Below are 144,179 nucleotides of genomic sequence, written 5' to 3' on the forward strand. Positions count from 1 at the left end.
AACAAGTCCTCAACCTTAAAATGAAGGTTCAAGAATACAAGTGAATTAAAGAATCTCTCAAGAAAGAATTAAAAGAAAACAACAAGGAAAGAGAAGCATTGGAAGTTGAAATAGTTACTCTACTAAAGGAAGTAAAAAATGGAAAAACTTTTCAAAACTACGACAACAATTCAAAGACCTGGATGAACTCATCAGCGAACAACGATCATACAATGATAAGACTGGTCTTGGTTATAAAGAAAAATTCAAAAAGCAGTCAAGTCCTTCTATGACAATTAAAGAAGATGGATATAAAAAATTTACCAAGTAAATAGATCTCTCAGCTAAATCAAGAGATCAAGGTTCTCAAGAAGAACCTTGGAAGAAAATTCCTCGAAGATGATTTCTTCCCAGGTACCAACTTATTTTTTATGGTCATTGTTATTCATGTGGAAGGTTTTGACATAGAGCTGCATAATGTCGCATGTATGCTTGGAATGAATATAGTTCCAGGAGATCCTTCAGAAATGGATATTCCAGAACTCAGCATAATATCAAAAAATTTGATCATTTGAGAGATGATGTTGAATGTTACAGATATGCAAATTTTGGACATATGCTAGGGATTATGAAGTTCTAGAAAGGTACAATTATTATCGGAAAAACCATAGAAGCAAATTTGTAGGATCACAAGATAGACACCAATCAGAATCATCTATGAATAACATCGAATGTTACAAATTTCATAGCTATGGACACATAGCTTGTAACTATAGGTACAAGATGGAATCAACCATGAATGAAAATCTTGACAAAGAGAATAAGAAGGTTTGGAAAGGAAAATAGGGACAGGATGAACAAGTACAAGATGAGCAAGAAAATCATGAAGGAAATAAGGTCCCAACAACTATGCTTTCATGATTCATAATGGATTGTGAGGAATTAGCAAGTCCTTTGGTTAATGACTTGAGTCAAGACGGCTCATTAAATGACACACTATTCTGAACAATTCAGCGTATCAACTCCTAGAAATTTGAGGATGAGGAGTCTATGCAACAGTATATTGCACAAGTCTATGATTGATAAACAGGAAGTTTGAACAAGATGGAAGTTTTATTAAATGTTTAGAGGAGACTAATAGTTGAACTATTACATATTGAAGAAAGGAAGTGCTCACGAGAAATCTCTATGTGAAAGTGGATCAAGACATTATAACAATTATCGAGATATTACAACAAGATAAAGGAATATTCATATATATAATCAAGTACATCAAGGAAAATCTCAATAAATTCAAGATGGAAGATTGCAAGCCTATCCTTACCCCCATGGTAATAGGTTACAAGAAGATTCATCAATGGATGTGGGTGAAAGGTTGTATAGATCCATGATTGGTAGTCTCTTATGTGTGATAGTTTCCTTGCCAGATGTGATGCAGGAAGTTGGAAAAGTAGCACGATTCCATGCAGTGCCAAAAGAATCTCATATTATTGGCATCAAAAGAATTCTTCGATACCTTAAGGGTACATCAAAATATGGTCTATGGTATCCAAAAGGAAATGATTTGGTTATCCAAGCTTGTACAAATGTATATTGGGCAGGTAGTGTTGATGATCGTAAGAGTACTAGTGGAGTAGCGTTCTAGCTAGGTGGTTTCCTTGTCTCATGGTTAAGTAAAAAATAGTCTTCATTCTCATTATCCATAGTAGAAGTAGAATACATCGCGGCAAAAGCTTGTTGTACTCAATTTATTTGGATGAAGCAAACCTTGCAAGATCTTCAAGTTAAGTTTGATGAGCCTATTCCCATCTTCTATGATAACCCCAATGCCATCAATATCTCCAAAAATCATGTGATGCATTCCAAAACAAAGCACATTCTGATCAAATATCATTTCGTTAGAGAGAAGGTCACCGAAAATAATATCAAGCTTGAATATGTTGGCACAAAGGAACAAATTGTTGACATCTTTACCAAACCATTACCTCGTGAAGCATTTGATTATCTTCGCCAAAGCTTGGGATTCTCCCAAGTTCTCATTAGAATATTTCCCTTATCTAACTAAGTAGAAAGGGGGAGTGGAGGTGTATACAGGTCCACAGGATGACAGTTTGTCAAGGGGAGCTACCCTTTGCCATTGATGACAAAGGGAGAGAAGGTAGTAGGAAGAGGTGTCATGATCGCAAGGGGAGTACTTTTGTTTCCATCAATGCCAAAGGGGGAGATTGTTGATCAGTGATTGGAATTGATGTCAACCCAAACAACACTAGGGGATGCCCTGATATTGCATGGGAATTTTGACTTGACAACCTTTTCTATTCTGAGTAAAGTATTTTCTATATGGATTCTACTCATTAAGATGGTTCCGTTGATATATGGCACGCCATGTAATTCTTCCCATTTTGAGAGATATTCATGTTTGAAGTTAGTAACCCTAGTTAGTGGGCTAAAACCGTATGGGGTTGTGGCATGACACTCATAATTGGTTGTGGTAATTGAATAGTCAATAATTAATAATGTTTTTTCTCCTTAAATCCCTCTAATGTTCACTTTTTGAGGACCCTCTCAACTCAACACATTCATATAAATAGTGACCCTCATATCGTCCTCTAGTAGGGATTTTGTGGCTTCAAATAGGTCATCATGGAATTTTTGCTATATCTTTTTGTCTGAGATATAGGCAAAGCTTGATATTATTTTATTTTTGGCCTTGTTTCTTGAAACACTGTTAAAAACTTAAATCCTAGGATAACATAAATAGATATGAGCCTCAAAGGTTTAACAAAAATTGAAGTTTTGTTTGTGGTTTCCTTTAATGGCTTCTCAATAACACTAGGTCTTGGTCTTGTACATATTATATTAAGTTTGCAGTCATGAGGTATGGAAGGGTTTGATTATTGGATTGCAGTCTTGTTTTATGAACATTCCTAGGAACTATATAGACAATGAAACTATAATGTGACATATTGATATATAGACCTCAAGGTAACATGTGTGAAGACATTGGTCCCCTTGTCAATATATGAAATTGTTTCTAACTAGAAGACAGTTGTAATAAGGGATTCATCATTTGAGTATCTGTATCAAATGCACTAAGCCAATCATTGACCTTGTTGAACTTAGGACATTCTTCTTTGACATATGGTGATTGATTTAGTGTAATAATGAAATAGCGACATGACCTTAAAACATCAACATGATTTGATTTGATTTTAACTTAATAGGTTAACTATGGCAACATTCTTGATAGACCTTGATTTATTTTGACTTGACTTTAAAACAATGACATGACTTGACATAACTTGACTTGATATGACAAGAATAGTAGAATGAAGCCGACTGCATATGACAGATGAATAGTAACAACAGTAGTTGGAAACTTTTTGTATAAGGAGTTGAGCAATGGAACTATGCCTTACTTAAAAAAATGGCATTCACTCTAATGTATTGAAAGTTGAGATAATAGTCTTCATGTATATGTTGACTTGATGGATTTGACAATGAGTTAACATCTAACTAAGTGATACAACCTTTGACGATATGACAATGTTAATGACCTTATTTGACACATTTATTTGACTGCGATAGACTTTTCCATGACTTAACTTTTCACATAAAAAATTGATGATATGACTATGTACCTTATAACTTGACAACGATATTATGACCTCATTTAATGAGACACTTAGCAGTGATTTGAATTGGTAAATATATGACATATAACATTCAAGCTTGACCTATTAGACTTGACCACTACAGTGAACCTATTTTGACGTAAGAACTATATACCTGCAGTGAATTAACTTGTAAACATGAATCTTGACAAGTGTTAATAACCTTGTTGTACAACTTATTTTCATGGGATATAAATAGCAGTATTTAATTTGTGATCAACAATGGAAGTGAAAACACATATGTTGATAGCCTTCCTTAGGCCAAGATTGAGAGCTTTGCAAGAAGGTCATAGGGATGACTTGGGGCACCTTGGCTTGAGCTATCATCACTCTTCACATGCTGCAGTACAGGAAATTTGGGACAACGATGTTGTAGCTAGTATTGTGAGCTAATGAAAGCTCATCTATTCATGTGCAATTTAGTGGTTTAGTAGTGATGTGTAGTGGTATATGTGAGTAGTGACATGCAGTGATTTGAAGTGGTCAGTGTTTGCAGGTTATACAATGATGAGCAATGGTTATCTTGTGTAATTGTCAATTGATTTGGTAGCGTTGATAGTCAGGGTTTGATGTGCAATGATCAATTGAGAAGCATTATGCAGTGCTCAGTATTGTACAATGGTTTGTGGCTACTAGGAATTGATTGGGTATACACAGCAACAATATCTTCTTTATAACAATCTAGTATTGATTCAGAGCACAGGGGGATCTAATTTGAAAATTGTGAAACATGGTCTTCTGGCTTGTCAAGGAAGGTGAATGAAGTCACCTTCAGGTTGTAGCTTGAGAACACTTTAGGGTGGCAGGGTGGTTCTTGGGCAAGTTGTGGCTTGCACAGGGTTTTGTGGCATCCATTTAGTTGTGGCTGATAAACTAACAGGGTAGCGAAGTATCCTTTATGACAACAGCTACTAAACATAGTGTTGGGGCACTCATTAGGTTGTGGCCTGATCTATAGGGAGTTGGAGCATTCTTTTGGTTACAGAAAGATATTAGGGTTTAGTAGCGTCCTACAGGTTGTGGCCTATGAATTAGGGGGTTGATTCCTCCCTTAGTTGTATCTCAAATCTTGATGTAATCAATTTTATTTTAACAAGGAGTGTTTTTTGTATCCGGAGGGGGTTTTCCACCTAAAAATATTTGTGTCCTCTTTTTTATCTTTCTACATTGTTGTATGGCTTTGTCTACTATTGATTATTTTTTATGATCATCTGAAGAAGAATAATAAAAATAAATGAAGATTAAATAATGATATGAAAGAGATTAAAAAGTGTTAATTGCTAGGATTCACCCTCCTCTTAGTATTTCCAACATGTATGGAGGTAGCATAGCATTTTATGATAGTGGTCATGTATGGCAGCTATAACGAAATGGGGAGGGGACCGTAGTGACCAGGAGTTGAAGAAGTATGAGGAGCACAGTCAAGGGTGCAAGCGGTATAAATTGTGTAGTGGGTATAAACTATGTCAAACTAAGGGACTAAGGTCGAGGGGAGAGGCCGAGGGACCGATGTTAAGGGAGAGGTGTGATAGGAGAACCGACCAAGGGTACAAGCCATGGGGCATTGTTAGAGACATATGTATAAAGAGCACCATTGAACTCATTGGAGAGGGGGGTCAAAGTGTGGTATGACTGTGGAGGCACTGCACAGTTGGGATATTAACAATAAAAGGGTAAACCATCTATTTTCTATTTTATAATCTAGGGTCATCATTTGCATATTTAATGGTTTTTTTCCAAGATCTAATGCACTGGATTAGTGGGTATTTACAACTTGGAATTTTTTTTTTGACATTTATATTTTTTCAAAAGGATTTTTCATTGTTATTTTTAACTATCAAAAATATTTAGAGAAAGTCTTATGGGGAGGACCTTGGTTTTGTGGAAGGTTGGGCCTTTTTCCCACCCCTTGGTTTCTGAAGTTGATTCTTCAACAATGGTGGCAACAAAGATGTCATTCTGGGTAAGGTTGCAAAACCTTCCTCTTCCATTTTAGCATTAAAAGGTACTAGAGGATATTGGAAATGATTTGGGACTTTTCCAAAAAATGGATGTTGAAAGAATGGAGAAAGTATTATTTACTTTTGCTCAAATCTATGTTGAAATAGATCTAAGAAATGACCTACCCAACTACATTTTGCTAAAACATATATCTTATCAATGGATCCAAATCTTGGATTATGAAAACACAACATTTAGATGTCGAACTCGTTTCCAAACATGACACTTATAGGACACATGTCCATAGGCTAAAAGGCCCCCAGAAAGAAGAAAGGGTAGGTTCATAGAAAAAAGGTTGGTAGTATTTTGACCCATTTTTACGAAGGATGAAGAAGAAGAAAGCAAGGAGGAAATAAAAAACAAGATGATATGAGCACTAAATTTCTTGATGGACATGCACTTCCCTCATAGAATTCTTTAGAAATGGAATCAATCCTTGAACTTGGATATCCTGGAGAAATGGTGTGCAAAATGAATGGTTTGGTGGGATCAAAGAGTGTTCATGTCTTAGAAGAAATAGATTGTGATAAATAACACCCTCCAATGGTGACTATGAATGAGTTAGTGGTGGTAGCTATTGACCCTCCTTCAGGGGGGTGGTAGAGGTCCAAAGAAATAAAGGAAAGAAAGAAAAGTTCACTGATTATTATAACACTTACTTTTTCTTTTGTTTAGATTTTATATTTTATATTATTTTATTTTTATTTATGTTTTTTAGCCAATAGGCTATTAATATTCTCTCATAATACCATGGTCTTACTCATACTGAATGCTTTTAGCATCTACAAAACGTAATTTTGTTTATTTTTTAAGTTGCAATGAAATTATAGTTTTTTTTCCAAGAAAAAAAAACAATATGAAAGCTTCTAATCCTTCTCATACTTATGCATTTAAGGGAGTGTTGGGATGGAGTTGAAATATGGAAATAAAGTAAGATGATGTCATTGTTTGGATGGAATGGTTAATTCTTTGAATTTAAAAAGGATAGTGATGGTATGGCAAGTGATGGTGTGATCATGAAAGGGAACGGTGATGATGTTTGCCCCAAAACTAAAGACTTGTTATGTCTTAAAAAAAATAGTAAATGGTAAGGATGTAGGACAAATAAGCAAAGAAAATAGACTTCAGTAAATTTCTAAATACAAATACATAGCATTTAATGAGTCCAACAAAAAAAAGAATAAAAATACCTATACCTACTTAAGAAGTTTATGAAATTTGTAGTAAGTATATGATATTCTATCACAAATTCTTCACAATTTCCCATGGAAAAGAAGTAAAAATATCTAAGGCTTTGTGCCAAGGACTCTCGACAAAATTTCCTCTTAGTTCTAAGATATCTTCACGAAAGCCCTAAGGTAAGGATATGTTAGAGTCGGTCTTTTCAGTCCTCCGTCAGAGATCAAAACTCTTTTTGCATTTCATTTTTAGGTGTCCCATCCTACTCGATCACTTGCATTCTGCTAGGAGCATGCCATAAATATGACGGAAGGGCTTTGTCATTCATTCCCCTCATGTCTTATACCTGCTGGCTTAAGTTTTTTTATCGATGTCTATTAAAGTCCATGAAGATCAACGTTTGATCTTTTAATGGGCAAGGAGTCATGTCAATCATAGGTCTAGGGTTTCAAAAATTGAGTCGTTAAAGTGTTCAAATGCCAGCAGGCCAGAGGGAGGTTCTACACATGTTTTCTATTTTGCAAATTTCATCATTATATTGATGGATTACGACTGTTCTTCAAAACTCTGTTTTGAAGAAAAGTCAACATTTTGTCCTTTGTAATAATTTTCAAAAGTTTTTAGTCTTTGAAATCTTCAGGCACAGCCTTGGTCTCCTTTGCCAAATTCCATGTCAGCTATCCCTGCAAAAATTTGCCAAGAATTTCATTGTTTTAGTCAAAAAATAAAAAAGAAATTCAAAAACAGAGTTGTATTGAAAATGGAAAAAGTGCCAATGCCAAAACATTACAAAGATGGGTCTTGAAGGGTCAAAAATTAAATCCATGTCTTTATAAATATATTTTCATGAAGATCAAGGTCATTTGTATGCCAAGACCAAAGAGAAGCCATTCAAAGCAAATTTGTAGAGTTAGTGTACGATTTGGGCGAAGTAGGAGGAAACTTTTCTGACGCGACGCACAGAGTAGGTGGCACGGTGCACTGGGAGAAATTTCCCAATGTAATTTTGAATGGGCGTGGTGCACTGGGATGGTGTGACGCATTGGGTGAGTGGCGCGGCGCACTTAGCTGTTTGGCCCAAAATTTCCAAAACGTCCTCCGAATGCCAAAATTGTGCCATTTTCTTTTGAATTCAAGTAGGTTGAGTTCCTTCCCACTGTTCAACATTCAAGTTTATGGTGTATGTTATGGTTGATGTGTTGAGCTTCCAAATAAACAATCAAACCCTATCATTTTGAATGCCTCACACTAAACTGCTGCCTAGGGTTTCAAAACATGTTTTCCACCAAGGTTACTCTTTTCCATTAGTTCTTTGTCCTTAAATCCCTTTGTTCCTTGACTCCATTCTTTCCTCTATTATCATTGTTCCCCATCCCCTAAAGTTATTAAACCCCTGTCCTAAATTCCCTTTCCCAAAACTGTCAAATGTGAAAAACCCTAAACCCTATTCCCATACCTAAATTACTAAACCCCCTCCCATATTTCCCAAAACCAAAATCTCTCCCAATAATTCCTAATCCCTTGATATTATGTCCCTTTCCTAATAGTCCCTATTTCATTGGTTTTCCCCTTTGGTGGAAGAGTTGGCACACATTACTAAAAGAGCAGTCTAAACAGTTTTCATACACCATCATCTTCATCTTCAAGGCAGTTTGAAAAAAATCAGTCATGACATCTGAGCATTCATCCGACTATGAAGTGGAAACCCAAAGTGACTCACCCTTGGGAGAACAGGCACCCCGGAGGCCTCATAAAGGTGGCAGACATGTTATAGAAGAACTGACCACCCTTACAGAATTGCAGGCCTGCCCTCTTGCCATGCTTTGTTTTCAGCATCAGTCATGCTATGAGTTTTGTCAAAAGGTGGCTAGCATTCAATTTCATCATGAGCTGGCTCATCTTTTTGTGCTGCACTTACATGGAGATCAAGCTATCTTAGCTAGTGTCACCTTCACACTTACACTAGAATCTGTCTCATTAGAAACTGGCATACCGAACATTGGTGAACCATGGAACAAGAAGTAGAAGATTGATCGGCAGTATTACGAGCCATACATTAAAACTTTTTTCTTGAGGTAGATCAAGAGAGTGTTCCCATTCTGATATCTGAAAGATGAATATGCTCCATTGTTGAAATTGATCATGAAATATTTCAGCTGTGAGGGTCGGTTCTCTCGTCTCTATGCTTATCACATCAGGTTCCTCATGCATTTCACCCGAGTACGGATGATGAACATTTCATATTTCATTTGCCGCAACATAGAGAGGATGACCACCCTTGTGCAGCATAAAACCCCTCAGCAGCAACTTAACAGTGTCTATCATTTTTCTCTTATTAAGATTTTGGTGGTTCATTAGCTTGAATTACAGGGCATCACTTGGGATGATTTCATCTCTCATGACTTCTTCAGAGCTTCACAGGGATTATCAGAGGTTAAGCATGAAGGTGGACCTTCTCATTAGTATGAGCGCCATGAGACCTCTAGTGTGCCGGTATTCATCACATATCAGAGAGGTACCAGACATTTTTTTGCAGTGGCAAAGCGAGTGTTATCTCTACCTGGGGTGGAAGGTGCCTCGCTTCCTCCATCAACATCATAGGTACAGGACAAAGGTAAGAGGCCAATGCAGGATGAGGGGCCTTCAGGAGAGTCTTCAGGTGAAAGAGAGACCGACTTCATTCTCATTCATGATGATGATATAGATACGGGCCCACAAAGTGCCAAGCTTAGGGAGATCATCTAGGAGCAGCAAACAGAGATCCAAGCCTTATCCCTTGACTTGGAGAGAACTAAGTGGACCATGAAATATTTGGAGCAGAGGAACAAATAGCTTGAAGATCAGCAAGCAATCATGGAGCTACAGAACATCCGTGAGAATCGCCAGGCTGCACAAAGGAGAAGAATTGAGCTCACATCATTGGAGCTAGAGATTAATGAGGATCGGGAGGCTAATCTCGAGAGAGTTAACATGCAATTAGAGAGGCTGTTAGACAAGGCTAACAAAGACCATGCATTGCTTAGATAGATGGCTTTCCACTACATGGCACCAAACAAGGTCTGCAAGGCACGAATCAGGAATTTAAAGGCAAAATTGAGGAAGGCAATAAGGAAGCAAAAGAGGCAAAGGGAGCTTGATCGTCTTCAAATACTAGCCGAAGCCTCTTTAGCCCAGCATAACACTTAACGAAGAAGCTCTAGCCCAAATTTCAAGAAATTTGGGGGATTCTTGACATTTTGGAAATTTTTTGCACAAAAAACAGGGTTTTTCTCCCTGTGCACCGCGCCACCTAGCGCGCGCTTTTTATAGGGAGCTCCAAACTGAAAAACGTTTATATTTTTGGATTTGGAATGAAAAATCATGACTTCTGGTGCATGGCCAAGAATTTTGGGCAAGTTTTGAGTCCCCAGGAGGTCAAAAACACTCAAACAATGACCTCTCTGCCCCTATTTTGAGACACTGAAAGCAGTCTTGGGAGGTTGAAGTTTTGGAGGGGCAAATGACATCCAAATTTAGAAATTCCACTTGGGTTGGAAATTAGATAGGTAGGTATTTACAACAAGCACACTTGGGCTCAATTTGGACTTTAGGAAGTGCCTCAAAATTGGCTCCAAAGTGGCGCAACGCATACAGATTTTGGTGCAGCGCAGAGAGGATTTTTGCTCAATTTTTCACCTTCCAGCTCAGAAATTCATCCAGTTTGACTAGTTTTGCTTTGTGATGTAATTTTTTATCTATCTTGATGTAATTGGATAAAAATTATGTAATCTTGGCACTTATTTACTTGTTCTAGAGGATTCATTCACTAAAAAGTGAAAATTTAATGAATGAATCAGTTTCCTACCTTATAGAGGCAAGTTGTTTTGATTGCCTAGATTTTAGTGCTTTGTTTAGAATTGGTTGAAATAGCTCCTAGAATGATGAGCTCAACCCCTAGAGGCAAGGGAATGGGTTGGGATAGTCTATTTCATGTAATTCCTAAGTCATTTTCTGGGTTGGACACTTGGGATTGCTTTGGCATATCATTGTACATTCTATCCCTGCATTTTTGGCTAAGGAAAGACCAGGGTTTTGCAGCACTGTTTGGGATCCGTGTGGCTTTATTTTTTGATGGTGTTCTTCTCTAAGTAAGTGTAAGTTCATTAGTGTTATGTGTATCATTTTCCTCTCTTTTCTTTTGAATTTGAACAAATGAGTGATTAAGGTGGAATCCATTAACTGTTATGCTCTGCCTTTGAATTTGTTTAAATTTCCATGTTTTCATCTGTTTAAGGAGAATTATTGAGACTCTCTTGCTTTCCTTATCTCCTCACCAGTCTGATATATTCATCCACTCAATTTAAAGCATCAAAATGATTTCCTTCCTTGCCCTAATCAGAACTCTGCAGAAACTATGGTTCATCCCCGAGCCCAATTTGCCTTTCCCTATTTCCAACACAAAACCCCCAAAAACTCAAATCAAACCTTTGTACTTCATACCTAGCATAAAATTAGCTTTTATTTCAGTCATCTTGAGCCCCATCGCTTGTCTTTTGCCGAGATCGACCCGAAGAGAGCCCTCTCCTGTCCTCCTAGGGATAGCTATGAGACTGAGCATGGTTTGATGTGGACCTAGAACCTTGTCTTTTCAGCCTAGGACAAATCTAGACTCTAATAGAATAATTCAATGACAACTTGTTTTGATACAAGATCTTGTGAGGTAGTCGCCTTTGCCTCCTAGAGAATTTCTTCAACTAATTTCTTTAAGAAATTGTTAGTTATTATGTGGCAATAGTAGGTGTTACACAGTAATTTGTCACTATCTTCACTCCATTCTTCCTACTATGTCATATGTCCAAAGTCATACATGCTCATGTTAGACAAATTCTCTCTGATGTTGCCAAATGACCCACTTTTCTAAAGGTTTCTGCCTCATGGCGTCCGTTGGCCAAATAAACACGCTGAAGTGCGCTCCAAAATTGTCCAGAAGCACTGCCATCACGGAAGTACACGTGATTCCCGCGATGGTCCAATTTTATGTTCCAATGCAACTGTAGCTTGTAATCTTTCGTGATGACTTGACTAGCTACGTTATTCAATAGCAATGTCAGCGCGGTAGGCCAATTATGTGCCCGCGATGATCTAGATTAGGCAAATTTATTCCAACATTCGGCCTTTTAGATGACTCCAAACCTGGTTTTTGGCCTAGATTATGTCACCCTCCTTTCTCTAGCATGGATGTTCCATCATTTGTGCTACCTTCCTTGGAGATAAGCTCATATTCCCACCTTTCATGGAGACTCCTTCTCCTATTTAAACTCTCACCATTGCTATGTGCTACTAGTTTGGAATTCTTAGTCTTTGGAGTGGTTGCTAATAATGTTGTTAGTACTTGTGAGCTTGTTAGATAGCTGGTGTGAGTGTGACAAGTGTGGGATTTTTTATAGCTTGAGGAAGGTTGTGAAGTGCCCTTAATATTGTGTAAAACTTGTGAGTGAGAGAGACTTGTATGTTGGGAGATCCATCTTCAAAGAGTGAATGCTTGAGGAACATGCTGGCTGGATCCCTATGAGCAGGCTTGTGACGTCAAGACTTTGGTTGTAAGCTTACTCTTATTTCATAATTAATGCAATCAATGATGTTTTCCTATGTCTTGTATGTAATGTACTTGATAGCTCATGACTTCTTGACTTTGTGAGTAAATAGATCATTTGTTGTTCTGGTTATGTGCTTTGTTGTATTTCCTTTGCATTGCTCCAGGTTGATCACTCGTTAGGAGAAGGAAGCAAAAGCTGGAGCAGCACAATGGAACTCCATCGACCACTGATTGAGGTAGGCCTCCAACTATGACTATTTAAGGAAAGCTGTTGTTGATCTGTCCTTGTTTATGACTAGACCCACTCTAGGGCTAGAGAGGTTGCCTCTGTCCACAGAGGAAACACTTTCTTCCATCAGAATAGGGCCTTCTAATAGGTTCTTGTGTGGTAACTCAAGGTTGTTAGGTGTTGGTTCTTGTGTGACAACACTTATTTTGTCTTATTTTATAAGCTTTCCCCTGGAGTTGGTTTTTGTGTGACAACCACAAAGATTATTAGAATTTTTTTTTGTGTAGCAGCATCAATACCATCTTTAGAACTTTTTTATTTTTTATTAATGAAGTATTGTTGAATATAGAAATATATTACAATAATTGTAGCACATTCTAAATATTTGAATATTAAAGAATTGTGCTATATAATATTAGTAGCAATTAAGTACCAAAACATATGATGGATTAGTAGTAGTAGGCTTCTAAATATCTTTATTAAACAAATGCTAAAACTAGAAAGATAGTTTAGCATTGTAAGGAGCCTAAAAACTTTATTGGGTGGGTTAGGAGTGAGTGGAGCAGGAAGTTGTGGAGGTCATGCGAAGGAAAGAAGTGGGTTTAAGTTGTGATGTGATAGTAGTGGTTACATGGATGATATTTTGAAGAAATTATTGGTTTTAAAAGTTAACCACATTAGGAAAGGAAACTTTATTAACTTCAGCAAGCAATTATCTTTGTGTTAGGAAAATAAAAATGCATGAACATACCATATTGGTTTAGGTCTTCTTAGATGGTTATTGGGAAACAATTATATGAATGATGTAGAAATGGTACTATAAAATTGAGCTTTAAAGTAATTCTCATATGTCTTTCTCTTTATCTACTCGATACTTTTTATGAAAAGTCTTCTACTTTTTGTTGTTATTCAACAGTTGGAACAACTTGCTAGCAAGCCCCTAAGAAATTAAAATTTGAACATCACGTAAGGACTCAACATCACATGATTTATACATTCTTGGTTAGGATTTCTAAATTACATGCTCTTGCTCACAAAAAATTGGTCTTTAAAACACTAATTCATGGATTGACCTTCTGGATCCTTCGAGGACCTAAAAAAAGGAGGAGCTCTTATCTGCAATAAAACATGAGATCATGGAAAACGAGAGGTTGCTAGGATTTATTCTTGCAATAAATATGAAAAATAGTCATAATTAGTGCATATAAAACAAATCCAAGAAAAGATAAACAAGTCAAAATTTGTTTTTACCTATTGAGGAGTGGTGACCAGCCTAGACTACCTATCAATATCTCATTGATAAAATACTCATTTAAGGTCTAATTAGAGTGATTCCAAAGCCATATTAAATTATATTCATAGGGATATATCTAGTAATTTTTTTTTTTGGAAATTCCATGAAACAATGTCTCAAATCTATTGAGGGAGATACTATTTGACATGGTTGTTTTTAATTTCTAGCCTAGACCAATAGTGACGAGGTGTTGTATAAATTCTCCATCTAACTAAATATTGAATGAATTATAATTGGAGATGAAATTATATGAATGTAGGTATATATAAGAGAAATATTTTTTTCAAACATAAATAACTCATTGGTCAAACACAATAATGAACAAAATAGGAAGCAAAGTTTCAGCAGTGTAGGTTTAGGGTAGATCGTTAATATTTAGGGAAATTGTGGATGGCTCATTAAATCTATTATTTAGGGAATAAATTTCTCATATGACATCACAATGAAATTATTAAAGATTGTGTTGTAATATAAATTCACAATATAATAATCTCTAGTAGCAAGTTTGAAATATCTATCCATTTAATCTACCAAAAATTGATTATCATAATGATGCTTGAAGTGAGGTTAGTGTTACCAAATGCCACGAGAGTCTACTTAAAAATTTTATTTCTTTCAAATTATAGCATGGGTTTGTGTGAATTTTTTTAGATGCATATTTTTTAATGTAGTCCATCCACATACCAAAAATTTTGAACACCTGATTCCTATATCGACTTACATAAGATTTGAAAAAGAAATACCCCAAATCAAGAGTGAAATGGAAATCACACATTTAGTTGAAATGCGGTATGATGATAATGAGATCCTAACATAAAGATATTAGAAGATCAAGAGAGTTCATGAAGTGCCCCCTTATCTAAAATATGAGATTAATATAATGATATCCTAATATAACCATCATGGGAACTTAGAGAGTCCATAGAGTATCTTATTATTTGTGAAAGAGTTTACATGCTTACTTCATGAGATTGTGATTATTGTATGATGATGGCTTGAATATTGGATTAAGGAATACAACCATAGTCAATTCATTGAGTAGTGTTCATATATCATTATGTCTAATATCAAAGAGACTAGGTATGGGACAGAGGTAATCAATGCTAAAGAATCAAGGGTTGTAAAGTTTTAAAATAAAAAAGGACCATGATTTAATATATATAAAGGGAGGGGTAAGGGATATAATATTTCATAAAGAATATAGGGAAGGAAATGATAATGGAAATAAGAAAATATAAAAGAGAAAATAATGAAGGAGAGAAGAGGGTAAGATAAGACAAAGGAATGAAAAATGAAGGAATAATAAAGGTAGCATAAAGAGTGGAAAATAAAAGTAGGGAAGTAAGAGGGGAAGAAAGATAAAAAGGAGAAAATGGAAAGATAAATATGAAAAGCATAAAAAACGGATATGAAGAATTGAAGAGAACACAGGTGGAATAATATGAGAATGAAATGAAACTAAGAACTCAGTCAATCCAAGATGCTACTTATTATTAATGAAAATAATGAAGATTCACCACATACCTATCAACCAATATAGACAAAATCTGAAAGGCTTCTAGATTCCCTTGACTCCTTCTCCAATGAAGTTCTCTTCACCAATGATTTCTTCCACTTGCCAAAATTCCTACATAAGAGATTAGTAGTGTAGGAAGCTCTTATAATACCACAAAAATATTCTAATTTAGTGCATGTGTCTATATGACCTAAGTTAAATTCAACCACTAGATATGATATCTTCTAAAGAATGTAGTCAATAATCACCTACGTATATATCGATACCATGTGTCATCTAGAAATAATACAAGAAATACTATTGTACCATTGATACTTGCATGGCAATGTTGCCAAAAATGACAATGTTTCTGTTTGTTTTCTATTCAACCAAGTACACTTATGCATTAATCTCATTAACTAGGGTTTCCAGTGTACTTGTGAGATGTCATGCATTATTTGTGTGTGCTACAAATTCTTAACTTGCATTATTTTGTCTAATATGATTATACAAAAATAGAAATGTATCTCCAAACTTCCTAAATCCAAAGCTAACTCAATCACTCCTGGTAAGGATCATGTACTTGAGCACCAAACATGCTAATGGGAAACTTGTTGTCACCAAGAAATTATCTCACATGATTTAGTCTCTTCCTATTTCCATAAATCATAACTCTCATTGTTGGTAAATTTTGATAGAAAACTAATCTAGAAATTGAAATTCTATTGTAGAAAGGAAACACACTTGCATAAATCATTAAACAATAAAAGGAAATTAATTGTAAATGAAATAAAGTTGCATAAATAAATAAACACATAGATAAAATGAAAGATTACCAAACTATACAATTCTCTCTAATGGAGTGAGCCTACCTTTGAGAATAAGGTGTCGAAGCGAAACTACAATAGCATAACTTAAACCAAATCTCACATCACCTAGAAGCTATGAAAACTATAATTTTGTATTGGAACAAGATCTCATGAAATATGTATATTATTCCATGAGAGTTTGGAATGTGTGCTCTAAGAGTCCCTAATTTAGAATGGAGATGGCACCTTCTTTTATACATGAGCTTTCTTGAAACAAAAATAAAAAAAATCCAAATATAGATCCACTTGAGAATATTCTCGAGTGGTTACAACAAATATACAAATATAGATCTACTTGAGGGTAAAATATTTTCAAGTGGTTACAACAAATCATGAATAGTTCCAAGATTCATGTTAACTACCTGAAATATTTTGGAATGCCACTAATTGTCAATTTCGAAATAAGCCATGTGGATTATAATAACTTGATCAAAATATCCTCAAGGATAGTTATTAATGGCATTGGGATACATAGATCGATGGTATAGGCATGTAAGACTCTTAAATCTATAATAAAAATGAATTTTCACATATGGGCACATCTAAATCTATCTTGTATGATCAAAACCAAGAAATATATGTTTTAGTGTCTTCCTTAAGTGGGGCTCTATGATTGATGGTGGTCACTTTCCTCCTATGTGGCATGCTAAATATGAAACACATGGATCTACAAATGCTTTGCACCATTAAATGATTTTTTCTTCAATCTTGTAACTTGTGAACCCATAGGATAGAAACATGAAGTAATATAATGTAACAACTTATCCACACATGAGCCATTACTTCCAATAAAAAATACACTAATTATGCCTAATGTTAATCTTAAGTAAATGGAATACTAAGAAATGTAATGGGAAATTCTTTGCACCCAAATAATGGTTTTATGCATTAAAAATGATAAATATAGGGTTATGGGTAAGCAAAAAGGAAATGAAAAAGGGAAAGGGTAGAAAAAGATGGTAAAATAATGACTCGTAGATGGATGGACCATCATAAATGGAAAATAGAAAGTATGGAATAAGAAAATCACATTACTTGGTTTCATCACATGTAAAGGCTTTAATTGCAAATCTCTGAGAACAAAGCTTTGAAGGAGGGCACTATGGTACGATCCCAAGGGGGGAATATATGGGGTTAAATGTATATGATATAACCCCAAGGGGACATTTATTATTAAGTGTATTGTGGTATTTTGAGTAGGTTCTCATATTATTTGAGTTATTGTGTAGCACATCTCTATTATCAATATTGGAGTTGTGCTCCATGTTTCTGCTCAAACTCTCAATGAAGGGAAAGTTGGTCCTATAGGAACGAGTCAAGGTGAAACTGCCAATCAAGCCACCCATTGTCACTTCAGTGGCTTTTCCTCTCACTTCTATGTTAAAAGGAAAAAATATTGGATCTAAGCGGCGCATGCCTGAAATATTAAAAGGATCACAAACTAGGGTGAAATAGGACTACTAACTGACCAAAAAAAGGCATACTTAGCCACCACAAGAAAGAAAAAGTTCAATGGGGTAAGGGATAAGCCAATCAATGCATTAATATTAAGCCCTTGTCCTACACCATAGACAACATTAGAGACAAATATGTAAATCATATAAGAAACCTTACCATCCCAAATAACAAATAATATAACCAACATTAGCATCCCAAAATTATATTAAACAAGAAGTAAATGAGTTGAGAAGAATTATATTACCACTTCCAACAAAAATTATGTTGTTGTGGAAACATGAGTTCCACGTAAGTTGAATGGAACGAGCTCAATCATATCAACTAGAAACTTTGATCCAAAATTTAAAAATATAATGAACTATTATGAATAAAGATAGATAAAATTAAGTTTACTAGGCATGTATGGGCTTGTAGGAGTATGATTTAATATCACTGTATTGCCACACACCAAGATAATCCATCAAGAACAATGATGTCCTATTAGGCCCCTATACTACTAGTGTAACCCCTTATTGTTATTAGTAAAACCCCCTTATTATATTGTTGTACCCATATTGTTACTATTGTGCCCCATAAAAGCCCACTATTGTTATTATTGTGCCCTTACATTATTATTGTTATGTCCGCTCTAATTATATTATGACTCCTTAGACTCCTATATATAGTAAGGAGGTCTTGTCATTTGTATCATCCAAGAATTGTTCATTTGTGTAATGTAAAGGAGGTTGTCCCCTCGAAGAGGCTGAATTCTAAGGCGTTTATCTCTCTTTTCTATCTTTTCGTGAGCTGGTTTCTTAACATGTCCTCTAATAAGAAATTTCTAGTTTAACCAAGGATATAATGTGTTCATTTCAAACCCTAGCTCAAAAATGATGATGATAGGATTGTGACCTCAACACAAAGCTTTACCTCAATGGATGAGGAGCCTACATATTGTGAAATTTGGAATGACACCTAACTACATATCCATTGATATGCATATACTATAGGACCATTTTGACACTGCAATGATCACAAGAGAGATAACAAGTTGCCAAGGTTATGCTACCAACACCATATTATATTGTTATTCATGTCTACTTGTACTGCTACACTATGAGATTTCATGGGAATATCACCTTGATGTTGGGAGTGCAAACATATACTAGATAAATCCTGTGAAATGCATAACCTTGTGTTAATCAAGCCACAAGATCAATGGACTTGAATCTACACTATAATCATCATTCAAGGTGCACAAATATGAAAAAATGCACAATGAAGGAAGAAAATTATGTTCTAATCAGATTAGGGTATTAATCCCTAAATAGATCCCAACTACCAAATTCTAAGGTGCATATAAGAGTATATTTTAGTGGAAAAGGATACGTGGGAACTCAAAGGATGATGTTTACTCCACATTAATCAATTAAATTGGGTGATCAAGATTGAGGCTCGAAAAAATGTCTAATGATGGCAATCATTAAACCCTTATTCTAGTGAGTTCTACTACATTATATTAGGGTTTTCATTGAATTTATTACTAGTGTGAATTTGACCAAGAAAAGGCCCAATGTGCCCTCTCACATGATGACCTATCCCTTAAAAAAAACTTGAAGAAATATAGTTGATCATTGAGAAAGGAATGTCCATCATAAGAAAAAAAAGCTTAATATTATTGATATTACATTTCTAATGATAAGTATATTAATGAAAAAATAAAAGATGAAGAATAGGGTTTATAATAATAAATTTCCACTAAAATTAACCCTATCATAAACATATTTCATAGTTAATGACGTTTGGATGGAAAATATGACCTATCTCTACTAGTTAACCATATGAGGAACCATGATGCTCACATCCATTTAGGATCTTCATTAGTATACTCGGTTTGTTAACTGAATGGTGTTTTGTCACCGATCCAATCAAGTAATGAAAGGAAAAGTGGAAAACTAACAACGAGAAAACCAATATCATAGGTATACATAACTGTCTCTCAAGGAACAACCTCTCTTAATCTCAATAAGTTGGGATCCCTCTTCCACCCCAACAAAGATAATAAGTAACTAAGCACATTTTAAACTTACAAAAGAAATAAAGGGTGAAAGAAGAGAAAGGCTTACTATGCAGATAGGTCACACAAGTAAATTCGCTAGGGTATTGATCAGGATCACTGCCAATGAAGTGGTGCTTTTGTTCCTATAGTGAATACACTGAGGTACTGTCCAAGCCTATTGGTAGTGTAGTGACACTAGAGATGAAAAAAAAGACGTTTATTACCTTTAACTTGCAATTTCTATATTACCCTTTCCTGGATTGAAACAATTGTGGTCTGGAAAGATATGTAATGTGTTTGATCGAGTAATGGAATAAAGGAGACTATATTTATAATTGGGTTGAACTGGGAAGCCCAGGAAATCCACCAATTGAATAAATACTTCCTAAAGGACTAACAATGTGTGCATAAGGGTAAGAACTAAATAAAGAAGCTAGATTTCTTCCAGTGTGTCGCCAAGTGTTGTCACTATGAAAACAACCCTCTAAAAGTTTTGCATTATTCAATGTTGGAGCCTACATGAACTGTCATTTCAAGATATCTTGTGTTGTCTTATTATTTTTTCATGTTTTTCTAAGCATCGATCATCCTTTTGATATTCCTAAGTGTCATTTTTCCTCCTCGGTCAAAGTTTCTAAGTGTCTTCTTCTTATCTTTAGAAGCTCTTGTGTCATATTTCTAAAGATAGGAAAAGAACTAGCTTTCTTTGAATTAGTGTTATCTTTCTTCACTTGACATGCATATCACACAAAAGCACAAAAGTGCATCTTTTCTCCTAGATAAAGTGCACTTTCGAAAGATATTTGTCACAAAAGAACTATTAGAAGAAACTATGCCATCCCAAGCATGAGCACACTTCAAACTTTTAGTGGAGTGCACTTTCATCACTCAGTTGAGCACACTTCTTGTCCATAAGGACAACACACTCCTTGTTATTAGTCACTTTTCCCTACTAATATTCAAATCTAGCACTCCTTCTCAATAGGGACTAGAACCTCTTGTTTCTCAAGCATGTGCCCTTCTTTCTCTGCATGATGAGCACACTCCCAGAAAATAGTGGCCCTCTCCACTTCATATAACTAATGCACTCATTAAACAATACGTGGTGATAATGCATTAAATTTTGTTGCATTTGAATTATTTTATAAGTTTAACAACTCATTATTCTAGATATCATTTTTGGGATTCAACTGCGTTAAGTAAGTCATTCAAACGTATGACCATTTCCATGAGAGGTAGTCGTAACTGACTAATTTCTCATGATTTTTGAATAGTTCACTTAGCACTCATTGCATCGGGTGATGCTCACAGGGGTGAAGAAGTGGGATTGAAACTAGTGAAATGTGGAGAACGAATCACATAGCATCAATCATCACTTCCGGGGCTTGCACCCGGTAACCAGGACTTCCCAGGAGGTCACCCATCCCAGAACTCCTCTGGCTCAAGCGCGCTTAACTGTGGAGTTTTCCCCACAATCAAGCCCACTTAGCTTGCTACCGAGTTAAGCGCGCTTGAGCCAGAGGAGTTCTGGGATGGGTGACCTCCTGGGAAGTCCTGGTTATGCAAGCCCCGGAAGTGATGATTGATGCTATGTGATTCGTTCTCCACATTTCACTAGTTTCAATCCCACTTCTTCACCCCTGTGAGCATCACCCGATGCAATGAGTGCTAAGTGAACTATTCAAAAATCATGAGAAATTAGTCAGTTACGACTACCTCTCTGGTCATACGTTTGAATGACTTACTTAACGCAGTTGAATCCCAAAAATGATATCTAATATAATGCACTGCGTAAATCCCCCATACTTAAACTCATTATTCATTCTCATAATCATTATCCACTTTGGGTTGGGTACATTTTCTCACCATAAGGAGTTTTTCTTAAATTTTGATCACAAGTGCATGGATTCTCTGTAAGTTTTGTAAAGTGTTGTTCTTCATTGATTTTTTCATTTTTAGTGGCACTTTTGTTTTCATTAGTGTTGTTTCAATTGGTTTCCACATAAGAAGTGTCATTTTCATCAATAGTTCCCCCCACAAGTGTCGTCTTTCTATCATAAGTGGTGTTTCTAGTGATTCTTCACATTCCATGTCCTTTCATCTTCTAGTCGTGATTGTGAAAAAACCTATAAACACTTGCATCCATTCTCTTTCATTATTAATGTGTTATTGACTTGTTGTTGGCCTTCATTTTTTTTTTTAGGCCATCTTGTACCAAATCACACTTCTAGAAAACAAGGACCCTTTGTGTTTGGAAATTGTACCCAGCAAGAAAGAGGCCACTCTCAAGAGTGCATAGTGCACTTTCAAGCAACATTCAAGCATCCTTGTCCCTTGTCACTATGCCTTGCACCCTCACTGGCTCTCCTTGGTTCACTGCACACTCTCAAGCATCAGTGTGCCTCTCCTTGTTCATTCTTACTACACCCTATTCCCAAGCACTCTCCCTCTCTCTCCAAGAGTGCACAACATAGTCTTAAGCCTAAATAAGGCCTTGTTTTCTCATTGTTTCCTTGACATTCACCCTCTTCTTTGTCATAGCACAGTGATCACTCCTAGTGGCTAGTCAAGCCAGCCTGTCTCACTTGTGATAGGGTTGTGCTCCCATCTTGCCTAGATATTCTCTTAATCACTATCTTTTGAATAGTTTGCATGTGATAGTTAGGGGATTTCTTGAAATTAATTGTTGTTTGCCATGAGTGAATTTCCACTTGCAGGTGCTATAGATACAAAATACATTACCCTCTCATCATTTTTTGAGACAATTCCTCCTACCACCCGTTAAGCTACATCAAAAGAAATTTTAGAAGCTAGTACTGTGGAGGTAGTGGAAATTACTAAGCCAACTATCCCTATTCTTTCTGATACATAGTGCTTCATTGATATATATTTTAAGGTCTCATGGAAGGACACCATAGATGCTTTCATGCAAAAATAATTCCTATAAGACTTGAAATATATGGAAGTGTACATAAATATCAAGAGGTCCAAGATACATAGAGTTTCATTTAGAATCCTAGTGATGCCTTGTGTAGAATCCATCGAATGGATCTTATTACACATGGATAGAAATAATTTGGTCATCAACATTGAAATTGAGAATGAGATTTCTACTTACCATCTACATAGCATTTATTCTTATTACAAGATGGTGATTTCCAAGTAATATGCAAACACACAATTTTACACAACATGGGAAAATATTAGTACCAAGGAATTTATTACATCCTTGTGCCAAGTGCCTACACGATTTCGCTAGAAACCTAGTGTCATTTACTAAACTAAATATTTGATAAAGGTCTATTAGTATCTCATGGTGATGTATTGCAGACTACATGGACGAAAGAATGCAAAATTATTTAAGGAGAGTTGGATTTACATGCTCAACATGGTTGTTTCCAGAGGTAATATTTTCAATTGGGCATACATCCTCTCTCGTGGATGTTTCTAGAGGTAAGGTTTTCAATTGGGCATACATATAGCAAGCCAAGACAACATTAAAAGCCAAACAAGCACCAAAGTTCTACATGTATGCTTATCTATTGGATGGTATTTGTGTTTGTTATGAGTTAATCGAGATGAAGTGGAACTGGACCCCTCAGGAAAAGTTTCCTATCTACTTCCACTATAGACCGTTATCAAAAGTTAGTTTTCAAGGAGTTTATTATAGTCTGGTCAAGAACTTATTTGATATTTTATATAATATGATCTTCATTGTATGAAAAATTAGCTGAAGGAAGCACTTTATGAGATTGGAGATTGGTTTACTTCACCACAAGGCACATACATCCAATGTTTCAAGTGTCACAAAGACCCTCACCTTATGCCCATGTATGTGGCTAATAAGGTAGTCTTGTATGAGTTAGCCTATTAATCAAACAATGGATTGTTTACATAGATCCAAAGTAGGAAGAAGGCTCCTTGGCCCTCATTTCCTTTATGAATTAGAATTTATGAGCTTAAGAGCCTTAAGGTGACTGATGCTAAAATGGAATAACTTAATCGCCTTCATTTTGGAATGATGATTTTGCATAGATGTGATCCAAAAACGTTTGCATACAAAATTGTGACAAGATACAATACAACTAGTCGTATGGACCCAAAACTATTCTAGAATATGAGAAAATCAAGAATTGGTACAATGCATTAAGAAAGAATCAATTAGGAGATGAGGAAGGGCCCTCCTAGGTTTCACAAGTACCAGATGCACAAATGGAGGATGTGTGATAGGAAGTCACTACCCAAGTGGTTAAGTAACACCCACAAAGAGGGTAAAAAATGATCTAGTGGTATAGAGAAGTATAAATTTCAAAGTTGATCAGATGTGGAAAGGTGAAATTGAGGAAAAGTAGTAGAAGAAATAAAAGGAGGAGAAGATAAGGCAAGAAGTAGAAAAGGAGAAAAAATAAGTAAGATGACTTGATTAGGTAGCAGTAGAAATCAGAAGAGGAAAGGAAAAGAGTGGAAAAAAAGGAACAACATAAGTGATTATGGGAAGAAGAAATGAGGAGAAAACAAGAGGAAGAGGCCACACAAATAATGGATGAAGAACAAATGACCTATGAAATGGAGGAGGATTCCATTGCACCATTTTCAGATGAACCTAGCACTCAGTCAGAACCTCCTCTCACTGGTGGCCATCTCTCATTCAGTGAAATGGGAATTGTTCCTCCACCTGATGACATGTTTATGGATGTGTCCAGTGTTACCTTCAATAAGCTAAAGAAAAGGATTTCACAAGAAGGGAAAAGGTACTTTTCAAATGGTCATGTTCATCAAATCTCCATAACCATAGAGAAAGTGATAACCTCTAATACCAAGAGAAATCATAAAGAAGTCATGGAAACAAATGTGTATTTTGTGACAAAAATATAGAACAATACAAAGCATATTTTGAGTGAGAATGCATAATTACGGAAAGATCTAGGTACTACAAAACAATAGGTTGATCACCTCACCATAGAGAATCAATGATTATCTTCTACTAGTATTAGAATGATGGAAATACAATTAGCTATACCTAAAGAGTTGAAGTCGATGGAAGACACCCTAAAGTAGTCATACAATGAGATGATTCTCTTGAAAGAGGTGGTGGAACCCCTGGTACAAATTCAGAAGAAATCTCAAGAGATCCTAAAGCTTCTAAAGGTTACATGCACGGCTATAGATTTGATGCAGGATTGGGACATCAAATATCTTGATGTTCCTAAAAATTTGGTCAAGAAGGATAGATTGGTTGTTGACGTGGACAAAACAAAATTAATACTTTATACTCAGAAATACACTCACCTTAGTGAACAAGCAAACAACACCATAACTTCTTATATTTGATTGCACAATTTTTTAGAGTCCTTGGCACATAAACATAATCCACCTTATGTGGGCCCACTTGGAGAAATAAGAGGCAAGAATTTCATCATGCAGTAGATAAAGGAGTTTATTGAGAAAATCAAGCAAGCAACAAATCAAGAAGGCTTGGGGATCACCAAGAATGCTATTCTACAATATGAAATTGATCCAAGTAAAGTTTATATGAAATTATCCTAGTTGTGGAATAGCATTAAATCAAGATCCAAATCCATATTATCATATGTGTTGGAGGTAAAGATGTGATATATTGCATAACTATCAGTCAAAGTTAAAGTGATCACTCCAAATTTTAGAGAATGGCATTCCTACATCATAAATGAACTCCATGTCCAAGCTACAGATTTGTCCTTTTTCCCATGAGGAGTTTTTCCTTATTATAGTTTTTTTCTATATAGCCACCATTTTGATGTGATTTTTCTTTTATGAATAATAAGTCCAAATGAAAAAGAAGTCCAAGAGACACATGTGGAACGCTAGGAGTCACATAGAATTCCATAGTTTGTGGAAGTCAAAGAGTCACGATGAAGATCAAAGGTCATTAGCATTTGTTATAAATAAGCCCTCATAACTCAAGAAAAGGACTTGGAATTTTAGACATTGGGCCTTGGCTTCTCTAGTGGTGTATAAGGGAGAAGACCATTCTTTTGGAGAAGAAAGTTGTAGCTTCATGTTCCACTATTGGAGCTAGTGTTTCATCAATGTAATAGTGTACTTAGATATTTCATTAATTATCAGAATCTCTTGGATCCACACTCTTTCATGCATGTATCATAAATATTGTTAGATTATTCTTTATATGTTTTCGATATATGTTGTCTTACACATACTAAAGATAATGAACTATTTTTTTTATTTTGCTATGAATCTTGTTGAATGGGTGTTGTTATGTGTTTATATGATCATTGTTATCTTGTGAACTAATTTTTAGGTTAATCAACGAATCCTCTCAATTTCTCCCGTGTGTCTCTTCTAGAATAGTGTTAATACTTTTATATTAGAGGCTCACCACTTATCATTCTTGCATGGAAGCTTCTTTTAGACCTCCACTTGGTTTCACACAAAGATTACATACTTTCTACCTCAAAGTTATGTGTTTCATCTATTGTGTATGTTCTGTAGCCAAGGCATTCCTTTAAAATCACCTGCAATAGTGGTTAGACCCTATATTTGGATGGAGATCCTACACCAAATTGTGTGAGGTCTAATCAAGACTTCACATTGGGGAGACCCCATGTATGTTGGTGGCATCGAACACCATTAACATGATCACAACCAAGTGCTATTAGGTGGGGGATTTTGAAAGGAGAAGAAAAAAAGGGAAGAGTTGGAGACATATAACCTCAATGTAATTCTTTCTTACCTCTAGTAATCACATTAAGAAACAAATGGAAACCTCATTCTATACTTTCCTCCCAATAGAGCTAGACTCCGTTCTTGAACTTAACTGCAACTCTATACTTAACAAACTTGTTAGAATATAACTATTCTAACCCTTGAAAATTATTATCATTCACAAAGAAGGATAACAAAATGTGCTCAAAATTACTCATACGATCCTTTCATTACTCTCTGATGAATTTGAATAATGAATTCCCCCTCCTTATATGGAATGAAACTCCTCATTGTTTACAATGGATTACAAAAGGTCAACTCAAAAGTATGACCACTCAACCACTTTTTCAAACATGATATATAATTAAGATAATAATAAAGTCACTTTTTGAATGTTTCGATAAGGTGTGATCCACAAAATACCTTGTATATTCCACTAGACAATTCACCCCAACATATATGACAATATTATTTTAAAAATCCAAAAATTCTACATTATTACTGTTTTATTAGACTTTAAGGTCTGTAAAATTAACTTTAATTAGTGCATGCATGCGAATAGAAATTATGAAAAAAGGTAGAGAACGCAAAAAATAAGCTCTCACATGCACACACACATAAGACACAACATATTCTTTGGGAAACCCTTTCGGGAGAAAACCTAGCTAGAAGGTGAGGTCACTTTGTTCTCTTTCTCTGTCTGGAAAATAAGGATGCAGGTACAAAGAAGTAATGCATGTGGCCCATTGGCTGCTATGATTCACAGATCCTCTTTGTGCTTTCTACCTCGTATCTCTTTCGGATATGTTTTCTCAACTATGGAACAAAATTCTCTTGAAAGAATGGAATGCCTCTTCCTCCTAGTGGCCTGGTTATAACACAACCTGATAGCCTACTAATAGTTAAGTTTGACTACATCAACTCTTAGCTAGAGTTATAATATAGAGTCTTATAGAGTCTTTTACATCAAAAACATGTGGCTATCCCCTTTTCCATGTAATGGGGGCTGACACGGCATCCTCCCAAACTATAGGTATGAAAACATGAAGGTCAACTTCTGAGTGGCATAACTTTTATATACAGACTCTCATTCACGTGCTTTTTTCGCCATTGGAAATATATTTGTGTTTAGAATAGTGTGAAAGGGTGTTTCTCTAACGCATCAAATTTTTACCCCAAAAAGACATTGTTTGATGCCTCAAAATGCTCTCAAAAGATTTCAAACCTCGTTTCACCAAACTGGGTCCCACCAGAAAAATGGTCCCATGAGCTGATTCCAACTCTTTTTCCACTCTAAATGCATTGAAATGGATCACAAACAATATAATGATCCAATCTGGATCAAGGGTAGTTATAAAAACTGACGATTTTTTGTCCCTTTTAAAGGGTTTTCCAAAACACATCATGGGGCATATGAATCCCTTTGTCCTTAACTCATGGATTTAATTATTACATGTGTAAATGGAATCTAGGAAAATATTCAAACTTCGCAATTTGTTTAATGCTTTTATTGATACAATATGTCCAAGGTAGTTGATTTGGAATCAAATGGATTCATTTTCATGAGTGGTGATAGTAACCGTTTGTGACTAATTAGTTTATGTAAACTCAATAGGCCTTCCAAATAAGATATAGTGGTATTTAATTTGTTATGTCTCCTAATCCTACCTTGGAGAATGACAAAATCCTATATACGTGTCAAATCTCAAATTACAGACTGCTTCCTAGGAGGTTGCAAAAGTATGCACAAGGTTGGAAAATTCATGGTAAGGAGTATAGGAAATTAGTCCCTCGTGATAGGATCGTCAAGGTGAAATTAGGCATGGGTCATTCATAATTTCAATGTATATCTTTTAATATAGGATTATTTCAATAGTATTTATTAAGGGTGAGCTTCAAATATTTTAGTTTCCATTCCTCAACATCATTCTAATATTCCCCCTAATTAATTAGGCATACAATTCGTTAAACATGTACCTTTTATTTATATGTTCTTTAGACAAGCCCAAGACTGGGGGTGAGCCATTTAGATTATCCATACACAACCATGGAATTTTTAATATATTAATGGGCCTTTCCATGATTACATGATTGTATAGGATTTTTAATGACGACTCTTAGGAAGCCAAGTCATGAAGGGGGACAAATCCATTTTCATGAATGCAATGGAGTTGGGGGAAAGAGTGAAAGGTGTTATGTATGAAGGAATATGGAACATTACCCTAGCATGCGATCCTAGGAACACAACTTGACCATGGGAAATGACGCTCTTCAATGAGAAAACCATGTCTTAGATGGTATGATAAGATAAAAAAAACTAACCAAATATACTATGAAGTGTGGTAAGTCCTACTTCAATAAACACCATTGTTACCAATCACTCAAGATCAAACACCATCCAATTACACATGTTTGTATCAAATGATCATGAAAAGCATAGATTCTTCCATCTAAGTTCAATCAAGACCTTTTGATGCTTCATGGTTGAGCTAGTATGAGTAGTTGATAACTCTACAAGTGAACATCACACATCTTGGGGGTGAATATTCATGTAGTTATGCCTTGGGGTTAACACTCTATGATCAAGTTAGTGTACATAGTGTGTATTTCTAATTTCTTATGATATTTGAAGTATTTGGTGCATAACACATGAAAATAAGTCAAAGACTGTGATTAGTAGAGATGTTTTTTTAAACAACCTAATACTATGAAGTATGCCATAGAAAATTGATGATGAATACCTCTAAAAAATATAAAACTCCCAACTTAACTTCAAGCTTGAACAATAGATCATTATAGTGTGGATGAATTTACTTCGAAGTTGTATCAGTTGAAGTCATTGTGCTAACATATTTACCCAATCCGCAAGGGTGTAGTACCTTACCTTCACAACATATGTCAAATATGTTGTAAGATATTATATACATTTAGGGGTTATGAACTTGTATAATAATTGATTTTGACTAATTCAAATTTCTTTAATGTAAAGATAACTTTTAAGTTCTGTGAAAAAATTAAAATTTAAAATTTCTTGTTTGCTAACAATATAATTCATTTAACATTTTCAACTTGTAGTTTGGAATTTATTTAACCTTTGTATCTACATTTTAATCAATGAACTTTTAATTTCAACACTTAAATTGATATAGTTTAATTAATGCAATTAGCTAGGAAGCTGGAAAAATCCTGCAACCTTGTTTGATTTTGCATTCTAATTTTATAGTAGTCTAAGCCCCTAGTGTGAAAATTCAGAAACCTGAATCCTATCGTTGCAACTGGAAATAATTCTCCTAATTGTTAAATTAATTTTTAACAATTTATTTACTATTAGCTACAACAAATATTGAATCAATCACACTATAACCTACACAAATAAAATGCGGAAGGAATAAATGTTGGAAGAAATACTAGCACACACACATACAATGACATAGTTATTTTTGGACTAATGTCCCCGGAAAAACCCAACTTGGGAAAGTCGGTGCAACAACTGAGGGTTTTAATATTAAGAAGAAGTGAAATAATCATAGTACAATTGGATGTCATAACTAGAAATCCTAAAGAGAAATACCAGCAACAAAAATCTAGTGAGGAATTTCCTCACCCCACAAGAAATTTCCCGACATCGTTTCACTTCAGAATTTTGGACTTCTAAGGAACTGAATCAACCTCTGCGTAGTTGGATGGATGACTTGCCTTTTGCTGAATTCTGATGAAGTCATTTTTCCTTTTTCTGACTAAAAAGATGCTTCTTTTTCACCCTCGAACCCCTTCTCGGCCTCTCGAACTAAAAACGTCAATCTTCCTTGATAAATTTACTTTACCTCTAAATGATACTACACAACTCTACGTCAGCCTCTCTATGTCTCACTTGCTTCTCTGTAAATGCACTCACCATATCTAGAATCCTTCATTTGACTTCATTGTCCCTGCCCCTCTCTCACCGCTTCAATCTCACTGCCTCTCTCTCTAGCAACTAACTATTGCTACTTTGGAAATTGATCTACTCATGAAATCGAATTGTTCAAGTGATTTCTCCAAGCCCCATCGAATTCTTCTTATAATCCTCTTTTAAAACTTCAACAACCAAGATTAGATCTTAATCAATGGATAGGATTAACTTGAATTCAATCTGTGTGAGTTTCCAGAACATTCACACCTTAACTTAATTAATTTTGATTAATTAGTCATATTCCCTAAGTTTAGACTTAGGAAATATTTAAAAATGACTATTGATCTAATTAAGTCATTTCTAGGCAAAATTTCCAAAAACAATTTTTGGGTTTTGGAGATCTCATGCATTCTAGCCTCTCCCCAAAATTTCAAGGCTAGAACACATCTTATGATACAAAAAATAGCACTCCCTCTTAGGAAGGTATGTGTTCTAGTGCTCTACTGCACGTCCTATGAAAACACCTTATCTATACATCATCTCCTGTCACATTGTTGATGTTTGGTTGTTGTTTCCCACCAAACACTAAGAAACTCTGATATATGTTGCATTTGCATTGTTGCTGACCTTGTTGAACTACTGCTAATATTGCATCTTCAATGCAATTCCCTCTTGATGTGTTGTTGTTGCAACTGCAACATCTACAACTCAAAATCATCCTAAATATTGAATCAACTGTGATCAGTATGATGCATTTGTCTCTCGAGTCCCTGACTGCTGCTAGTATATGCACTATCACTGAGGACTCTATGTTGTTGCTGACTCTGCATTGTGTCAACTACAATGTTGCCAACTGTGCACTGCGCTTCCTAGCATTTTATTGTAACCAGACTCTGCATATATCACTTCGGCATATGACTAGATCTGTTGCCACTGATCCATCCTGCTACTAAATATTGCGGGCTCCGGTAACAAGGTATTGATCCAAGAGGTGGACATCCTCCGAGATCCTTCCCATCTGTAGCACTCTTGGGCTACAACACCAAATCACCCCATTTCACTCTAGTGGTTATGTTAGCAAACATGGATAAGTCTTCCTCCAGCCTAGAGGACAACCCATCGATCTTTGATGATGCTGACTGTTGGTCCTGCTTTTCCTCCTTTTCCTTCTTCTTAAGAGGACACTATGTGCTTTCGTGACCATGATCACCACATCTGAAGAACTTGATGTTTGATAGGTCCTTTTTCTTTTGTTGTTCCCCTTGTCCCTTACTGGGACCCTTCGATGTAAGGGCCACATTCTCGTCCTCCTTCACCTACTTCGATCCAATACTGTTTCCATTGATGGAGCTCTTCACTAGGTCTCGTCTCAACTCTTCCTACTGCAAATCATCCCATATCCTATCCCACCTTGGTAAGGTGTCTCTGCCCAAGATACTTTGGACAAATACCTGCCACTCCTTTGAGACACTGTTGAGTTCTAATCACACTAGCTCTATGGGTTGATGCGCTACCCCAATAACTACAAGTTGGTCTCGAATCTCTTGAATCATGGTGAGGAAGGAATCTATGCATTTCACTTTCTACATCATGGCGCATCTCAGCTTCCCATCTAAGTGCATCTTCCACTGCTCGGAAGTGCCCTGGTACAACATGGAAAGTGTATCCTGTTAGTGTCGGTATCTTCATCCCTCCATCAGTGATCAAATTTCTCTTTTTGCATGCATGTTAGGCGTATCATCTGATTAGTTTCACTCCATTAGGCCATGGATCATCTGATGGTAGTGTTTCTTTGTTAATTTCCCTCATGCCTTTCATTTGCTGGCCTATTTTCACATGCACAAGTCATCTACTGTCATTTTTATTTCATTTCATATGTAGAAGTCATTTTAGGGTTTTCAGGTCTCATTAAATCTAGGGTTTGCCACCATGGTCTTCAAAAGCTCAATAAGAGGTCAGAAGGCACATGAGGATGTCTAATAAGTTCATAAAATCACCAATTTTACTGATAATTTCCTCCATAAGGGTTTTTACCTCAAAACTCTGTTTTGAGGTGAAAACAGAGTTTTTCCATTTCATGTACAAATTTTTATGTAATTTTATTGTTTTCATATGTAATAAAGCATCATTTGTAGCCCTGGGTTACCTTGCCAAACTCCAGCACTCCAACTCTTGCAAAAGAAACAAAAACATCTAGCCATCAGTTCATCAAATGACAAAAAAGAGAACATGGTTTTTAAAAGCAAAGTGAAAAGGAACTTTAGAAGGTGGGTTTTTTCTAAATGAAAAATTAAAGTCAAATGTATATAAAGTGATTCTTTATGTTAGACGACCTCATTTCATGCTAAAGAGAGAGAGAAAGAGGAAAAATTGCATTTGAGGAGAAATAAGGGAAAATTGCAGCAAATTTCAAGTTTTCTCCCGGCGTGATGCACCTGGGCACTGGTGCAATGCACATGCTAGGCACTATGCACCGGGTGCAGGTTTTCCAAAGGATTTTAAAAGGACGCCATGCACCTACCAGGCGCTACGCACCTGGGCGTTGGCGCGGCGCTTGTAAACCAAGCTCAAAAACTCTTTCCATCAATTTTCTAAGCCTCTAAATTTGCAAATATCATCTCTTCAAGTAAGTACACCCTCCCATCTGCCATAGCAAGAGAATTTATCATCCATCATAGTGATTTTAATGGTGAAAAATCAAACCCTAATTGCTTCAAAGTTGTCTTGCAAAACTTTCTAGGGTTTTTGTCATTTTTTATGTTTTTACTCCTTTGTATGATTTTCCCACATCTCATCCCCCTACACTAAATTTCCCTAATTCCCTTCCCCTTTCCCTTTCCCATTGACACTCACCTTATCCCCTATCACCAAACCCTAAGCCCTATACATACTCCCACTATTCCCCAAACCCTAATTTTCATTTCCCAAACCCTATCATTCCCTAGTAACCCTACAGCCATCATCAAAACCCTCCTTTGCATTTACACTATCATTCAACCCATCAAACCCCAAAGAAGAAAATAGAAGTCGCCTATTCTTGAGAAAATCTCTTCATACTCATCATTCTACACTCCACATTTGCAAGTATGGAAATAGATTCAGCTTATGAAAGGGATGAGGAAACTGTGAGTGCTTATTCCCAAGAGGTTCATGCCTGAAGAAAACCACATAAGGGAGGAAAACACATATGGGAGGAGCCCACCACACTCACAAAGTTACTAGCTTGCCCTCTTTTAGTAACATGCTTTAAACATCAGCCTTGCCACCAGTTTTTTGAGATGGTGGAGAGGGTGAAATACCACCACGAACTTGCTAGGCTATTTGTCCTTCATCTTCACAATGGCCAGGTGAACTTAGCAGGTGTTTCCTTCACTTTGACATCTGAAACCATAGCTGCAGCAATAGGTATTCCAAATGTGGGTGAACAATGGAACAAAGGACAACTTGTGGGCAAAGAGCATTATGAGCCTTACATCAAGGCTAGTTATCAAAAGCAAATCAGTAGGGTCTTTCCTTTTAGATACCTACAAGACACTTATGCTCCACTCATGAAGCTCATTATCAAATACTTCACCTGTGAAGGGAGGTTTTCTCGCTTGTACACTTACCATGTTAGATTATTGATGCATTTCACTAGAGTGAGGATGATGAACCTCCCCTATTTCATATGCAGAAATATTGAGAAAATGGCTACATTGGTGCAAAGGAAACCTCTTCCTCAACAGTTCAGTAGCATTTATCATTTTTCATTGATCAAGATTGTTGTTTTGCATCAGCTGAGCTTGTTGAACATTTCATGGGATACTTTCATTTCACATTAGGTTTTCAAAAGCCCTCAAGTGACTTCATCAATGTTTCAAGAGGAAGGAGGGTCTTCAAATCAACAAGAGGTTCATGAGACTCAAACTACAGGCGTGCTAGTATTTGTCACTTATAAAAATGGCACAAGGAGACTATTTGCAACTATCAAACGAGTATTATCTCCACCTGGGGTGGAAGGGGTCTCATTTCCTTCATCATACCATAGGAAAATGCTATCTTCACCCGGGGTGACCTTCTTCTTCAGCAGTACAGATACAAGATAAAGGGAAGCAACCATTGCATGATGAAGGGCCTTCTGAAGGTTAGGAGAGAGATTTTTTTTTTATTCAGGAGGAGGATACTGATTTGATCTCCCAAAACTCAAGGCTCAAGGAGGTTATTAGAGAGAAAGAAGCTGACATCCATGCCTTATCCCTTAATATTGAAAGGGCTAAGTGGATCATTAACTACCTTGAGCAACAAAACAAGCAATTGGAGGATAAACAAACAATCATGGAGTTGCAAACCATAAGGGAAAACAGGTAAGCAACAAAAAGAAGGAAAGTCAAATTGACACCTCTTGAGCAAGAAATTGAGGCTGACTGGGAATCATGGCTAGAGAGGATAAACATTCACTTGGAGAAATTGCTTGAGAAAGCCAACAAGGAGAAAAATATGTTGTGCCACATGGCTTATCACTATTTGGCACAAAACAATATTTGCAAAACAAGGATAAGAAGCCTAAAAGCCAAATTAAGGAGAACTTTGACGAGCAAGAAAGAGCATGATAAGCTCAAGATCTTGGTTGAAGCTTCATCATCCTACATAGCACCTGACATAGATCACTCATGCCAAATTTCAAGAAATTTGGTGAACTTTTTGGCATTTTTGAATTTTTTAAGGGAAAAAAACAGGTTTTTCCGGCAAGCTCATAGCGCCACCGGTGCTCGCTTTTTATGGGGACCTTCATTTGAAGAAAAATTTGCATTTTTGGATTTATTATGAAAAGTTATGCATGCTCAGAAATTACTAGGAAATTTTGACAAGTTTTGGACCTCCAAAAGGGCCGAAAACACCTAAAAAATGCCCTTTCTGTCACTTTTTGGCCACATAGGAAGCTGTCTTGGGAGATTGCAATTTCGGAGGGGCAAATGGGCTCCAAATCAAAAAATTCATCCTTTTCCAGAAAATAGACTCATAGGGCTTTCCAATGAGCTATCGTGCACTTGATTTGGACCTTAGGAAGCCTTCAAAAAGAAGCTTGGAAAAAGCACTATGCACAGAAAAAATGGCGCTACGCATAGGATATAAAAGTTCTAATTTTGCTCAAAAACTCTATTTTTCACCTAGTTTTCTTCTAGTTTGACTTTTTCTCTCTTATGGTCAAATTAATGATGTGACATGATGTAAATTGATGTACTGTGATGTAAAAATGATAAATATTGACTTGATAAGGTAGATGCATCAGTTGTAGGTGGTTTAGAGTTGAATGAATCAGTTTCCTAGGTTTTAGAGGCACGCTATTCCACTGCCTATTTTTGTGTTTCTAGTTTAGATATGGTTGAAACCACCCCTCTTCTCATGGATTCGACCCCTAATGGATAGCACAGGTGGTTTGGAGGTCTATATCATGCGTTTTTCCAATCATTTGTAAAGGTTGGACACTTGTGAATGCTTTGAGCACTATTGTACATCACTTCTGCAGTTTGGCAAGGAAATAGACCAGGGTTTGCAGCATTTTGTGGGATTCTTGTGGCAAGGTGACTTAGTATTGTTTTTCCTTCTATGATTCAAGTTATCATGTGTTTATGTGTTCCATTATCTCTCTCTTTTCAGCTTAATTAAATGAATCAAGTATAAAGGTGGAAATCATTGATGTTGCAGTGCTCTACCTTAGGATTTGATTAGCTTTACATGTTTTCTACTATTTGAAGAGGACTCATGACACTTCCATGCCCTCTCCAACTCCTCACTAGTCTTAAGACTCTCCATTTCACTTAATTCAAGGTATTAAAGAACTTGCCTACCTCGTCCCATAGAAACCTTTGCAAAACAGAGTTCATTCCCTGGACCCAAAACTGCCTTTCACATCTAATCCAGCAAACAATCATGAAACTCAATCAAACTTCTCTAAGCATATAGCTAGCCTAAAATTAGTATTTTCATCAGTCATCTCTTGCATTATTTGCCATATTTTCCTAATATTGACAAGGAGAGGGCCCTCTCCCTACTTGGTAGAGCTAGCTACCAGGTTAAGCATGGTTTGATGTTACCCTAGACCTGCTTTTCTCAGCTTGAGGTAGATTTAGGCCATAACATATCCCACATCTCCTTGGTAGTACGTTTGTTGATTATGTCAGAAATAATGTGATCATGAACACCATCAAGGATCAACCTCTTTGCCCACGCCATCTCCTTTATGTACTCTTTCAGTTGATCTCCATCCATGGGGATATTTACCACTGCATATATGAATGGTTTCAGACCATATTCATCCAGAAGGAAGGCCATCCTTTCCTTCCAGATGACATAGTTGGAATCACCATCCAACCTGTCCTGATCTTGAAGTCCAATAGTGGCCATCTCAAACAATGTCAAAAGTATCCTCTTCCCTTCTGCTCAGCTACTGTTAGGCTATTTACACTCCCTTATAGAGCGAGAAACTATACTCACAAAAACTGTTGATTTGCAAGGGAAATTGAACTTCTTGAGACCAGAAGTTTCTTGAGGAAAATTTTCCCTCAATGTGTGCTCTTCTTCCACTTGAAGTTCATTCTTCTCTAGAGAAATGTTGCATGAACTACTACATCTAGCTATAGATATGATCTGACAAAATATGGGTTTCTCCCTCTGCCTTTGGAATCCCTCGATCTGGAGAGATATATTTTTTCTGTCCCACACTTAGAAAAATTGAATCTCCTCAATAAATTCAGCCTCTTGGCGAAGGTGACTGCACTACCTCTAGGGTTTCTATCTACTACTCCTCAATGAACAATGAAACTCCCTCTTCCTTCAATACTTAGCTCTCTGACTGATCATTTGCACTCTAATACCATGTGAAAATTTGGAAACCTGAATCCTATTGCAACAACTGGAAATAATTCTCCTAATTCTTAAATTAATTTTTAACAACTTATTTAATGTTATCTACAACAAATAATAAATCAATCACACTGCAACACACAAATAAACTGCAAAAGAAATAAATGTTGGAAGAAATACTAGCACACACACATAAAATGACACAATTATTTTAAGACCAATGTCCCCAGAAAAAACCAACTTGGGAAAAACGGTGCAACAACTGAGGGTTTTAATATTAAGTGGAAGTGAAATAATATGAGTACAATTGTATGTTGTAACTGGAAATCCTACAGAGAAATACTAGCAAGAAAATTATAGTGAGGAATTTCCTCATCCCACAGGAAATTTCCTGACACCACTTCACATCAAAATTTTGGCCTTCTAAGGCACCATGTCAGCCTCTGTGTTGATCTACGTAACCGGTTGGATGGCTTTCCTTCTGTTATACTCTGATGAAGTCTTTATGCCTTCTTATGACCACAAAGACACTTCTTCGGCACTCTGGGACCCCTTCCAACCTCTGGAATGGAAAACTTCATTCTTCCTCAACAAACTGACTTTACCTCTAGAGGCTACTATGCAACTTTGCATCAGCCTCTCTATGGTTCACTTGCCTCTCTACAAATTCAATCACCGGATCTAGAATCCTTCCTTCAGATTCCTGTCCATGCCCCTCTCTCACTGCTTCTATCTCACTAGCTCTTTCTCCGAAAACTAATTGTTGCTACTCTAGAAATCAATCTGCTTATGAAATCAAATTTTTCAAGTGATTTCTCCAAGCCCCATTGACTTCTTCTTATAATCCTATATTGAGACTTCAACGACCAATATTAGATCTTAATCAATGGCTAGGATTAACTTGAATTTGCTCTTTGTGAGTTTATAGAGCATTCACACCTTAACTCAATTAATTCTGATTAATTAGTCATAGTCCCTAAGTTTAGACTTAGGAAATATTTAAAAACTGACTAATAATCTAATTAAGTCATTTCTAGGTGGAATTTCCAGAAACGATTTCTAGGTTTTGGAGATCTCATGCATTCTAGCCTCTCCAAAAAATTTCATGGTTAGAACACATATGATGCTACAAAAGATAACACCTAGACCTTTAATAAGATCCCCAAACTAGAATTTTAACTTCTTGAATAGCTAGGAATAGCCTCTCCAATCCCTTAATGCCAAGAAACCTCAAAGTTTCCTATCCCCTTCATACACAAATATCTAAGAACAACACTCATCCCGTCAATATCTCAACATATATAATTAGTCTCTCCCCTCAACAATTAGTCCCTTAAATCTCTCATATATCTCCTAGGTATGAGTATTCTCCATGTCCTTTACTTCCAATGGTTCCCCCACACCGTGCCTTCCCCATCCACCCAACATCTCCCAATAGATCCATTAGTTTATGTTATGAAACCAGCTCAAGAAAAGATAGAAAAGATAGATCAACGCCTTAGAATTCAGCCTCTTCGAGGGGGCAACCTCCTTTACATTACATAAATGAACAATTCTTGGATGATACAAATGACAAAACCTCCTTTCTATATATAGGAGTCTAAGGAGTCACAATATAATCCAGCCGACCTAACAATAATAATATAAAGCCACAAAAATAACAATAGAGGGATTCTATGGGGCACAGAAATAACAATATGGGGGTAATAGGGGCACAACAATATAAATAAGGGGTATAACTACAATAGTAATGGGGTAATCACTAGTATTATAGGGACCCAACATGCCCCTCTCCTTCAAAAAAGTGTTGTCCTCAACGCTTGAGCAGTTCTGGATACTTCTGCATAAAATTCTCATCCTCCCATGTGGAATCTTCAGCGGATAAGTTCTTCCACTTGATAAGATACTCTGAAATTGATCGATTTCGTAGCTGTCGAGTTCTTGTTTCTATGACTGCTTCCGGTTCCAATATAATTTTTCCTTCTTCGTCAAGTTTTGGCAATATTGTTTGAACTGGGAGCTTGTCGCCTATAACCTTCTTTAAACATGAAACATGGAAAACTGGGTGCAATCGAGAAGCTGCAGGAAGCTCCAATTTGTATGCCATAGTACCAATCTTTTCCAACACCTTGTATGGACCATAATACTTTGGTGATAATTTATTATCCTTCTTAGCTTGCTTTAGGGAATTTGCTTATATGGTTGTAGCCGTAGGAATACCCAATCACCTACATCAAAACTTCTTTCACTGCGATGTTGATCTGCCTGTTGTTTCATTCTATTTTGTGCCAACACGAGGTTATCCTTTAAGAGTTGGAGGACTTGTTGTTGATGTTCGATGTGATGTTCCACTGCCTGAACCTTAGAATTTTCTCTTAAATATGATGTGATTGATGGTGGTTGATACCCATAAAGTGCCATAAATGGGGTCATTTTTGTTGTTGTATGGAAGGAAGTGTTATACCACCATTCAGCCAGAGGCAACCATTTGACCCATTGTGTCTGTTTATCAGATACAAAGCAACGAAGATATCCTTCCAAACATTTGTTTACTATCTCAGTTTGCCCATCAGATTGAGGATGATAAGATGAGCTATGAGCTAACTGAGTACCAAGACAAGAAAATAATTCTGTCCAAAAATTTCCAGTGAAAATGGGATCTCTGTCACTTACAATAATCTTTGGGTTTCCATGTAGCTTTTGAACTGTTTCCATAAATGCAGTAGAAACTGTACTGGCTTTAAATGGATGTGATAATGCACAAAAGTGTGCATACTTGGTAAGTCTGTCAACTACCACCATGATGACACTCTTTCCCTCAGACTTGGGTAAACCTGTGATAAAATCCATTGAAACCTCCTCCCAACGTTGGCTTGGAATGGATAAAGGTTGTAATAGACCCGGTGTCTTAATTGTTTCAACTTTATTTTGTTGGCAAACCAAACATTCCGCCACAAACTTTTGAATATCTGATTTCAGGCCATCCCAAAAAAATTCCTTCTTAACCCTGTGGTAAGTTTTTAAAAATCCTGAGTGCCCTCCTAAGGGAGAAGTGTGCAATTCCATAAGAATCTTTTGTTTTAGCTGGGAATTCTTACAGAGGTATAAGCGATCTTTGTACCATAACGAATCATTTTGCCAGCTAAATGTATCAGAAGTACTGGAATCTTGTTGTAGCTTTCGAATAAGTGCCCACACTTCTTCGTCATTCTTCCATTCCTCCTTTGCTTCGTTTATCCAATCTGGTTGGATAATAGAAATGGCACACAACAATGCTTCCACATCCTCATCCTTTCTTGAGAGTGCATCTGCCACCACATTTTGCTTCCCTTTTTGTAGATGATTTCAAAGTCATAACCCAACATCTTTGTGACCCACTTTTGTTGCTCTTCAGAGGATAATCTTTGTTCTAAAAAGTATTTAAGGCTATCATGATCCGTTTTTACCTTGAAGTGTCTTCCCATTAGGTAGGGTCGCCATTTCTTAAGTGCATGGAGTATTGCCAACATTTCCTTCTCATAAATAGCTTTTCTTAAAAACTTTCCCTTGATTGGACGACTTTCAAAAGCAATGGGTCTTTCATCTTGCATTAGAACAACACCAATTCCATTTCCTGAAGCATCACATTCCACAATAAAGGTTTTTGTGAAGTCCGTGTAGCTAAGACCGGTGCTTGGCACATTGCCTCTTTAAGATGTTTAAAGGCCTTTGTTGCTTCTGGAGTCCATGAAAATGAATCTTTCTTCAATAATGTTGTTAGAGGTGCTGCTATTCTCCCATAATTCTTAACAAACTTGCGATAATACCCTGTCAACCCAAGAAATCCTCGCAGATGCTTTATGGATGTGGGGATTTTCCATTCCTTAATGGCTTTAATTTTGCTAGGGTCTACCTTAACTCCTTCATGAGATACAATATGACCCAAATATTCCACCTCCTGGACTCCAAAGAAACATTTGGATCTTTTTGCATATAATTGTTTCTCCTCCAATAGTTGTAGCACCTTGTCAACATGTTCAACATGATCCTTCCAAGACTTGCTGTAGATTAGTATATCATCAAAAAATACTAACACAAATTTTCTAAGGAATGGTTTGAAAATTGAATTCATCAAACCTTGAAATGTTGAAGGTGCATTGGTAAGGCCAAAAGGCATGACCAAAAATTCATAATGACCCTCATGAGTTCTAAATGCCGTTTTCGGAATGTCTTCAATCTTCATTCTGATTTGATGATATCCCGAACGAAGATCCAACTTGGTGAAGTAAATTGATCCATGCAATTCATCCAGTAATTCATCAATGACAGGAATGGGGAACTTATCTTTAATAGTGAGCTTGTTGAGCTCCCTATAATCTGGACACATGCGCCATGATCCATCCTTCTTGTGCACCAATACTACTGGAGCTGAGAAAGAACTTTGACTCGGTTGAATTATACCAGCCTCTAGCATTTCTGCAACCATACGTTCAATTTCACTTTTTTGGACATATGGATATCTGTACGGCCTGATGTTTGGAGGAACACTTCCTGGAATCAGATGAATAGCATGATCATGATCACGCATAGGTGGGAGACCTTTGGGAGTCTCAAATACCTTGGAATGATTGTCCAGGACTTTTTGGAGATCTGGAGAAATAGATGATTCCAATGTGGAAACATCTAGCGAACATAATTGTGCAATTACACCTCTTTGCTCCTTTTTTAGAAGCTTTGTCATGCCATTAGAGCTGATTATCTTTCCTGGTTTCCCTGCAATACCCCTTAATTCAACTTCCTTTCCTTCCACAGAAAATTTCATGAAAAGTTCTTGAAAATTAAAAGCTATTGTACCCAAGGATTGTAGCCATTGGACTCCTAGTACAACATCAACACCTCCCATTGGAATGGAAAGCATTGGGCTAGTCAATACATATTCTCCCATGGATAGCTTGATATTATGGCACTTTCCAGAACAATTTATTGTTCCTCCATTTGCAATCATCACTTGACACTCTGGTGCTGGATATAGGAAGCAATTCAATTCTTTTGCTACCCTACAATGAATAAAATTGTGGGTGCTTCCTGAATCAATCAACACTATTACCTTTTTCTTCTTGATTTGTCCTTCTATCTTGATGGTTTGAGGAGTGGTAATTCCCGCCAATGCATTACAAGATATGGTCGGATTTATTTGTTCTTCATCTAGGCTTTGTTCCTAGAATATATCCTCTTCTTTTGACCTTTCTTGCTCCTTTTCTTCTTCCTCTTCACAATCTATGTAGAATAATTTCTTCTCAGCACACTTATGACCTTTTGTGTATTTGCTATCACAATTGTAACAAAGCCCTTTTGCTCTTTTTTCTTCCAATTGTTGTGGTGTCAACCTTGTAGGTTGTGGAAGACTATGGGCAACAACACTTCCATCTTTATAGTTGTGAATGGTATGCTTCCTAGTTGCCATAATTTTGCTTTCCATTTTTCTTGCTAACCTGAATGCCTTCTCTAATGAATCAGGTTCCCAAAGGCGCACATCATGTTGGATATTATCCTTTAAAGACCCTATGAACACATCAATCCTATGCTCCTCTGGAATATCTTTTACCCTTATGTTCAATTTTTGGAACTCCTCAATGTGCTCCATTATTGAACCCTTTTGTTTGAGACTTATCAATTGGCTAAAAAAAGTGTTGCTTTTTGTATCCTCATAATGTGCTATCAATTCTTCCGTAAAAATTGCCCAAGTGATAAATTGTTTACGAGAACAAAGCCATTGATACCATACAAACTGATTTGGTTCCAAATATAAAGTTGCCATACGTACCTTTTGTGTGTTTTGCACATTATTGAGATCGAAGAATTGCTCCATCTGTAATATCCATGTGGCGGGATCCTTGCCATCAAACTTCCTCATATCGATTTTTGGAACATGGTGAGTCTTCGATCCAACATTAGAGTCTATGGAATCATGATTAACATTTCTTTTGTTCTCATCATGAGTTTCCTTTACTACCTTTTCACCATTAGTGGCCCTTTCTTGTAGCAAGTTCTTCAATTCTTCCATGTCTGTCTTCAAATCTATCTTCAAATTTACCATCGAATCCTCCATCTTAGCTTCCATGCCCTTTATCTTAGATTCCACACCATTTATCTTAGATTCCACACCATTTATCTTAGATTCCACGCCATTTATCTTAGATTCCACGCCACTTATCTTAGCTTCTGTTAGCTTTTGTGAGCGTGACATTTGTTGCACTTGTTCTTGTAATTTTGATATATCATGTAGCATTTCTTCCTCTTCTTCATGAGTCATGCTAGAGCTTTCAGGTTCCTTACTAGGTGTTTGCATTTTCTTTCCTCGGGGCATCAGTTACCGATAATAATGCTTTACTATTCCCTTTGAATTCCGTTAAACCAAGCTTACATAAAAATTTAAAAAAAAACTACACACCTTTTTTCACTTTATAGAAGCCTGATATTGAATTTGATGTATTTCTGTAATTTCGGATCATACAATTCTGAAATTGCTACCTGTAGTAGCCTTCTGCGTCCTCTTTCCAATGCCACAAGTCTGAGCCAAATTGGATTCTCCAAGGAAGAGTTATGTGAATTCTCCCACAGTGACTTGCTTTTAGACTGGTTCAGTAGAGCGAACTTGTACGACGTGCCACGAGTCACTGTTTCAACCTTTGAATCTGAAACAGACATACAAGAAACTAAAGCCCGTCCTCTTTCTGTACCTTCTTACAAAATTTCAATCCGATCCCTAGAGAGAAAGTTATGACGATTTTCCCCAGGTGTTATAGACATTTTTGTGCCTTACAGCATGAAGCATGAAATGTCGATAATCTAAGGGATCCAAAGTCCCTAAACATGTTGTTCCTACCCCTAGAGGAACAAGGTCAGCAAACCACAGCACTAAATATCAGTTCTCCACTTGAAAACACTAAAAAACAAGCTGATTCTGGATCATGTCAACTGCTCCACTGAGCATCTGCGCTGAATGTCAACTGCTCCACTCTGTACCTGCGCTGAATGTCAAATCTAATGAAGGCTACCTACGCTGGGCGAGATTGGCCAAGTGGCACAGTCATTCTGCAAGGTGTCAAATGCCCAGGAAGCTTCCAAAATGACACTTGGATCAAGGAATTCGCCTTGTGATGAGTGAGAGGATCTAGATCTCCAAGTGGAAGCAAGAAACTCCAAGTGGACTCAAGAACTGAAGAATAACTGAAGTGGGAGAGGACACTAGTCAGCTTCATGCCAGCCTCAAGCTGACTCATCCTTTCTCCAAAACTCCTATATATAGAGCTCTCTCATGAGGTCTAGGGGGCTGGAATCTTGTGAATGTAAGGAAGTGTTGTTGGTTTGTGCATAGAACTATTGGGTGATTTGCTTGAAGGAGGTGAAGAGGATATTTCTTTCTGCTGGGAGGTGTTGCTGGATTGGGCCTCTTATGGTTGTAACACTCTCAGAACTTTACTTCTTCCATTAATAAAGCATTTGAGGTTCTTCTATATGCATGTGTCTCTGTGGCGTATTGATGCTTGTATATTTGATTTATTCTAATCCTTGAATCAATTATGGATGTATGCTTCTTGTAGTTTCCTTTTCTTGTGCTTTTGCAGGATCTTTGTGTAGCTGGGCCAATGAAAGAGCAAGGAGCTGGAAGCAAACAGCAAAGAGGGAAGATTGGATCAATCATTAGCGGAAGATAACGGTTAGTGGATCTCTTTCTCCTCTCTCTTACATCTCATAAAGAAGTAATCTTGAATAACTTTGCTTTGATTGTTGCTGAGGTACTATCACCCTTAGAGTGGGATAGGGTCATTCCGTATTGGATACTTTTCCCAACAACACCAGGTCACCTGTTTTGAATGTAATTCAGGAGTCTACAAAAAGACCAACTTCCTCAGAGCATATCTCCGCAAATATCGCGCAAAAAGATCTGAAATTCGGACCCAAGGTTCAGCGCGATTTATTCTCAAATGGGTTGTTTTTGCGACTTCTGAAACGTCACAGACAAAAATTTATAGCGAAAATGCCACGATGACCTGTTTGGAGCAACGAAACCCTAGAATCCAAAGCTCTGATACCAAATGTTATGAAACCAGCTCAAGAAAAGATAGAAAAGATAGATCAACGCCTTAGAATTCAGCCTCTTCGAGGGGGCAACCTCCTTTACATTACATAAATGAACAATTCTTGGATGATACAAATGACAAAACCTCCTTTCTATATATAGGAGTCTAAGGAGTCACAATATAATCCAGCCGACCTAACAATAATAATATAAAGCCCCAAAAATAACAATAGAGGGATTCTATGGGGCACAGAAATAACAATATGGGGGTAATAGGGGCACAACAATATAAATAAGGGGTATAACTACAATAGTAATGGGGTAATCACTAGTATTATAGGGACCCAACAGTTTATCCCATTTCCATCCCCTTTCCCAAATTTTCCTCAACCACTATCATAAATGGTCATCAACCGCCTTCTAGATATTTGGAAAGAGTAAATTATAATATAATATTAAATTAAATCAATAAATAATTAAAAACATAGTTGTAAGTCATATTCATCTCTTTCTCATGCAATTTTCTAATTAAAACATAAATATTTACCCTAAATACATAGCGACCACCATACTCAATTAAATCACACAACCAACCAATGAATCAAGTCAAGGAGCATGTTTAATGATGCTAGATACTTACTTATGCAATTTAATTTTCATAACTATTCAACATGTAAGTAAGTAATTAATAACCTAGTTTAGAAACTAATATATCAAGTAGTTGTATTATCATACATGCAAAACATAGGTATGCATAGCTAGCACACACATAAATTGTGTATGTACTAATGAAAACCAATCACTACCTCTAATACATAATTCCTATATGCTTACGACCAAGTATGCAATACAATAAATATAGTAATGCATCATTCAATAATATACATAGACATAATTGCACTAATTCATCATTTGAAACAATCCAATATGAATTGAACATTACACCATGTTCATTATTAATGAATTGTGCAAATAATTAAAACACTTAAGGTACTAAGCAAGGAGCTATGTTTGCATTTCTAGTTCCCACCAACATTCTCAACTACTCCAATTTTCCTTACCTACCTAACCTACTTCCATCTTCCATATCCTATACTTGTCTTTGTTAGATTATGTTCGGGCATCAACTACATTGGCATAACCCTAAATAGAACTCATAAGAGAAAGTGTCAACTATCTTGACCAAGCTTCCTTAGTATAAAACTAGAAATCACATCAATTGTCAAGGGGAGTGTGGCCTAGTACAACCCTTCAATGACTTTAGGTCTTCAAGAATAAATGATGGCCAATACCTCCACCTTTTCTAATAGAACTAGGGTCACCCTATCATCGATCATACTATGTTGCTATTGTTATTCTTAAATATTTTTCATCAAATAACTAGTTTGAGCAACCATTCTTCCTATAAAACCTACACTTGCCCAAATATCATAACAATGTATTGAACCCATAATAAAATAATCAAATAATACTTCCATGCATACCATTTCCTTTTTGTTTCCATGACATCTACATCACATTAGTATCACACCAATTTGTCTATCACTTAGGCCATTCATTATGTAGGTTAGTTCACCAAAACACAAGATCATGCATAACCATATAACTATCTATATGTGATTTCCATGTTACTCATGAATGAACGATGTAAACCAACCAGTTTATTTATCATCTACATTGTACAATAAATAGTTTAAATTGGTGTATACATTGCTGCAATATTACTTAAATGTTGCACGTTGGAAATAAATCACAAAATAACCATCATTAATAACATAAACAATAGATTATACATTACTTTCATATACAGGTAAGTCATATAGGTAAGCCCTAAGTTCTTATAATAAATTAATATAATTCTAGCAAGGTTCCACAAATAATAAGCAAAGAGAGATAAAATACGTCATAATGCGGTTTAGTTGTCTTGGTGAAAATGGGGCATTACATTAGCCCATTAAGTGATCTACCTTTCTTCAACAACTAGCTAGATTTAGTGATTTTATCACTAATATAAGGTAGTTTATTCCATATTAACCTTAATTATTAGGATATTTCATACATTAGTAATTATAGGTTGAGTCTTGAAATATTCCTCTAGACTACATAATCATAACTCAAGTTTCTTACCATTAAATTTTCCATTAGGATTACTGATTTGGACTTTCACTTTCAGATATAAATAAATCACTAGTATTGGGTTGTGTACAAAATTCTCTAAGGACAATTGTATAGGACAATCCCTTTGAAGCTGTTCACCATTTCCTACATAATTTGAGTTTGAATTTTATCCTATGTTATGAAACTAGCTCACAAAATGATAGAAAAGATAGATCAACACCTTAGAATTCATCCTCTTCGAGGGGGAAACCTCCTTTACATTAAAGAAATGAAGAATTCTTAGATGATACAAATGAAAAGACTTCCTTTCTATATATCAGAGTCTAAGGGGTCATAATATAATCAGAGCCGAGATAACAATAATAATGTAAGGGCTCAATAATAGCAATAGTGGGCTTCTATGGGGCACAATAATAACAATATGGGGACTACATAGGCACAACAATATAATAAGGGGGTTGTACTAATAACAATAAGGGGTTACATTAGTAGTATAGGTACCTAACATTCCCCTCTCCCTCAAAAGGTGTTGTATTCAACGCTTGAGTAGTTCTTGATGATCCTGTATAAAATTCTTGTCCTCCCATGTGGAATCTTCAGTTGGTAAGTTCTTCCACTTGATGAGATACTCTGAAATTGATTAATTTCGTAGTTGTCAGGGTCTTGTTTTTGTGATTGCTCCAGGCTCCAATATGATTTTTCCTTCCTCGTCAAGTTCTGGCAATATTGTTTGAACTGGTATCTTCTACAACTTTTGAATGAGTGACCACACTTCTTCATCCTTATTCCATTCATACCTTGTTTCATTTCTCCAATTTGGTTGGATAATAGAAATGACGCACAACAATGCTTCCACATCCTCATCCTTTCTTGAGAGTGTGTTTACCACAACATTTTGCTTCCCTTTTTTGTAGATGATTTCAAAGTCATAACTAAACATCTTTGTGACCCATTTTTGTTGTTGTTCAGAGGATAATCTTTGTTCTAAAAAGTATTTAATCCTATCATGATCCGTTTTTACCTTGAAGTGTCTTCCCATTAGGTAAGGTTGGCATTTCTTAAGTGCGTGTAGTATTGCCAACATTTCCTTCTCATAAATAGATTTCTTGAGGGACATTTGTTTGTATGTATGTAACCATAAAAACACCCAATCGCCTACATCAAAACTTCTTTCATTGCAATGTTGATTTGCATGTTGTTTCATTTGATTCTGCACCAAAGTGGTCTTATCCTTTAAAAGTTGGAGAACCTGTTGTTGATGCTGGATGTGATCTTTCACTGCTTGAATCTTTTTCTTCTTGATATGTCCTTCTATATTTAGAGTTTGAGGAGTGGTACTTTCTTCCAGTGCATTACAAGATATGGTCGAATTCATTTCTTGATGCTCTATGTGATCTTTCACTTCATAAACATTTTTCTTCTTGATATGTCCTTCTATCTTGATAGTTTGAAGAGTGGTAATTCCGGCCATTACATTACAAGATATGGTCGGATTCATTTCTTCTTTCTTGATGTGGTCTTTCACTTCTTGAACCTTTTTCTTCTTGATATGTCCTTCTATCTTAAGAGTTTGAGGAGTAGTAATTATTTCCAATGTTTTGTAAGATGTGGTCAGATTCATTTCTTCTTTCTCCGGGGTTGGTTCCTGGTGTATATACTCTTCTTTTGACGTTTATTGATCCTTTTATTCCTCCTCTCCACAATCAATGTAAAATAATTTCTTCTCAGCACACTTATGACCTTTAATGTATTTCTTTTCACAATTGTAACAAAGCCCTTTTTCTCTTTTTTCTTCCAATTGTTGTGGTGTAACCCTTGTAGGTTGTGGAAGGCTAGGAGAAATAACACTTCCATATTTATAGTTGTAAGGGCTAGACTTCCTTGTTGCCATAATTTTTCTTCCAATTTTTGTGGTGTTTCTCTAAAGAAGGTGTTGCTCTTTGTATCCTCATAATGTGCTATAATTTCCTCCATGAAAATTGACCACGTAACAAGTGGTTTATGAGAACAAAGCACTTTATACCATAAAAATTGATCTTGTTCTAAATATGAAGATGCAATACATGCCTTTTGTAATAGTGGTACACCATGTAGATCAAAATATTTCTCCATCTGTAGTATCCAATTTACCAGATCCTTGCCATCAAACTTCCTCATCTCGATTTTTCTTGATTTTAGGAGCTCAATATTGAAACGACTGTAACTTTGTAATTCAAGATCTCCAAGTTCTGAAATTTCTTCCTAAGGTAGCTCTTTGAGTTCTCTTTCTAACCCCACAAGTCTGATCAGAATTTGATTATCCAAGAAAGAGTTATTCCAAATCTCCCATGGTGCCCTCATTATAGACTAGTTTAGTAGAGTGAACTTGTACAATGTGCCGTGTATCACTTTTTTGAACTTAGTACCTGAAACTAATATATAGAAAACTACAGGCAGTCCTCTTTCTGAAACTTCTTACGAAATTTCAATATGATGCTCAGAACAAAAGTTATGATGATTTTCCCAAGGTGACTTATTTGGAATGTAATTCGAGGGTCTGCAAAAACCCTAAATTCCTCAGATCATATCTCTGAAAATATAGTGAGACAAGATCTGAAATGCAGATACACTGTTCAGCAAGATTTTGTTGGAAATAATACTGAGAGGGGACGGTGAATTAGTATTATTAAATTCTTCTCAATAAACCATCCAGATTTATACTGTAAATTATTCTTCTAATATTGATGATTTACTTGTATATCAGTACTAAATAATAATGAACAGGAACAACAAAAACAGATAGTCACACAAAAGAACACCAAATATAAGGTGGAAACCCAATGTGGGTGAAAACCACCTGCTGCAATATGTCTCTATCTTCTTTCAAATAGAACTTCTTTTACAATGAATTTGTACTGGTGCATTCCTTTACCAGTACGCAGGCTGCTGCCTATAGAGAGCTACAACTCTCTCTCTCGTTCTCCAGTCTCTCCTAGAAGGGAGCTACAACCCCCTACTTCGTTCAAGGACCATGTTTCATTAATTTTCAGACTGGATCCAAGAAGATCAAATGGTCATCAAGTATAAATAAATAATCAAAATCACCCAAGCACCAGATCAATATACATATAAGTATATTATGATAGTTATCACCCGAACTAGTCAACCATTAATACAGAGGCTGATCATGCCGATATCAAAACCCAATACAGAGGATATACATACTGCTGTGCACCCGGAGGCTAAACATTATTAATACAGAGGAAAAACTTAATATTGCGCACCCACCACCCTTTAGTAAACAACAGAGGCGGCTAGATCATATTTAAGAAACGAATGCAGCTTCTTTAAAGGAAACCTCCGGGTGACCGCTCCTACACCACCTATTGATCTGTGATTATCCACACCTGAAGAGGCTTCTAACGTGTTATCACAAAATCACTACTGAGGGCTGCAACCAAGCAAGATTTCATGTAACTGTTTCAGACCAGACTTTAGATTAGGAATTAGCCTTCCTAATCAGAGAGGGCTCTCTCACAGGCTTTTTGATAGAGAATTAATCACAACAACAGAGGGCTAACTCTTCACACACTTATGAAAATATAGCTGGTTGGACACACATCAAATTGGTCTTCATTGGGCTATGGAGTCTCTCACATTTAATAAACAAAATCACAGTCATCTCATGGAAGTCAAGGCTCTTTGCATCAGATGTTCAAACATGCTTCACCAACACCACAGCTTGCCAAACACACAGGAAGTCAGAGCATATAATATGAATTCTGAGTGATTGTGTTATAACAAAGCTGTAAAAGAACATTAAGAGAATACACCAACATCACATTTGAACAAAATGATCCATTGAGAATCTTGAGAAGAAACAACCACTGTTTACTATTGCTGTAACAAGTCTTACATTGGCTCCAATAAAACTCTCTTTCTTGTATATAATATCCAACCCCTATTACATCCTAGTTTTTCCCATATATAGGAATACATTCCTCCTCTCTAGAATGAGCTCGAATGCCCTATTAACTATTCCTACATGCTTTTAACTAATGCATTAATTACAAACATGCTGGGCTGTAATTACATAAAGTCCTAATCAAACTAAAACACTAATTCTTTTCTCCTCGTAGGCTTGATGCTTTCTTGAATGCTGTGACAGCTGTCCTCCTTCAGTTGAGCTGAGATGGTTGAGCTACGGATGCAATGAATGCTGACTTGGGATGCTTGAAAGCGCTGATAGCTCATTTAATGACCAGAAGGTGTGCTCCTATTTATCGGTTTCTGTCTCCCAACATTCTCCTAAAGTATAGCAGCCTGCTCCCAAATCTTTTAATAACCCCAAGTATGGAATGATGCCAGGTTTCTGATGTGCTGTAGGTGGTATTTGATAGACAGCTGTTTTTTTTCCTCAACTCCCGCTCATAGTGTCACACTAGCTGCTCACAGTATCACACTAGCTGCCCTGCGCTTAAAATCATCACCTACAGCAGTTTCGTAGTGCGCTACGAAACTGCTGTGTGATTTAAAAACACAGTCCTCCTTTAAACTTCTCACAAAATTGAATAGCTGATGTTGCCAATCTTCAGTTTCACCTTTGCTATGCTGAGATTCAGAATCACATTCCATTCCCTGTAACATGAACCTCCATCAGATGAAACAACTGCAATTGATGAGACCACCATAATTTTACCATCCCACTGACTCAACACAGCGTTATATAAGCCAAAACGGAGCAAGTTTGCTAGAGATATGCTATCTTCATAAGTGTGATGGGGAGGTATCTGAAGCCCATCAAGCAAAGGATGTAATCCATTGTTTTCAGCCTGGGCTATTTGGATGGGTACAAGACAAACAAGTTGACAGATCCGGTTTCCCAAAGGCCTCTTTTTATAAGAAGAGAACAAAACATCTACAACATTTGAGTCCCAGATTTCAGACAGGATAACTTGAAACTAAATCCCGAGATTTGAAAAATCCTTTCCTTTTTCTTTCTCTAACTGCTCAATCAGAAGCTGCAAGAATTCTTTACATTTTCTTTGCCCATCATTTTCTTTGTTCAACAAAACATGGAAGGTAAGATGCCTGATACTTTCGCTACAGAGCGCAGAACTAGCAGCATACTTATCAAAAATGTGATAAATGTAATCTCATGTAGCGCAAGTCTTCTGGGAGCCATGGTTCTTGGAATATTTACAATCTCCCTCTGAATTTGACTTGTGCTTTGGTAATTCTCTAAACTCCAAAACTTCTGTGGCTGGAAATCACCAACATCTTCAGCGATCTTATCCAAGGAAATGTTCTTCAAAAAGGACATGGCATCACCTAGCATGTAAACTTTGAGCTCAAATTCTGATGAGGCCTTGCTTACAGCCTGAGAAGTTTCTTGAGAAGAAGATGAGAAAATCTCCTCTTTGCGGTCTGAACATATTGTAGACTTTTAGGTTTCATCAAAGGCCGATGATGAAGTTCTACCACCCTAACCCTGTTCATGTCATCAACTAGAAGCAATTCTGCTTTCCCTAGGAATACACTGCATCCATATTGCTCCTATGGATGCTATACTTGTTCTCCCAGAAAACAATTCCAACATAATTTCAACACCTGTCCAATCTATATTCCGGAATGATTCATCAAACCTGTATATTAAAACCTTGGATACTTGTGCGAATAGGATTACTCCCACGCAGAAATGATCCTAGCTTTGGGGACATGTACAAGTTTAGCCAATTACATACTCTGTCATGGATAAAAATTAGTAACTCAACAGATCTCAGAAATGCCGCCTTTTTAATATCTTCTGTCTCAGGATCACAGCACACTAATTCAAATGGATCTGAAAAAGACGGGACAATGCAATGCATGGAATTTGAAATTAATTCATCTAAATCTTTCTTTGATAGTGCATACTCCCTACAGAGAACATCTGTCACAAGATTTCTGGGAGTTTCAGTTCCTTTAACAACAATAATCATACACGGCAAATGGCGCAACACCACAGCAAAATTTTCGGCTTCTCTTTTCGTTTGATAAACACGTCCTTTTCGCAGTGTGTCAGGAGGTCGATTCACAAATTTCAAATACACCTCAGCACAACCCCGCCGCCAACTGTCACCTTGTAATTCAGGTCTCCTGTTACGGTTTCAAGTGGTCAACACGCCTTGCTGATATAGCCACGCACATGGAAATATAATTGAATTAACATTCCATAAGAACATTCTGGTGTATACATTTAATCAAACAATAGGCATGCGTTCTCCAAAGACGCCACACCTCCTTGAATTTCAATCATTAGGATCCATCATAAACTCTAATAATCCCGAAGACAAATCTTCCAAAATTGATTCAACCTTCATATTGATAAGGTTCTGGCTTTTAGCTTCCTCGACCTTCGACATGAACACTTTCAGAACTGCATTCTTCATATCTGCCTTCGCCTCCTCCATACGGATATTGTCGGACAAAATGATACAAGTAATGCAGCGGCCTTGGCTCTTGGAAATCCCATTGTCCTTCTACAACTTTTCGCTCTGTTTGCCTTTGATAACGCGGGTTCAATCCTCCATAATAGTGTAAGAGGCTCGAAAACATATGATAAGCCAGAAGATTGGCCACTAAACCATAGACACTGTGATCATCTCCATGAACTGGTTTTTTCCACAAAAGGCTTCATAATTCACTATGCATGGTTTTGAACAAAATCCCTTGCTCCACAAAGTAGTTCAACTCTTAATAGGGGTAATCTCTGTTCACAAGTGCATACCTTGGAGTATGAATGCGAAATTTTTGAAGGCGCTCATATACCTTTCGACTATCACGGAGAAGATGTTAAGCTCTAAGCTCATTCACGAGGAAAGGCTTCCAAAGAGTAGCAAGCTTCAACTTTCTCAAAAGGGTAGCTGGTTTAATAAAAAGCAATCACAAATTGGCCACTTCATCGTTGTTTCTTCAAGAATGATGATGTTTCCTATGATCTCAAATTCACCAAATGCCCTCAGCCAATCAAGGATGTGCTTCTTGGCCGCAGAGAGAACAATCATCTCCATGTAATACAAAAAACTCATAAGTTGCAGAACTGTCAATGTCAGACACCCAAAGGCCAGCATTTGTCTACAATAACTCAGCGGATAAGAATGCACTGGACTAATTTCAATTCCTCGGAAATATTGCAATGTGACTGCTAGATAAAGAAATGAGATAAGATAGACATCTGCCATACTCAACATAACCTTGACACTTATCATCGTCCTCCGAAAGATCTGTAGACTGGGACTAGATGGCCAAGCATTAGGATTCTGCTCTACCCAAATTTTATGTTTGCAATATTATTTAATTAAGAGATTACAACTGACATCATTTGGAATGAAACTCCTTTTTGACATTTTTGTAAAACATACTCTGTTTCCATTATTCTGCCTGTGGTGCAAAGCCCTTGAATCAAGGCATTAAGAGAAACGCTGCCTGCCACATGGCCCTCTTATTTTTTATTAAGTGATGCAGCTCCAGAGTTTTGTATGCAACAACACCAGAGTTATATCCTTTAGTCAACACTAGACCTTTAAGCACCTCACCCTCATCCACAGCAGTTATAGCCAGTATACCATAGGCGTGCTTAGAATTTGGGCCTTCACTGAAACCTTCGAGCAAATCCCTAATTTCGTAGCGCAGCCAGTGCAAAGTCAGTGCTTTTGCTACGAAATCACTAAAATAGATGGCGCTGCGAAACTGCTAAAAGAATTCAGGCGCTGCGAAAACACCCGGTCTTTAAGCTAGACCAAAAATTTTGACAACAGCATTTTCAGTGATAACAGTGGCTCCACTTGGGATAGTGTGCCCTTGTGGTGCGCTAAGAACATGCAGCTCCAGTGCCTTATCCATTGATTTGACAAACAAAAATTTGCCTGACCAGCATGATTGTAGGAGAAAGAAAATTATATCTACTGAAAAATAAATGCTCAGCCAACTTTGAGCTTATTTGCAATTTACCTACCTACCTACCCTAACAATTCAAACTTCTTCAGCTCAATCAATGTGAAATTTCCAATGTAGCCAATCATTCATCTTATCTGACATTTGAGTCCTTTGGCTGTGCTTGAAACAAAAATAAATCAGATACTGAAGTAACCGAGGCGGCATGAGGTGTAACTGTTCTTCAACATGAAAATATAACTGGAAGCCGCCTGAACAGTAAATCTTATCCATGTATTCAGCTATAGGGTCAAAAAACACATGGTTAGTTTGCTGATTCTCAAAACTTTCTGTATCTTTAGACAACTTATCTTCAGCCACACCAAATTTATTTGATATACTATCCAACTGCCTTTCTGAATGATGCTCACAAACAATGTAATTTTCCTCACTACTATGATCATTATTTGAAGTAAGCTGCTGCAAGGAATTACAAAATTGAGCAAGCTTTTCCTCTGCCTGAGGGTCATAGAAAATTTCCTCCAATATTTCTTCTTGCTGGGTGCAATCAATTTCATCTTCATCATGATCTGAAGCCGGACCAATCTGCTGCATCTCTACATCAATATCAAAGGATGAAACATGGGTTTCACAACTAAACCCCTGCTGCTCCTCATGCTGCGTTTCATGGGATGATATACTTTCTCCTTGGTGCTGAAAAACATTGTTATGAAGAGCCTCTAAAATTTCTTCATCTGTAAATTCATCATCACCATAACAATCCTCCAAGTACTGAATAAGATTCAAAGAATGCCTACAGCAATCTTTGAGCAGCAACAAAGAAGGATAACATTCTTTATACATTTCACAGAACACATCATGGAAATCAGCAAGAGAAGATAATGAACTATTTTCCAAACTTTTATACCAAGACCATGCTTTTCCTTCTAAAGTAGCCATAAACATCCTCATGAGACAATCTTCAGGGAAATGAACCTTAAGACTGCATACATGTATGTGAAACTTAACCAAATGGAGAGCAGCATCATCCTTCTTTTCATCTTTGAATATTGGAAGATCATCTAACCAATCAACCTTTGGCATAGGATTTGGAAAACCAGGGATATGAGACCGATTCATAGGAGCATACCTGGCATTCTTTCTTGCAGTGGAATCCATCTTGAAACTTCATCAAGCTACTGATCTTCTAGCAGTGGAGTCACCTTCTAATTTATTCTTTGATGTGTGGAGTCGCCAAGGTAGTTTTGCAGCCTTGAAAATCATTTGAACTCCTGCTACCTTCAGAAATTCAATCTTAATCTCCCGGCAGACGCACCAAAATGTTATCACAAAATCACTACTGAGGGCTGCAACCAAGCAAGATTTCATGTAACTGTTTCAGACCAGACTTTAGATTAGGAATTAGCCTTCCTAATCAGAGAGGGCTCTCTCACAGGCTTTTTGGTAGAGAATTAATCACAACAACAGAGGGCTAACTCTTCACACACTTATGAAAATATAGCTGGTTGGACACACATCAAATTGGTCTTCATTGGGCTATGGAGTCTCTCACATTTAATAAACAAAATCACAGTCATCTCATGGAAGTCAAGGCTCTTTGCATCAAATGTTCAAACATGCTTCACCAACACCACAGCTTGCCAAACACACAGGAAGTCAGAGCATATAATATGAATTCTGAGTGATTGTGTTATAACAAAGCTGTAAAAGAACATTAAGAGAATACACCAACATCACATTTGAACAAAATGATCCATTGAGAATCTTGAGAAGAAACAACCACTGTTTACTATTGTTGTAACAAGTCTTACATTGGCTCCAATAAACTCTCTTTCTTGTATATAATATCCAACCCCTATTACATCCTAGTTTTTCCCATATATAGGAATACATTCCTCCTCTCTAGAATGAGCTCGAATGCCCTATTAACTATTCCTACACGCTTTTAACTAATGCATTAATTACAAACATGCTGGGCTGTAATTACATAAAGTCCTAATCAAACTAAAACACTAATTCTTTTCTCCTCGTAGGCTTGATGCTTTCTTGAATGCTGTGACAGCTGTCCTCCTTCAGTTGAGCTGAGATGGTTGAGCTACGGATGCAATGAATGCTGACTTGGGATGCTTGAAAGCGCTGATAGCTCATTTAATGACCAGAAGGTGTGCTCCTATTTATCGGTTTCTGTCTCCCAACATTCTCCTAAAGTATAGCAGCCTGCTCCCAAATCTTTTAATAACCCCAAGTATGGAATGATGCCAGGTTTCTGATGTGCTGTAGGTGGTATTTGATAGACAGCTGTTTTTTTTCCTCAACTCCCGCTCATAGTGTCACACTAGCTGCTCACAGTATCACACTAGCTGCCCTGCGCTTAAAATCATCACCTACAGCAGTTTCGTAGTGCGCTACGAAACTGCTGTGTGATTTAAAAACACAGTCCTCCTTTAAACTTCTCACAAAATTGAATAGCTGATGTTGCCAATCTTCAGTTTCACCTTTGCTATGCTGAGATTCAGAATCACATTCCATTCCCTGTAACATGAACCTCCATCAGATGAAACAACTGCAATTGATGAGACCACCATAATTTTACCATCCCACTGACTCAACACAGCGTTATATAAGCCAAAACGGAGCAAGTTTGCTAGAGATATGCTATCTTCATAAGTGTGATGGGGAGGTATCTGAAGCCCATCAAGCAAAGGATGTAATCCATTGTTTTCAGCCCGGGCTATTTGGATGGGTACAAGACAAACAAGTTGACAGATCCGGTTTCCCAAAGGCCTCTTTTTATAAGAAGAGAACAAAACATCTACAACATTTGAGTCCCAGATTTCAGACAGGATAACTTGAAACTAAATCCCGAGATTTGAAAAATCCTTTCCTTTTTCTTTCTCTAACTGCTCAATCAGAAGCTGCAAGAATTCTTTACATTTTCTTTGCCCATCATTTTCTTTGTTCAACAAAACATGGAAGGTAAGATGCCTGATACTTTCGCTACAGAGCGCAGAACTAGCAGCATACTTATCAAAAATGTGATAAATGTAATCTCATGTAGCGCAAGTCTTCTGGGAGCCATGGTTCTTGGAATATTTACAATCTCCCTCTGAATTTGACTTGTGCTTTGGTAATTCTCTAAACTCCAAAACTTCTGTGGCTGGAAATCACCAACATCTTCAGCGATCTTATCCAAGGAAATGTTCTTCAAAAAGGACATGGCATCACCTAGCATGTAAACTTTGAGCTCAAATTCTGATGAGGCCTTGCTTACAGCCTGAGAAGTTTCTTGAGAAGAAGATGAGAAAATCTCCTCTTTGCGGTCTGAACATATTGTAGACTTTTAGGTTTCATCAAAGGCCGATGATGAAGTTCTACCACCCTAACCCTGTTCATGTCATCAACTAGAAGCAATTCTGCTTTCCCCAGGAATACACTGCATCCATATTGCTCCTATGGATGCTATACTTGTTCTCCCAGAAAACAATTCCAACATAATTTCAACACCTGTCCAATCTATATTCCGGAATGATTCATCAAACCTGTATATTAAAACCTTGGATACTTGTGCGAATAGGATTACTCCCACGCAGAAATGATCCTAGCTTTGGGGACATGTACAAGTTTAGCCAATTACATACTCTGTCATGGATAAAAATTAGTAACTCAACAGATCTCAGAAATGCCGCCTTTTTAATATCTTCTGTCTCAGGATCACAGCACACTAATTCAAATGGATCTGAAAAAGACGGGACAATGCAATGCATGGAATTTGAAATTAATTCATCTAAATCTTTCTTTGACAGCGCATACTCCCTACAGAGAACATCTGTCACAAGATTTCTGGGAGTTTCAGTTCCTTTAACAGCAATAATCATACACGGCAAATGGCGCAACACCACAGCAAAATTTTCGGCTTCTCTTTTCGTTTGATAAACACGTCCTTTTCGCAGTGTGTCAGGAGGTCGATTCACAAATTTCAAATACACCTCAGCACAACCCCGCCGCCAACTGTCACCTTGTAATTCAGGTCTCCTGTTACAGTTTCAAGTGGTCAACACGCCTTGCTGATATAGCCACGCACATGGAAATATAATTGAATTAACATTCCATAAGAACATTCTGGTGTATACATTTAATCAAACAATAGGCATGCGTTCTCCAAAGACGCCACACCTCCTTGAATTTCAATCATTAGGATCCATCATAAACTCTAATAATCCCGAAGACAAATCTTCCAAAATTGATTCAACCTTCATATTGATAAGGTTCTGGCTTTTAGCTTCCTCGACCTTCGACATGAACACTTTCAGAACTGCATTCTTCATATCTGCCTTCGCCTCCTCCATACGGATATTGTCGGACAAAATGATACAAGTAATGCAGCGGCCTTGGCTCTTGGAAATCCCATTGTCCTTCTACAACTTTTCGCTCTGTTTGCCTTTGATAACGCGGGTTCAATCCTCCATAATAGTGTAAGAGGCTCGAAAACATATGATAAGCCATAAGATTGGCCACTAAACCATAGACACTGTGATCATCTCCATGAACTGGTTTTTTCCACAAAAGGCTTCATAATTCACTATGCATGGTTTTGAACAAAATCCCTTGCTCCACAAAGTAGTTCAACTCTTAATAGGGGTAATCTCTGTTCACAAGTGCATACCTTGGAGTATGAATGCGAAATTTTTGAAGGCGCTCATATACCTTTCGACTATCACGAAGAAGATGTTAAGCTCTAAGCTCATTCACGAGGAAAGGCTTCCAAAGAGTAGCAAGCTTCAACTTTCTCAAAAGGGTAGCTGGTTTAATAAAAAGCAATCACAAATTGGCCACTTCATCGTTGTTTCTTCAAGAATGATGATGTTTCCTATGATCTCAAATTCACCAAATGCCCTCAGCCAATCAAGGATGTGCTTCTTGGCCGCAGAGAGAACAATCATCTCCATGTAATACAAAAAACTCATAAGTTGCAGAACTGTCAATGTCAGACACCCAAAGGCCAGCATTTGTCTACAATAACTCAGCGGATAAGAATGCACTGGACTAATTTCAATTCCTCGGAAATATTGCAATGTGACTGCTAGATAAAGAAATGAGATAAGATAGACATCTGCCATACTCAACATAACCTTGACACTTATCATCGTCCTCCGAAAGATCTGTAGACTGGGACTAGATGGCCAAGCATTAGGATTCTGCTCTACCCAAATTTTATGTTTGCAATATTATTTAATTAAGAGATTACAACTGACATCATTTGGAATGAAACTCCTTTTTGACATTTTTGTAAAACATACTCTGTTTCCATTATTCTGCCTGTGGTGCAAAGCCCTTGAATCAAGGCATTAAGAGAAACGCTGCCTGCCACATGGCCCTCTTATTTTTTATTAAGTGATGCAGCTCCAGAGTTTTGTATGCAACAACACCAGAGTTATATCCTTTAGTCAACACTAGACCTTTAAGCACCTCACCCTCATCCACAGCAGTTATAGCCAGTATACCATAGGCGTGCTTAGAATTTGGGCCTTCACTGAAACCTTCGAGCAAATCCCTAATTTCGTAGCGCAGCCAGTGCAAAGTCAGTGCTTTTGCTACGAAATCACTAAAATAGATGGCGCTGCGAAACTGCTAAAAGAATTCAGGCGCTGCGAAAACACCTGGTCTTTAAGCTAGACCAAAAATTTTGACAACAGCATTTTCAGTGATAACAGTGGCTCCACTTGGGATAGTGTGCCCTTGTGGTGCGCTAAGAACATGCAGCTCCAGTGCCTTATCCATTGATTTGACAAACAAAAATTTGCCTGACCAGCATGATTGTAGGAGAAAGAAAATTATATCTACTGAAAAATAAATGCTCAGCCAACTTTGAGCTTATTTGCAATTTACCTACCTACCTACCCTAACAATTCAAACTTCTTCAGCTCAATCAATGTGAAATTTCCAATGTAGCCAATCATTCATCTTATCTGACATTTGAGTCCTTTGGCTGTGCTTGAAACAAAAATAAATCAGATACTGAAGTAACCGAGGCGGCATGAGGTGTAACTGTTCTTCAACATGAAAATATAACTGGAAGCCGCCTGAATAGTAAATCTTATCCATGTATTCAGCTATAGGGTCAAAAAACACATGGTTAGTTTGCTGATTCTCAAAACTTTCTGTATCTTTAGACAACTTATCTTCAGCCACACCAAATTTATTTGATATACTATCCAACTGCCTTTCTGAATGATGCTCACAAAAAATGTAATTTTCCTCACTACTATGATCATTATTTGAAGTAAGCTGCTGCAAGGAATTACAAAATTGAGCAAGCTTTTCCTCTGCCTGAGGGTCATAGAAAATTTCCTCCAATATTTCTTCTTGCTGGGTGCAATCAATTTCATCTTCATCATGATCTGAAGCCGGACCAATCTGCTACATCTCTACATCAATATCAAAGGATGAAACATGGGTTTCACAACTAAACCCCTGCTGCTCCTCATGCTGCGTTTCATGGGATGATATACTTTCTCCTTGGTGCTGAAAAACATTGTTATGAAGAGCCTCTAAAATTTCTTCATCTGTAAATTCATCATCATCATAACAATCCTCCAAGTACTGAATAAGATTCAAAGAATGCCTACAGCAATCTTTGAGCAGCAACAAAGAAGGATAACATTCTTTATACATTTCACAGAACACATCATGGAAATCAGCAAGAGAAGATAATGAACTATTTTCCAAACTTTTATACCAAGACCATGCTTTTCCTTCTAAAGTAGCCATAAACATCCTCATGAGACAATCTTCAGGGAAATGAACCTTAAGACTGCATACATGTATGTGAAACTTAACCAAATGGAGAGCAGCATCATCCTTCTTTTCATCTTTGAATATTGGAAGATCATCTAACCAATCAACCTTTGGCATAGGATTTGGAAAACCAGGGATATGAGACCGATTCATAGGAGCATACCTGGCATTCTTTCTTGCAGTGGAATCCATCTTGAAACTTCATCAAGCTACTGATCTTCTAGCAGTGGAGTCACCTTCTAATTTATTCTTTGATGTGTGGAGTCGCCAAGGTAGTTTTGCAGCCTTGAAAATCATTTGAACTCCTGCTACCTTCAGAAATTCAATCTTAAGCTCCCGGCAGACGCACCAAAATGTTATCACAAAATCACTACTGAGGGCTGCAACCAAGCAAGATTTCATGTAACTGTTTCAGACCAGACTTTAGATTAGGAATTAGCCTTCCTAATCAGAGAGGGCTCTCTCACAGGCTTTTTGATAGAGAATTAATCACAACAACAGAGGGCTAACTCTTCACACACTTATGAAAATATAGCTGGTTGGACACACATCAAATTGGTCTTCATTGGGCTATGGAGTCTCTCACATTTAATAAACAAAATCACAGTCATCTCATGGAAGTCAAGGCTCTTTGCATCAGATGTTCAAACATGCTTCACCAACACCACAGCTTGCCAAACACACAGGAAGTCAGAGCATATAATATGAATTCTGAGTGATTGTGTTATAACAAAGCTGTAAAAGAACATTAAGAGAATACACCAACATCACATTTGAACAAAATGATCCATTGAGAATCTTGAGAAGAAACAACCACTGTTTACTATTGTTGTAACAAGTCTTACATTGGCTCCAATAAAACTCTCTTTCTTGTATATAATATCCAACCCCTATTACATCCTAGTTTTTCCCATATATAGGAATACATTCCTCCTCTCTAGAATGAGCTCGAATGCCCTATTAACTATTCCTACACGCTTTTAACTAATGCATTAATTACAAACATGCTGGGCTGTAATTACATAAAGTCCTAATCAAACTAAAACACTAATTCTTTTCTCCTCGTAGGCTTGATGCTTTCTTGAATGCTGTGACAACTGTCCTCCTTCAGTTGAGCTGAGATGGTTGAGCTACGGATGCAATGAATGCTGACTTGGGATGCTTGAAAGCGCTGATAGCTCATTTAATGACCAGAAGGTGTGCTCCTATTTATCGGTTTCTGTCTCCCAACATTCTCCTAAAGTATAGCAGCCTACTCCCAAATCTTTTAATAACCCCAAGTATGGAATGATGCCAGGTTTCTGATGTGCTGTAGGTGGTATTTGATAGACAGCTGTTTTTTTTTCCTCAACTCCCGCTCATAGTGTCACACTAGCTGCTCACAGTATCACACTAGCTGCCCTGCGCTTAAAATCATCACCTACAGCAGTTTCGTAGTGCGCTACGAAACTGCTGTGTGATTTAAAAACACAGTCCTCCTTTAAACTTCTCACAAAATTGAATAGCTGATGTTGCCAATCTTCAGTTTCACCTTTGCTATGCTGAGATTCAGAATCACATTCCATTCCCTGTAACATGAACCTCCATCAGATGAAACAACTGCAATTGATGAGACCACCATAATTTTACCATCCCACTGACTCAACACAGCGTTATATAAGCCAAAACGGAGCAAGTTTGCTAGAGATATGCTATCTTCATAAGTGTGATGGGGAGGTATCTGAAGCCCATCAAGCAAAGGATGTAATCCATTGTTTTCAGCCCGGGCTATTTGGATGGGTACAAGACAAACAAGTTGACAGATCTGGTTTCCCAAAGGCCTCTTTTTATAAGAAGAGAACAAAACATCTACAACATTTGAGTCCCAGATTTCAGACAGGATAACTTGAAACTAAATCCCGAGATTTGAAAAATCCTTTCCTTTTTCTTTCTCTAACTGCTCAATCAGAAGCTGCAAGAATTCTTTACATTTTCTTTGCCCATCATTTTCTTTGTTCAAAAAAACATGGAAGGTAAGATGCCTGATACTTTCGCTACAGAGCGCAGAACTAGCAGCATACTTATCAAAAATGTGATAAATGTAATCTCATGTAGCGCAAGTCTTCTGGGAGCCATGGTTCTTGGAATATTTACAATCTCCCTCTGAATTTGACTTGTGCTTTGGTAATTCTCTAAACTCCAAAACTTCTGTGGCTGGAAATCACCAACATCTTCAGCGATCTTATCCAAGGAAATGTTCTTCAAAAAGGACATGGCATCACCTAGCATGTAAACTTTGAGCTCAAATTCTGATGAGGCCTTGCTTACAGCCTGAGAAGTTTCTTGAGAAGAAGATGAGAAAATCTCCTCTTTGCGGTCTGAACATATTGTAGACTTTTAGGTTTCATCAAAGGCCGATGATGAAGTTCTACCACCCTAACCCTGTTCATGTCATCAACTAGAAGCAATTCTGCTTTCCCCAGGAATACACTGCATCCATATTGCTCCTATGGATGCTATACTTGTTCTCCCAGAAAACAATTCCAACATAATTTCAACACCTGTCCAATCTATATTCCGGAATGATTCATCAAACCTGTATATTAAAACCTTGGATACTTGTGCGAATAGGATTACTCCCACGCAGAAATGATCCTAGCTTTGGGGACATGTACAAGTTTAGCCAATTACATACTCTGTCATGGATAAAAATTAGTAACTCAACAGATCTCAGAAATGCCACCTTTTTAATATCTTCTGTCTCAGGATCACAGCACACTAATTCAAATGGATCTGAAAAAGACGGGACAATGCAATGCATGGAATTTGAAATTAATTCATCTAAATCTTTCTTTGACAGCGCATACTCCCTACAGAGAACATCTGTCACAAGATTTCCGGGAGTTTCAGTTCCTTTAACAGCAATAATCATACACGGCAAATGGCGCAACACCACAGCAAAATTTTCGGCTTCTCTTTTCGTTTGATAAACACGTCCTTTTCGCAGTGTGTCAGGAGGTCGATTCACAAATTTCAAATACACCTCAGCACAACCCCGCCGCCAACTGTCACCTTGTAATTCAGGTCTCCTGTTACGGTTTCAAGTGGTCAACACGCCTTGCTGATATAGCCACGCACATGGAAATATAATTGAATTAACATTCCATAAGAACATTCTGGTGTATACATTTAATCAAACAATAGGCATGCGTTCTCCAAAGACGCCACACCTCCTTGAATTTCAATCATTAGGATCCATCATAAACTCTAATAATCCCGAAGACAAATCTTCCAAAATTGATTCAACCTTCATATTGATAAGGTTCTGGCTTTTAGCTTCCTCGACCTTCGACATGAACACTTTCAGAACTGCATTCTTCATATCTGCCTTCGCCTCCTCCATACGGATATTGTCGGACAAAATGATACAAGTAATGCAGCGGCCTTGGCTCTTGGAAATCCCATTGTCCTTCTACAACTTTTCGCTCTGTTTGCCTTTGATAACGCGGGTTCAATCCTCCATAATAGTGTAAGAGGCTCGAAAACATATGATAAGCCAGAAGATTGGCCACTAAACCATAGACACTGTGATCATCTCCATGAACTGGTTTTTTCCACAAAAGGCTTCATAATTCACTATGCATGGTTTTGAACAAAATCCCTTGCTCCACAAAGTAGTTCAACTCTTAATAGGGGTAATCTCTGTTCACAAGTGCATACCTTGGAGTATGAATGCGAAATTTTTGAAGGCGCTCATATACCTTTCGACTATCACGGAGAAGATGTTAAGCTCTAAGCTCATTCACGAGGAAAGGCTTCCAAAGAGTAGCAAGCTTCAACTTTCTCAAAAGGGTAGCTGGTTTAATAAAAAGCAATCACAAATTGGCCACTTCATCGTTGTTTCTTCAAGAATGATGATGTTTCCTATGATCTCAAATTCACCAAATGCCCTCAGCCAATCAAGGATGTGCTTCTTGGCCGCAGAGAGAACAATCATCTCCATGTAATACAAAAAACTCATAAGTTGCAGAACTGTCAATGTCAGACACCCAAAGGCCAGCATTTGTCTACAATAACTCAGCGGATAAGAATGCACTGGACTAATTTCAATTCCTCGGAAATATTGCAATGTGACTGCTAGATAAAGAAATGAGATAAGATAGACATCTGCCATACTCAACATAACCTTGACACTTATCATCGTCCTCCGAAAGATCTGTAGACTGGGACTAGATGGCCAAGCATTAGGATTCTGCTCTACCCAAATTTTATGTTTGCAATATTATTTAATTAAGAGATTACAACTGACATCATTTGGAATGAAACTCCTTTTTGACATTTTTGTAAAACATACTCTGTTTCCATTATTCTGCCTGTGGTGCAAAGCCCTTGAATCAAGGCATTAAGAGAAACGCTGCCTGCCACATGGCCCTCTTATTTTTTATTAAGTGATGCAGCTCCAGAGTTTTGTATGCAACAACACCAGAGTTATATCCTTTAGTCAACACTAGACCTTTAAGCACCTCACCCTCATCCACAGCAGTTATAGCCAGTATACCATAGGCGTGCTTAGAATTTGGGCCTTCACTGAAACCTTCGAGCAAATCCCTAATTTCGTAGCGCAGCCAGTGCAAAGTCAGTGCTTTTGCTACGAAATCACTAAAATAGATGGCGCTGCGAAACTGCTAAAAGAATTCAGGCGCTGCGAAAACACCCGGTCTTTAAGCTAGACCAAAAATTTTGACAACAGCATTTTCAGTGATAACATAACGTATGTGTGTCTGCGGCTGCACAGTCTTCTTCTCAGAGAGTATCTGCACCTACGGCTGCGGGTTTCCCATCTCTAGCTTGCGATCCTTCACTCTGATCTCTGATCTGCACGCTTTCTCCTTGATTTAGATTAGCAATCACTCATCAACTGATCACAAGAATTTCCGATCTATTCTTCCTTTAGATCTTCAATCTTCATCGATGTCTTGCCAAAGGATCTCCTTTCCTCTTATATAGTCAAGCTCTTGATAAAACAATGAATCGAAACCATAGATTATCAATACAGGGGATCTGAAAACCTGGGGCTCACTTGCTTTGACCGATCACTTAAGGAATGACTTAAGTGATAAAAACAACGAAAAAAATGATGAAAAAGGGTTCAAACGACAAAAAGGCGTACTTCAAGCTTACAACACCCGTAACTATAATGTATCGAGTCTGCTCCTTATCGCTATTGGCGCATGCACATAATATAGTCTATTGCCGATGGCCGATCCGATGGATCGGATGCGATATGTCAATTAACCATGCTTTATATATTTGTCGGGTCCACATGCTTTCATCGCTATCAACGACTGGATGTGGGAGGCCTTTATAATATGAGCGATTACCATGGATGTGATATTATTATAAACTACCTTTAATGCCTCCATCAGGTCTGCCACCTCTTATCACAATCGGCACTCGGGTGTGGTAGGGCTTTAAGCACTGTGATACATGCCGGACGTGATATTATTATACACTAATTTTAATGCCATCATCGGGTCCGTGAAATTATCACAATCGGAGGTTTGGGGTGGACGACCCTTTATGCATCGCAATATACTGCGGATGTGATATAACTATAAACCGAATTTGATATGCCATCGGGTCCATATATTATCGCAATCGGAGGTTTCAACGGTGTCACATAGCTGAACCCCCGATTAGCAATGCGCCGATATCCATATATGCCAAAATATATATTAACACATATAACTGTGTTTTTCTGCCGAAAGGGGAAATACCTACATGCCTTTGATTATTGTAAAATGCATATATATGGGTTTTAAGTGCCCAACAACTCTCGATAGTGACTAAGCATGCATCCAAGGGTTTCGTAAGCCCGATACCTCCCGATAAGTTCCTTATATATGTGAATGCGCCTCTATTGCTCCGATAGGCTCCCGATGGCTCAATGGCTCCCGATAACTACTTCTTTGGCATATATACATGATATATACATATGTATATGGCTCCTCTTGTCCCCATCTTGCTCCGAGATGCCCTGTTTTCTCTGTTTATCTCCTTTGTAGATGTATATAAGTAAGATGTTTGTCTATGAGAGGGTTGCCATCAAGTACAACGTATGCATCATAATGCCAACAGATTTCTTCTCAAATGAGTTTTTTTGTAGCTTCTGAAACATCGTAGAAAAAATTTATAGTGAAAATACTACAATGACTTGTTTGGAGCAGCGAAACCCTAGAATCCAAATCTTTGATACCAAATGTTATAAAACCAGCTCACAAAAAGATAGAAAAGATAGATCAACTCCTTAGAATTCAGCCTCTTCAAGGGGGAAACCTCCTTTACATTACAAAAATGAACAATTCTTAGATGATACAAATGAAAATACTTCCTTTCTATATATAGGAGTCTAAGGGGTCATAATATAATCAAAGCCGACATAACAATAATAATGTAAGGGCACAATAATAGCAATAGTGGGCTTCTATGGGGAACAATAATAACAATATCGGGACTACATGGGCACAACAATATAATAAGGGGGTTGTGCTAATAACAATAAGGGGTTACACTAGTAGTATAGGGACCTAACATCCTAACCAATAGTGTTTTATTTGTTATTGTTTAATTTATGCATTATTTTAACACACGTGGGCCTCTTGGAGACCTCCCATAATAAATCAACCATCAATGCTAAAAAATGACAATTTTGAAGCCAACATATGTCATTTTTTTTACTATATTCAATACATCATAGATTTGGTAATTGAAGTCAAAAATTAAATTAGATTTAATGGTCTTTCTAAGGGTGTTTTGTGCCTTCAAATTTGTTGAACTACATTCAACACCCCATAACCTTATAGATCTCACCTCAAGATATCAAAGGAAATTTATAATTAAAAATTATATGTTATGGTTAAAGAGATATGGCTAAGGTAAACTATGGATACATTAACCCTTGAACCAAAAAAGAGAGGGTGTTAATACCCCAAATGCATAACTCGAAAATGATGAATATTGTTGAAGAAAGTTGATCTAGTAGATCATGGTGAAAGGTGGAAATTCTCATTGGAGGCTAGATTTAGGAATTTGATTGAATACAAAGTTGAATGATCTTAGATCTATTAATGGTAAAAATAATGAAACCCCTTAGGTGTCTAGAATTAAAAGATACAATCACTGAGATTTTATCCTAATTATTATGAGCATATATGGTAGTGTGAAAACTCATCCATAATAAAACATTAGAGAGGAATTATGCAATTATTACAAGAGAATGTTTTTTAGTGTTAAAGGAGGGTATGACCTCAATAGTGAACCCATTTCTCTATTATTCCAAGGTATGTTAAAAGGATTAGTCCTAGCCCCTAGTAACATGGTGGATGCTTCATTGTTAATGAGAAAAGGGTGAATATAAGAGATTTTGGTAATGTACACATATTATACATTCATTTTCACCTACAATATATAGAGTAAAAAATTATAAGAGACTAATAAATTTTGACCATGTCTTCGATAAAGTACAAAAAGGAAACTTATGAGAGAAGAAAGATATATAGGGATGTTTCTAGAAGAAGGAAGGTTCTCTAAAAAGTACATAGATATGTGCAATAAATAAGAATATACATTAAAACACATTAACTCTTTTGAATGTGTTTCATCATAAAGTATAATAAAAGCATAGATATGTTGGAAAATGAATCCATGTGACTAAATGAAATAAAATTAAGTTTTTAAGAGTGGGTAGCATGCGAGACGTATTGAGTGTGCTTTCTATGAATCATATAGAGACAAAGATTTGAACTATTTAGGTGGGGTAGGGTCCTTAACAAGACATCACTCCCACCCAAGTTTTGCATTAACATATTTTAACCAAAATACTTTTATTGTGTTATGGGAATAGTATTTTATGGGTCCTTGGGAGGTGCAAGTTAACTTCTACTTCTAAACATTGCTAAAACATAACTATTTTTGTGAGGAGGTCACGAAACACATTGTGCCACTTTCCCTCCTATCAACCACAAGAAACTCCCTTATAATGGACCCTAAGGTATGGAAATAGAATGCTTTTCCTTGATGGGGAATAGTTTTGCAGTAAGTGAAGGTGTAAATGAAGGATTTAGCCTACAAGGGCATTTAAGGAGTCTTAATTTTTAACTTAGCCACAAGGGCACAGTTATAAATAATTATGGTTTCCTTATTTGTTTTCTCACCTTGCTATTTTTCATCCTATTTTGTATATTTGTGAAATCTCCTTTTATTAGACCCCATGTTCTATGCCACTGAATGATTTTCATCTTCATAAAGATAAAGCAACTATGGGCAATGGAAGATGAGTTATTGGAGTTCAAAGATAATTTCGAAGAAGTGAAGGTATTATTGGAACAAGTGAAGGTATTATTGTTTGGTGAAGTGAGAAAGGTTGGAAATTTGAGCTCATATTAATTATTATGTTTTTAGTATAGTGAGAAGTATGATCGTGGTAAATTCAAAGAGATATATAACATATGTGTATGAGAAAATATCTTAGCTACAACCCCATGTATTTTCATATTGATCCTCGGTTGATCATTGATTTCATGTGGAATATGTGTCATGGTGGATGGACGACTAGAGGACCAAATATTGCAATTGAAAAGTCAAGTTCTATATAGCACAATCCCTACTATAAGTTAGACTCCCAAAGTGAACCCCCTTATGCTTCTCCATGATGAAAATAACAAAGCATAGATCTAATAATACTCCAATTGAAAGAAGAATGCATGACCTCACTAAATGCTTGCTATAAATATCATGTCATATTGATTTTTCCAAAATATATGTTTTTTTTGTTTTATTTTTTCTCTACGTATTGTTGGTTAAGGTATAAAACACATAAAGTTCATAGTGTACAAGAGTTTTGGTGCTTGACTCTAAAGTGGTATGAATAATATGAATCGAAAGGTGTATCAACATCAACCACATTGTTAAATTAACCATCTAGGCGAAGCTATGGGCCATGTTATTTTTTGTACAATAATACAAATCCACATTGTTCTTATTTAAACAAAAAAAAATGCAATATATTATGTTATTCAATTTATTTATTTCACAAATATATTGACATGCATACATCCATCAGCATTTGTAGATGCACATGCATATTGATAAATACATGCTTATGAATGTGTGTACACACACAGACACTCACATATCATTAATATCATGCTCAATAAACATCACAATATATACTTTATGCATGTAAACCATTATATGTTTAAGTTTTTTCCTAATATGTATTATATTTAAGTTAATCGTGGTTGGAGTAACATGATGGTTAGAGTGAGGTGTAACACTACCACAAGGAGGAAAGCCCCAAAATTAAGGCTTAGAAGGGAGGCAGAATAAAGAGAACATGGATATGAGAGAAGGCTAATATAGTGATTAACGATGAAGAGTTTATATTAAGGTGCAAACTATGTTTGAATGTTGATTTTATGTGGTAAGGTATCTTATGATTGAACAATAGATAGATGTATAGACGAAAATTAATGAAGAAAACAATATAAAGTAGGTTTTATTATTTCAGTGACCTATTATACTTGCAAGTAAGGGAATATAAATTGAAAAAGAGGAAGATACAATCCATCTAGCCTCTTTTAAACTCAAGTGCAAAAAGTGAAAAATAATCATTAGGTTTATTCTCTTTTATCTTTAATGAGAAAGTAGTCTAAGAAAGTATAACCTATGGTTTATTGATTCCCTAAGTGGGAAACACCCTTAATTAGATGAAATAATGAGAAATCAATATGAGTAGTACAAAAGGAAGTCTACTTGGATCAAGATCTAAGACATGCATTATAGAAGGGATAGGAACCAGTGTTGGTTTACATAAACCATGTCGAAGATCCCTTGTGAAATATACTTGGATAATTGTCTCCTATAATATATGTGATAAGTGATACATACATCAAGTAAATCATACAAAAAAATTATAATTAATAATGCAATCATGAATTCTTTGGTTCTTTAGTGAGAACACACCTTCTTCACCAAGGATAATTCTAGAACTTTCTTTGAGGTGACTTTTGGAAGACTAAGATACATATATGGATGGAGTTGAATATTTCCAAGAGTGATGAAATGATCCAACAAGAGAGATAACAATCCAATATAAATAGAAACTAATTGAGGAGGCCTCTAGGTCATTGTAGGGTTGAGAACACAATAGGTAGAAACAATCAAAGTGCATAAGAAACATATATGAGGTAGCTCCGACCACAATTCAATGCAAATTTTATGGCCACAACCTCTTGGGGGGAATATTTGGTGACCTTTAACATAGTACCATGGATCAAGTTATAAATATTTGGGAACACCTTAAGGGTTTGGGTGAATGTTAGTCTAGAAATTGGATGAGTTGATTTTTTCTATAAATTTTTTATCATAGGTTTTTACCAATAGTTATATGAAAAAAAATGCTCTCATATGTTTTAGCGACAAAAGACAAGTGTAATAAGGCACATAAAAATCATGTTATACATCTCACACCTAGACTAAGGAAGGTAAAAATAATTTTGTCCAGGTAATCCCCACTAGAAAAACATTGAAATCAATTTGGGCCATTAGGTATTCAAAATGAGGCATTTCGAACTAACTAAGATCAAATAATGGGTATTAATCTAAGGTATGATTAATTTACTTGGAAAATTCCCTAAGTTATAAACCTAAAGGGGTCTAACAAGGTCAAATATGTAACCAACGATTAAGACAAAGGAGACAAAGGTACATGGGTCCTTGTCTTTAAGCAATAGACATCACGTGGATGGACCATGTCGTGCACCTAGGTTAGATAAGTGAGAGCCCTTATTGTCATCTATAAGTGGTTCATGTGGTAAACACATTATATGTACTCAACACACCCACTTCCAAAATGGGGTGTAAGAAGAGTAAGTGTGAAATCCATATGTGGTAATTGATATGCATTTTAGAGATCATGTCATGCAATTTATTCAAGGCCCATATTGTGTATGTTACTTATCTTAAAATGGAGTTAGACACACACAAATGGGTTTAGAAACAACTATTAAACATGAATATAAAAACTATATGTGCATTTAATTATAAATTTTTTTAAAATAATTAATTATGATAGGAGGTTTATGATCTATTTCATGAACCCTAAGAATATTATGCATGCATCTCCATTTATTTCGCTCTTTCTTGAAACTAAGAATCACATGTAGAAAGAAAATTGGTATCAAATCATGGCGAATAAGGTTTATTAACATTTTCAAGATATCACAGTCTATGAGATTGTAGGAATTGGTACTCCCAGGCCGACGCTGCAGATTCATGAGAATTTGCAGTCAATTTTGAAGGAATGTGGAGATTGTGGGGCTCGAGCATGGGACCTAATTTCGTACAATATTATTTCACCCAATCACACATTTTATCTTCATCAAATTATGTAATACAGGTGTTACAGAGACTGTGACTCCTCGTGGAATGCCCCCCCCGCACCGCCCCCGCTTGCATGGATTCCCTCACTAATGAAGGTTAGGGTTTTCTCTACAGCATGCACAACAAAGACCTAGGTTATCACATCGCTCTATGAAAGCAAGGATTTTTGCGATCTTAGGCAATGGTTGGACCCTCAGAGAAATTCTTCTCTTAGGGTGTTGTCCTTCGATCAAATCTCACCTAGACCATGAATTTGCATAGTGTATCAAGAGAAAAAGAATTATCGATCATCCAACATGCAACAAGCTAACACACGAGATGTAGATCGAAGTATTTTGGATTGGTGGAGGGTCTTTTTTGTTAGCATTTCGATCTCTAATGATGGGGAACTCGACGAGCCACAACAACACTTTTTTTATCACAATATCACATAGGCTTTCCCTTCTAGTGCAAGAACAATTGGCATATGGTTTGGAATGAGTGTTTTGGACAGCAAGGGATGTTGAGGCAACAACATGCAGCTATTTCTTTCTTTGTTGGTGGTTCGCTACAAGATCCTTACATGTAATAGTGAACCAAGTCTTTTTATTGCTAGATTTCCCTCTCCTCTCACAAAAAAAAATAGATCTATAATTTTGATTCAGATCCAAAGGAGAGACAAACAGAGAGTGGACCGTAGTGCTTAGATCCAGATATGGAGGAGTTTTTCTTGTTTTCATCAAAATTTAATCGAAATTGATATTACTAAGGGTTCAGGGAAATGATCTAGTGAAATATATGAAACAAAGTACAAAAAAGCCCAAGTATACGAACACTTTTAAAAAGTTTGATTTTTGCAGGAAAGGGGTTGCGGATACGTCTCAAATTAAATGTTATGGTGTTCAAAGGAACTCGACCATTATCGTAAATTTAAGATTGCAAGGTGGTTTCCCAGTAGCGAGCATTCCATGTGGATCATATTCTGCTTGCAGGGGTCCAGTTTATTTTAAGGATTCTTTGAGAGGGAATGGCATTGCACTAGACAAACAAACCCCAAATCTAACAATTTTAGGTTTGTACCTTATAGAGAAGATGGAGAAAGCTCCATATTTGACAGTAGAATTACCAGAAGTATGTGGTATTTTCATTGTTTTGCAAGCCAAAGCTATCATATGTCAATTTAATGGTTTCTGTCCCAAATATGAATATCTACATCAGTGGATCTACCTCAATTAGACCAAAGAGTGTGATGTGTATCTGTGTGTGAAAGGTTTTTTTGTAGTTCAGTTTGATAATAAAAAATATTTGGAATATGTAATAAATGTATGACGATGGCTTTAGGGAAGGGAAGTTCTTTTTTTAACCCCATGGTTTCCCATATTTGATGCCAACACATTGGTGGTATCGAAAATGCCAGTATGGGTAAGGTTACATAATCTTCCACTCTCATTTTGGCACCACCAAATCCTATAAGTAATTGGGAATTATTTATGAAGATTTCTAAGGATATATCAAGAAATAATGGACAAAGGTATATTCACTTTTGCATGCATGTGTTTGGATATGGACTTAAGTAGAGGACTATCAGATTATGTTCACCTAACACACCAAGACTTGAAGTGGACATAATGGTTATATTTTGAAAACATTGCCTTAAGGTGCCAGATCTTCCATTAGACTGGGCACTTGCAAAATACATGCCCACAACTGAAAAAGAGGACAAAGAAAAGGTCACTAAAGAGAAAAGGGTGGAAATTCCCAAATCTGCATTCTTTTGATGGAGAAGATGAATAAATGGATGAGAGACAAAAAACTCTAGAGGAATGGGATAAAAAAGGCTCCAAAATGGAGGAAGAATAGAAACTGAAGGATCAAGAAAAATAGACAGAGAATCCCAATGACCTCAGGGATATCTAGATAGATGGAACTCAACCCATGGAAAAGAAAAATAAGTCTAGGTGGAATAATGTGATGTCATGTTTCTCAGAGCTCGAACTCAAATAAAGAAATCTCATCATTAGAAAAAAAATGATGAGTTGGCAATTGTTATGGCTACTCCATCTCGTGGGGTATGGCAAAAGGTTCAAAATAAAAAAGGAAAAAAAGAGAAAGCTTGTATATCTGGCTAAATGTTTTTTTTTTTTTTTATTTTTAGTTTTGTATCGTAGATACTGTGAGTGTTTAAATCGCATCCTCTTGGTCCTTAGGGACAATATATGAATGCAGTTGTGCATCCACTTATGAAAAATTTTAATATTTCAATAGAAAGTTGTGATTTTTCTTTCTCCTTGGTGTTATTTGATTTGGTGGCTTAATTATTTCTTATGGAAACCATCTTTTCATGGCAAGTCTAATTAATCATCTTAGTAGATAATTATACTCTAGATATATAAGTGGAGGTTTCAATGACTTTTCCTTGTTAAAAAAATAGTTTTTTATAGGGGATTACTACAGGTGATAGGTAATACATACATTTCATTTGAATAAGTGATGATACATTCATAGGACACAAAATTGGAGGATTGAATTAAGTAATTCTGACTCTTCAATAATATAAGGAGGTAGATTTTAAATGCATAAATGCATAAATTATTTTTAGGGGTGCATTCATTCTATATTTATTAGTGCAAGGTTTATTAATTGGATAAGAAGCTTCAATTGAATGTTTAATCATTTCTTTTAGGAGTAGCTTTGATAAACATAATCTAAAACATAACAATAATAATGCATTCATTCTATATTTATTAGTGCAAGGTTGATTGATTGGATAAGAAGTTTCAATTGAATGTTTAATCATTTTTTTGAGGAGTAACTTTGATAAACACGTGCAATAAAGTAATACTAACACAATCTACAACATAAAAATAATAATGGTAACACATCCACACAATATACACAAGATTTACCTAAGAAACCATTATCCAGGAAAAACAACATAACTAAAAGTTGTGTCCTCTCCTTAACCTAGTGTTCTAACTCAACTATTCACCATACAAACATTTAGGTCTTTTACAACTTCAATCAACCATAATTCATTAACCTAGATTGTACTACAACCCCAATCCATATGATATTGTATCACAATGGGTCAAAATTGTTGCCCAAAATAATACATAACATATCAAAAAATAATAATACTCCTTGAGGGGCACATTCACCCCCATTCCCTCCTAATCAAGGGGCATGTACCTTGAAAATTGATGCCAACCTAAGCCGAAAATACCCACAGTATGCATATAAAATGCATGTCATATACATGTCGTAGGAATTCTAAAATTCCAAACTTGGGGAAACCTTCACAAATCAAGGTTTAACCAACGGAAATATAATATCTGATAAAAACCCACTTTATCAAAGTTTAATTCCTTAAGCGGAAATATTTCATTTGACTCTCCAAAGTCTAAACTTTAATAAATATTTAGCGGAACCTTATATGACCCTTCAATATCCTTTGGTTAACTCTTATTACCCATGCATATTAACCATACCATGGTATTTAGACTTTGGTTAAACTCGACCTTAACCCATATTACCTTTATCCTGTTATTTCTATTATAATTCGTGTATAATAGAAATATTTCATATAATACTTAAACCTTACCTTTCCATTGATTCGCATGACTTTACACATTTCCCGGCGCTCAATATTTAGCACATTCAACCTCAGTCGTCGATCTCACTCCTTCATCCGATGGTCATCACGTCACCCGATCATCAACTTACCCAAGTGATCTCCACCATTTATCTCTCCTATATCAATCCAACAGTGATTGCGTAATATCAGATAGATTACATGCATGATCGATATTAGACCGAAAGCACGTGAGAAAAGTGGTTTTCTCTTTCCTCCATGTGCTACATGTCAGCCTCTAAGCTTAATCACATGAATTTTCAAAATACCGGTTACTGATTTGAGACCACGCGAGATACCACTTATTGTTTCCATAGACCACTCTGATATTCTTCACGTGGTTTTAATCTCTACCATCCATCTTCTTAACTTTATTCCACATGACTTATTCCTAGCCATCTATCTCCATCACTCTCGTTCGTTGGTCTGATTGATCCAATGACGGTGCTTCGCTACTACATTCTTTTGTTTCTTACTAGGTAATAGTCCATTTATTTGGGTTTCCACCTATGAATTTTTTCTCGCCTTTTGGTCTTCAATTATTCTGATCCGATTTTTAGCTTCGTTCTTTATTCCTTCGCTCTTTTACGCTTCCGCTGCATAACTCCTTGGGTTTTAAGAACCTTACAATATACCTTCATTGTAACATTAAGGTTTCTCTTATATTGTCTATGTATAAACTCGTAACACACTTCTATGCACTTCGTCTCTGATTCTGCACACCTATAAACCTATGTTATGTAGAATTACTTCTAATTCACACACAATTCGTTCAATTACTCCATTCGCACCATACAAACTTAGAATCGATTTATCTGTATTAATAAACAAATAATTACAAAAGGATTCCCTTCTAACCTGATCTTCACTATCAGTGGCCTTTTCCTTTCTTGCCCGTAGGCTTACAATCAACCCTATCTAACTAACTCACTCTCAAACTCCTAGCTAGCTAACCCTCTTCTATGCATTTTAGGCTTACATTTATACAAAAGGTTCTATAACCCATTTCCTAGTTTAGATCCATAACCTTCTCAACAAAATCCTAAAATATCTTCTTTATCTTTAAGGATCCTCTATAATCCACAAAATCATGAACTAATTCCTAATCTAAGATTTACAACTGATTTCCAAATCTCTCAAGCCCTATGGAATCTTAACTAGCCTAAATCTCTCATGTTCTCCAACATCCGGGAACATTTACAAATATGCCTCACAATACTTAATTAAATCCTACTCTTAATATCTCTCATTAAAATTACTCAAAACCTTAATAATTACATTAATTTAATATTCAGGAAACCAACTTCCTTGAAAACACAAGACCCCCCTATGTCTACTAAAATACAATGGATTTGTTGAGCTAGATGCTCCTGTATCAAAAACCCCTTCATCCAAGGGCTAGTCTTAAAACCCTAACCGGGATGTGACTAGTCTACCTATAAAGGATATGTCACACACACACTATTATCCCACTTATTGAATTCTTTTCAAAAATAGGTTCAATGGGAATGCATTCATATAATTAGCTACTGAGAGTAGCAATTCCCATTGATTTTCTACACCAAGTGAAATTTTTAATAGTAACATACTTCATCAATGATTCTACAACATTCTTCAAGGTATTAACCTCCTCCAACAATACTTTGTTATGTTCAACCATATCTCTAACAAAATAGTATTACACATCAATATGCTTTGCCTTGTAATCATAAGCATGATTATTTGCCATAAAATGGGTACTTGAGCTATCACAACCTATCCTCGCTACGTTTTAAATGAAGCCAATACATAAACACAACCTTTACAATCTACATATATCTTTCTTACTTCCATGAGTGGCTACCATGTGCTCAACCTCTATAATTGAAAATGCAATTGTGACCCACGTCTTTCTCATCCAATTGGTTGCTCCATCAATTAAGTTATAAACATAACATATTGTAGATATTTTTCCATTAAGATCACTAACCTAATACACATAAAAAAAATCATGTATATGTATCAATTTGGTAGAAAATTTAGTAATATGAGGTGTTTGCACAAATATGTAAAGATGCTCTTTATAGTTGTCCAATGTGTCTTCCTTATTTTTGACATATATTTAATCTAGTATAGACCATAGCACACATAAAACCTCCAAGAACACTTGCATATGGATCATGAGACATTTGATATACTTATTGTGTCTTGGTATATTGATCTACATATAACTTTACACCTACAAGAATAGTGACCTTGTCTAGTTTATATTCCTACATACTAAACCTCTGTAATATTGTCTCAACATATTTCCTTTGAGTCAAATATAGTTTTTTCTTTGATTGACCTCTTTTAATTTCGATGCCTAAAATCAAATTTTCAACCCCAATATCTTTCATATCAATCACAAAAGACGTCTTAGTTTTCTATCCTTAATGATTTCCTTGTTGTTTCCAATCAACAACATATCTGACCACATATATAAAATGATACGTCTAGTGATAATATTTTCTTCTTGAGAAACGAACACCCAATAAATAAGTTTCAAACTTTTATTACCACACTCTTAGATATTGTTTTAACATATACTTGTTTTCTTTATCTTGAAAACTAGCTCTTTCTTTCCATTTATTAAAAATGTTTTGTTTGTTTCTTGTATATTTCTTCTTCAACAACCCCATGTAGGGATGTTTCCTTCACATCAATTTGATCTACTTCAACATAAAAACTAATCATAATAGAAAAAATAAATATAATAGAATTTGGTTTAACAAGATGGGAAAATTTTCACCAAAATGAATTCCCTCTACTTGAATATCCCTTTGTTGTTAGGCAAGCTTTGTACTTCTCCACTTTACCTTTTGCATTCAACTTATTTTAAACACCCATATTCTACCGACATCTTTTCTTATAGCAATCAATTTGACTAGATCCAATTCCTCGCTTTTATCCAAGACATATATTTCTTCAACCATGTCCTTCTTTTAGATTCCACTATCCTCTAAATTCATTTCCTCCATAATAGTTTTAAGACCACCATCAACAATAGTTAGAAACAACTAGAATAGAAATAAGGTTTTCTATAGCATTTTGTTTGTTTTATTTACTCAACTAATCTCTTAAATATTGGATTTCTAGGATTTTTAGCTTCTTGTTCATCTTCTTTTCTAGAGTCAAATTGTTCATACTCCAACTCAAACTTTATTATCTCTAGTTCTTGTTACCTTAGTTGGACATCATGTTTGGAAATAGTTTTAACCTTTCTAGAAACTACATTTCTGTTTTAAACAATCTTCTTTATCACTATATTCAAGATTTATAACCTTTTATATCATTTTTATAACCAATAAAGTTACACTTTTTGACTTTACTATCTAGCTCGCTCCTATTCTCCCTTGGAACATGCGCATAAGTAGCACATCAAAAAACTCCAAGAGGTTTAAGAGAGAATATTTTAAAAGTCCATTCTTGATATGGAGATTTTGTCAAACAATATTGATATAGCTGATTGATTTTCCAATTAACATGCAGTATCCATAATCTCTAACCAAAATTCATGTGCTAACCTTACACCACTAAGCACATTGCTTGCCTTTGGGAAAAATAATGTTTTTTATTTATGCAACTCTCTTTGATTGAGGTGTATATAGAGTATTTGTTTGCCTTTCATTTCTGTAAACCTCTCCACCATTATCTATCCTCAACACATTTATATGGTTCTCTATAAGTGCCTTAAACCCTTTAAATTTATTTAAAATGTCATTTTTCTTTCAAAGGAAATGGATCCATGTGCTCCATGAGAAATCATCTGTGAATGAAACATAGTACACATATTTACCTAGTGATGGAACAAGCACATCGCTAGAAACATCATTGCGTATCAAACCTAAGAATTTTTCTCTTTTAACAATGGATAGGAATATTACATGATTATGTTTCTCATATATACAATGTTCATAGAAATTATAATCTAATGAGAAATTAAACAGATCGTAATCTATACCTTTACCATCTAATGGTTAAATTCGCTTCTCTTCAATATGTCCAAATCTTTGATGCCACCGAATTGTTTTTTCTCCAATGACAATAGGGATATTTTCTTCTTCATTTCTACCCTAAAGAAAAACCTAATTGTTAAACCCATTAACAATAGTGCTTCATAATGACTTGTGAAGAGTTTCAATCCAAACTCCTTATCATAACACCATTTCTCCTTGAACCATCTTGTAGGTTTATATTGACAGTGTTGGATGTTGCCAACATACAAGGGGTCTCCCCAATATGAAGTACCAATTAGAATTCACATCATTTGGGATAGGATCACCATCCAGATATTAGGTTTGGCCACCATTGTAAGAGATTTTAGAGGTATTCCTTAGATGCCAAACACACATAAGAGAGCATACACATAAATGTGAGGATAGAGAGTGTGTAAGCTTTGTGAAATGCCAATTGTAAAGTGTAAAGGGAGCTTCCATGAAAGGGGAATAAGAGGCAGGTATCTAATATAAAAGTAGCAGTATAGTCCTAAGAGAGACATGCAATATCTATAAAATAAGAATCTCAAATTAACCTACAAAATAGTTCACAAGATAACAATGATCATGAAAACACATAACAACATACATTCAACAAGATCCATATCTAAAGTTAACGAAATTGTTCATTTTCTCTAGTATGCATAACATAAACATATACTACAAACATTTAAAGAATATTTTACAACATTCACAATACATGCATGAAATTATATTGCCTCTAGGACCTTTTGATGATTAAATGAAAGATCAAAGTACATTGCTACAATGACAAAACACTAGCCCCAATAATAGAACATGAAGCTACCACTTGCTTCTCCAAAGAATGATCTTCTCCCCTATGCAAAACTAGAGAAGCCAAGGAAAATTCTCCCAAAGTACAAGCCAATTGCTTAAGTTATGAGGCCTTATTTATAACAAATGAAAGTGACCTTTGAGCTTCCTCATGACTCTTTGACTTCCTATAAGCTATGGACTTCTATGTGACTCTTCATATTCCACAAGTGTCTCTTGGAATTTCTTTTAAATTTGAATTTCTTATTCTCATAAAAGACAAATCACATTCAAAATGGTGGTTGTATAGGACAAAATTACAATAAGACAAAAATTTCCTCATGTAGGAGGAAAAGAGAAATCAATATCTTAAGAGTGGAGTTCATTTATAATGTAAGAGTTCCATGCTTTGAACTTTGTTGCAATACCTTTTACCCTTGATGGTGGATCTGCATTATACTACACTCTCACCTCCAATGCATATGAAAGTATGGATTTAGAGTTTTATTGTATATTACTCCACAACATGGATAAATTCATATGAACTTTGGATTACCCAGTTGCATACTGTAGAATGGTGTTTTTTGTCACCTCCAAACCCTCCTGATTTGTTGCTTTCTTGATTTGTTCAAAATACTCTTTCAACTCCTGCATGATGACATCCTTAATCCTTATTTATCCAAGTGAGCCCACATAAGGTATTCTGTGATTTAGTGTCAGGGACTCTATACTGCGATGCAATCAGACATAGGAAGCTATATTGTTGATCACCTGATCACCAAGCGGGTTATAATTCTGAGTGTGTAGCCTCAATTCTACTCTATCCATATCAATTATTAATTTATACTTATTGACCAACTACTCAGAAATATTAAGATACTTGGTTCCCCAATCTTACATTAGATCCAAAGTTGTGCATTCAACCTTCAAAACCTTTAGGATTTCTTGATATCTTTTCTAGATTTCAACCAGGGGCACCATCACCTCATGTAAAAGGATCATCTTATTGTAAATTTTCTTCATAGTGTCCTCCATTGGTTTTAGTTTTTCAAGTATGGTAGACCATATTTTTGTCATGATAATACTAGTAGAAACCAAATTTTTATTTTCTATAACCAAATGATAAACTCGCTTCTTTATAACAATCATTTCGTTTTGTAGTTTTTCAATCTAACTCAAAAGATATTATGTGTTATCTTATGTTGTTGTTATAAATCCCACATTTGTTTTGATGAATACTCAAGGATTTCTCCTGGTGTTTGATGTTATAACCCTTTCTGTGTTTGTGGTGGCAGGATGAACAGGGTCATTAGGATAGTACCTTAGCCTTTCTTGTATAATCCTCTTCTTTAGTTGGTCGAAGGTAAAGTTTGAAATATCCATGACGTTGTCGTTACGTGGAGGAACAATTCCCATCTTGTTGAATGGGAGATGGCCCCTAGTGAGAGGAGGTTCTGACTTAATATTGGGCCCTTCTGCAATTAGTTCAATATCCTCCTCCTCTTCAAACTCTACATCCATGTAATATGCCATTAATCCTTCCTGCTCTTCAAGCCCTACCTCCATGTCATAGGCCATTAATTCTTCCTCTATTATTTATGCAACTTCTTCTTCCTGTTTGTTTTTCATCTCCTCTTCCTACAACTGATTTTGATCTCAGGTGCTAAGGTGGGAAATATCTGTTTCCTATACTTAGGTGAAAGGGAGAGGCTCTTACAACTGAGTGCGTGGAGACCTTGATGAGTCCACAGCTGAGTGCGCAAGCCCCTACAGCTAGGTGCGCAGGGTGGAAGAGTCTGTAAATTGAATACTGAATCTAATAAAGATGATTTTGGGTTAAATCAATTGCATATGTGCCTTGTTCGTGATATATGCTTGAGTAAATGTATCTTCTCTTTGTAAGTTGTTTCTTATGAATAAATGTATTTTCACTGCAAGAATCTATTGAATCTTTAATATCTATGCATGAAATGAGTAATAGACTGTTTTCGCGAAAATAGTAACTAGATCTATTATGATAAATATTTGGAATCAATAGATCTGTGTGAAGGTAGATCTAGGGCTTCTAGTGATTAAGAAAAAGTATTGTATATGTTTCTTTTATGCTTGATAAGAATAATCGTGTACTGTTGTGAAGACCTGAAGGTCAATTGGATAGAGTTGCGGGCTTGGATAGAAGGAAGGTATAGATCTGGATGAAGGCATATTTGAGCTACAAGGGCTTCAGAATATACATCACACGGTCTTTAGATGCAGAAACCTGGTTCTAGCATCCCCCAATACTGCTTCGGGTGAGACAACAGCCTGTGCTACGTAGGTTGTTGCCAAAAGGGCCAGCAAGGTATGTTTTTGTTGGTTGGCGTGAATAAATTTGAACCTGGGTTAGGCCCCCTTGCGCCAAAAAATGGTTCCATTGATAGGACCGAGATCTATCTAAGAGATGTGTGATATCGAATAATTGGTTTCCTATGAAGAAAAGATAGAGAAGTGGATTGACTGAAAAGTACACATGTTGTTCAAGAGAATAGAAGCCCTAAATTGTCTAAGGAGTAGTGGTTGCAAAGATATTTGTACGTAGACGAGAGTGAAGTGTTCTTTTGTTTCTTCCCTGACAAACTACATGAGTGGTTGTCTAGATTGGTAGATATTCAAGGGAAGTGGAGGATTGACGGTCCTATAATGTTGACTCCAGAACTAGTGTGATGTTTGGAAGCATTATAAAGCAATATCATGTGGGTCGTGGATCATTGGATTGATCGCACACTTGGAAGTTTTGTGACTAAGTTTGTGCTTGATTGAACTATCAGCTATAGCGAGGCAGAACGTAGGCTCTTCAAAGGATCGTGAGCTAAGTATTTGAAATCATTGAAAACTTGGATTAAAATGTTGTTATTTGAAAAGAAGGTTTGCAATTACCTTGATGTTTGGAGCTACCAAAAGTGGTAAATTATTAAGAAGAAACGAAGGAAAGAGCTCAGAGTATAGTTCGCTCATTGAATCCCCTTCAAGTGACGATAAAGGGACGATGTTGACTACACCGTGAAGTGCAGTACAATTGATTAAGTAGGGTATCCCGTGGATACCTTCTGCATCCTCTCCACCTCCACTTCCACTATTCAACATGGAAAACGTGATGAAGATTTAGAGGATTTAGATGTGAGGACCCTAAACAGTTCTAGTTTGTTGCAAATGATGTTTGGATGGCACAATAGATTACAGATAATAACATAAAGAAGGTGCACCTGGTCATAGCCTTATAATATTGGGCATTAACTTGGTGCATCAAGTACTGCACTGATAACCCCAACGCGAAGTTGGCAGAGACCTAGCAAGCTATGAACAAGGAGTTTAGAAAGCCTAAGTCAAAGGTGCAGTCGGTGACTAAGTTCAAAGAAATTCGACAAAATTTTATGAGTCACCCTAGTATTTGGATCAGAGAATGAAATGCCTGATCAAGCAGGCCAATACGGGGATCTCAGATTCTCAGCATTGATATTGGTATATCACGTCGCTTTTACCACATTTAAGATTATCGTTGCACAACAAAAGATAGCAACATGAGTAGAAGTGATAGAAATCACGATGAGGTTGGAAGCCTCACTAATACAAGACATGAACATTAGAGTGCAACATATTCACTCACAACTATAAATCCTACACTTGGAGTTGGAGAGCTTGAAGAAAGGCAAGGAAACCTAACTGGAAGCACGCACTGAAGTTTGGTTCTTAAAATGCAAGTGTCATGGACGTGATAAGGACCATTGTCTGGTTTATCATAATTATCTTATGGGGGGGTCTGTCCCCCTAAAGCCAGAAGCTACCACTGGGCCAAGCACAGGAGTTGCGCTATGGTGCACTATTTGTTAGGTTACCATACAACACACAATAGATAATTTCCATTTATTACAGAAGTTTGTACAAACGGCTCAGCAGTTGTTCTGCAATTTCTGTAAGTCTGTAGGTCAAGATGAATGCTATTCCCGAGGTTATGAGCTAATGATGGATAGAACCCCTACCTACCAAATGCAGGCAAAAAACAAACCTCAGGATCAGGGCATAGGAGTAGCGTGTGGATGATTCCAAGGCTGAGGATAAGGAAGAAGGGGTGGAGCTAGCAGAGGACGTGGGCAGATAATTTTCTATAACTGTGGTGAAGCAGAACACTTCACGTGAAATTGTCAAAACCCCACGCATCCTTCATGTCAATATCGCTGACAGTTCGACCATATGATATAAAATTTTCTAATCCTTATATAAAAGATGCAAGAAAAGGAGACACAGCCCTAGAAACCTACACAAAAGTTACAAATGATGAGGGAGGAACTTTGTGAAGAGGATCATAATGTAAATATAGTGACAAGAAGTGGTATGAAAACATGTGAAGATAAAGGAAAACATCTTGAGACTAAAGGTTGGGTGCGTAAGGCTGCTGAGAAAGAAATAGAGTTTGACATCAGTAAATCTAAAGAAACATTCCTGGAAGCCAATAAGAGCAACACTATGACCTCCACCTCAAGAAGCTAGGAGAAACAACCTGAAATTAGTGCGACGCAGGAGGTAGATTTGTTGGTGTTAGCTACTTTTCTAAAGACATGTATGAAGTTGTTGTGCAATAAGAAAGTAGTAGAAGGATTGCAAGATCTAATCGAAAAGTGCATGAATAAAGAGAAGAACCTGGATGAATAATGTACCATGATAAAAATTGGTAAGCATAAGAAACAGATGGGGGCGAGATGAGGCTAACCGCATAGATATGAGAATATGAGATGGACCAGATAATCTTGGATCTGGGATCTAATGCAAATGTCCTACTGAAGCAGATGTGGAAGAGAATGGGGAGACCTACATTGCAGAGGTGTCCTTTTCAACTGTGCATGGTTAATCAACAAAAGATCATTCTGATGGGGTGCTTATATGGAATAACAATAGACATCGAGGGTACGAGCACGCTAGCTGACTTTGAGGTCACTGAAATAGTGGATGATATTAACCTGTACCCTGCACTACTAGGAATGGACTAGGCATTTGACATGGATGTGGTTATCAACTGAAAGAAGCAGAAAATGACTTTTGAGAGGAAGTCACTCAGAATTATAGTGTTGCTAGATCCTGTAGAGGGTATGCACTATACTGAACGTGTTCGAGACATTGTGGAGGATGATTATGATCTAGATCAGATATATAAGATCATAGCGTGAGATGAATATTGGATCAATCCTATGACCAATGGTAGTATTGTGTGGGATAAGGATAGTTCCGATACTTCTGACTCGGATGAAGAACTTGAGCACTGGCAGAACCGGTTACACGAAGTATCTATGTTGTAATAGGGTGACCAAATCACTGTGGTGTGTTTCAACTGAGGTAGGAAATCTTCCACATTATGATGGTTTGAATGATGTGGATATATTTTTAGATTAATTTGGGAAGTACCTTAAGAACATCGCTTCCAAGCACTAGAGTTGGCACTACACACTACGTTTGCCCGTTGGTTGGGTACGTGCAAGGAGAGCTTCGCTAGATGGAAGGAATATAGAAGAATGATGAGATTAAGGTTTGGGAATGCTAAGACTAGGATGATGTAGAAGTATAGTGGGAAGGATGATCCTCGTGATCACTTGGCGTGGTAGACTAAGGCCGGGGAACAAAGCTACAACCAAAATGGGTGCACATTTTATGTCATACCTTAGATACAATCCCAATGAACTGGTATTTGGAAACGAAGTTTTTCCATGGGACAACTGAATGGCACATATCAAGAGATAGTTTATTATTCACTTTCGGCTTTGAGGATGGGTTTGAATGCATTGAAGAAGTGCATCAGGAGATAAAAGCTACTATATTCAAAATTCCTAAGGAACTGGTAGAATGGACTCAGCCGAATTGGAGTACACAACTATGCCATGTGCTAGAATGTTATGATGTGACTACTAAATAGGAAGAAGAAGATATGTGGAATATTAACATTCCAGAGATAGAAGGACAGCACGAAGTTGAAGGAACGAAGCTAGAGAACTCAGAGATGTCAGAACCTTTGAAAACTAGATAAGTAAATATTGGATCTAAAGCAGAGCCTAAGTTCGCAAAGATAAGAGAATATTGGGATGAAGATATAGTCGATCAAGTGGCTGAAGTGCTATGTGCATACCAGGACATATTTACAACAAATTTCTTGGATCTGAAGGGTATTGTCGGAGATTTTGGATTATGAAGATCACCTTGAAACCTGACGTGAAGCCCATCAAGCAGAGACCTTATCAGCTCAGTCCAAAGTATAAAGAAAAGGTGCACCAAGAGCTTGATAAGATGCTGGATTTCAATATTATTGAACCAGTAGAAGAATCTGATTGAGTGAGCCCAATTGTTGTCCAAGAGAGGAAACAAAAAGGCGAAATCAGGATATGTGTAGATCTAAGAATTTTGAATGATGCATGTGTGCACAATCCATTTCCAACACCATTTATAGATGAAGTGTTAGAGAATGTTCGAGGACATGAGGCTTATTCATTTACTGATGGATTCTTAGGATACCATCAAATAAATATCGTGCTAAAGGATCGAAGCAAGACATCCTTTGTGACGGGGTGGGGCTACTTTTAGCTTATAGTAATGCAATTCATATTAAGGAACGCACCTGCAATCTTCCCCCAAGTAGTAATCACAGCGTTCTAGGAGTTTATTCATAAAATATTGGAGGTTTATTTTGATGATTGGACTGTCTTTAGTTGGTGAAGTGCCATGTTTCAAGTTTACGCCTTATGCTGGGTACATGTTGTAGATATCAGACCATGTTGAACTTGAAGAAGTGCATATTCTATGTGCTTTTTGGAATATTACTTGGTCATGTAGTATGTAAGTAAGGATTTATGGTGGACCCTATGAAGATTGATGTAATTTTGAATTTGGAAGCTCCTAGGAATGTAAAATAGTTGTGCGTGACATTGGGGCACACTGGGTACTATAGAAATTTTATCAAGGTGTGTGCTTAGATAACTATGCCGATGGAAAATTTATTGAAGAAAGATGCAAATCTTTTTAAGGATGAATAATGTCAAGGTAGTCTGGATGTATTGAAGGAAAATATGGTGACTACGCCAATATTGGTGTTCCCGAATTGGAAGAAAGAATTCTATGTGCATGTGGATTCCTCTTGCATTGCGCTCAGTGTAGTATTAACGCAGGAAGGAGAAGGTGAAATTGATAATCTAATAGCCTTTGCGAGCAGAAAATTATCAAAGGCTGAGAAGGATTATTCCACTACGAAGCATGAAGGGTTAGCAATGGTCTACGTACTATAAAAGTTTCGACATTATTTGTTGGGTGCACACTTTAAAATGTATACAGATCATTCCGCGCTAAAGTACCTAGTCAATAAGCCTATGTTGGGGGGGGAAATATGCAGGCGGTTATTATTATTTCATGAATATGACTCTGAAGTGAATTTGAAGCCTCGAAGGTTGAATGCAGGGTCATATCACCTGTTTAGGATTGAAACAGGTGAAGAACCAAATAGTTTGGAGGAAGGACTGTCATACACGCAGCTCTCTTCTATGTGCATTGTAGATGACCACTTTGCTAATATTATTCATTTTTTAACCACATGTACAACTCTGGAATGGTATTCCAATCAGTAGAAGAAGGAATTAGTGGTTCACACTGTAGATTTTTTGGTGATGTTTGGAACAAATAAAATACTGCAAAGGTATGTTCCATAATATGAGCGCGCTAGTATCCTTGCCAAAGCACATGGAGGAGTGGCGAGAGGACACTATGCAAGGAAGAAAATTGCACAGAAGATCTCGCATGGAGGTTTATGGTGGTAGACATTACATAAGGATTCTAGGGCATGCTGTAAGGCATAAGATGCTTGCCAAAGCATGGGAAAGCCTTCGCGAAGAGATGAATTACCCCTTAACCCTCAGGTGTCACTGCAAGTATTTGATAAGTGGGATATTGATTTTATATGACCAATAGAGCCACCAAGAAAGAAGACGGGTGCGGGGTATATTGTTACTGCAACAAAATACTTAACTAGATGAAAAGAAGTGCAACCAGTGAAGGATTGTATAACTGCTACTGTTGCAAGGTTCTTTTTCGAATATGTCTTAACATTGTTTGGATGCTCAAAGGTGTTGATGAGTTATAAGGGAACGCATTTCTTGAATGAAAGAATCAGCATTATTCTTGAAGAATTTTAGGTGTATCATCAAAATAGTACACCCTATCACCCTTAGGTGAATGTAATAGCGGAAGAATTGAACAAAATCTTGGAGAATGTGTTGAAAAAAATTCTATAACATACAGAGGAATGACTGGGATGCGTGGGTACTAGTGGTTCTATGGGAATATAGGACGACCTTCAAAACGTTAACAAGCCAAAATCTATTTAGCTTGGTCTATGGGATTAAGGCGGTGATGCCTATGGAATATATTGTGCCAAGCTTGTGCATTGCGACTTTGATAGAGATGGTTAATTGCGAAGCCTTGGAGGAATGACTCGCGCAGTTGATATAGTTAGAAGAGGATTGTTTTTTTGCACAATTTCACCAGCAAGTGCAAAAGGAACGAGAAAAAACCTGGCATGATAGGCATATTAAGCTGCGCACTTTCAAGGTGGATGATTTGGTGTTGCTATATGACAAGTTCACAAAGTTTCCAAGGAAATTTCAAATGCACTGTTTAGGGCCATATTTCGTTAAGGAGATCACAGATGGTGGCACAATTCATCCTGCTAAACTAAATGGAGAACCATTCCTAGGAAAAGTGAATGGAAATAGGTTGAAATTGTATACAGGGGATCCTTCCCTTGCACAATGACTACATGGTAGTAGGACAGTTTTAGCGCTCTACGAAGTCGCAAGGGGGAGCAGGACTTTAAACTACACTACCCGAAGAGGGGAAAAATTCATTAAGGAGGCTATGTGATGGAGGCAAGTGGAGTGCAGTAGAAGTTACGATGGAGGAATCTATAACAGAAGAAGCTGTGATGCATGAGTTGTGCCATGGGGGACGATGTTGCATAGTTGGGTCCAAAAGTAGTTGTTGAAGTCAATGTTCATGATTGGATAGAAAAAATCCCATTAGGATGAGTTGGTAGGTGACATTTACGGCGAAAATCTTTGGAGATCTGCCGAAAAAGGTGCATTTATGATCAGGAAAGGAAGGGAATGGTTGGATTTGAATTTGAAAACTCCTATAAATATGGTGTTTTGGCCTGCACAAGAACACTTTGTTGTCTAAGAATTAGACTTATGTGTTGGAAATAATACTGAGAGGAGGGGGTGAATTAGTATTATCAAATCAATATAACTTTTTCATTTCCATATTAAGATTCCTATACGCTACTTTAGTTAAGGCAAACTACATGTATACGCAAATGTGTGTAATGCAACAAGCGTATATCCAGTAAACTTATGATTCAGTTAGTTGATCCTTAATGAGTGCATCAGAACATTATTAACCATATGAATAGTTAACAGGTGCAGTAAAACAAAATAGATCATCACACACAAGAAGAAGACATGAACACCATGATGTAAGGTGGAAACCCAATGTGGGTGAAAACCACCTGCTGCAAGTCGTCTTTATCTTCTTTTAATAAGAAACTTCTTTTTACAATATTTCTTTACTGGTGCAATCTTATACCAGTACACAAGCTTCTATCTGTAGAATGCTACAACCTTCTCTTGTTCTCCAGCTTCTCTTGGAAGGGAACTACAACCCCCTTAGCTATTGTACTAGCCGATGTACTAGTACGTAGGTGCCAGCTTACTGAATGCTCCAACCTTCACTCATTTTCCAGCTGCTACTGGAAGGGAGCTACCACCCCCTTAGCTCTTGTACTAGCTGATGTACTAGTACGTAGGTGCCAACCTACAGAAGGCTACAACCTTCTCTTTCATCCTCCAGGTACCACGTTTCATAAATTTTCGGACTTGATACTTCTGAAGCACAACACCATAATCTGAAAGGCCATGTTTCATCCAATTTTCATACTGGACCCATCAATATCATTGAAGTACAAAATCAATCAACACTAGCATCATCAATCTCTGAATCAACCAATACTAAATCACTGAAACCCAGCCAAAGACTGCAATCACCAGAACACAGAGCGAAACACAGAACTCTGCAACAATATTCAGAATCAACTGTATCATCAAAAAGCATGCATACACTACTTTGAAGAGTCGAACCAGCGTGTATACTGGAAATAATACTGGGGGGGTGAATCAGTATTATCAAATCAATATAACTTTTTCATTTCCATATTAAGATTCATATACGCTACTTTAGTTAAGGAAAACCACATGTATACGCAACTATGTGTAATGAAACAAGCGTATATCCAGTAAACTTATGATTCAGTTAGTTGATCCTTAATGAGAGCATCAAAACATTATTAACCATATGAATAGTTAACATGTGCAGTAAAACAAAATAGATCATCACACACAAGAAGCACACATGAACACCATGATGTAAGGTGGAAACCCAATGTGGGTGAAAACCAACTGCTGTAAGTTGTCTCTATCTTCTTTTAATAAGAAACTTCTTTTTACAATATTTATGTACTGGTGCAGTCTTATACCAGTACACAGGCTTCTACCTGCAAAAGGCTACAACCTTCTCTCGTTCTCCAGCTTCTCCTGGAAGGGAGCTACAACCCCCTTAGCTCTTCTACTAGCCGATGTACTAGTACGTAGGTGCCAGCCTACTAAATGCTCCATCCTTCACTCGTTTTCCAGCTGCTACTGGAAGGGAGCTACCACCCCCTTAGCTCTTGTACTAGCTTATGTACTAGTACATAGGTGCCAACCTATAGAAGGCTACAACCTTCTCTTTCATCCTCCAGGTACCATGTTTCATACATTTTCAGACTGGATACCTCTGAAGCACAACACCATAATATGAAAGGCCACATTTCATCCAATTTTCATACTGGACCGATCAATATCATTGAAGCACAAAATCAATCAACACTAGCATCATCAATCTCTGAATCACCCAATACTAAATCACTGAAACCCAGTCAACGAACGGTAAACACCAGAACACAGAGCAGAACGTAGAACTCTACAACAATATTCATAACGAATTGTATCATCAAAAATCATGCATACGCTACTTTGAAGAGCCGAACCAGCGTGTATACGCAACTTCACCAAAGTGAACCAACGTATATGTCAACAATTACTTACTGATAACTTCGCTGCACTTTCTGACTTCAGACATACCCAGATCATTACATATACAAGGATAATACATATGTTAGCAACTAGATCTAGTCATTCAGATCAGTCATTATGATCCTGATCCATTATAGATCTCATCCATCAACACTGAAGCTAAACACAATCAACGAAACTGAATATGCAGAATACCGACACCAGTAAATAGTCACCAGAACTTAGACTTTGCATCAACAACTAGAACCACCTGTAACTTCAAACATCATAGTTCATATTGTATATGCTACTTAGATGTATCTAACCTGCATATGTACGCACTTTTATCAAAGTCAACAAGTGTATACATATGTAAATATTCATTCATGTTTTGTAGCTATTTCAATCTTAAGTTATACCGAGATCAAAACATTACATGCGTCAGTATACAGATCTAGAATAGGCATGATCAAACCATATAGAGATGATTCATTCCAAACCATTTGATCCTGATCTATCCTTAGATCTTGTTCTCCATCAACTGCTAAAATTCCTCCTTAGCTCATATCAAGCAAAGCATCATGAACCCATAACCTGCATAGTAGATCTCATACATCATCAGATATTCAAGACTTTTTTTTTGAATGCCTTTGCCTAAGGGTCTTCTTCTCCTTTTATAGTCTTAGGCCTTACTCAATACCATAGTCCAAAACCATTTAGAACCAATACTAGGGACCCAATACCTGGGTTCAACACTTCGGACACAATACCAAGGTCGAAAAGCATAGGTCTAAATACCACGGACCCAAAAATAAGCTTTCCCACATGTACGCGTTTTTCCTTGGATGAAAGTGCGTGCATATTCATACGCGACTTTTGATCAGCAATCCTGCTTGTATACATGCCTTTGTATATAGTGAACCTGCGTGTATAATTTTCTTTCTTCATTCTTTGTAGTCTGATCATCAATTCTTTGCTACTAACCTACTACACTATGATCTATCATCTGTGTGAGTTGCCATCAAGGACAACACTTGTATCATAATGCCAAAAATCTCCCCCTTTGGATTTTATGGCAAAGCTAACTTGCCATACTAAAAACTGTCAACTTAATGAGTTGTCATTGTACATTACATTTGAACTGATTCCTTTGAGCTACCCTCCATCCCATGTGTTTTGTCACATCTGATCTCTCTTCTGTAGATTCATTTAGTTATGTATAAGTGAGATGTTCTGCTACAAGTGGGTTGCCATCAAGTACAACACATGCATCATAATGCCAACAATCTCCCCATTTGGACTTGATGGAAACAACTATACCAAGTCACTCTCCCCCTTTGACATCAAGGGCAAAGGGCGAACCAAGATATTCTCTTCCTTGATATACATTTCACTGTCCATACTCCCCATGAGTACCTGTTGAAATCTCTGATTGAGCTCCCCCTTTGTATATGCCAAGGTGTACCAATCTTTCCATGCTCCCTCTGAGTACATGCTGAAATTTGTGCTCTACTGAAGTGTGTTGTTCATGCTCCCCCTAACTGTAAGAAAGGTCTGCAAAAAGATGTTCTATAAAAGGAACATGACTCTATACATCATAAATGACCTTCCTATCACCAAGCACTCATACATACATCCATCTCCCAACCAAGTGGGGATATACCAATATTGACTCATCCATCCAACCAAGTGGGGATATACTAGATACCAATTGTTTATACATGACTGAAATATTACATCTTTCTTCCCATGCATAGTGGGAGTACAATTTGCATCAAATGACTACAATAGACAGAGACAAACTATTACATCATGAGTCTTGATATGACCTTTACATTGAATGATATACATGACATTTATAACAAACATCTAAATAAGACCATGATAGTCATCAGCAACTATCATACACAGTGTATGATCTGCTCCATATGCATCTATCAACAACATCTAGACTAGCACCCTATATATGTCCATTAGTGTAGATAGCATCAACCTGTGACAAGATATGTCTGCATATAGATATCAATTCATCCTCTTGATTTTAGCATTATAAAATCATTCACATTATACCATATGCGAAAGACACCATAACCATCTCATCAACATCAAGATCTGCATGATCTTATATAGCATCCATGTATCATCACTTGAGTTGATAACACTGATTCTTTCTTTGGTTGTTGATGGGATTGACCTCTCATCTCCTTGTTGAGTATTTCAGATTGTGCATTAGAGTTCCTTGTCTTATTTTTTGAACTATATTCACTTTCAACAGATTCATGAAAACCAAGACCAGTTTTGATAGCAGGAGACCTTTGACTACTAAGAATATCATCCAAGATCTTAGTACTATCTTGAATGAGATGGCTATCTTAGTATTATCTTTTAGAATATTTACCTCAACCTGAAGTTTCTCTTCCTTTTCATGATACTGCTTCTTCATGTTTTCTTTAGCTTTTCTTCCTTCTTCCAACTGATGTCTTAATTCAAGAACTTTGTTTTCTTGTTTTTCAAGAGCTTGGACTAGTTCTTTATTCTGCTTATTTGATTCTTCAAGATCTTCTTTTAGCGAGAGGATCGTAGCTTCAAGACTTTCATAGTAACTGGATCTTTCTCTGAGTTTCTTGATTTTTGTGCTCCTTTCATTTACTTCATTTCTTAATGATGTTACTTCATCCTACAACTTTTGACATTTTTCCTTGAATAGCTTCCTTACCTTGTTTCCTTCCTCTAATTGAGCTTTTAGTTTGGTAGCTTCTTCTTTGAAAGCACATTCCCTTTTGTTCAATAGACCTTGTTGATCTCTAATTTTGTCTGTAAGCCTTTTAAAGTCTGCCTCTATTTGATATCATTCTTTCTCACCCATAAGAGAAAATTCAGTTGTTTCGCTATCACTTTCATCATCTTCAAATTGATGGATAAATGTATTAGCAGAGGATAAAAAATTCATACCTGATAGTTCTTTTGTTTGTTCATCTTCATTCTAAAGTGATTCTGAATCTGAAGTGCTTCTTCCACATATTCCCCAATCGATTCTCCCACTGTCATAGCTCTTTTGAGATGTCTTCTTCTTCTTAGGTGCTTTCTTCTTAAGCTTCTATCCCATTGTTCTATGGATCTCCTTCAAGCAATAAAGCTTCTACCAAAGGACCTGCTCTGATACCAATTGTTGGAAATAATACTAAGAGGGGGTGGGGGGGTGAATCAGTATTATCAAATCAATATAAAATTTTCATTTCCATATTAAGATTCATATACGCTACTTCAGTTAAGGCACACTGCGTGTATACGCAACTGCGTGTAGTGCAACAAGCGTATATCTAGTAAAATTATGATTCAGTTAGTTGATCCTTAATGACTGCATCAGAACATTATTAACCATATGAATAGTTAACAGGTGCAGTAAAACAAAATAGACCATCACACACAAGAAGCAGACATGAACACCATGATGTAAGGTGGAAACCCAATGTGGGTGAAAACCACCTGCTGCAAGTCATCTCTATCTTCTTTTAGTAAGAAACTTCTTTTTACAATATTTCTATACTGGTGCAATCTTATACTAGTACATAGGCTTCTACCTATAGAAGGCTACAACTTTCTCTTATCCTCCAGCTTCTCCTGGAAGGGAGCTACAACCCCCTTAGCTCTTGTACTAGCATATGTACTAGTGCATAGGTGGTAGTCTACTAAATGCTCCAACCTTCACTCGTTTTCTAGCTGCTACTGGAAGGGAGATACCACCCCCTTAGCTCTTGTACTAGCCGATTTACTAGTATGTAGGTGCTAACCTATAGAAGGCTACAACATTCTCTTTCATCCTCCAGGTACCACGTTTCATAAATTTTCAAATTGGATACTTCTGAAGCACAACACCATAATTTGAAAGGCCACGTTTCATCCAATTTTCATACTGGACCCATCAATATCATTGAAGCACAAAATCAATCAACACTAGCATCATCAATCTCTGAGTCACCCAATACTGAATCACTGAAACCCAATCAACAAACTGCAATCACCAGAACACAGAACTCCGCAACAATATTCAGAACCAACTGTATCATAAAAAATCATGCATACGCTACTTTGAAGAGCCGAACCAGTGTGTATACACAACTTCACCAAAGTGAACCAATGCATATGTCAACAATTACTTACTGATAACTTCTCTTCACTTCCTAACTTCAGACATACCTAGATCATTACATATACAAGGATAATACATATGTTAGCAACCAGATCTAGTCCATTAGATCACATAAAGATAAGTCATTATGATCTTGATCCATTATAGATCTCATCCATCAACACCAAAAGCTAAACACAATCAACCAAACTGAATATGCAGAATACTAACACCAGTAAAAAGTCACCAAAACTCAAACTTTGCATCAACAACCAGAACCACCTGTAACTTCAAACATCATAGTTCATATTGTATATGCTACTTAGATTTATCTAACCTACATACATACACGCTTTTATCAAAGTCAACAAGCGTATACATCTGTAAATATTCATTCATGTTTTGTAGCTATTTCAATCTTAAGTTATACCCAGATCAGAACATTACATGCGTTAGTATACAAATCTAGAACAAGCATGATCAAACCATATAGAGATGATTCATTCCAAACCATTTGATCCCAATATATCCTTAGATCTTGTTCTCCATCAACTGCTGAGATTCCTCCTTAGCTCATATCAAGCAAAGCATCATGAACCCATAACATGCATAGTAGATCTCATACATCATCAGATATTCAAGACTTTTTTTTTTGAATGCCTTTGCCTAATGATATTCTTCTCCTTTTATAGTCTTAGGCCTTACTCAATACCATGGTCCAAAACCATTTAGAACCAATACTAGGGACCCAATACCTGGGTTCAACACTTCGGACGCAATACCAAGGTCCAAAACCATAGGTCTAAATACAACAGACCCAAATAAGCGTTCCCACATGTACTCGCTTTTCCGTTCATGAAAGTGCGTGCATACACATACACGACTTTTGATCAGAAATCCCGCGTGTATACGCGCCTTTGTATATAGTGAATCTGCGTGTATAATTTTCTTTCTTCATTCTTTGTAGTCTGATAATCAATTCTTTGCTACTAACTTGCTACACTATGATTTGTCATCTATGTGAGTTTCCATCAAGGACAACACTTGTATCATAATGCCAACACTATGCTCTATTTCTTTTGCTTTATGAATCAAGAAGATTAGAGGATATGTTTAAGTATCCAGGGCTAGGTAACCTATCTGAAACATTCTGCAAGGCCTTCTTAGATAGAATTACCTCAATAGATGCCAGTTTTGAAGCCGTTGTCTCTAACGCTCTAGCCCTAGAAATTGTGAGCATGGAATTTATGCCATTTGTGCCTATGGCACCTAGGTCGCCTAGGCCAAAGCAATTTGCTACTAAGGAGAAGCAAAAGAGGCCCCAAGTATTACCAATAACGCACTCACTAAGGAAGAACATCGAGGAGGTGCGATAGAAGGGGAAAATGGACAAAGCTAAGCAGCCTTTTGTCCCATTAGATTTGGATGAGGAGGAAATCCATGATTGAGTTTAGGAGTTAGATATTGAGGGGACTAAGCCTATTACTATGCTCCTGGCATTTATCCCTTTACAGAAGGGAAGAAAAAGGTAACCAAGGACCCAGATTCCAGCAAATTTATGATTTATACGCTGTTGTTACCACAGGAAGTAGTATTTAAAGGCACACTCTTAGGGCGTATCCCGGTGTTAAAATTGGAGGATTGGGATCTCACAGACCACAAGAAATTACCACATTTAGCCAAAAATAAGTACATGACCCGAATTTACTATGAAGAGACAGGGGTCACAAGAATGGATCTAATGAAATGGGTGAGAGGTGTCGAGTAGGCCAGATTGTTGAATATGTTGTGTGTGCCACACTTCCATTAGTCAATTATCAACACTGTCTATGTGCACCAGCTGCTTGCGTTGGTGCATGATGGGTGTTTGTGGTTAGGCAAACCCATCCCCATCATTGATATGCTTATCCATAGGATTACTAAGTTTTCCTATAAAGGGGCAGACCCTGCCAAGGAGTTTGGAGGATAAATCAAAGAAAAGGAACTAGCAGATAAGATGAACACCAAATTTGGGTTGGTGAAGAAGTCACGTGAATACTCTATCTGCTTTATTTCAGACTAAGCGATGCAGTTCACCACTCAGATTTTAGCTGGGAAGATTATGAGGAAATGTTGTCGAACAAAGTTCTAGCGCTTGTTGTTTTCTTGGTGGCACAATGTGCAAAAGGCGTGCAGTAAAATTGGGCATAGTACCTCTCCAAGGAATTCTTAGAAAAATTCCGCAAAGTGGAGGAGGATAGCAAGGCATTTCACTATGCCTTGCCCCTATTGTTAATTTTACTAGTTTCATGGTGACTTCTAGAGGATATTCAGTTTCTTCCGTAGGATAAGGAGTTACCAAAAGGTAGCGAAGTTCACTTCACTCTGGGAGAGAGGATCTAGAGAGGATTACAGAGTAAAAAAATTTCTAGATTTTGGTTGAGATGGACCTCTACACAATAATCAATCAGAGGCCAAGGTTATCTCCAACCTTGTTCGAGCAATTGTGGGCCTTTGCAGAATTTAAGGCTAATTTTCATAATGTTTCAATCCATGTAAGGCGAGACCCAAAGAAGATATGGCACAAGTTTCCATACCTAGTTACAGAAGCAGATGTCCAGGAGATCGTGGGACTACAGCCAGCAGAGTGGCAAGAGCCCATAGACCTAGGTGTAGGAACTACCAAAGAAGGGGAGAGCTGCTCCGCATAGACAATAGTCGAACAATAGAATAAGGAAACAGAACAAGCATCAACGTGCAAGAAGGTTGTTCAAAAGAAGAAGGAGTCTGCTGCTAAGGCAGTAACTGAAAAAGAGTGTGTCGAGAAGGAGCACGCTAAGAAGGAGCACACCAAAAGGGAAGAAATAGTGGAAGTCAAGGAATCAACTTCCTAGCATACCAAAGAACAGGACCAATCTGCACAGGGAGGCGATGGGGGTGATGACCAAAGCACTCCCTTGAAGTTGCAGAAGCACACTAAGGAAACAACCATAGGTCCAAGGAAAACAAAAAATTAGATAAACAGATGCACGTGGACCCCATGGTCCTAAATGAGGGTGACTTAGATGAGATTCGGGATAAGGTCTGCGATACGACAACTGAGCTCTAGACACAATTTGAACAAAAATACATGTAGATGCTAGGAAGCATCCAGAAGGATCTACGTGAGCTGCAGATCCAAAAAAGTAGGATTAAAGCGAGCATAGGGAAAGCGAGCGAGGTGTAAGAGAACCTACCACAAGTGAGTGTGAGCATGCTAGAGATAGAAAGGACTCTAGACCTCAGAGTAATCTCCTTACCAGAAGGATTAGTCAGTGCAGAATCATAGGAAGACCTCCTCAACTGGGAAAGATCAAAGACATGGGGGTGAACCTAGTCGCGCTACCACTTCAGACCCTCCATGCACTTCATCAAGGGGTCTCTAACGAGCTTCAAATAAGAGAGAAATGTGCCCTATCAGTGATCAACAAGGTTAAGTTGAACAACAAACAGATATTCGCTATGAAGGCTCAGACCCTAAAATTTATTCATATATTTTTGGAGGTTTATTTTGATGATTGGACTGTGTTCGGGTTGGTGAAGCGCCATGTTTCAAGTTTGTGCATTATGCTGGATACATGCCATAAATATCAAACCATGTTGAACTTGAAGAAGTGCATATTTTGTGTGCCCTTTGGAATATTACTTGGTCATGTAATATGTAAGCAGGGATTGATGGTGGACCCTACGAAGATTGATGTAATTGTGAATTTGGAAGCTCCTAGGAATGTAAAATAGTTGTGCGCGACCTTGGGGCACATTGGGTACTATAGAAATTTTATCAAGATGTACGCTCGGATAAACGAGCTGATGGAAAATTTATTGAAGAAATATGTGATGTTTTGTTGGGATGAATAATGGTAGTGCAATCCCGATGTATTGAAGGAAAATATGGTGAATGCACCAATCTTGGTGTTACCGGATTGGAAGAAAGAATTCCATGTGCATGTGGATGCCTCTTGCATTGCTCTTGGTGCAGTATTAACACAAGTAGGAGAAGGGGAAATTGATCATCCAATAACCTTCGTGAGTAGAAAGTTATCAAAGGCTAAGAAGGATTATTCCACTATGAAGCATGAAGGATTGGCAATGGTCTACGCACTGTAAAAGTTTCAACATTATTTGTTGGGCATGTTAGCCTTGTGGGAAAATGGATCCAAATATGTTGTTGAAGGTCTCCATAAACCAACAAAATCATGCTCATGGATCCAAATTTTCTCTTAAAGTCTTCAAAATATTCACTAAGATCATCCAAAGAGCGAAACCATCACATGCCAAGAGCCTTTGGAAGGGCAGAAAAACACTATCGGGAGGCTAAAACACTCCAAAACAGTGAAAAAACAAAGTATTGCAAGCATAAACATGGCACCGCACAGCTGTCATTAGATCTTGCTGATCAATGGCCCAGATCTAAGTGGCTAATCACATCAGCGGTGGCCATCAAAGGCAGTCAAAGTAGAGTCACGATGAGATTGGGCCGAGCGATATGCCAATCACCGATATCGGCAATAGCACTATCGGCGGGGAGCATATGCCATGTTATATGAAGGACCCGAGGAGTGAGCGACACCCGATTGCGATTTATCGCATCGCTATATCACATCGGCACTATATCATGGGTGGGGTCTATGCACAAGTATATGTGCGACCTGATGACCGAACCCAATGGCATTATATATGAGAGTTTAGAAATTTTGAAGTCTGCAGGAAGGCCTATTTTAAACGCATTTTAATGTATTTTGTTATATAATGAAATATAGAGGGGAACAGGGAAACACTGATTACGATGAAGCTTCGACCCAAAAGGGTTTGAGAAGAAAAATATAATATTTTCAAGTCTACAAAAGCCTATTTTTTAATGTATTTTTTGTTTTTTCATTGTTTAAACGAAATACAAAGGAACCTTTGGCCAGCACCGATTGCGATGAGTCCCAGACCCAAATGTTGGAATTATGATACATATGTTGTACTTCATGGCAACCCACTCATCTCAGATGATAGATTATAGTGCAGCAAATTTCACACACTTTCATGAAGATAAAAGTTTCTTTCATGTAGAGAAAAGTTCACGCACTTTCATGAAGATAAAAGTTTCTTTCATGTAGAGAAAAGTTCATGCACTTTCATGAAGCTAAAAGTTTCTTTCATGTAGAGAAAAGTTCACACACTTTCATGCAGAGAAAAGTTTCTTTCAAGTAGAGAAAAGTTCATGCACTTTCATGCAGAGAAAATTTTCTTTCATGTAGAGAAAATTTCACGCACTTTCATGCAGAGAAAAGTTCTTTTCATGAAGAGAAAAGTTCACGCACTTTCATGGTTGGCTCATGGTATTAGTCCGACAGTTTTTGATCCTATGGTTTTGGTCCATGGTATTGCATCCAAAAGTGTTGATCCCAAGTATTGGGTTCATGGTATTGTGTTATTATGGTTTTGGACCGTGGTATTGTGAAAGGCCTAAGACTATAAAAGAGGAAGGAGATCATTTGGCAAAGCATCATCTGAATGAATTGAATATCTAATAAGTGCTAGATCTAAAATATTTGTGATTGGGGTTATGGTGCAAATTTTGATCTAAATGAAGGAGAAACCTCAGCGCATAAAGAATGATAACTTCTATTGATGGGTCATAATCTTTAAGCGATGGTATCTCTATATGATTTTGATCTGTTATATGTGGCGCATGCTTGATCTATAAATCTGATGATCTGGGTTAATTAGTGTCTGAATACTTGAAAGAGTGAATTATCCTTTATAGATATGTACGCAGTTTCAATGAAGCGAAAGCGTGTATACACGCTGGTTCAGTGAATGCAAATAGCGTATACGCAAGTTGTTCCAAGCACAGAAGCATATGCACGCAGGTTTCAGGTTGTTGAAGTAGCGTATATCTTTTAATTGTGATCTAGCTGCCTCTATCTATTGCTGCAGTGTTCTGGGTTCAGAATTTGGTGTATGGTTATTGTTACTGTGTTCTGGGTACAACTTTCAGAGAAGTGTTTACTTGATTCAGTGCTAATTGGTGAAAAGGAGATTGTTTGATGCAGAAATACTTGATGATTGATTGATGTTCATGGATCCAGTTTGAAAATTTATGAAACGTGGTCCCTGGAAGAAAGAGAAGGTTGTAGCCTTCAGTAGGCCAACACCTACATACTAGTATCTTGGCTAGTACAAGAGCTAAGGGGGTTGTAGCTCCCTTCAGGGGAAGCTAGAGAACAAGAGAGGGTTCTAGCTCTCTGTAGGTTGCAGCCTACGTACTAGTAAAGGACTGCACCAGTACATTGTAAAAAAAAGTTTCTAATTAAAAGAAGATAGAGAGGAATTACAGCAGGTGTTTTTCACCCACATTGGGTTTCCACCTTATATCTTGTGTTCTTGTGTGTGTGATTGTCTTCAGATCTATTTTACTGTTTCTAGTTACTGTTCATTTGATCCTAATACACAGATTAATGATTAACATCAGTAAGATAAATTAAATTATAAGTCTGCATTGCATACGCAGGTTTCCTTGTCTGTAGTTGCGTATATACGCGGTTTGATCTAACTGAAGTAGCATATATGATCTGGGTTTGGAAAAGAAAATAAGTGACTTAATAATACTGATTCACCCCCCCTCTCACTATTATTTCCAACAATTGGTATCAGAGCAAGTCCTTCTGAAGAAGCTTGATCGCTTGGAGGAAGATCCATCATCATGAGCAACTATGAGAGAGAAGCATCTATCAGGCCACTGATTTTTTATGGGACAAACTTTTTATATTGGAAGGTAAGAGTTACTGCCTATCTTCAATCTCTTGGTACAGAAGTCTGGGATATCATAGATATAGGGTACTCTTTTCCATCAGCAACTCCTACAGATCCGGCTGAGAAGAAGAAATATGAAACAAATGCAAAGGCAGTCAATACCCTATTAGGATGTCTATCTCAATCAGAATTCGTCAAGGTTATGCAGTATAAATCTGCAAAAAAAATATGGGACAAGATTATTCTGAGCTATGAAGGAGATGAATAGGTAAAAAGAGCAAAACTTCAAACCCTCAGAATTTAGTATGAAAATCTTAGAATGCACAGTGATGAAAGTGTGGCTAACTATTTCCTTTATGTAGATGAGATTGTTAATTGTATGAAAAACTTGGGTGAAGAAATAAAAGAGGCTATTGTGGTTGAAAAAGTTCTAAGATCTTTGTCCCCTAGGTTTGAATCTAAAGTTTCTGCAATAGAAGAAAAAGAGAATCTACGAAACCTTACCATGTCATAGCTGCACAGGATTCTAACTGCTTATGAAATGAGGAAAGGAGGACCATCAAACGGGAGAGAAGCTGCCTTCAAGGCTTTAGGCAAAGGAGACTACTATGAGTCAGGACACGTGTCAGAAGAAGAAGAAGAATCAAATTTTGTCAAAAACCTTCAACGGGGTGTTGGAAGATTCCAAGGTAAGTTACCTTTCAAATGCTTTGCTTGTGGAAGAGTCAGTCACTATGCTACCAAGTGTCCTCATAAGGATAAGATTGACAAAGGGAAGGAACTTGTTAGATGGAACAAGAAACAGAATGTAACCAAAAGAAGTTACTACACTCATGAAGACAGTGATGGACTATCAAATAGTGACGAAGATGAACAAGGTAATAATTATAAACTTTTAATGGCTTTTGAAGATGATGATTACATGGATCCTATAGATGCAGAAGGTATTTATGAAGAGATTTCTAATCTCAAAATTTGTTTAGAAGAGAAAAATGTGATTACTGATTCTCTGCAATGTCAACTGGCTGAAAGGGAAAAACATCATGAAAAATTGGAATGTGAAATTGTGGGTCTTAGAAAAGAGATTGAGAAAACTAAAGCTCTTAATCTTCGTTTGGCTAAAGGATCTGAAACTCTAGATGAGATTACCAATTTGCAGCGTTCCCCACTAATCAAGACAGGTCTAGGATATAATGAAGAAGCATCTCAAGCACAGAAACCATCCACCTCAAAAAGTTATCTTGATGCAGCAAGGAGGAATGAGCAAAAGCCCAATGGAGATCACCAGGTAAAACAGGGATGATTTGCATCAAGAATAAACAAAGACTACTAGGTAAATCGGGGGCAATCCACCTTAAGGATGAACAAAAGCTACAACCAGCCACGGGTAAAATCTTCTCAGTTTGCCTCAAGAATGGAAGACAATGGAAACTAGAATCATTTGGCTGGTCGATTTGATAATCACAGGAGTTCTTCAATGGCCAATGTTTCTCTTTTCATAACTTTGGCCACAAAGCAACCCAATGTGTTGCCTATAAGACAATCATGACTAGAGAAGATCAAAAACAAAGAAGTATGACTGGGGTCACGAAAAGGACCTATAACAATTTTTCCGCCCTTGAAAATGAAATTGAATGTTCTATTTGTAATAAATTCGGTCATGAAGATTCTGAATGCAGGAGCAGGTTTCGGTAGACAACTCAGAAAGAAAAAGCCTCAAGTGCCAGAACATGGAGAATGAAGGAACCACAACCAGAAAGATGTGGGATAGCCTTTTATGCAGAAGGACAGGAAAATCAATGGTACATCGATAGTGGATGCTTGAAGCATATGACAGGTGATAAAGAAAAACTTCAATCATATAGTGCTTTGGAAAAAGGAAAGAAAGTTTCTTTTGGAAATGATACCCCTTCAGTCATAAAAGGAAAAGGCACTGTTCAGTTGAAAGAAAAGGTCAAAGCTAGAAATGTTTTGTATGTTGATGGCTTGAAGCATAATCTACAGAGTGTCATTCAGATGTGCAATCAAGGAACTGAGGTAATATTTCGATCAAATGGATGTAGTGTTCGTGATCTTGATACAGGAAAAACAGTGATCAAAGGCATAAGAACTCCAAATAATTTATACATATTTGAAGAAGGACAATAACAATGCTATTTGAGAAAGAATGATGAACACTGGTTATGGCACCGAAGGTTGGGGCATCTAAGCTTTTCACAGATAAGGAAAGCATGCAAATACCAGGCAGTTCGTGGTCTTCCAGACATCATAATTCCAGACAATACAATATGCAAATCATGTCAGTTTGGTAAGCAAACCAGAACTAACTTCCCTGAAAAGGAAGGATCAACTAGAAGGCCTCTTAAACTAGTCCATACAGATGTATGCAGTCCATTTAGGACAAGGTCACCTCGAGGAGAAGAATACTTTATATTATTCATTGACGACTTCTCCAGGATGGTTTGGATAGGACTTATGAAGCACAAAGATGAAGCATTCGAAAAATTTAAATCTTTCAAAGCCTTGGCTGAAAATGAATCAAATCACAAAATTAAGTTCCTCAAGTGTGACAGAGGTGGGGAGTTTACCTCAAATGAATTTTTCTATTTCTGTGAAGAACATGGAATAAGAAGGGAATTATCTATAGCTAGGACTCCTTAGCAAAAAGGAGTGGTGGAAAGGATGAACATAATGGTTCAACAAATGGATCGTGCTATGCTTGATGAGTCTGGAACTCCCGCAACCTTTTGGGATGAAGCTGCATTTGTTGTGGTTGTTATTCTCAGCAAAACAAATGTCCGAGTGAACAGCACTCAAACTCCTCATGAGCTCTGGTATGGTGAGACTCCTTCGGTAAAACATTTCAAAATTTTTGGAAGCAAATGCTATATTAAGAATAATGATGAACAGCTTGGCAAACTTGAACCTAGAGCAGATGAAGGCATTCTCCATGGATACTCTCCCCACAGCAAAGCATATAAGTGTTACAATAAAAGACTTGGAAGAATTGTTGACAACATTGATGTAGTGATTGATGAAGAAGGAAACATTCTAGGCAAGTAAATTATGAAAATATTGAAGACGATGAAGACTACCCTTCAAATCAGACAAATGATGAAGAAGAACCTCAAGGGGCACCAGAGGAACAGATAAGGATAGAAGAGAAGACTCCATCCAAGTACGTTCAGAAGAATCATCCAGAATTTCAAGTTTTGGGGCAGAAAGAGGCAGGTATACAAACAGGAAGAAAAATTGCAGAAGCCTCAAGCTATTTGGCATTGCTCTCCTCCACTGAACCAAAAAATGTAAAAGAGGCATGCAAAGATGAATTCTGGGTCAAGGCAATGGATGACGAACTTGAGCAGATTGAAAAAAATAACACTTGGGAGTTGGTTCCTAGACCAAAAGATAAGAATGTCATAGGGACAAAATGGATCTTTAAAAACAAGTTGAATGAAAATGGGGATGTGATTAGAAACAAGGCCAGACTTGTTTATAAAGGGTATGCTCAACAAGAAGGTATAGACTTTGAAGAAACTTTTGCTCCCGTTGCTAGACTTGAGGCCATCCAAATGTTCCTTGCTCTCTCAAGCTTTCAGAAGTTCAAAGTATTTCAAATGGACGTGAAATCAGCCTTTGTGAATAGAGACTTAGAAGAAGAAGTGTACATTGAGCAACCAGATGGTTTCATTCTTGGGAATGATCCAAATCTTGTATGCAGACTAAAAAAGGCTCTCTATGGTCTCAAACAGGCTCCAAGGACTTGGTACTACCATTTGGACAAATATCTTCATCAACAAGGTTTTTCAAAAGGATCAGCAGATAGCAATATTTATATAAAAATTGGAAATGACAAATTGCTAATACTTGTTTTGTATGTAGATGATATTATCTTTGGCAACAATGAAGAAGCTATGCGTCAAAGGTTTGCCTTGGTGATGTAGAAAGAATTCAAAATGTCTTTGCTTGGAGAATTGACATATTTTCTTGGATTGCAAATCCAACAAAATGAAGGAGGTATCTTTTTGTCTCAAACCAAGTATCTCAACCAGATCTTGAAGAAATATGGCATGGAAGATGCAAAACCAGTATGTACCCCCATGGTTACAGGTTGCAGCCTCAGTGCAAATGATGAATCAGCAACAGTGCATCAACCAACCTATAGATCCATGATTGGAAGTCTACTTTATTTGATAGGTACCCGACCAGACATCATGCATGCAGTGGGAATAGTTGGAAGATTTCAGGCAAATCCTAAGGAAACCCATCTTCAGGCAGTAAAGAGAATTTTCAAGTATCTTCAAGGAACTCAAAACTATGGCTTGTGGTATCCAAGAGATACAAATCTCACTCTTCATGCTTATACACATGCAGATTGGGCTGGAAGCATGGATGACAGAAAAAGCACAAGTGGTGGTGCATTCTTTATGGGTTCCAGATTAGTATCTTGGTTCAGCAAGAAACAAAGTTCGATTGCTCTATCTATAGTTGAAGCGGAATATGTGTCCATTGCATCTTGTTGCACTCAACTCCTTTGGATGATGCAAACCTTGCAGGACTTTCAAATCACTTGTACACCACCTATCTCCATCTTATGTGATAATACAAGTGCAATCAACATTTCAAAGAACCTAGTCATGCATTCAAAGACTAAGCACATACCGATCAAGTATCATTTTCTCCGGGAACAAGTGCTGGAACAAAAGGTCAAGCTGGAGTATGTTCCCTCTAAGGAATAAGTTGCAGCCTGGGAGAAGGGTTTTATTGATGAAAGCACTCTGGTTAGGAATCATAATAATGGAGCCAAAATGGGCAATAGAAAACAGAATGATAAATCAAAAAGAAAAGTAGTTAACCTGTCCTCTTTGGAATTGGATCCTGTTGTCACTAATATTCTCAGCAAAGGTTTGGGGTTTGCAGTGACACCTAAAAACCTTCCCCTTGAAAAGATGATTTGTAACATAGAGGAAGGGATCAGCAACCTTACTGTGGAGGATAAAGAAACATTGAGGCAAGAATGCTCTCTAATCATGAGGAAAACCAAAATCCCCAAAAGCAACCTCAGCAAAGAAGAACAAAAAGCCTTCAATTCCTTGCGAAGCAATGACAAGGTCGTGGTTCTTAAAGCTGACAAAGGAGGAGCTACGGTCATTCTGGACAAAGAAGATTATGTTTGTAAGATGAATGATCACCTAAGCTGTGGCAGTTATAAGAAGCTAAGCAGCAATCCCATCCCCAAAATCGTGAAGGATGTAAAAAAGATTATCTCTAGTTCAAATGGGGTCCCCCCTTTCGCCAATAGTGGCCAACCTTAACTGGAATACTTTGAAAAGAAGGCCCTGAATTCATATCCTTTGAAACTAGCCTGGTGGAAGCGATTTGTCGATGACACCAATATAAAATGGACTCATGGTAAAGCAGAGCTCGAAAAGTTTTTCACTCACTTAAATTCGATCTCTCCAGATATAAAGTTTACAATGGAACTTGAAGAAAACAAGAGCATTCCGTTTTTAGACGTCCTAATCATCAGAAAAGAAGATGGCTCTTTGGGCCACAAGGTTTTCAGGAAATCAACCCACACAGAGAGTTACCTCCATGCCGATTCCCACCATCACCCTGCGCAAAAGATTGGTGTTCTAAACACGCTGGCCATCAGAGCCCTTCGAATTTCCGACTCAGAGCACCTAGAGGAAGAGAAGAAGCACCTAATCCTAACTTTTAAAAGTATAGGCTACAAGGAGCAGGAAATTAATAAGGCCATAGAGAAAGCTGAAAGGAAGTTGTTGTCCCATGAGCCTAAGGCTCAAGACCAGCCTAACTGTGGTATTGTTTTTCTTCCGTATATCCATGGGGTTACGGACAAAATCGCCAAAGTCCTAAAAAAGAAAAACATTATCACTCATTTCTCTGCCCCAGGTACTATCAGACAAAGTTTGAGGTCCGTTAAAGATGATATCGACAAGCAGCAGCTTAAAGGAGTTTATAAAATAGAGTGTTCCTGTGGAAAATGCTACATTGGTGAAACAGGTCGCTCCCTCCAGACAAGACTCAAAGAACATGGCGCGGATATTAAGAACGAAAGATCTCGTACTTCAGCCCTGGCAGAGCACTCCTTAAAGACAAAACACCATATCTGTCTGGAAAGCGCATCAATTATTGCTAGGGAAGAGCAACATCAGAGACGAAAGATCAGAGAAGCGCTTGAAATCATCAAACATCCTCATAATCTGAACAGAGATAATGGCGTGGAGATTAGCGGGAGCTGGCTTCCCTTGATCAAGGAAATAAAAAGCGCAAGCACTTCCCCTGGTAATAGGTAAAGGCCTCAAGCAGGTAAGTTATCCCTCTCCTTTCTTGTGTCTTTAGTCTTTGTTTTCATTTAAATCTAGGTATAGGATTTTGGTAAAATTCTAGAATATTCTAACCCTAGATATTATTTTCCTTTTGGTATTAATATTCCCTAGGTTAAAATCTATTTCTTTAAAAAATTCCCTGGGTATAACATTAATCTCACTTTAGAATTAATAATATTATATATTAAAACAAATCAATATGAATAATAATTTTATTAATAAGAATTATTACTAATAATATTATAATTAATAAATAATATAATTAATATAAATAAATAAATAATTAATATTAATTAATATATTAATAATCATAATATAATTAATAATATATTAATAATAATTTAATTAATATATTGAGAAATTATTTTATAATTATAAATAATAATATAATTAATATAATTAAATAATTAATATAATCATTATAATTAATATTATTAATAATATTAACTAATATATTAATAATAATATAATTTAACATAATTAATATTAATAATAATAATATATTATATAATTAAAATAATTAACATTAATAATAATAATATATTAATATTAATATTATTAGTAATATAATTAATAATATTATTAATATCCCCTAGGTTTATATCAATTTCTTATTAGAATTATTTCTTCCCTAGGTATAAAATTAAATTAATTTCATAATAAAATTAATATTATATACTTAAACAAATTAAAAATATATTTAATATTAATAATATAAGTAGTATGATTAGTTTTATAATATGATTAATATAATTAATATATTAATTAATTAATATATTAATAATAATAATATATAATTAATATAATTAATAATAATTAGTATTAATAATATATTAATAATATTTTAATTAATATATTTAGGATTAATAATATATTCAATAACAATAAATAATTAATATAATTAATTAATAACAATAATTAATATTATTAATATAATTATTATTAATTAATTAATATAATAATATTAATATTAATATAATCAATTTAATTAATATTAATAATATAATTAATTAGTATTATTAATATTATTAATAATTTAATTAAATTATTTAGATATTAATTTCTTATTAAGATTAATATTAATTATCACATCAAAATAAAAATTTTAAAAACATATTAATATTATATAAAAAATTTAGAATAAAAATTAAAATTAATTAAAATAAATAAAAATAAAAATAATAAAAATTATTAATTCAGCCGACATGTTTGTTATTCCTAAATGTTTCATCCTCATCACTATTTATTACTTCTCCGTTGCTCTTCTGTCATCATCATTCTCTCATCCTGAAGATGGATCCCACTTGGGATTTGAAACGTTGGTTCAAAAATGATAAAACTGTGGATTCTCCGGTCAATTATTCACAAGTTGCTGATATACTCACCAAACCACTGCCCAGGGAAACTTTTGAACACCTCAGGCAAAAGTTGGGAGTAGTTGATGCACCATATTGCTGTTAAACCTTGTTTGTTTCAGAGAAAAATGGGTGTACGCGAGTTGCCTAAGGAGGATCCGCGTACATATGGCGGTTTGTGCAGAGACAGTCGTGTATATGGAGGCTAGATGGATATCAGTAGGGACAGGCTCTGGTTGAAGATAGTCTGATATGGATATGACAGAGACCATCTGGCATAGGTTCAGGGGGAGCAGATAAACTTCTAATGATGCATTGTTGGCATTATCTTAGAAGCTTTTGGTTCTAGTTCACAGCTGTTGTTGGTTTCAGGTGGAACAAAGGTAGAGGAAGAATAGAAGGGAATTAGGGTTGCTGATCTGAATGGTGATTGTCAGATGCTGCTGCTATTAGTTATTGGTGACTTTCATAAGTCTTGCTCTAGATATTTCGTCTCTATGTCATGTATCTCTTTTATGGTGTCAAGGTCATGTAACGACCAATCTTGGTTTCCCCACTATGCCTGGGATGAAGATGTAATGTTCTTCTTTTATCTTGTGTAAACTTTTGATGTATCCCCACTTGGTTGGGTGGATGAGTCAATCCCCACTTGGTTGGGAAATGGATGTATGTATGAGTCCTTGGTGATAGGAAGGTCATTTATGATAGAGTCATGTTCTTCTTCTAAAACATCATTTTGCAGACCTTGCTTATAGTAAGGGGGAGGATGAACAGCACACTTCAGCAGAGCAGAAACTTCAGTATGTACTCAAAGGAAGCATGGACAGAGTGGTACACCTTGGCATATACAAAGGGGGAGCTCGTTCAAAGATTTCAACAGGTACTCAGGGGGAGTATGGGCAGCAGAATGTTTATCTAGGAAAGAGATTATCTTGGCTTGCCCTTTGCCCTTGATGTCAAAGGGGGAAAGTGATTGGTTGTTGTTGCCATCAAGTCCAAAGGGGGATATTGTTGGCATTATGATACATATGTTGTACTTGATGGCAACCCACTCATCTCAGATGATAATTTATAGTGCAGCAAAGTTCATGCACTTTCATGAAGATAAAAGTTTCTTTCATGTAGAGAAAAGTTCATGCACTTTCATGAAGATAAAATTTTCTTTCGTGTAGAGAAAAGTTCACGCACTTTCATGAAGATAAAATTTTCTTTCATGTAGAGAAAAGTTCATGCAGTTTCATGCAGAGAAAATTTTCTTTCATGTAGAGAAAAATTCACACACTTTCATGCAGAGAAAAGTTTCTTTCATGTAGAGAAAAGTTCATGCACTTTCATGGAGAGAAAAGTTCCTTTCATGAAGAGAAAAGTTCACGCACTTTCATGGTTGGCTCATGGTATTAGTTCGACAGTTTTTGATCCTATGGTTTTGGTCCGTGGTATTGCATCCAAAAGTGTTGATCCCAAGTATTGGGTTCATGGTATTGTGTTATTATGGTTTTGGACCGTGGTATTGTGAAAGGCCTAAGACTATAAAAGAGGAAGGAGATCATTTGGCAAAGCATCATCTGAATGAATTGGGGTTATGGTGCAGATCTGGATCTAAATGAAGGAGGAACCTTAGCACATAAAGAAGGATAAGTTATATTGATGGGTCGTAATCTTTAAGCTTGAATGATGGTATCTTTGTATGATTTTGATTTGTTATATGTGGCGCATGCTTGATCTATAACTCTGATGATCTGGGTTAATTAGTGTCTGAATACTTGAAAGAGTGAATTATCCTTTATAGATCTGTATGCAGGTTCAGTGGAGCGAAAGCGTGTATGCTCGCTGGTTCGGTGAATGCAAACAGCGTATACGCAGGTTGTTCCAAGCACAGAAGTGTATGCATGCCGGTTTTAGGTTGTTGAAGTAGCGTATATCTTTTAATTGTGATCTAGCTACCTCTATCTATTGCTACAGTGTTCTGGGTTTAGAATTTGGTGTATGGTTACTGTTACTGTGTTCTGGGTACAACTGTCAGAGAAGTGTTTACATGATTCAGTGCTAATTGGTGAAAAGGAGATTGTTTGATGCAGAAATACTTGATGATTGATTGATGTTCATGGATCCAGTGTGAAAATTTATGAAATGTGGTCCTTGGAAGAAAGAGAATGTTGTAGCCTTCAATAGGCAACCACCTACGTACTAGTATCTTGGCCAGTACAAGAGCTAAGGGGGTTGTAGCTCCCTTCTAGGAGAAACTGGAGAACGAGAGAGGGTTGTATCTCTCTGCATGTTGTAGCCTGCGTACTGGTAAAGGACTGCACCAATACATTGTAAAAAGAAGTTTCTAATTAAAAGAAGATAGAGATGAATTGCAGCAGGTGGTTTTCACCCACATTAGGTTTCCACCTTATATCTTGTGTTCTTGTGTGTGTGATTGTCTTCAGATCTATTTTACTATTTCTAGTTACTGTTCATTTGATCCTGATACACAGATTAATGATTAACATCAGTAAGATAAATTAAATTATAAGTCTGCATTGCATACGCGGGTTTCCTTCTCTATAGTTGCATATATACGCGGTTTGATCTAACTGAAGTAGCGTATATGATCTGGGTTTGGAAAAGAAAATAAGTGACTTAATAATACTGATTCACCCCCCTTTCAGTATTATTTCCAACACCAAAAGGGTCCAGGAAGTGAAATATATAATATATGAAGTCCACCAAAGCCATTTTTCATACATTTTCAGTGTTTTTACGTATTCCAGAATACAAAGAAAATACACAGGGCCAGGCCATCAGTGACTCGCAATAGTGACCCCAAAGGTAGACTCGATGGATATAAACCATTTTTGAGGACTCTTGAAGTCCGAAAAGGGCACACAGGGGTGGGATTTCTCAATGTTGTTGTGTTTTCTGTTTAAAACAGAAATATTCATTATTTTCAATAGAGGTTCGCAATAGGGCAGTGTTATTCTGTTTTAACAGAAAGCATGCATTGTTAAACCATTGAAAGGGCCACAACATGCACATTTCCTCCCCAAACCAACACAGAGGCCAAGAAGTAGCACAACGCATCAATAGCCTAGCGCAACTCATCAAACGAACATCATGGAGCATTTCTGGCATGAGACAGATCCTAGATAGCACATCAAACTACGTGAAGGTGGTTATTCCTCTGTTAGAAGGTGAAAACCTCCGAGCCATGCTTTCCCATAGAGGGAATCAAACAATTAAGGGACAGATCAGACAATATTAAGACCCTGAGCCTCTTAGATCTTAGGAGCATTGTAAACAGGCTATAAATAGCTGAAAGTAAGATGTAATAGAGGTTCAACTTCTAGAGATTGTTCCTCCTCTGTTACTTCAAGCTTCCCATCTTCATTCTAGCAATATAAGGTTCTATTGCTATTATATGTTCAATGTCCATTCTCTTTGTTGTTCTATGTTTGCACTTGAATAGGTTATTCAAGTTTTTTGCTGTATCTAATGCCAAATAACTGTCATATTATCTCTACATTGATAAATTAGATTTGAAATTCTCATTTACTTCCTGTATCAAGCCACTCATATGTGTTTATGTGTGTAATCTGCTGGTACAGTCAGTATTCTCCATCTATCCATTGAATCTATAAATTATTGAGCATTAGTGGTCTAAATACTTGTATTGGTGAGAGTGTTCATGCATGTCCTGAGTGAGAATAGAGCTGAAATGGTTATCTAACTTAATCCAAACCATCATCCATTCCAATAGTTCTGAGAACAATATTGAAGATTATATGTTACTAGGCATCTCTGAGCTACAACCTAGGAGAGTTTCCTGGAGTGCCACCATAATTGGCACCATTTCTGGGGAGAGGAAACTGAAGCTCAGCTTCCCTGGGAAACGACACAGATCCAGCTTTGATGATATACAAAGTCTGGGCACATTTTTGGTTGTAATCATCTATCTGGAAACTCTATTGGAGGCCGAACCTCTTAGCGACTCCGCATCATAGTTATGGCTCAGTTTTTGAGGCATACTCGAAGAAGTCCTCAGAAGCTACAAGCTGACATAGTACCTGACCTTAAAAAAATCATCAAAGGGAGAAAGGTATTGTAGAAAGGAGCATCAGTTTCAAGTAAACCTAAACAATCTCCTGTATCTCTTCAAGCAAGTCCTGTAATAGAACAAATACATGTTGAGAGTATAGCATCTAATACTAGCAGTGAAGTAAAACTCTCAGAGATTCATAAAGCTTCTTATTCTTTAGGTTCTCCTTTTTCTTTAAGCCCAAAGGAAACCTCACCTCCTATCCATCATACTTCTTTAGTCTTATCAATCACTTCTTAGCCCTCTATCATTTAGATTGCCAGTACTATTTTAGTCACCACATCTATGGTAGGTCCACAAGCACCTACCAAAATGGAAAGAATCATAGCTACTAGGTATGGACCTCTAATACTACCCATTCATTTGAATTCCATGCCTACTGGAGAATATCATAAATATAAGCCTAAGTTCACTGGGACTAAAGGTGTTACTGCTAAAGAACATCTTGAGTCATTCTATAGCTATGCTAATAATCTGGACATTAGTGAAGATGATGTGTGGATGAGAGTCTTTGTCCAAAGCCTAGATGGAGAGGCTAGAAAATGGTTCAGAGAACTAACCCCAAGATCTATAGCAGATATTGAAGCTTTAGATGATGCATTCCTAAAGCATTGGGGGGATAAGAAGGATCTCCTCTACTACCACACTGAGTTTGGGAACTTAAAGAGGGAAAATGGTGAGTTGTTGTCTGATTTTAATAAGAGGTTTAACTATATGTACAGCAAGATACCAGCTAAAGTAAAACCCACTACTACCTCTGCTAAACTCACCTATGCCAGTGCTTTTGATTATGACTTCTACCTACTGTTGAGGGAAAGGCGATGTGCTACTTTGGCTGACATGCAGGAGGTAGCCTTGGAAGTGGAATCAAACATCATGGCTGCAGAGAAGCTCAAGGGAAATGTTGATAGAAGAAGACAAAGGGGCGAGTCTTCATCATCCTCTGATCCTAAGATAGATAAAATGACCAAAATGATTGAGTCATTAGCTTATGAAATCTCCAAATTGAAGGTTAAGCAGCACCTAGGGAAAGGAAGAGTGCCTAATACCTTTGATCCTAGAAATCTAAATCCAAATCCATATAGAAGAATTAATGAGTAGTTGCAGATTTTGCAAAGAAACAAAGATGCCAATGAAGACTAAAGGGTGAAGGCTCCTTTTCAAAATGAATTCATGGAAGAAGAGCAATCTGAAGAAGATGATGAAATCCATTGTTTGGAAGACAAAGGCAATGCTTCCTTTTTTACCTTAGCTGCCTATGAAATGTCATTATGCAATGACCAAATTAGCCAAGAATGGGATGGTGAAGTTATTCTACAAACTGTAGATCAGCAAAGATATAATTTGAGGTCAAAGATAAATAATGCCAACAAAAATCTTATTCAAAGAGTTGTTCTCCCTGCAATACAACAAGCTAATAAGCAAAAACAACCGGCAGTTGATCCCATCATCCTCAAAGCTCTAGCTCATGAGGTAAGAGGCCTTGACAAGTCTCCTTCTCCTTTCAGTTTTCAATCAGAAATTCAGAAGCTAAAAATACCTATGCCTTTAATTGAACTAGTGAAGAATGAATCCTTCAAAAGATCCATCCTCAAGGCCCTTGAGCCTAAAGCCATCCAAGCCTCCACTAATTATGTAAATCTACAAGATGACAAGCCAGCTATTATTCTCAGCCCAATGATTGAAAATTGTGAAGACAGCTCCCCATCATTCTATGTCTCTCTGACTAGTCATGAAAAGTACTTCACAACTACCTTTTGGACACTAGAGCTAGCCATAATCTTATGCCCAAGGCTGTCAGGGATGAGTTGGGCCTTGACATCACCAAGCCTTATCATGACCTATTCTCTTTTGACTCTAGAAAAGTGAAATTTCTAGGATTAATCAAGGACCTAGCCATCACTTTGTCTCAGCCACTTATGAAAAGCATGATGATGGATATTGTGGTGGAAAATGTACCCCCCAAGTTTGGCATGTTACATTCTAGAGGTTGGATCAAGAGATTAGGTGGATCATTACAAAATGATCTGTCCTATGCTATTGTCCCAGTTTTCAGAGGTGAGAGCAAGAGATTATACAAAGAAGCTCAGCTAGCTTATATAATAAGCAATGAAAATAATCCCACCAATCATCCCATATATGCTTTCGACACTGATTTTGGAGCTTGTATTCTTCATATTGAAAAACCTGTGTTGGCCTCCATGGAGCTCAAGAAACCAGTTTGCCAGATCATAGAGGAAGAAAACCCACAGATTTGGGATATGTTTTTTGATGGGGCTTGCTCTAAAGAAGCTGCAGGGGCAGGTGTAGTCCTTGTGTCCCCAACATAGGAATACATTCATTTATCTTTCAAATTAACCTTTCAGATCACAAACAACGTAGAAGAGTACGAAGCTCTGATTCCGGGCTTAAGCACTGCTAAAGAAATGGGTATCAAAGGCCTGAAAGTGTTTGGAGATGAAGACCTCATTATTTAGTACATAAATAAAACTTTCCAAGCTAAGCATCCAAGGATGAAAGCATACAGAGATGACGTATGGAGTCTCAAGGATTCTTTTATTAATTTTAGCATTTCTTATATCCCGAGAATGAAGAACTAGCTTGTCGACTCCCTTGTTGTGTCTGCTAGCACGTTTATTCCTCCTTTGCCTCCTAAATTGACATATGAAGTTCAGGTAAAATATAGACCGTCTCTGCCTGACAATGTCAAATATTGGAGAGTTTTTGAAGACGATGAGGAAATTAATAGGTTTTTATAAGTCGTTGAGGAATTTTCTGAAACGCGCATCGACCAAGAAAATTAAACCATGGAATAGCGCGGCCAGTCCAAGATAAAAAACGAGGTTGATTGAGGAAGCATCATCCACCTGCCTAGTAATCATATACCAAAAGGATTGGTGCCTCTAGAGAAATTGTTCGACCATAATGATGTGCCTTATAAGCCTACCAAAACAGAAAATGAGTCTGTTTTCTATAAACATAATATCAAGAGCCCAAGCGATCCGAAATACATCAATCTGTCTACTCATTTGTCTTTTGCCCAGAATTCCAAGTGTTGCACCCTCATGAAGCAATTCACTAATCTTTTTTCCTTGGGAATACAATGATCTTAAAACATGTGATACAAACATCATTCAGCACAAGATTCCATTGGAAAAGAACACTACCCCTTTTAAGCAGAAATTAAGACCTATCAGCCCTATCTTATTTCCTTTGATTGAGAAAGAGATCAAGAAACTGTTGGATGCCAAAATCATAGTTCCCCTAAGGTATTCAAAATGGATAGCTAACCTTATGGTAGTGAGAAAGATAAATGGAGAAATCAGGCTTTGTGTTGACTTCAAAAATCTGAACAAGTGCTCTAAAAAAGATCACTGCCCCCTGCCTAAGATGGAACACTTGTTGCAAAGAGTTTTAGGGGAAAAAGTCATGTCTTTCTTCGATGGATTTTCAAGTTACAATCAGGTTGCTGTACATCCAGAAGATCAGGAAAAGACCACCTTCACTACTCCTTGGGGCACTTTCATGTACTCCAAGATGCCTTTCAGAATGATGAATGTTGGGGCTACTTTTCAGAGAGCCATGGACATAGCCTTCGTGGGAGAGAAGGAAAAGTTCATCCTTATTTATCTTGATGACATAACAGTCTTCTCCAACAGCCACAAAGACCATTTACAACATTTGAAGAAGGCCTTCTTAAAGTGCAGACAGTTTGTAATTTCAATGAACCCAAAGAAGTCACAATTTGCTCTGGAAGAAGGAAAACTTCTGGGACATATTGTTTCTGCTGAAGGTGTGAAGATTGATCCAGCAAGGGTTCAAGCCATTCAAACATTGTCCATCCCAAGGTCAAAAAGGGACATTCAATCCTTCTTGGGTAAGATTAACTTTGTAAGGAGGTACATTCCAAACTTTGCAGAGCTTGTAAAGCACAACACTTCCATGCTGAAGAAAGGATTAGAAATAAAATGGACAGATGCTTCAAGAAGCTCTTTTGAAGCCATCAAGCAAGCTATCATAGAATCTCCCACTCTAATCAGCCCAAATTACACTAAGTAGTTTTGTATCTTCTCTTTTGCCTCTTATGATACACTTGCAGCAGTTCTGTTGCAAAAAAATGATGAAGGCATAGAGCACTCTGTGGCCTTTTTCAGCAAAACTTTAAGGGATGCTCAACTAAGGTGTGACCTTATTGAAAAACAAGCTTATGCTCTCATAAAATCTTTAAAGGCATTTAGAATTTATATTCTTCATTCTAAAGTAGTTTCATATGTACCTTCAGCCTCAGTAAAATATGTCTTAACTCAGCTAGTTATTGATGGAAAGAGAGCTAAATGGATTGCAAAATTCATAGAGTTTAACATAGAGGTGAAGCCCACTAAGCTTGTCAAAGGCCAGGGCTTGGTTAAACTTATGGTTGAAGAAAATTGTAGCTTGTTAGATAGAAATTGCATGGGTCTAAATTTAGATGATGAGCAGACAGAGGGAGAAGCAAAAGAACAAAATAAAAATCAATCTCTAGCTAAAACTCTAGCCACTTGTGAATGGTATTCTAGCATAGTTCATTTTTTACAGAAGCCAAAAGTCCCTCTAGGTCTTAGCTCAAGTCAAGCCCGGGCCATTAAACTTAGATCAGCCAAATTCTACATTAAAAAAAAATCTGCTTTAATGGAAAGACCCATCGGGAACCCTCTTAAGATGTCTAGATAAAGAACAAGCTATGGAAGTCATATACCAGTTCCATTCTAGCATCTGTGGAGGGCATCATTATTGGAAAACCATAGCCCACAAAATCTTGAGGGCTGGTTATTATTGGCCTACTCTTTTCTTTGATGTGTTTTCTTTTGTGAAAGCTTGTGACAAGTGTCAGAGGTTTGCAGGAAGACAACAACTAAAATCTCTGCCCTTGAAGCCAATACATGTCAATGGTCCCTTCCAATAGTGGGGCTTGGACTTTATAGGTGAGATCAACCCACATTCCAGTGGCCAACACAAATGGATCTTAGTAGCCACTGATTATTTCACCAAGTGGATTGAGGCTATACCCACTAATAATGCCAATCATCAAGTTGTCATAAAGTTCTTGAATGAGAATATTTTCACTAGATTTGGTTGCCCAACCAAACTAGTCACTGATAATGCAGCAAATTTCAAGGCAAAAGAATTGATGGACATGACTGAATCCATGGGCATTCAAGTGGTGTATTCTACCACATATTATCCTCAAGGCAATGGCTGGTAGAATCATCTAATAAGAGTCTGGTAAGGGTAATCAAAAAAATGTTAGAGGACAACAAAAAGAGCTGCGATTCCAAGTTGAAGTTTGCACTATGGGCTGACAGAGTTATCATCAAAAAATACATAGGGGATTCTCCATTTAAACTGATTTATGGCGCTAATGTTGTTTTCCCTATCCAGCTGATTCTCCCTATGGCTAAATTCTTGCAATAAGAACAAGATGAAGAGAATGACATGGTAAGAAGAATGAATAACCTGGTCGAACTAAAGTAGATCAGAGAGTAGCTAGTTGAGAATTCAAAGGCTCATCAAAAGAAAATCAAAGAAACCTTTGACAGGAAGGTAAAAGTGGACAATTTCCATGTTGGTGACTGGGTGCTTAAATGGGATGCATTTAAGGAAAAGAAAGGTAATCATGGCAAGTTTGACTCCTTATGGACAGGTCCATTTGTCATCACTCAAATTTAGTAGAACAGTACATTCATTCTGTGCAGTCTGGAAGGAGGAGATAATTTTGGTAGGCTAGTAAATGGGTAGTTCTTGAAATTTTATTCCATTTAAGGCTTTAAAGCCTTGTCATTGTAAATATGTTTTTCCAGTTTTTATTTCATTATAAAATAGACTCCATGCCCAATGGAACACTAGAAGGAAGATTTGATTTTTGTTTTATAGGAAAGGCATTGATCTATGATCCTTGAAACCTCACAAGGAGGATTTCATCCCCAGAAGGAGCCAGTGTTAGCCTTGTGGGAAAATGTCCCAAAAATGGATCCAAATATGCTCTTGAAGGTCTCCATGAACCAGTAAAATCATGCCAATGGATCCAAATTTGCTCTTAAAGTCTTCAAAATATTCACTAAGATCATCCAAAGAGCGAAACCATCACATGTTGAGAGCCCTTGGAAGGGCGGAAAAACACTATCAAGAGGCTAAAACACTCCAAAACAGTGAAAAAACAAGGTATTGCAAGCATAAACATGGCAATGCATAACTGCCATTAGATCTTGCCGATCAACGGCCCAGATCTAAGCGGCTAATCGCATTGGCAGTGGCCATCGGAGGTACTTAGAGTAGAGTCATGATGAGATCGAGCCGAGAGATATGTCGATCACCGATATCGATCATATCTCTATTGGCAGGGAGCATATGCCATGTTATATGGACTTAGGGAGTGAGCGACACACGATTATGATTTATTGCATCGTTATATCACATCGGCACTATACCATTGGTGGGGCCTATGCATAGGCATATGTGTGACCCGATGACTGGACCCAATGGCGTTATATTTGAGAGTTCATAAATTTTTAAGCCAGTAAAAAGGCTTGTTTTAAACACATTTTAATGTATTTTGTTATATAACGAAATACAAAGGGGAACAGGGCAGCACCAATTGCGATGAATCCCGGACCTGAAAGGGTTTGAGAAGAAAATATATATATTTTCAAGTCTGCAAAAGATCATTTTTTAATGTATTTTGTGTGTTTTCGTTGTTTAAACAAAATACAAAGGAACCTTTGGTCAACGCTGATTGCGATGAGTCCCGGACCCTTTCAGGTCTGGGAAGTGAAATATATAATATCTGAAGTCCGCCAAAGCCATTTTTCATACATTTCCAATGTTTTTACGTATTCCAGAATACAAAGAAAATACATAGGGCCAGGCCATCAGCGACTTGCAATAGCGACCCCAAAGGCAGACCCGATGGATATAAACCATTTTTGAGGACTTTTTAAGTCTGAAAAGGACACAGAGGGGCGGGATTTCTCAAAGTTGCTGTGTTTTTTGTTTAAAACTGAAATATTCATTATTTTCAATAGAGGTCCGCAATAAGGCAGCGTTGTTCTATTTTAAGAAAAAGCATGCACTATTAAACCATTGAAAGGGCCACAACACACACAGTTCCTCCCCAAACCAACATAGAGGCTGAGAAGCAGCACAACGCATCAATAGCCCAACGCATCTCATCAAACAAACATCGTCGAGCATATCTGGAATGAGACATCTCCTAGACAGCACATCAAACTACCTGAAGGTGGCTATTCCTCTGTCAGAAGGTGAAAACCTCTGAGCCATGCTTGCCCATAGAGGGAATCAAACAGTTAAGGGACAGATCAGAGAAGATTAAGACTTTGAGCCTCTTAGAGCTCAGGAGCATTGTAAACATGCTTTAAATAGCTAAAAGTAAGATGTAATAGAGGTTCAACTTCTGGAGATTGTTCCTCCTCTATTCCTTCAAGCTTCTTTTCTTCATTCTAGCAATATAAGCTTCTTTTGCTATTATATGTTCAATGTCCATTCTCTTTGTTGTTCTATGCTTGCACTTGAATAGGTTATTCAGGTTTTCTGCTGTGTCTAATGCCAGATAACTATCATCTTATCTCGGAATTGATAAATTAGATTTGCAAGTCTCATTTACTTCCTGTAGCTAGCCATTCATAAGTGTTTATGTATGCAATATGCTGGTACAGTCAGTGTTCTCCATCTATCCATTGAATCTATAAATTATTGAGCATTAGTGGTCTAAAACCTTGTATTGTGAGAGTGTTCATGCATGTCTTGAGTGAGAATAGAGCTAAAATGGTTATCTAACTTGATCCAAACCATCATCCATTCCAATATTTCTGAGAACAATATTGAAGATTATATGTTACCAGGCATCTCCGAGCTGCAACCTAGGAGAGTTTCCTAGAGTGATAACAGGGCGCACACTTTAAAATGTATACAGATCATTTTGCATTGAAGTACCAGGTCAATAAGCCTATGTTGGGGGGAGGAATATGCAGGTGCTTATTATTCTTTTAGGAATATGACTTTGAAGTGATTGTGAAGCCTGGAAGGTTGAATGTAGGTCCATATCACCTGTCTAGGATTGAAACAGGTGAAGAACCAACTAGTTTGGAGGAAGTAATGTCATATGCGCAACTCTTTGTTCTGCGCATTTTGGATAACCACTTTGTTGATGTTATTCAGTTTTTAACCATGGGTACAAATCTAGAATGGTATTCCACTCAGTAGAAGAAGGAATTAGTGGTACGCACTACAGATTTTTCGTTGATTTTGGGAACAAATGAAATACTACAAATGTATGTTCCATAATTCGAGCGCGCTAGTATCCTCACCCAAGCACATGGAGGAGTGGAGGGAGGAAACTATGTAGGGAAGGAAACTACAAATAAAATCTTACACATAGGTTTATGGTGGCTGAAATTACATACAGATTGTAAGGCATATTGTAAGCCATGTGATGCTTGCCAAAGGATGGGAAAGCCTTCATGAAGAGATGAATTACCCCTTAACCCTCAAGTGTCACTGCAAGTACTTGATAAGTGGGCTATTGATTTTATAGGACCAACACAACCACCAGCAAATAAGACAGGTGTGGGGTATATTGATACTACAACAAAATACTTAACTAGACAGGGAGAAGCATAACTAGTGAAGGATTGTACAGTTGCTACTGTTGTAAATTTCTTATTCGAATATATCTTAACACAATTTGGATGCCCAAAGGTGTTGATGAGTGATAGGGGAACACATTTCTTGAATGAAACAATCAGCGTAATTCTTGAAGAATGTCAGGTGTATCATAGAAAGAGTACACCCTATCACCCATAGGCAAATGGAACGATGGAAGAATTCAATAAAATCTTGGAGAACGTGTTGAAAACATTTTGTAACGCGCAGAGGAATGAATAGGATGTGCACGTACTAGTGGTTCTATGGGCATATAGGATGACCTGCAAAAAGTTAACAGGCCAAACTCCATTTAGGTTGGTCTATGGGATTAAGGCGGTGATGCCTATGGAATATATTATGCCAAGCTTGTGCATTGTGACTTTTACAGAGATGGTGGATCATGAGGCCTTGGAGGAATGGCTCGCGCAGTTGATAGAGTTAGAAGAGGATTGTTTTCTTGCAGGATTTCACCACCAAGTGCAAAAGGAATGAGAAAAAACCTGGCATGATAGGCATATTAATCTGCATATTTTCAAGGTGGACGATTTGGTGTTGCTATATGAAAACAAGTTCACAAATTTTCCAGGGAAATTTCAAATGCACTAGTTAGGGCCATATTTTGTTAAGGAGATCACGGATGGTGGCACAATTCAACTCACGAAACTGAATGGAAAACCATTCCTGGAAAAGGTGAATGGAAGTAGGTTGAAATTGTATACAGAGGATCCTACCTTTGCATAATGACTACATGGTAGCAGGACAGTGTTAGTGCTCTAGGCAATTGCAAGGGGGAGAAGGACTTTAAACTAAACTTCCTAAAGAGGGGAAAAATATAGTAAGGAGGATACGTGATGGAGGCAAGTGGAGCACAACAAAAGTTGCAACAGAGGAAGCTATGACAGAAGAAGTTGTGATGCATGAGTTGTGCCACAGGGGACAATGTCGTGCAGCGGGGTCCAAAAGGAGCCGTTGAAGTAAATGTTCATGATTGGATAGAAAAAATCCCATTATGAGGAGTGGGTATGTGACATTTATGGTGAAAATATTTGGATATCTACTGCCAAAGGTGCATTTATGATTAAGAAAGGGAGGGAACAATTTGATTTGAATTTGAAAACTCCTATAAACATGGCATGTTGGCTTACACAAGAACACTTTGTTGTCTATCAATCAGACTTACACTCTATTTCTTTCGCTTTATGAATCAAGGAGATTGGGAGGATTTGTTTAAGTATCGAGGGCTAGCTCACCTATCTAAAACATTCCACAAGGCCTTCTTAGATAGAATGACCTCAATAGCAGCCAGTTCTAAAGCTATTGTCTTTGACACTCTAGCCCTAGAAATTGCGAGCATGGAATCTATGCCATCTATTCCTATGGAACCTAGGTTACCTAGGTCAAAGAAATATGCTACTAAGGAGAAGAAAAAGAGGCCCCAAGTATTACCAGTAAGGCACTCACCAAGGAAGAACACCGAGGAGGTGTGGTAGAAGGAGAAAATGGACAAGGCTAAGCAGTCCTTTATCCCATTAGATTTGGATGAGGAGGAACTCCAAGATTGAGTTTAGGAGTTAGATGTTGAGGACACTGAGCCTATTACTAGGCTCCTGACATACATCCCTCCATGGAAGGGAAAAAAAAGGTAACCAAGGACGCAATTTCTAAAAATTTATGATTTCTATGTCGTTGTTACCACAGGAAATAGTATTTAAAGGTGCGCTCTTAACACGTATCCCAGTGTTAAAATTGGAGGATTGGGATCTTGGAGATCATGAGAAATTACCACATAGCCAAAAATAAGTACATGAATCGGATTTACTATGAAGAGATAGGGGTCACAAGACTAGAACCAATGAGATGTGTGAGAGGTGTCGAGCAGGCCGAATTGTTGAATATGTTGTGTGTGCCACACTTCTACCGATCGATTGTTAACACTGTCTATGTGAGTCAACTACTCATGTTGGTGCATGATGGGTGATTGTGGTCAGGCGAACCCATCCCCATTAGATATATGCTTATCCATATGATTACTAAGTTTCCCTATAAAGGGGTAGACCCTGCCAAGGATTTTGGAGGAAAAATCAAAGAAAAGGAGCTGGCGGATAAGATGAAGACTGAATTTGGGCTGGTGAAGAAGTCACGGAGATACTCTATTCTCTCTATTTCAGACCAAGCAGTGCAGTTCACTACTCAGATTTTAGTTGGGAAGATTATGAGGAAATGTTGCGTGGACGAAGTTCTAATGCCTGTTATTTTCTTGGTGGCATAATGTGCAAAAGGGGTGTAGTACAACTAGGCATAGTACCTCTGCAAGGAATTCTTAGAAAATTGCCGCAAAGTGCAAGAGGAGAGCAAGGTGTTTCACTATGCCTTGCTCCTACTGTTAATTTTACTAGTTTCATGGCAAATTTTGGAGGATATTCAGTTTCTTTCGTAGGATAAGGAGTTACTGGAGGCAATGAAGTTCACTTCACTATGGGAGACAAAGGATCTTGAGAGGATTATAGAGTCAAAAAATTTCTAGATTTTGTTTGAGATGGACCTCCTCACGGTAATCAATCAGAGGCCAAGGTTATCTCCAACCTTGTTTGAGAAGTTGTGAGTCTTCACAGAATTTAAGGCCGATTTTCATAATGTTTCAATCTGCACAAGGTGTGACCCGAAGAAGATATGGCACAAGTTGCCATACCTAGTTACAAAAGTAGATGTCCAGGAGATCATGGGACTATGGCTACCAGAGTGGCGAGAGCCCATAGACCTTGGTGTAGGGAGCTCCTCCGCACAGAGAATAGTCAAACAAAAGAATAAGGAAAAAGAATAAGCATTAGTGTCTGAGAAGGCTGCTCAAGAGAAGAAGGAGTCTATCGCTAAGGCAGCAGCTGAAAAAGAGCACGTCAAGAAGGATCATGCTGAGAAGGAGCGCACCAAAATGGAAGACACAGTGGAAGTCGAGGAATCATCTTCCCAACATATTGAAGAACAGACCAGTCTACACAGGGAGGTGATGGGGGTGATGAGCATAACACTCCCTTCAAGTTGCAAAAGAGCACTAAGGAAACAACCATAGGTCCAAGGAAAAAGAAAAATCAGATAAATAAATGCATGTGGACCCCATGGTCCTAAATGAGTGAAACTTAGATGAGATTGAGGATAAGGTCTGTGATATGACAACCGAGCTCTAGACATAGTTTGAACACCAATACATTTAGATGCTAGGAAGAATCTAGAAGGATCTACACGAGCTGTAGATCCAAAATGGTAGGATTCAAGCAAGCGGGGTGCAAGTGAACCTACCACAAGTGAGTGAGAGCATGCTAGAGACAGAAAGGGCTTTGGATCTCAGACTAATCTCCTTATTAGAAGGATCAATCCATGCAGAATGATAGGAAGACCATGCTCAACTAGGAAAGATCAAAGGCATGGGGGTGAACTTAGTCACGCTACCACTTTAGGCCCTCCATGCACTTCATCAAGGGGTCTCAGAAAAGCTCCGAATCAGAAAGAAACGTGACCTATTAGTGATCAGTGAGGTTAATTTGAACAACAAACAGATATTTGCTGAGAAGGCTCAGACCCTAAAAGAAAAGGAAGAGCTAACAGCGCGAAGTCAGAGCTTGGAAGCATCAATTACGTATGCATGTAATTCAGTCCCTGAGTTGCATATTCTAGAGGATGCAACAGTTGTGACGAAGATAAGGAAATTGGTTGTTGCAGTGCAAGAATCAAAAGCTGAGATAGGTAGAGTCACATTTGACTTCCAGATGCAGATATTAGAATTATAGCTGAAGTTACAGCCGACTACTCCACCAGAGGCTAAGGAGCAACACGGTGCAAACATCAAGGAGAGTATGACTACTCTTGAGACTACAGTGAAAGGTTGCAACTTCCTTTTTAATGAAACCACGGAGTTATGGGACAAATTACAGGAAGACCCAAACTTGCAGCGATTAAGTACAAAACTCAAAGAGGCCTAGCAAAAATATGATGAGATCAGGGTGACTATGCACACATTGGTTCTAGTCTAGCACTTCATGCTCCTAAAGGATGGGAAGTCGATACAGGCACAATTTCATGAATTGCAGCAAAAGAATCAGTATTAAAGGATCAACTTCAACCTTCGACAGAGGAGGCCAGCCAGATCTCTCAGACTATTGAGGAGAAGCTGAAAGCTTTGCAATAGACTCAAAGGACCATTCACCTTGCGGTAGAGGGACCAACTACAGAAATGCTAGTTAAAGAGGTGAAGCAGGCTATAGTACAAGGCATTATAGAGCTCAAAGCATTGAAGAAGGATTTCAGTGAGCTCTGTCACAAAGTAGAGAAGCCAGCTGAGTGACTCAAGGGCAAGTCACCGTATTTGTGTTAGGGGCCTGTTGGGATAGGGTCCCTAGGGTCAAGTTTTGTTAGTTTAATCATTTTTTGAGTAGAATTTTGTAAAGAATGTAAAGACTCCATGAAATGTGGAAGCAGAGCATGTAGTTAAGTATAAGTCAAAGGGGCATTAGCTCCTTGTATGGGTAGGTGATAGGATAGTTTTGAGACTCACCCATCGACCATGGGCCATGGTATTGTATTGAAAGGGATATATATATATATATATATATATATATATATATATATATATATATATATATATATAGATATATATATATATATATATATATATATATATATATATATATATATATATATATATATATACATATATACATATATATATATATATTCTAGATATGGGGAAAAACAAGTGTAAGGGTAAGGTGCTAAGGTAGGAAATATTTGTTTCCTATACTTAGGAAAAATGGGAAGGCTACTGCATCTAAGTGCGCGGAGACCTTAGCAAGTCTGTAGCTGAGTGTGTAGGCCCTCGTAGCTGGGTGCGTGGGGGTGGAAGAGTCTGTAAATTGAAGGTTGAATCTAATAAATATGATTTTGGGTTAAATCAACTGCATCTGTGCCTTGTTCTTGATATATGCTTGAGTTAATGTATCTTCTCTCTGTAAGTTGTTTCTTATGAATAAATGTATTCACTGTGAAAATCTATTGAATCTTTAATATCTATGCATCAAATGAGTAATGATTTGTTTTCATGAAAATAGTAACTAGATCTATTATGATAATTGTTCGGAATGAATAGATCTACGTGAAGGAAGGTCAAACCTGATTAAGAGAAAGTAGTGTATCTATTTCTTTTATGCCTGATAAGAACAATCACGTACCATCACGAAGACCTGAAGGTTAATGGGATGGAGTTGTAGGCTTGGAAAGAAGTAACGTATAGATCTGCACGAAGGCATATCTCAGCTAGAAGGGCTTCAGAATACACATCAAACGATATCTGGATGTAGAAACTGGGTTCTAGCATCCCCTAATACTACTTCGGGTGAGATGATAGCCTGCGCTACATAGGTTGTTGTTGAAAGGGCCAACAGTGTAGGATTTTTTTGGTTGGCATGAATAACTCTGAACCTGGGTCAGGCCCCCTTGAGCCAACACTGGGCAGTGCCCACTTGTGAGTGAGAGAGGCTCCTACTGGGTGCGGGTCACATCAACAGGGAATAAAGGGAGACACATTACAAATTCGAAGTGCACAGTGCACTAAGCAGGCTCATCAAGGTTACACGGTGCAGTTTCAATGGGTAAGGGATGCCTCATTGTGGGTTAGAAGTGCATTATGTGTTGTGTAAGAGAAGCCTTTTCTCAGTTGGGCTCACTTAGGATTTGCAGTGAATTCTTGTTTTATGCAAGTGTACAATTCTCAAAGAGAGAGGGATAATCTAGAATATGGCTAAGTGATGGTCAGCAACAAGTCAAGAACATAGTAAAAGTGTGACAAACAAGATATAAGTATTCATATATCCTATCACAATCATGACTAAAAGGTGAAAGGTCATGGAATATGAAGAGTTAGTAGAAATTCCACACACGACAACATGGTGACACTTGTAGGAGAAAGAATAGATAAAAAAAAACACTTAATATGGAAAATGAAGAAAAATGACAAAAGAAAACAAAAGTGACACTTTGAAAAACTTACAAAGAATTGGTACACTTGTGACCAAGAGTGAGGAAAAACTCCTTGCGATGAGAGAATGTGCTCATCTCAAAGTGAATAGTGATTGTGAGAATGAAAAATGAGTCGAGCTCCTTATAAATGAAAACTACATGCAAGTTAAGATTAGGATGTTTATGCATACTCGCCACTTCTCACTTTATCACTGAGCTAGATGAGTGAAGAGGGAGAAGATCCCTATTTTCTAGGAGTGTGCTCTATATGCAAGCAAGGAGTGCACACTTATTTTTGACAAGAAGTGTGCACTTATTGAAGAAAAGGAGTGTACTACACTATAAGAGAGAAGTGTGCTCCACTGTTAAAGAGAAGTGCGCTTTGACTCAAGAGGGTGCAATTTTCTTCAACAGTGCATGTGTGGTCACTAAGTTAGGAAATTTCACTCTCTATGTGATTTCTTTCCTTTTTGAGGTATGCATGTCTAGTGAGGAAAGTTTTACTAGGTCATAGAGAAATCTCATGCTTTTCCTATATTTAGAAATGTGACAAGCCAAATTCTAAAAGATGAGAAAGAAACACTTAGGAAACTTTAACCTAGTAGGGAAGACACACTTAGACATGTTGAGAGGATGATTGACACTTAAGAAATCATGAACAAATGACAAGAGGAAAAAATATGGCTTGAAGTGACAACTCATGAAAACATAGGTAGGCTCCAAAATTGGATGAGGGAAAATTTTATAGGGTCATTGTCATAGCGACAACACTTGGCGACACACTAGAAGAACTCTAGCTTCTCTGTTTGGAATTTAATATTTTGTATATAGTCTTAGTCCTTAGGAAGCATTGATTCACTATATATATTACTTTAGATTATCCCAGTTAAATTTATAGTCCCTTTGGTTCTTTTCTCAACCTATAACATAAATAAATACATGTCGTAACTCAATCGCTTCAATTAGGGAAAGCATAATAAGTATATTGATATTTTCATATTTAGAGTTAAAGAATATTCCCTAGCATCACTCCACTACCATCAAGCCTTTTAAGTACTGCAGCAAAGTTAGCTCAAGGAAACACAAGCATTGCTTCATTTCCAATGAGCTTTTTTAGTACCCCAGGGAAGTGTTAGAGTCGGTCTCGTCAGTCCTCCGTCAGAGATCAAAATTCTTTATGCATTTCATTTTTAGGTGTCCCGCTCCATTCACCCAGCTGCATTCCGCTAGGAGCATGCCATAATCTGATGGAAAAGCTCATGCTAGTCATTTCCCCTCATGTCTGGCTCCTGTTGGCTTAGGTCTTTTGTTAATGATCACTAAAGTCCATGACAGTCAAGATCTGGTCCTTTAATGGACAAAAGTCATTTTCGATAATTAGGTCTAGGGATTAATCAATTTGGTCTTCAACCATGTCCAATAAAGCCATGCAGGCCAGAGTGAGGCCCTTACAAAGTTATGATTCAGAGAGTTTCATCGTCATGTGGAAAAATTTCGACTGTTCTTCAAAACATTATTTTGAAGAAAAGTCAAACAGTGTCATTTGTGATAAAATTTTCAAAAAAGTCGTCAGTTGATTTCTTCAGGTGTAGTCATGGTTTCTGTGGCCAAATGCCCTATCACGTAATCCCTACAAAGAGTGTCGAAAACTTCATCATTTGGCCTAAAATTTCGAAGGGAAAAGAGAATTTCAAGTGTTGCTTTAAGTTAGTGAAAAAAGCCAAAATGAAACATTAGCAAAGTGGGTTTTTGGAAAAGAAAAAATTAAACCCATGAATTGAAAGCCTTTAAATAGAGGTTTCCACAAGCAAACAAGGTCATTGTGCAAATCAAGGTCATAGAGAAACGTTGCAAAGTGAATAGGAGAGAAAAGTGCGTGTTTAAGAGTGAGTGGCAGTTGTTTTCCAGAGCGCGGCGCACACACAGAGAGGCGCGGTGCACACACACAGCGCAGCACGCACAGAGCCACCCCACAGTGCAAATTTTCTACGAGCATGGCGCACACAACAAGCGTAGTGCACTAGGTTTGGTGCGCGGCGCACATCCACAAAGGCCTGAAACCATGCCAAATTGCCTCAAGTTGCTTGTGAAACCCCTAAAATCAACAGGTAGGCTCTATATCATGGCTTGCTCATCAAATTTTGTGAATGTTATGGTGGTTCATGGTTATGTTTAATTGCAACAAAACTCATAAAACCAACCACAAGAAAACACCAAGAGCCATTGTTGCTAGGGTTGCATAATTGTGGTGTTGATGCCAAGGTTCCGTTATCACCCCTCATTTTCCCTTTCCTGCCATTTTTCCCTATCCCCCCATCCCATTTTTTCCTATTCTCCATACCATAAAATATTACCAAACCCCTATTCCTTATCCCTCCACTCTTTGGTCAATACACACCCCAAAACCCTACCTTATAAAAACCCCAAAAACCCTACCCTATCAAATACCCAAACCCTCCTATATATCCCTAAACAAAACCTCTCCCCCATAACCCCTATTCCCACCATATTATTCCCCTCCTAATACTCCCTTTTTTCGTTGTTCCCCTTGGTGGCAGATATCACAACAACATCTAGTTTCACTATCATCATCAAAGGGCAGTCCAAGCACAGTACATAAACATCAATCATGGCATCTGAGGGTTCATCAGAGTATGAGGTGGAAACTCAAAGTGATTCAACCCTGGAAGAACATGCTACCCAGAGACATCACAAGAGTGGCAAACATGTTAGGGATGAGCCAAACACCCTCACTAAATTGCAAGCCTGCCCTCTTGCCATGTCATGCTTCCAGCATCTATCATGTTTTTTGTTTTTTCAAAGAGTGGCTAATGTTCAAGTTCATCATGACTTGGCCCGTCTTTTTGTGCTTCACCTACATGGAGATCACTCTATCTTGGCCAGGGTCACCTTCACACTAACACCCGAAACTGTCTCATTAGCAACCAGTATACTAAATGTTGGAGAACCATGGCACAAGAAACAGAAGGTTGATAGGCAGCATTATGAGCCTTACATTAAGGCTAGTTTGTTGAGACAGCTCACAAGAGTCTTTCCATTCCGATATTTGAAAGATGAATATGCTCCAATCATGAGGTTGATCATGAAGTACTTCAGTTGTGAGGGGAGGTTCTCTCATCTATATGCTTATCACCTCAGGTTGCTCATGCACTTTACCAGGGTACGGATGATGAACATCCCATATTTACTTTGCAGGAACATAGAGAGGCTGAACACCTTCATGCAGCACAAGACCCCTCAGCAGCAACTTAACAATGTTTATCACTTTTCTCTTATTAAGATTTTGGTGGATCATCAGTTGGGATTGCATGGAATTACTTGGGATGACTTCATCTCCCGTGACCTCTTCAGCACTTCACAGGTATTATCAAAGGTTGAACATGAGATAGATGGTCCTTCTCATCAGTATGAGCGCCATGAGGCCACTACTATGCCAGTATTCATCACCTATCAGAGAGGCAGTAGGCATTTGTTTGCAGCGGAAAAGCGAGTGTTATCTCCACACGGGGTGGAAGGGGCCTTGCTTCCTCCATCAGCATCACAGGACCAGGACAAAGGCAAGGAGCGAATGCATTGTGAGGGGCCTTTAGGTGAATGAGAGACCAAATTCGTTCTCCTTCATGGTGATGATACAGATACAGAACCGACAAGTGCACAACTTAAAGAGATCATCCAGGAGCAGCAATCAGAGATTGAAGCCTTATCCCTTGAATTTGAGATGGCTAAGTGGAACATGAAATATCTAGAGCAGAGGAAGGATCAACAAGCGATCATGGAGCTACAAAACATTCGTGAGCATCGTCAAGCTTCTCAAAGGAGAATAGTTGAGCTCACGTCATTGGAGCAAGAGATTAACGAAGATCGGGAGGCCAATCTCGAGAGAGTTAACATGCACTTGGAGAGGATGCTGGACAATGCTGATAAGGACCATGCCTTGCTGAGACACGTGGCTTTCCACTACTTAGCGCGAAACAAAGTGTGCAAGGCCCGAATCAGGAATTTGAAGGCGAAATTGAGGAAGGCAATCAAGAAGCAAAAGAGGCAAAGGGAGCTCGATCGACTTCAGATATTGGCCGAAGCCTCTTTGGCCCAGCATAACATTTGATAAGGAAGCTCCAACCCAAATTTAAAGAAATTTGGGGCAATTTTCGTCACATGGCAAATTTTTGCTCACAACACAGGTTTTTTCTCCCATTGGCACCTCCAAATCACAAATGGTTTGCATTTTTAGATTCATCATGAAAAATCATGCCTGCTGGTGCATGGACAAGAAATTTGGGCATGATTTGAGTCCCTAGGAGGTCAAAAACACTCAAAAAATGACCTATTTGCCCCTATTTGACACACAGGAAGCAGTCTTGGGAGAATGAAGTTCTGGAGGGGCAAATTAGCACCAAATTCAGAAATTCCACTTGGGTTGGAAAGTAGACAGGCTAGACCTTCCAACAAGCACACTTGGGCACATTTTGGACTCCTGTATGTGCCTTAAAACGGCCTCCAAAGTGGCGTAGTGCATATAGAATTGGGCGCAGCGCACATAGAGAAAAGGACCAAATTCGCCTGCATTTCGCGAAATTTCGATTCGCGACTTTCTCCAAGTCGACCCGCTAATCTACACTTCACTTTTTTCAGCAACTAAGAAAAAGTTTAAAGAGTTTGGCTTCTATCCAAGTGGCAAAGGAAGGAAATTGGTGACCCAAGACATTTGTCATCTTTGTAACGCTGCACCTGTAGCTAATGGTTGGCTTTCCATCTCCATTTTGTAATGATTTGAGAAACTCCCCAACTCTTGGTCGTTCTATTTCCTCATGGCATAGTCTATTTATTGTATGCAAACCATTTGCAAAGGGTTGGTTGGCTTGTAATTTCTGGGAGACTGTGGGAGAGAAACTCAATTCTTCATTGTATATTTTGACAGGGGATTAATGAAAGGCAGCAACTCTGTTTCATGAGATTCATGTGGTTGTGAGTGTAGAAAATGTGTCTCTTATGTTTCATATGTGTTTCGCAATGTTTCACAGTTCATTTCATATTCATTTCCAGTGAAATTTTCTAAGTTAGATAAGGTAGAATTCATTTTTATTGCTCTGCCTGTGGGAAAATTTCATGTTCAGTGTTCTTCTTTTGTTGAAAAGGATTCATGTACTTATGCCCTTTTCACCATCCTAAGCAATTCCTCCATTCCACGTTACTTAAAACTAAATTGCTAGACTTTCCGCCTGTCTTGCCTCACGAAAGTAATCTAAGGCTTTGTATTAAATTCTCCACTCATTGATGTCTGTTGGTCCCATATCATCCCAGAAACTCAGTCATTCATAAAAAATTGCTTCTTGTATACATATTTACTTACTAGCCTAAGATCAATATTTCACTGTTAGTCATCTCAAACCATTCCATTTACTTATTTGCTGAGCGTGACTCAGAGAGAGCCCTCTCTTGTTCTGGTAGGGCTAGCTACCAAACTAAGCGTGGTTTGTGGTTACCCTGAAATTTTCCTTCCTTCAGCCTAAGCTAGATTTAGGTGCTAACATAGTGGCGACCATACTAGGGATGAAAATGGTTTGCTTGAAGATTGTTTTGCCCCAGTACATATCTCAATTTCAGAGCTGATTGTTGATGGTGAACAATGATCAGACATAAGAAGACAACTGAAATCATTCACCTCGTGACTCCTTTCACTGAAGAATCTAGCAACTGGTGCTTCATGGTGACTCCACTGCAGAGGGATCAATAGCTTTGAGAATTTTTTTTAAAATGGTGCAGATTACAAGAAGATACGCTCCCATGATTTGAGATCACATTCCAGGCTTTCCAAATAAGATTCTAAAAGTAGATTGGTCAAGGAATTTGCCTACATTTAAAGATAATGGTAAGAAGGACGCTGCTTTACATCTAGTTCGATTTCACATGCATATTCGCAAGTTGAAGGTTGATTTTCCTGAAGATTGCTTAATGAATATATTCCTAGCCACTCTAGAAGGTGAAGCCCAATCTTGGTATGAATGTTTGCCACCTGCTTGTATTTACTGTTTAAAGGATTTTCATGCCATGTTCTTTGAGAAGTATGAAGACTCTTATCCAACATTAAATTTAGTTCCTGACTGCTGCAAATACGTTGATGGTTTTATCGAAAGCCTTGAAAAATATTATGAAGATGATAATTTCATGGATGAGGAGATCATGGAAGCCCTGTGTGAAAACCAATTTCAGTAACATGAAGTTGATCATGAAAATTTGCAACAGAATCAAGATTGTAGTACAATGGAAGATGAAAGAAATTTTCATCTTGACAGTCCACAGGAATTACATGAAATGGATCAGCAGTCTGAGGAAAATTTGTACACTCCTCCACTTGAAAATATTGAAGAAAATCATTGTTCGTGCAAGAGAAAATGAAAAGCCATATCTCCTTTGTCTGAAGATGAAATAGATCAACTCTTGAACAATCATGTTACAGCTCAAGTTAACACAGATATATAGTGTGCACATGGTCAAGAAGGTGAGGGCATAACTTCTTCCTCTTCTGAAAAGGATGACAATCCTGTAAGCAACTTTATAGATCAGCAGGTTGAAGAGGTCTATATGGCTGAAAATGATGAAATAAAAAGTGTCGTTTCATATCTGTCCATAGAAGAAGACAGCATGTAGGGAATTCAAGTTTCAAATTCAGATTGTGATGACCAAGAAAACCTTGTACTAATTGTTATAGACATTTTTGTGCCTCGCATCATGGAGCATGGAATGTCAATAATTACAGGGATCCTCAGTCCCTAAACATGTTGTTCTTACCCCTAAAAGAACAAGGTCATCAAACAACAGCACTTCCAATCAGTTCTCCACCTGAAAACACTTCAAAACAGGCTTATTTTGGATCATGTCAGCTGCTTAACTGAGCTTCTGCGCTGTAATGCAACTGTCCCACTCTGTACCTGCGCTGGAAGTCAAAAGTAATGAAGGCTACCTGCGCTGGGCAAGATTGGCCAAGTGGCACAATCATCCTGCAAGGTGTCAACTGCCCAGGAAGCTTCCAAACTGACACTTGGTTCATAAGATTCGCCCTATGATGAGTAAGAGGTACTTGATCACCATGTGTAACCAAGGATCTCCAAGTGGACTCAAGAACTGAAGATTAACTGAAGAGGGAGAGGACACAAGGCAGCTTCATGTCAGTCTCAAGCTGACTCATCCTCTCTTCTTCTATCCTATATATAGAGCTCTTCTATGAGGTCTAAGGAGGCTGGAATTTTGTGTAAAGCAAGGAGGTGCTGTTGGATTACAGTTAGAGCTATTGGGTGATTGTTTTACTAGAGGTGAAGAGGAGAGTTCTTGCTGCTGGGGAGGTGCTGCTGGATTGGAGCCATCATTGGTTGTAACCTTCTCAGAACCCTGTTACTTCTATCAATAAAGTTTTGCATGTTCTCCTATATACTTGTATTGCATTGATGTATTGTATTTACATGTATATTTGATTCACTCTAATCCATGCATCAGTTATGAGTACATGTATCTTGTAGTTTCCTCTCTTGTTTTGTGCAGGATCTGTGTGTAGCTGGATCGGCAAAGAGAGTAAGGAGCTGGGAACAAGAGACAAAGAGAGAGGATCAAGATCGACTAAGCGAAGGACACCAGGTTGGTTAATCATTTCTTCTTTCTCTCTGTACTTTCATAAAGGAAAACATCAAAGCTTTACTTTCAGTTGTTGCTAAAGACTGTCACCTTTAGAGTAGGGATAGGGTCATCCGCATCGGATACTTTTCCCCACAACAAACTGGCGACTCCACTGGGGAGCCTAGTATCTTGTTGGTGTTTGTAGTATTTTGCTATTCATTTCTTGAAGAAAAGAGTACCAAATCGAAAAGCTTTTGACTATATCAAAAGTGAAGTAGAGGGACTGCTACTCTTGCTCATTTGCTGAGCAAATTCAAGATTTGGAGAGCTTATCTACAAAATACTCTTTACTCTTTGTGATAGATCTTCATCCTCTTGATCATACCTTAGCCTGTACTTGACCTATAGCTTTTTATTTCATCAAAAACAGTGCATTTTTGAGCTTTTTATGACCCGGAAAACTTTGTAGACGAAACTCTCGTGAGTCAGTGCAGGCTGTACACAGGCAGCCTGCATTACAGCGCAGGTACTCCCTTCGGGAACTGCGCTGAGAGTGGAATTGGCAGACTAGAACCTGCGCTGGTCCAGTTAGCCCTTGTCTTGCTCAGTCTTCCTATTGTGTCTTGGCCCTGTTTGCACTTGTTTTTGGCTGATTGCTTGCTGGTTATTGTACTTGCTGTAAGCCACTTCTCCTTGACATTATTCCGCCTCAGTTGTGTGATGAAACTGTGAATGTTCTTTCAGTATTTCTTGTTGCAGTTACAGTTTCCCATTGTGAAAAGCGAACCAGTATAGCTGTGACCTCTTAGATCCTGAACTGTAAAAGTGTCTTTGTGATCTTAAGAGCTAGTTTTATTACTGTTCATAGCTGTTTGAGTTTGTCCGATTTGCATGTCATGGTTTGAATCTATACATTTCCTGTGTTTTTTAAACAAGTCTATCATAAGGTGTCTTTTTGATTGTGGACAAGCTTGTTTATTTCTACTTGAAATTAGATTCAAAATCATACAACAGTTTCCTTTTTGTCTAGCATCAACATTAAGGATAACGAAAAGAAATACATGCATTGTGCATTTTGCATTTGACTGTATGCTTGACGATTTAGGAAGATGTGCATTTTAGTGTGTGTTCTTTGATCTGTGGAAAAAGTTGTGTCCTTCTTTTCCCTCAAGTAGATTAAGGTTTTCAAAGTTGAAAGATTGAAAAGATTTGCTTCTCATTCTTAGATTGCATATAGGAAGTTGTATATATACATCTCGTGGCGAACCTGAAAGGCAAACTGTTAAGAAAGATCAACATTAAAATAAACTCAATTTACATAACAACGCTTTGGAATTTAACGCAAACATCTAGAGGTCTAGGTAGAGACGTGTTCCGGCGTCGTTAAACATAGTGACTGTCGATCTCTACGAAGGTGGGTGATTCCTCCTGAGAGTCGGTGGCACTAACACGGACTTGAGCTCCCGCGTACCGTCGCGTATATTGGGAGACCCCTATAGGTTTTTATCCTTTATCCTTAGGAAACCGTGTCGGCCGCCCTACTGATCGCGATGCAGTGAACACAGCATTCACGAAGATCGACCACCCGTACCGTAAAACGTATTCTGTGGTTTCGCGAAAGGTTTGGCACACCCTCTGCCTAGATCTCCAGAGCAGTTTCTTTTGGCCTTTTTCAAACTCTATAACTGAAAAAGTCCAACCGAGCATTTGTCACTTCGGGCTCGTTAATACATCGAAGGCGACTAGAGTCATCTTTAGCTTTTTCTCGACTCTTAAAACATGAAAAAGCAAGTTTGTGTCTAAAAGCGTCGTTAATAAAATTTATTTTAAAGCGGAACATAATCACCTGTTATTCCCACGTTGATCTTTCAGTTGAAAAGTATGGAGCCCACCAACCAAGGAAGTAACCTTGGCGGAAGTCCAAATCCCTTCTCCTCTTGGGGAGATGTTGGTGCGCCTCATATGGCTACATTGTCGCTTCCAGGATTGACAATCGGCCTCCCTGTATGGCTCTTTTCAACTAATGTAGTCCAGATCGCCACTAATCCTGAGCATTCGAATCAACAGTCAGAACAATCTAGAACTACCCACCAGCCTTCCACTTCTTATGATACTTCCTCTGATCCTTCGTCTTCGCAAGGTAAAGCTGGCAAAAGTCAGCCTCCCAAGGAGAAGAAGGAAAAGAAGAAGAGAGAAAAGAAGCAGAAGGAGCCTCTGGCGAAGGCGACTGGGGGCAAGCAGAAGAAAGCTGACAAAAAACCACACACTGCACCGACCGGGCCTAAATCGCCATGTGTCATTTGCAAAGGGATCCATTTCCATCGTGATTGTCCTTGTATTCCCCGGATACTAAGGGACTGGTCCCCAAGGTTGCACAATCTGGTAGCATCAACCTCTGGTTGTCATGTTGATTGCATTCCGTCAACTAGCGAGAGTGAAGGACGAAGAAGGGGACCAAGATCACCCTGTCTATTGTGTGAAGGTCATCATGCCATCCACAAATGTCCATTCTTAGATGAGGCCAAGAGAGTTTTGGAAGATCGCCCGGTGTCACCGGTGCGACTTCCACCTGGATATCAAAAACTCGCGCCTAATCCCTCGATAGTTGAAAATCCGGTTGAACCACTCAAGTGGTCAGCTGAAGTGTCGGTCATTGAGAATGAACCTACTGAATCTAGACTAGACGAAAGTCTAAAGGTCGATACGGCAGTTGGCCCGGTTCTTCCTTCAGAGGTTCTATCGTCCAATGACCCCGTCATTGAAGACCCGTCTTCAAATGACACCGTCGCCGAAGAGTCGTCTTCATGCGACACCCTCACTGATGAGAACAAGGATGACACCATCCAGGTTCTTTTCATCAGCACCGACTCCGATGAGCATCAGGGCAATGCGCCCATTCCTTTATCGCAGGAAGGAACATCATCAGAGTCATATCCGGCCGTATATTCGGTCCCACCGCCAAGCAACCTGGTTGTATCCTTTGATTGGAATCAACTAGGCAGACCCCGGTTACCAGCCAGTGTACCATTCAGAATCATTGTCCAGATCTATAGAATGATTATGGCTGGTACTATCATTGATGAAGGGGCGTCTGTGAGTATCCTTTCCTCTGTTGCTTGGAAAGCACTGGGTTCCCCGGCGCTTTTACCTGAGTTGAGAAATCTCTCAGGTTTTGATAAAGGAACCAGTCGACCATTAGGGATCCTCCCCGATGTACCTGTTACATTGAAGGGGAAGACCGTCAGGATGAATGTGTTGGTAGTTCAAGGACCCTTGGATTATAACCTACTCCTTGGACGCGACTATATTTATTGCATGGGAGCGATAGTCTCCTCACTCTTTAGAGTAATGTGTTTTCCACATGAAGGAAGGGTGGTCAAGCTCGTAGACCAACTTTCATTTCCGGGATCTCGCATCGCAAATAGTCAAATACCAATCCTAAATGGTCTGTTCACTCAAGATTCGCCTCCGCCCCCGGTCCTCCTTCCCGATGAGCGCGAGTGATTCGGAAAGAAAGACTAGGACCCAGGGGGCATGCACCCTGGTCTGCTTCGGGCAAAAGAAACTCCGGGTATAAGACAGAATTTCCGCAGGAGAACATGACTAGTCCGTACCCCGTCCGTAGGAAGTGGGGTTGTTCTGGAAAAATGATCTTTTGTTAAAGTTATGTGTTTGGGAATCATTCACCTTTGTCTAAAAAAGTGGGCAATGCCCGAGTAGGAATTCCCTTATTACAACAAGTAGTCACCATCTTTAAATTCAAGCCTCGCCCATCGAAACATGTGTTTTGAAGGATAAGCAGGGGCAGTCTATTAAGAAGGAGACCGTATTGTTGTGACAGAGGGTAACCATCTTAGGACAACCCAATGATAGGCACCGCCGAAGAAAGAGATTGATCTGCAGCAGCAAATCGAACCGTCTTTGGAATAATAAGAAAGAGGCAAGCCTCCCTCAATAATACCAATGTTTTATCTTTGAGTAGTGTTCTTCTATTGTCATAAATAGCTGTTTGTTAAAAGTGGGCCGACGGGAAGCCTGAGTACTGCGTAAGACCCCTTAAAATAACGAGAAGACAAGTATCGTTAGCATTAGATTAGCAAGATGACAAATAAATGTGAACACCCAAAGAAAAGCAGAAGTAGGGGAGAGGAGGGGCAGCCTCGAAATTCTATCCTATACCTGGGGGCATGCAAACTTTCTGGAGTGCAAGCTAGGGGCGGTTATTTATCTGGTTTTAAGATTAGCCGTTTCCAAACTTGCATGAAAGAAAGCCTGTGGGGCAAAAGTAAAATTTGCCAAAAGTGAGCACAGCTGTGGTAAGGCATAAGCTCTATAAAAATTGGTCCTTACGAGAGGCGTTCTTCATATGACTGGTATATCGAGCAGTTTTAGCATATAGTTCATGCTCGTTAAAAAATAAACGCAAATCCGAGCAGTTTTAGGACTGAATTTATGCTCGTTAAAAAATAGAAAAGTGTGAGCAAAAGTTTCCCTCAGAGTTCAAGCTCATGGAAAAAATGAACCGGTAAATAACCTTTTGAGATCGTAAATTCATCAGCCATAAGAACCTTGATCGTGTTTTCATCCATCACCTCCACTGTTCATTTGGCCGATCATTCACTTCCATTTGTGTGTTTACCTCTTTTGAGAAACAGCTGCGAAGAGTGATTTCACCTAGCCATCCTTGTGACACTGCCGTGATTGGAAAATTCCAACCTGTACCTGGAATCTGTAGCTATCCCTGTTTATCACTCGTTCCTCAAAAGACGAGTCTTCTTTCAGCTCTTTTCACTGACTCGTAAAATATGAAAAGTTTGCCGAGTTTTGGCCTTCCAGCTCGTTAAATGACCGGAACGCTATCCCTCCTCTAAATTTTAATCTTTTTGGACCTGAGGGATTATTGCGCAAAAGGATCGAGCGCTTGTCTTGTTCGGCTCGTTAAAAGTACCGAACAGCCATCCCTTCTGTATTGTTTTATACTTTTTCGGACTTAAGGGATTTGCTGACGAAAAAGGAATCATGGAGTTAACTTTCTGTACCTTTTCAGACTCTCTAAAAATGAAAAGGACCGAGTTTTCTTTGTCGTTAGACTCGTTAAAATGATTAAATAGTGACAAACTTGTCTTTAGACGAGAACGAGTTTCCCTATCGCTAGGCTCGTTAAATCATAGCGATAGGCTTGCCCGAAGGGCAGGTTATAGAACAAGCATATGTTATCCTCCTCAAGCTTGACAAAAATAAAGAGGTACTGGTCAGAAATGACTGGGGAAAAATTGGGAGAACATTCAAAGTTTAATGGTGGCAAGTCACTCTTGAACATGACACTTTTCCTCTGTATCACATCGGGTTGGGTTGTTTCATTCACCGGTCTCATCACCATGGTCCTCGCCAAACCATCCACATTTGGGGTAATGCTACCGATCCATCGCATCAGTGTCGTTATATGTTCAAGAGGGGTCATTCTGAAAGTGTCAACCGTGTCCCATCCACTGCCATACATTATCCTTCATCAATTCATGACCGCCACCCTGAATCATATGTCACAGTTTGTTTTCACCTCCACTAAAGTCATTAGCTCCGTTCCGTGTCATTGATGTGGGATTCATTAAGGCCCTCCTTTGACGGATCGCTTCTTGTCGACTTCAGCTCATTATCCAAGAAGTTGATCTAGGAACACCCCCATCAGTACTTTGAAGCTTGCATGCCTCAATGGCAAGTTTCTCACTTCCGGCGACAGGTATACATCGATGACCTTCGACCAGAAGATTTTGCATGGCGTTCGACGCCAAGTCCTTTATTCACGCCACGTGAATTGTACTGCAGTACCTTGAGGGTCATCGTCATTATTGGTGATTCCTCTCGCGCTTGTTAACGGTTTTCATTATTGACCGGTAATCAAGCGATGTCTTTCCATGTTCGACTTCAGCGCAATTCTCACATGGATCGACTTGTACTTAGAGTGAAGATCGAACGAGTTTGAAGACCCCGGATCTAGTTTCATCCATCCGGGCTGCGATATATATTCAGGAAATATAAAAGCATTTGCCATGTACATCATTGC

This window comes from Pinus tabuliformis, chromosome 9 (genome assembly GCF_031772625.1).
Source record: "Pinus tabuliformis cultivar Carrire ecotype Pingquan chromosome 9, CPIR1, whole genome shotgun sequence".
In the NCBI taxonomy this organism is placed as follows: Eukaryota; Viridiplantae; Streptophyta; class Pinopsida; order Pinales; family Pinaceae; genus Pinus; species Pinus tabuliformis.